This window comes from Telopea speciosissima, chromosome 8 (assembly GCF_018873765.1).
Source record: "Telopea speciosissima isolate NSW1024214 ecotype Mountain lineage chromosome 8, Tspe_v1, whole genome shotgun sequence".
Classification (NCBI taxonomy): Eukaryota; Viridiplantae; Streptophyta; class Magnoliopsida; order Proteales; family Proteaceae; genus Telopea; species Telopea speciosissima.
The window spans coordinates 2899947-3019385 of NC_057923.1; the positions used below are offsets into that span (position 1 = coordinate 2899947).

Consider the following 119439-nt stretch of genomic DNA (forward strand, 5'->3'; position numbering starts at 1 on the left):
CCTTCTCTCATCGTGCGGGGGAGATCTGTCTCTACCGTTCATTTTTCCTCCAGGGCCTTCGCCTTCTTATCCCTCGCTTCGTCGAGTTAGTGTTAGAGCATTGGCACCTCACCCCTGGGCGGTGTTGCCCAACTCTTGGAGGGTGATCTTGGGTTTCTATGTCTTCTTCGCACTTTGGGCGTGCGCCACTGTTCCCCTTTTCTCCCACTTTTATCGTTGAAGAAGGGGAACCATGGATGCTATCACTTTGCTCGTCGCGTGCTCAAGGGGCCCTATGCCTCTGTGGAGCTTCTCACGGGGATCACTAGTCACGTGAAGTATTGGAGGGATCGCTTCTTTTTTGCCACGGTCCCCCGATGCCCATTACGAACTGTTAGGGAAGTTATTGACCTCAAGAGGGTCAATCAGGGGCTTGAGCTGAGTGATTTTGAGGGTGACTCCCTCAAGCTGTGCCTGGGTCGCGATCCGTTCCACGTCCAGGAGTTGGACTCGGAGGCCTTCCTGTCTCTCTGGAAGCTGAGTCCTGGTAAGAGCATTGTCTTTTGTACTTGATTGGCATGTTGGTATTTGAATGTATGTGTCATCTGATTGGTTGGTCGATCTATGCAGTGGATACGCGTCCGGACTTCAGGAGGCACCTGTGGGTGTGGCGCTTCCGGGTGTAGCTGTGGTGGAGAGCGCTCCGGTGTTAGAGGTGGAGGCTGCCCTGCCTGAGGGGGGGTGCTGCTGCGCGTCCTCCTGAGGCGGACATGATGTCTCCAGCTGGGTCGGAGGTGACCCACCACTCTGTGATCCCTTGACCTTACGGTCGTCCCGATACTGTAGACGTCTCAACCTTTTTCCTTTTTTTTTTTTTTTTTGAACTTGAGTTGTAACTACTATGCCTTTTCTATGTGATCGCTTTTGCTTTTCTTTGATTGCCTTGTCTCTTGGTGATTGTTTGCGTGTTGATGCTCTCTGACCTTTGATAGTCCTCGGATTTTGGTAGTGACGTCGTGTCTTGGTGATCCTCTGACCTTGGGGGTTAACGCCTTAGGCGTAGAGCCTCAGCGGTGGCATGGCGCCTTAGGCATGAAGCCTCAGTGTTGGCATGTTGCCTTAGGCTTGACGCCTCGGTGTTGGCATGTCGCCTTAATTAGGCATGAAGCCTCAATGTTGGCATGTCGCCTTAGGCATAAAGCCTCAGTGTTGGCATGTCGCCTTAGGCATGAAGCCTCAGTGTTGGCATGTTGCCTTAGGCATAAAGCCTCAATGTTGGCATATCGCCTTAGGCATGAAGTCTCAGTGTTGGCATATTGCCTTAGGCACGAAGCCTCAATATTGGCATGTCGCCTTAGGCACGAAGCCTCAGTGTTGGCATATCGCCTTAGGCATGAAGCCTCAGTGTTGGCATATCGCCTTAGGCATAAAGCCTCAGTGTTGGCATATCGCCTTAGGCACGAAGCCTCAATGTTGGCATATCGCCTTAGGCACGAAGCCTCAGTGTTGGCATGTCGCCTTAGGCATAAAGCCTCAGTGTTGGCATGTTGCCTTAGGCATAAAGCCTCAATGTTGGCATATCGCCTTAGGCATGAAGCCTCAGTGTTGGCATATCGCCTTAGGCACGAAGCCTCAATATTGGCATGTCGCCTTAGGCACGAAGCCTCAGTGTTGGCATATCGCCTTAGGCACGAAGCCTCAGTGTTGGCATATCGCCTTAGGCATAAAGCCTCAGTGTTGGCATATCGCCTTAGGCACGAAGCCTCAATGTTGGCATATCGCCTTAGGCACGAAGCCTCAATGTTGGCATATCGCCTTAGGCGTGAAGCCTCAGTTGAGTAGTAGAAGAAGCCAAGTATTCCCGAATTTTTTTTCAATTCATCCTTGAAACTGTAATGCCATCTACTGCTACTGTTGGTGGTGCCAAACTCCGCTGTTGTTACTTCTGCTGATAGTACTTCTTCAAGTATAGTGAGTTCCAGGTACGGTCTACCTTCTTCCCCCCTGGAGTCTTCAAGCGGTAGGTCCCTGGGCGTATTTGCTTGGAGACTATGTAGAGTCCTTCCCAGTTGGGTGACAGCTTCCCTGCCTTCTGTGGCTGTGATGCACTTGCCCTCCGTAGTATTAAATCTCCCTGGTGGAATAGCCTTTCCTTGACCCTGGCATTATAGTACCTGGCAGTACGTTGCTGGTAGGCGACGTTCCTTAGTAGTGCTCTTTCGCGGACCTCATCTATAAAGTCTAGGTTCACCCGCAGTCCTTCGACATAGGTGCGTTCATTAAAGTGCAGAACCCTATGGGACATAGCGCAGACCTCTACCGACGCCAATGCTTCAGTGATATATGCTAGGCGGAATGGGCTCTCTCCTGTGGGCGTCCGTACTATAGTTCGGTATGCCCACAGGACGCTTGGTAGCTCTTCTACCCACTTGCCTTTGGCTCCTTCTAGCCTTTTCTTGACTCCTTCCGATAGCGTTACATTGGTGACCTCCACACGACCATTGGCACTGTGGGTATGCTACCGACACGGGCCGATAGTCGATGTTGTAGCTGTGACTGAATGCTTGGAATTTAGGGTTGTTGAATTGTTTTCCATTTTCTGAGACGAGGATCCGTGGCACGCCGAACCTGTAGATGACGTCGTTGCGGACGAACTTTTCCATCTCTGTCTTTGTTATCTTGGCCAAGGGTTTAGCTTCAACCCACTTGGTGAAGTAGTCGATCGCGACGACCAGGTACTTTCTATTTCCTGGTGCTGCGGTGAAGTTGCCTAAGATGTCTAGTCCCCACATGGCAAAAGGTATGGGGTTGAGGATTGATGTCAGCTTGGTGGCGGGTAGATGGGGTACTGGGGCGAACAACTGACATTGCTCGCACTTCTTGGCATATTGGATGGCCTCCTCTTGCATTCGTGGCCAGTATAGTCCCTGGCGGAGGATTTTGTAGGCTAGGGCTCGTCCCCCAATGTGGTTTCCACATATCCCCTCATGGACTTCGGCTAGGGCGTACTCTGCCCCCTTGGGTCCTAGGCACCGGAGTAGTGGTGCTGTTGTCCCCTGCTTGTACAGTACCCCGTCTAGGACGGTGTACTTTGCAGCTTTCATCCTGATCTTCCTTGCCTCGGCCTTGTCTTCTAGTAAGACGTCGTCCTGTAGGTAGTTGAGTATAGGGTCCATCTAGCTAGGCCCCTCCTCAATCTCATTAACTTGCTTCTCCCGGCATGTTAGCTCATGTAATATTTCCACGTACACTGCATTGGCCAGGTTTCTGAGTTCATCATTGGCTAGCCTGGACAGTGCATCAACAGTTGCATTCTCGATCCTTAGAACTCGAACCATCTCGAACTTCCTGACCTCGAACCTCGAACCTCGAACCTCGAACCTTGAACTTCTACCATGGTTTGTCGATTGTGGTCCTTGGCCATGGCCAAAGACCCCCTTTTTATTTTTCTTTCTTCTCTCTTTTCTTCTTTGCTTTTGGGCAGCGGCCTTTGACGGATGGCACCCAAAAATTTTTTTTTTTTTTCTCTGGCTCTGTCTCTGGTAAGGTGCATTCAACGACGAAGTCTGCCAAGGCTTGGCCTTTGATGGCAGTCCTGGGTTGAAACCTGATGTCATGCTCACTTAACTCCACCGCCCATGCTATCAATCTCCCGGAGACGTCCGGCTTGTGCAGTATCTTCTTTAGGGGTAGGTCTGTGAGGACTATGATGGTATGGGCTTGGAAGTATGGTCGTAGCTTCCTGGCTGCCATTACCAATGCATAGGCTACCTTCTCGATCCTAGTGTACCTGGTCTCTACATCGATCAGGACATGGCTGACGTAGTAGATGGGCCTCTGGACTTTGTCCTCTTCCTTCAAGAAGATCGCGCCGACCGCGACAGGGTGGCGGCAGGTAGAGCGCAACTCTTCGTTAGGTTCCGGTCGCCCAAGCGGTGGGCTCTCTAGGTACTCCTTCAATTCTCCGAACGCCTTTTGGCACTCTTCCGTCCATGTGAAATCCTTAGGGCTTCGGAGGTTCTTCAATGTTTTGAAGAATGGTAAGCACTTATCACCTGATCGTGACACGAACCTGGAAAGGGCGGCAACCCTTCCATTCAACCTCTGCACTTCCCTGACCGTTCGAGGAGGTGCCATCTCTTGGATGGCCTTGATCTTGGATGGGTTGGCTTCTATTCCACGGACGAGACCATGAACCCCAGGAATTTTCCGACGTTACACCGAAGGCGCACTTTGCAGGGTTTAGCTTCATCTGGTTCCTCCTCAGTACTGTGAATGCTTCCTCTAGGTCGGTCAGGTGTTGGTTGGTGTGGACGCTTTTCACGAGCATGTCATCCACATATACCTCCATGTAGCGCCCGATCCTGCTCCTCGAACATCTTGTTGACCATTCTCTCGGTAGGTGGCCCCGCATTCTTTAACCCGAACGGCATGACGTTGTAGAGTAGTTCTCTTTGTCCGTCCGAATGCGGTGTAAGACTCATCATCCTCATACATGAGGATCTGGTTGTATCCGGAGTAGGCGTCCATGAAACTCCATCTCATGGCCGGCGGTGGCGTCGATCGATGAGGTCGATCCGGGCGAGTGGGTACTCATCTTTTGGGCATGCCTTGTTCAGGTCGGTGTAGTCGACACACATCCTCCACTTCCCACTTGGCTTTGGTACCATGACCACGTTGGCGAGCCAGGTTGGGAACTTCTCCTTTCTGATGAACCCTGATCGGCTTAACTTCTCGACCTCCTCCTTGATTGCTGCTTGTCGGTCGAGGGCGAAGTTACGCCGCTTCTGTTGAACGGGCTTCCTGGTTGGGTCGACATGTAGTCGGTGTTCCGCTATGGAACGTGGTATTCCTGGCATGTCGGAGGTCGACCATGCGAAGACATCCATGTTCGCTTGGAGGAGGTGTCCAAGCCCTTCTTTCTGTTCCTTGCTTAGCAGCGAGCCGACCTGAACGACCTTGGAGGGGTCATCCTGGGCCGAGGGGCCATGGGATGAGGTCTTCCATGCCTTCCCCTTCTCTCTCGTCGTTCATCTCTCTGGTCACTGATCATGCTCTCTAGGCAGAGTGCCATTCCACGGGTGTTGCCATTATTCTTTTTCATGAAGGTGGCGTAGCACTCCCTTGCTTTCTTCTGATCTCCTCGGACTTTGCCTACCCCATTCTCGGTGGGGAACTTCATCTTCAGGTGAAGTGGTGATATGACTCCTCTAAGGGCTGTCAGTGATGGTCGCCCTAAGAGGCCGTTGAAGGACACCACGGACTTGACTACCATGAAATTTACCATGATGGTTACTTGTTGAGGGTGTACCCCGAAGGTGACGGGTAGCTCTATGGTACCTCTGATGGAGGCGGTGGCACCTGAGAATCCATGGAGATAAGTGGGCTCTGGTTTGAGCTGGTCGTCCCGAACCCAAAGCGTCGATAGGCATCCAAGGAGAGTACGTCAACGACGCCCGTGTCTATCAGCACTCGTGTACATGTGTCGATTGGCTACCTCCACTGTACTACCAAGGCATCTTCATGCGGGAAGTTTAGTCCTTCCAGGTCTTCATCCGAGAAGGAGATCACCGCCTCAGTCTTGGCTATCTTGCTGGGCTTCTCTGCCACTCCCACGAACCTGGCATGGGCTTTAGCTTTTCTGGTGGACTCTTGCCCTGGTCCTCCAAGTATGGTGAGGATAGGAGGTCCCTTGGTGCCACTAGGTTCTGTGGCATCTCTCCGCTCTTCTGGGCGGTCTCTCTCTCGATCTGTTCTTCTTTCTTCTCGTCTCGGCTCCACTCTGTCTCCGTCGCGACCTCTATCTCCTTGGCCTGAGCGGTTGTCACGTCTCCCCTTCACATACTTGTTCAAGCTTCCTGCTTTTACCAGTTGTTCTATCTCTCTCTTCAAGTGATAGCACTCCTCTGTGTCGTGCCCATTCTCTTTGTGGAAGAGACAATATTTGTTAGGGTTTCGCTTCTGCACTGCTAGCATGGGTCGTGGCCAATGGAGTAGGTCACGGTCCTGGATCTGCATGAGTATCTGGGACCTGGTGGTGTTCAGTGGTGTGAACTCAGGGGTGCTTGCCCTCTCGCTTCTCTCTGGGCGGCGGTCTGCCCTCCTAGATGGGCGGTCGCTCTTCTCTTGTCGGCGCTCTATCCTCGACCTCTTACTCTCGTTGCGGTCATCAAGTGCTGACCTCTTGTTGTCCTGTGGCTTGGCCTCGATTATTTTTGTTCTAGCTTGTAGTACCTCGGCCATATTTGCAAACTCGTTGCACCGCTCCAGGAGTTCTTTCATAGTCCTGGTCTTGTGACATGCCAGGTCCTTGATCAAGTCCAGGTCCCTAATACCTCCTGCTAGGGCTGCATGCTGTGTCTGGTCATCCAAGTCTCGAACCTCCAGGGACTCCTTGGTGAACCTGGTAACGTATTCCCTGAGAGATTCCCCAGGGTTCTGTACCACGTTTAGTAGATTGACGGTGGTCTTCTTCTGCTTGACGCTGCTTTGGAAACGGGTGACGAACTGTTCGCATAGCTCTGCGAACGAGCATATAGATCTCGGTCGTAGCCTGGAGAACCATGATGTGGCTGCTCCCTTGAGGGACGCAGGGAATGCCCGACAGGATACCACGTCCGACCCCCCATACAGCGTCATCATGCCATTAAAATAGTTGATGTGGTCATTAGGGTCAGTGGTACCACTGTAGAGTTCAAAGGTGGGTAGTCGAAACCTGGAAGGTAGTGTGGCTGACATGATCTCTGCCGAGAAGGGGTGTTGTCCAGGTATGGAATGTGTCTCGCCTTTGGTCTGCTTCTTCAACCCTTCCAGCTTCTCATCCAGGTCGCGGAGTCTTTGATCGAGCTCCTCGTCCCTTGTCTGCCCCCCACGCCTAGCCGGACGTTCGCTGCGGCCCCGTTCACGCTCTCTCCTGGATGTCCCCTCCCGCCTTGAGTGTTGGCGGGATGGTGAATGGTCATGCCGTGATGAACCCTGTCGTGAAGGTGAGGGGCTTTCTTCTCTGTGAGGTCCGGCCGTCGTGGTATGTGACTTTCTTCCGGTCGTCAGTCAAACACGGACCTCCGGACCGATCTCGCGGGCTAGACACCCTCGCCTTGGGTGTTGGCGTCCTCCCACATTCTGACCATGGCGAGAGGTCTCTTGTTCTCCTGGGATGCTGGGAAGGCTCCCCCCGCTGCGGAGTGGGGGTTGCCTGTCGCGCAAGTCTCTCTGATCTCGCGCCCCTGGGAGATGATCTCCTAGGGTTTGGCTCTTGTTGAGGTATGGACTCCACCCTTGCTGCTGGTGAAGTCCTCCGACGGTGAGATGTCGCACGCTGCGTCAAGGTATTCTCGAAAGAGTCATTGTTCATCGAGGATCTGTCGTTGCAGGTCGTTGATCTGACCCACAGTGGCTGGAGCATTGGGGTCAGGTGTCACCTCCACCACCACCTCGTTGGCCTCGTCATTATTGGGCTCGGCGATCACGAACTGGTCATTAAGGGGGATCTCCTCCTCCAGAGGGACATGGTCCTGGTCGTTGGCTCTGCGGTGAGAGCACTCTGGGGGTGGTGATCCATTCCTTGCTCCGTTGTTGGTGGTGGTAGTCTTCCTTCGTGCCATTGAATGAGTATGGAAGCGAGCTAGTAGTTGTAATGGCTAGCGTCGTTCCCACGACAGGCGCCAATCTTGCGTCAAGAAATTGTCGAGCGGTCTCGCGAGTGCCGTCACTGCAAGTGGACCAAGGGGTCAACAGAGAGAACCGGTGTGATCCCGGCCTAGGGCTCTCCGATGCCAAAGTTAGATCTCCTGGCGCAAACAGATGAATAGTGATTATTCAATATGAGATTAGATGTCCTTTGATGGGGTTGCGTACCTTGCCTTTTATAGTAGCATATGGCGGTGTGGAGAGTCCCCGTTTGATGGCGATTGTGCTGTTGAGTGGATAGAGGCCCTGGGTAACGGGGCTCTATCCTGATTGGCCATCTCCCCGTGGGAGGGAGTGTCCTGGTGGCATCAGGATCCTTGGTGGATAGATACCCGCGTGTGGTGATAACGTCCTTGGTGCTTGAATCCGTCTGGATGACGTGACCTCTAAGCGGCGGTCTAAAGTCCTGGTAGTGACATGAGTCTTAGCGATACGATCGGATCGTAGATGGGTGGCCCCCACCTCACGTGCCCACGATGTTGTGCCTGGGTGCAGGCCGCGCCTGGGTGAGGCTGCGCCTGGATGTGTGGCTGCGCCTAGGTGAGGCCGCGCCCAAGTGGTGGCCGCGCCTGAGTGAGGAGGCCGCGGCCTGGGTGAGGCCGCTCCCTGGTGAGGAGGCCGCGCCTGGGTGAGGAGGCCGCGCCTGGGTGAGGCCGCGCCTGGGTGAGGAGGCCGCGCCTGGGTGAGGCCGCGCCCTGGTGAGGAGGCCGCGCCTGGGTGAGGCCGCGCCTGGGTGAGGAGGCCGCGCCTGGGTGAGGCCGCGCCCTGGTGAGGAGGCCGCGCCTGGGTGAGGAGGCCGCGCCCTGATGCGGGGCCGCGCCCGAGTGGTGGCCGCGCCCCCGAGTGGTGCTGGGACCCCGGTTCTTTCCCCTTAGCTATAGAGCGGGTCGTCTGTGACACGTGGCGGTCGTTGATTGGCCCGGTGAATATTGGATGTATCACTACTTATAACAAATATGATTTGAAGTAAGGTTGATTGGAAAAAAAATGATACATATAACCAATCGCATTGAATTGTGATAAGACAAAAAATGAGTCGAATTAAATTGAATTGCTTTATTATCAAAATCACCCTGGAGGCCTGGAGTCCTGGACTCACTTTAGAATAAGTTTGATACCAAAAGCATTGTACCATGTGTCACAATCAACCATATGATTGATATTCAATCATCTAACCAGGAATTTAGGTTTAATTGTCGGCCATATCAATCCAAACGGATCGTTGGTATTGGTATCTTGTTAGAGGATAAAATGGACCAAAAATATGTGATATAGGTATTTTTGTGGTAATATTATCCGATCCAACTCAATAAGATTGATTCGTATTGATATCGATATCGATATCGATCGATACTTCTCAAACTTTGTAGTGCCTACAGTGTTTTTGCGGATCAGGATCGTCTCCGGAGCGCAGTGCCCAGGGGGCATCCAACGGTTGAGCTGTGCCGCACACGTCTCGGTGCATGCCTAGGAATGTGTGCAGCATAGCCCAACGACTGGATGCACCATGAGCGTGCTGGTTCCCTAGAGACGAGTTAAATTCTATTTTTACGCGCTCTTGTGTCATGCCTGCACTAGTACAGGAGCCAATGAGGGATCTAGCTCGTCTCCTTGAAGCATACCAGCCCAATGAGCATTTGATGGCTAGGGTGGCTGGCACACATCATCGAGATGTATTCTAGGCAGCCCAGCCGTCATTGGGCACTCATTGGGCGGATGCCTCCAAAGAGAGGGATTCAACTCCTCTCCTTGGAGGACATCACCCAATGAGTGCCCAATGAGGCATCCAACCGTTGGATATCTCATTGGGGACTCATTGGGCAATGCCCTCTAAGGAGAGGAGCCCAATCCCCAAAGAAACGAGCCTAAGACGCCAATGAGAGCATACGCAGGGGATCACGTATGTTTGGGTGTAAGAGCCACGCCATCAGGTACCATCCTTTTTCCTTTTTTTTAAGGGCTCATGTTCTCTGTGCTGCAGGCTCGCAGTGTAGGCTGCGCCCAAACACATAGGCCTACCTCTCAGGGGACAGGGTGGTCATTACACCCACCCCCATGTGTACAGCCTCCGCCCACGGCACAGAGAATATTCTCCCTTTTTTTAATTATTTTTTTCCGTAACTTGGGTTTAGTGAGAAGTGAAGTGAGAGAAAAGATGAAGGTAGAAGGCTAAAAGCTGAAAGAAGGCTACTACCATTCAACCTCCACAAAACCCCATACAAAAAGCAAAGCGAGTGGGAATGGAGGAAGAGTAAAGCTCAGAGAGTCTTTAAATGTGTTTGATCATCCTTTTTTAGGGTTCTGTCTTACTCTCTCAAGCTTTTCGTTGTCTATTGATCCTTTCCCCAGCAGTGAAGACTCCGCTTTGTAATTGTACAGAAGTCATTTGACAGAGAAGAAACTGATCGATTCTTCGGGACCGCCTTTGAAGAAGATCTTTCGACAATGGTGGATTTCGCTCGCGTACAGAAAGAGCTTGCGGAGTGTAACAGAGACATGGAGATTTCTGGAGTAAGCATTATGCTCCACGGTAACGGTAACGAACTTTCTCACCTCTCTGGAAACATTACTGGCCCTGTCGCGACTCCTTATGAAGGCGGAACTTTTCAAATTGATATCAGATTGCCGGGTTTGTTCTCAGATAATCTCTCTCTTCCCCCCCCCACCTCTCTCTCTCTCTTTTTTTTTTGTTTCTAATTGCGTTTCCTTTTATCCCCTCCCCCGGGGGATTGACAGGTAGAAAAGGCCAAGAGAAATTGATAATTCTTATGTAAATAAGGGTTGGAAATTAAATGGTTCTGTTCTTTGTCGTTTCGCAGAACTTGTTATGCATAATTACCTAATTTAGGGTTTTGAGTGCCTGTCTTACTAACTGTATTTTGTCTTCGTTCAGCTTAACTGTTTGGTTCCCTTTACTCTTTCATTTTCCCACTGAAATTTGTTTAGAATCTAAATAACGAAAACATGTTGTGGGTTCTTCTTTCACTAATTTGATTCTATATTTCAGAGTCATAGTTAACTTTGTTGCTTTTTTAGCTTATAATCTGTGGCCGTTTGAATGCGAAAAAAGCATCTTTTGGTCAGAATTTATAGCGTTTCCCCTTGGATTATGAGTAATCAGGCTGGCTTAGGGATTTGTTGAGACCAATGCAAACATTGTGAACGAATTTGCTACAATTCACCAGAAATCGTAAAATGTGAATAGAACTAGAGCGGGTTCCATGAAGAAACTCCATTTTTTCCCCTTATGAAAATAATGGTGAAAGTAATGGTGATACAGTGATAGGACTCTGAGCACTCTCTTTCTTTCTTCCAATCCTCCTTCCTTTGCATGTAATTGAGGTGGTTTTGTTCTTAAATTTGCTTTTTCTGTGTTTGATTGAGGTCTGTCTGTGGACAGGATCGAATTTTTGGCTCAAATTTCTTGTAACTGTAGCAACTCTTTGAATCACTTGCTGAAGGATTCTTTTTCAATAGATTTTTTGTTTGGAAGATTATCGAATGCTTATGGGTAATTGATTCTGTTGATGTTGGTCTTCTTTGGCAGAAGGGTACCCTTTTGAGCCTCCAAAGATGCAATTTGTGACGAAAGTTTGGTATGGACCATGGACCTTCTTCATTGCATTCATCTTTTCCTTTCCTTCCCTCACTTGGTGCTTCATTCTTTTGTATATTCACCTCTAAGATTGTGGGAATTTGATGTTCTTGCATCAATGTGGGTCACATATATGATTTTGTGAATATGTTGTGCATAGCATGCCATGTAACCTGTACTATGAATTGTATTGGCAACTGCTGTCTGTTATTTAGAGGTTGCACCAGCCTTTATTATCTTCAAGCTTCTTCTGGTTGCAAGTGAAAGGAAGGGATGGGAACTTGGGAAGTGAAATTGGTTTAAAAAAGAAAGAAAAAAAAATTCTGTACTTGTAATTGTGTAACCTACGTAAAACTCTTACCATATTTGATAATATACTACTTTTCAGATCACCCTAATCTTTATTGCAAAATAAAGTAAAGTTTAATAATTAAATTTGGAACTATTTGGAGTTAGGTACACAATCATATTAGGTGATGATTACTAAGTTTACATTTTCTTATGGGTGACTAGTAGCAGCGCTATCGTTATAATCGTTAAAAGCAATGTTAAACACACCACCTAAAATCTAAACCGTTTAAAATTTTAATTTTAATCTTAACCGTTGAATATATAATGTCACTCCATCTGCTCGATTAATCTCTTTTCTCCCACCCCCAAAGTAAGGCTTGTCACCAAGCTCACCTTCCAACTGTTTCAAGCATTCTATGAAATCCTTCTTCGCTGTTTCTTGCTCTTCTCCTTTGGTTTGCCATACATTTGATCCCACTTAATTACTGAATTTTTGAAGCCCACTTCCCACAAGTTATATATTCAGTAAATCTGTAATTGAGCTCAGATTCAGAAAATCAAAAAGGGCATCTGAAAATTCAGTCCTAGATGAAATGCCGAAGGAACCCAAGTGAAAAAATCCCATGAAAATTAGAAAAACCGTGAATGCAATCTGTAACAACAACTGCAAGCATAGCAAGAGAGAGAGATGGATGAACAAGCGTTGGGGTTATTGTCGCTGAAGGCGGAGGCGTTTCAGATCTGAAACTCTCGGTCCCATCTACTTGCTTGTTCTTCTTCAAATCCACAACTACTTGAGTTGCTGAAGGCGGAGGCGTTCTGGATCTGAAACTTTAGGTCACATCTTCTTCCTTATTCTTTTTTGGATCCATATCTACTTGCGTCACTCACCCAGTTCACTGACGGAACCACCGGAACGCAGTACTGTAGTTTCAGATCTGAAACTTTTGTAGCAATCTCAAGATCAAAGAGGGGCTTTCGGACTAAACCCCAAATCCAAAGTGAAATAGGAAGAAGGATCTCAAAGTGAAATAAGGAAAACCCAGATCTAAAACAGAACTCAATACAGAGTCAACAAAAGTTTGGGATTTGTCCATGACTTGAAACTATAGTTTCAGATCTAAAAAGAAAACGAAAATTTTGCCCAGCAGAGTTGAAGAACTGAAAAAAATGGAGAAAGAGATAGAATATAACTTGCAGGAAGGGTGGAGGTGGGAGGAGCAAAGGGGCGGTGTTGCAGGTGGAGTTGCAGAGGGGTGGGCGGTGGTGCCTAGTGAAAAAGAAGAATGAACGGTTAGCTGGGAGCAGGTTACATGGTTTTACACCATCAACGGTTAGGATTAAAGGTAAAATGTTCAACGACTGAGATTTAACCGTTGCGTTTATTGGTGTGTTTATCCGTTGTGCTGCGACTTATTTCCCTTTTTATTATTGACTCACTTCCACCTCTCCTCCCGTTATTCTCTTTTAACCAGTTGGAGTCTCTGTTCTTTTTATTGGAGAATTGTGAATTGAGTTCAACCTAAACAAACAGTTTTCACTTGTCATACTTTTAGAATGACCCCATAGGGCTCATGAAACCATCGAGGAAAAGTTGCATATGTTCTTGAAGACCCTACAACTTTGAGCATTCGGAGTCTTCTCACTTGACCTTTTGTCAAGGACTAAATTTGATGAGTTTTTTTTTTGTTGTAGACTCTAGAAGCTAGAAATGGGGGTACAAACTGTGGAAGGCTAAGGGCCTTTTTAGTCTATTTTTTAGGCTACACCCTGCCATGTTGGTGGCTTACTGATTGATCGGTAGTGGAAATCTGTACTTGACTGCATGTTGAACATGGGATGATTTAGGTTTGAAACCCTTAAGGTTACCCTTTTCTTCTCATATTTTTTTAAAATTTTTTTTCTTATTTTTTGTTGGTGCTAAGGAAAACCCTGAGGAGTCCTTTTGTTTCATCTTACTTTGATACAATATTTTCCTTGTGTTATATTATCATTGTTTGTGTGTTTGGCATATTGTCAAATTGATCCATTCAATGTAATGAGCCTCTAGGTGTGATTTTTTCCCTTGATACGTTGCTAATAAAAAAGAGTTTAGCTCAGTAAAGCTTGCATTCCTCACTTTAGGCACCCAAACATAAGCAGTCAAAATGGAGCAATATGCTTGGATATCTTGAAGGATCAATGGAGCCCTGCACTCACTCTGAAAACTGCACTTCTTTCCTTGCAAGCATTGCTATCTGCCCCTGAACCTGATGATCCTCAAGATGCGGTGGTAGCTCAACAGGTTTCATCTTCTGCGACTCGATTTCCCATTCTTTATTACAATTACAAGTTTTTCTGGTTTCAAGAATGCTCATGGCTGGACATTACAGTATCTTCGAGACTATCAGACCTTTGTTGGAACAGCTCGCTATTGGACTGAAACTTTTGCAAAGAGATCATCTATTGGAATTGAAGAAAAAGTAATTACCAGACACTTTTCTTGTCAATCTGGCCAATTTGCTTTATAATTTTCTATCAACTTGCCCAAACAAGAATACAGGATTCCAATAGTTTGAAAAGGTTGTTATTCTTGGTTACAGGTACAGAAATTGGTGGAGATGGGCTTCCCGGAAACCTTGGTAAGGTCAACTTTGGAAGTTGTAGGTGGAGATGAAAACATGGCTCTGGAAAAGCTGTGTTCTGGCTAGAATCGTCTTGCTGCGGCTTCCATCATCTTCTTCGCTCTCATCAGCTTCTCTATCTCATTTAGCGTCTGAAAATCAATACAAAACAAGAAAGCCTTTGATAAGCTGGTGTCATTGAAGATCTTGGTTACTGTTATTGAATCTCACATTTACAGGAATTGTGTTTCATCACCTCAATGATCATGTCTTCTGTAGTCACTGCATCCATATTGTCATAACGTAATTGGCAAGCTACCTCTGTGGAAGATAGACGAACTGATTAAACAGTATACGTTTAAGAATATAGGTAGGGGAATAAAATAAAAAGCCAATTTACTTTGAGGCGAAATTGTTGCATCTGCTGTGGCATATCCATTTCTCCACTCCTCGTAGAGTTTAGTGAGCATTGCCAACACCTGCCGTAACATGTATGTTTAAACAATGAAACCCTGAACTGAATGTGAAAAATTAAGGTGTTATTGGTAGCAGTGTCAGGAATCTGGACTGGGACGTCCAAGGCTGTTCCCTATTTCAGTTGATCCATTGGATTTCTAAGGTTAGAGCACATTTTGGTCAATTCTGGCTGATTCTCTGACTAAACTGGGCTCATTCTAATCTGATCTTAGATTGGAATCGGCCAGGACTGAATTACCAATCCTGTTCTTTTACACCCTGATTGGGTAGAACTTAGAGACCACCGTTACCATTGGAAAGTGGTTATACATACCCACAAATTGTTAGGCCTTAATATCAAGCAAATGTAAACAAGAAGAAGAGGGGGATGGAAGTGACCTCAGAAGAATCTGAAGTCGTAGATGCAATTTCAGCCGTGGCCTCTCTTGCAATTATATCAAGAGGAACATCAATCCATATTGATATTCCGTGCCTTAGAAGAGCCCTAGAATTGTTGAGCAACAAATGAGTTAATTACGAGAAAAAAAAGAATAATGAACCAAGGTAAATAGACAAGAATAAATATCCATACAGATTAACTGAACTGTGAACTGCACCATCTCCTACACAAACAACCAAGCGACCCATGGATGATAACTGCTTCAGAACTTCAGTCTGCAATGAAACTCACCCTTTGAAAAACGCAAAACTAAACTAAACTAAACCATCAAAAAATAATTAGCAATGCAAGCACCACTTAATTGTCAACAAAACCAGGACAAAAACCCAGCTGGTGGGTGCCAGATGACATTTCTACTCTTGGTCCCCATGATAACACATCCAAGATGCAGCCCACTAGCTTGTATCATGACCAAAAAAAAAAAATCAAAATAACTCAAACCGGTGTTTTTTTTTTCTCCCCTCTCTCTAATCCTTCTTTAGAGTTTTGACTACATCCCCAATTAAGATTTTATGATTCAACACTTGTTATGCTTATGTAGGTAATACATACCCAGGGTCAACACAGCTTAATTAATGCAGGATCTTATAGCACACTAAAAAAGAGATTCATAAAAGAATTGCATTGGGGTTAGGATCCCACGTTGGATGAAGTTGCAGTATACTTGTATAATAATTAAGTGATGAGCAGGGTTAGGATTCACTATGCAAAGAGGGAAAGTTACTGGGGTATAGAGTAACCAATTGACAAGAGACGAGTCAAAGGTGCCAGCTATAGCGTAGCTGATAAGGGCCTCTGCTTATTGAAGCGAGGTCTTATAACTGAATCCCACCTTCAACAGGGGTAGGCAGAGAAATATTATATCTTTTCTATTCCCGAAAAAAAAGAGGGAGAAGAAGAGACAAGTTCCTTCATGCTAGTGATGGTTTACAACTAAATAATGGTGGCCAGCTAAGTAGGAAGCATAGGTCTTGCAATCGGAACAGAATAAAGTTTTCCTCAATCCCATAGGAACCCACAACATTAAAAGACCTGTAAAACTATTTGTGCACGTAATACAATAAGTACCTAGTTTGGATCCCTTTTCTTTCCGGAGAGAGAGAAGGGTCAAATCACAAATGCATGGTTAGTGGTGCATACAAGTTCCAAGCACCAAAATAACAGACACTGATGTCCCATGAAATGCCAACTAGAAACAGTTTATATTTCACCCAAACATACACAGGTGAGAATGCTTTGAATGATGAGCATCCAGCCTAGAAGAGAATCAGAAATGAATAAATTTTAAGGAACTGACAATATAAGGGGAAAAGTCACATGAAATGCCAACTAGAAACAGTTTATATTTCACCCAAACATACAGAGGTGAGAATGCTTTGAATGATGAGCATCCAGCCTAGAAGAGAATCAGAAATGAATAAATTTTAAGGAACTGACAATATAAGGGGAAAAGTCAATGTAGATAGTTTGGCCATATGGATCAAAATATGCAGCAAAACGTGGAAGGTGCTAGTGTCATTAGGGCATGGAGAAGGTCAAAATTGACCTGGTTCGAAGGTTTTAATAGAAGAAATGACGTTTTATACAGTGTAATAACAAACTAGGATCAATTCAGCAACCCCAGGTTGTTGGGACAAGGAGTTGTTGACACATTCACCCAAAGATACGATGTGTCAAATACTAGAAGTGACACTAAATCCCAAAATTAAGAAGAAACATAAGTTCACAGCCCCTAAGTGAACAATTCACCTCAGACTCACAGAATCCCTCCGCATCTCTCGCTTTAAGAGAATTAGTGGCATTTTCACCACCTGCAACTTGCCCAACCAAACTATCACTGCATGCAAAGAAACAAAAGAGCAGGTAGAGCAATCTTATCCATGGCTACAGGATTACCTGATATGACGCAACCACTACAGACATCTGTACCTGTCAAAATAGGAATATCTTAATGCATCCGCTAGAAATTTCCCCACATTGTTTTTCATGGTACTGTTCATACCTGTTTTTCAAAGGATTAATTACAAGATAAATAAGTCTATCACCAGTTTTACTTAAAAACTCCAAGGATTTAATGTCATGATTAGTATTACTTACCAACAAGAAATATTGAGGATCCTTTCAGTTCAGGGGATATCTCAGTAACTTTTTTCTGCATTAAGAATGGAGGAAGAAAAGTAGAAGATGAACTACCATAAAATTTTATTCTTCGGATTGTGGTCAGAAACAGTGATACATAGTTTGAGATGCATTCTCATTCATCTTGTTTGACTATGGAAAATATTATCTCTCACCTTCAGTGTGAGAGATTGGTCAACCTCAATATCTGCTGTGGCTGCACCAATGCATCAAATTAGTTAGAAACAGATGAATAATAGGGTTCTCATCTTGCTAGCTTCCTAGGGTGTTAAACTGTTAATACCAGTGTCAAAGCTACAGGTCACTGCCACAGATCATTATACAAAAATTAATTAACTATTATACATCAAGGCATAGATGACATGCAACATTGCAGAACAGAATAACTGGGTTTACGGGACTGCCACTCATTCAGTCTGGAAGGATATTGCAAACAATCAAGGGAAATAGCCTAAACTAGATAAACATAAGCATCTATAAATACTAATTCCTAAACTAGATAAACATAAGGATCTATAAATACCTCCCCATAGTGTCTAAATCTCTAATTACATCGGCCCTTGGAGTTCATTAAGCCCAAGAACAGAAGGTTGAACAAGAAAGAAGCAGTTCAGAATTTATAGCTCTGGATATCAACTACTGGTTGGGCTTTAGTTGCTTTAGGATTTCATTTGGAAGCACATTTATTAATTAAAAGTCATGTGGCTACTCCACTATATGTTTTTGTTAGAAGTGTTAGAAGTCATGTAACAGGGGTAGTTTAGGAACTAGTTACTTTACTAGTTGTCTTATTATGTAATTCTTTTTCTTCTTTATTTCTCTAGTACCTCCCTAGGGAGGTGATTGTAATTCTCTCTTTATTATTATGTTTGAATCAATATAGGTGAATGGAGAACTTTCTCCATCACAATCGATTACAACCAAAACTTGCTCTCTTCTTCTCTAACCTCTTCTCTTCCTCTTCTTCCTTCAACCTCCTCTCCTCTTCCACTTACTTCATTAACCTAAATCTAACTTGGTATCAGAGCCGAAAGGTTTGAGAGTCAAATCCAGCTCCCTGCTTCCATTCTTTCCTTCTCTTTGAAATCCTAAGTCATAAAGGATTTCAAGGAGAAGCCTCTTATGTAAAGAATCTGTGATAATACTATGGAATAGGTTCAGGGTGATCTATTCTAGCCATTACAGCTGCTGTAAGCCTTGATGCAGCTCACTTGAAGATTTGAAGCCATTTCTGGCCTGCTCAAGGATTACCGCCAGCTTCCCATTGCAGCCTCTGTATCTCCTTCTTCCAGCATGTGTTTGAGCATTGGAATAGCTCTCTAGAATTGCCCAAGGATGTTCTTTAAGTACCTTGTGCTTCCTCTTGCTGCTTGAAGACCCAATCTGAGCACAGCTCCTTTTCGCGAGATCCAGTTTCTGCTCTGTTCTCCGCTGCTGCAGGCTGCAGACCTTGGTTTCTCCTTATTTGGGGATGAACTTGGTGATTGGAGTGGCTTATTAGAATCGTAAAAGGATCCTCTCTCAGCCTCTGGTGTCCTTCATTGATGGTTGTATCTCCTTGTTGAGCACAACTCAGTTTATGGTGTTCTTCCTCTACTCAGGTAAACCCGATAATGTTGTTCTTACATTTAGGGTACATTGGACTCCTTGTTTGGTTTGAGAGATGATTATGCACATCTGTATTTGCAATCTCGAAGCTTGTGTGAGCTATTTTACTCCGGAGAGAGTGTTAGGGTGAAGCTCTTCTTGGCTGGAGTCCTCTTTTTTGTGTTGGGAACTTTTTTTTTGGGTTGAGTTTATACTCCCCATTTGCTGTTGTTTATCTGGTTTATGGCCAAGTACCATTTCCCTTACATGATGCCTGGTACTGAGTCTTCTGAGCTTGGTTCGGCTGATTCACAGCCCCCTTCAATAGCTCCTCAGTTGGTTTATGAGAACACTCACCAACAGATTTCTTTTGTGAAGCTCGATGGTACCAATTACTTGGATTGGTCACACTCTGTGAGACTTTCTCTTAGGAGTAGGGGAAAACTTGGATATATCACAGGTACTATCAAGGCTCCTGAGGCTAGTTCACCCACCTTTGAGAAATGGGAAACCGAAAATTCCACAGTTATGACATGGTTAATCTTCTTCATAAAGCCTGAGATTGGGAGAAGGTTCATAAGGAAGGAGACTGCCAAAGCTATCTGGGATAGTGTCTCCGTAGCCTATGATAGAGTTGGTGACACTGCCAAAGTCTATCAGCTCCGTCAAAGAATTCACTCCTTGAAGCAAGGTGATGGGACTATTTCTGAGTACTATAGTATGTTCCTTGGTCTTATGGAGGAGTATGACCACTGCAGGGACCTTCATTTGACCAACTCAGAAGATGAGGCTAAGGTGCATCAGACACTTGAAAAAGAGCGTGTATTTTCTTTACTTCGTGGTCTGAATCCTGATTATGAGCCAGTTAGACTCCAACTGTTGGGCCGGTCTCCTCTCCCTTCTCTTAGTGAGGTTTGCAGTCACCTACAGAGTGAGGAGACACGGCGGCTTACTATGGCAGCACCTGCTTCTTCTCATGAGAGGTCTGACCTTAATTCCAGCTCTCTTCGGGACACCCGTGGAGGTGGTAGAGGCCAAGGGCCTAACAGGGAAGAAGCCAGTACTGTAGAGACAGTTAGTGCCAGTGGAGTTGGCAGAGACAGATTCAAGTGTGATCATTGTGGGCGAACTGGCCACACCAAGGATAGGTGTTGGTCTCTTTATGGTCGCCCCCCCGGTACCCGTGGTCGTGGTGGCCGTAGAGGGGGAGCTCGAGCTCATTCTGCAACAACTGAGGCTGATGCTCCACAGGATGACTCTACCTTTATGGATGCAGTGGTCCGCAGGGTTGTTTCACAGTTGAGCACGTCCTCTACATCTAGTGTGGTTGGTTCCTCATCCTCCTCAGCATTACAGGTCTCTACTTCGGCTTCCTCTGCCGCACAGTCTTGGGTCATTGACTCTGGTGCCACAGACCACATGACTGGTACGTCTTGTTATTATGATTCCTATACCATTTGTTTTGGTAAGGATAAGGTTAGGGTAGCTGATGGCTCCCTTTCCTCCATCTCTGGTAAGGGTAATATCCCTGTGACATCATCTATTTCTCTTAATTCTGTTCTTCATGTCCCTAACCTTACACTGAACCTTTTATCTGTGAGTCATTTGACGAAATCTCTCAATTGTTGTGTCACGTTTTTTCTTTCTCATTGTCTTTTTCAAGATTTGGTGACGAAGAGGATTATTGGTAGTGGACGTGAGGAGCAAGGCCTTTACTTTTTTTACCCTTTTTTGCCTACACCTCAATCCTATGTCTGTGGCCGTCATGATAGTAGTTCTGTGGATTCTGTTATGTTATGGCATCGGCATCTTGGCCATCCATCTTTTGTTGTAATGAGGAAACAATTACCTCACTTATTTTCTTCTATTGCCTCCTCTCATGTTTTTCAATGTGAACCATGTATGTTTGCTAAACATTGTCGGACTTCCTATCCTTATCATGGTAATAGAACCGTTGCTCCTTTTCATATTATACATACTGATGTTTGGGGACCTTCCCCTACTACTTCTCTATTTGGCTATCGTTACTTTGTGTCATTTGTTGATGATTATTCACGTGCCACATGGACTGTTCTTCTGAAACATAAGAGTGATGTTTGTGAAGCCTTTCAGAATTTCTATCAAATGATCCTTACCCAATTTGAGACGAAAATTAAAATTGTCAGATCTGACAAAGGGGGGGAGTACATGTTTGGTGGTCTTCAATCCTTTTTTACTACTCATGGCATTATCCATCAGCTAGCGTGTGTTGGCACGCCCCAACAAAATGGGGTTGCTGAGAGGAAAAATCACCATTTATTGGAAGTTACCCGTAGTCTCTTATTTGGCATGCATGTTCCCAAGACCTTCTGGTCTGCAACTCTTCTCACTGCCTCCTTTCTCATCAATCGTATGCCTACCAAGCTTCTTAACTTCAAATCTCCCTTGGACACCTTATCTCCCAAGGTCTCTGCTTTCTCTCTTCCTCAGAGAGTCTTTGGCTGTATACATTATGTGCATGTCAATAAATCTGCTCGCACCAAACTTGATCCCAAAGCTCTCAAGTGTCTCTTCCTCGGGTACTCTTCTACTACCAAGGGTTACAAATGTTATCACCCATCCTCCCGGCGCTGTCTCATTTCTAAGGATGTTTCCTTTCTTGAGTCTGTACCTTTCTTTGTCCCTTCTCAACATCCTCTTCAGGGGGAGCATTGTGGGAGTGAACAGGCTGCTGATGACTTCTTTCTTTCCCCTCTATCTACATCTCCCTTTATGCTTGACATTGGAAAACACAGGACTGTAGATGTGGTTGAGATTGATGATCAACCAGAGGGAAATACTCAGTTGGTTGTTGAAAGTGGTTCTGGTAAAGAAAAGGATTACTACATTACATACCAAAAGGGTAAAGGCTTGCATAATATAAGGAAGAAGACCTACCAAGAGTCCTCCTTAGATCCAGATCCACATCCTGAGATCCACTCCTCTCAATCAGGTGACACTCATTCTCCTCCATTTGATTTGGACCTTCCTATTGCTGTTAGGAAAGGGAAGAGAACTTGTACTAATCCCATATCCCAGTTTGTCTCCTATGATGCACTTCTCCTACAGGTCGTGCCTTTGTTACTGCCCTCTCTACTGCTTCTATTCCCAAGAATGTTAGTGATGCTATGTCTGACCCAAAGTGGAAACAAGCCATGTCTGAGGAAATGATGGCACTTGAGAAGAATTGTACTTGGCAACTTGTGGATCTTCCCAAGGGAAGTGTCCCAGTTGGATGCAGATGAGTCTACACAATCAAGTATAAATCTGATGGCAGTATTGAGAGATACAAAGCAAGGTTGGTGGCTAAGGGATACAGTCAAATCTATGGGATTGACTACCAGGAGACATTTGCTCCTGTGGCCAAGCAACTCAATAAGAGTTCTTTTATCCTTGGCTACCAATAAAGATTGGCCTTTATATCAGTTGGATGTGAAAAATGCCTTCCTTCATGGTGACTTGGAAGAGGAAGTGTACATGCAAACCCCTCCAGGCTTTAAGATGCCTTCAGCTGAAGGGAAAGTGTGTCTCCTTAAGAAGGCTCTATATGGTCTCAAACAATCACCAAAGGCATGGTTTGAGCGCTTCCGACAGGCCATTTTGAAGAATGGATATTCCCAGAGCCAAACTGACCACACCCTCTTTACCAAGCAGAGTAATGGTACTATCACAGCTCTTATTGTCTATGTTGATGGCATCGTGGTCACAGGAAATGATATTGTTGAGATAGATAATTTGAAGAGCTATTTGGCACAGCAATTTGAAATCAAAGATCTGGGTCCCTTGAAGTACTTCTTAGGAATTGAAGTATCAAGGACCAAGAAAGGAATCAACATATGTCAGAGGAGGTTTATTCTTGATTTGTTAACAGAGACAGGGATGCTAGGCTGCAAACCAGCAAGTTCTCCTATTGAGTAGAATCACAAACTAGGAGATGACTGTGGTCCTCCTCTTGTTGATGCGGGGAAGTATCAAAGGCTAGTGGGGAAGCTTATCTATCTCTCTATGACTCAGCCAGATATCTCTTATGCAGTAGGAGTTGTCAGCCAAATTATGCATGCTCCCAAGAGTGACCATTTAGATGCTGTGTATCGCATTTTGAGGTATTTGAAGTCCTCTCCAGGGAAAGGACTGCTATATGCAAGACACAATTACTTGAGAGTGGAAGGCTTCACAGATGCTGATTGGGCTGGTTCCATTACAGACAGGAGATCTACCTCCGGCCATTGTACCTTTGTGGGAGGTAACTTAGTTACATGGAGGAGTAAGAAACAACATGTTGTTGCAAGATCTAGTGCCGAGGCAGAATTTAGAGCCATGGCACATGGGGTGTGTGAACTCATCTGGCTCAAGAGACTTGTTCAAGAATTGGGGTTTGACACTGAAGGACCCATGAGGATGTACTGTGACAACAAAGCTGCCATCAGTATTGCTCACAACCCTGTTCAGCATGACCGGACTAAACACATTGAAGTTGATAGACATTTCATTCGGGAGAAGATTGACTCTGGCTGCATTTGTACTCCTTTTGTGAAGATTGGTGATCAGTTGGCAGATATCTTCACCAAGGCTCTTGGTTCTCCTCAGTTTAGTACTCTCCTAAGCAAGCTGGGAATGCATGATATATATTCTCCAGCTTGAGGGGGAGTGTTAGAAGTGTTAGAAGTCATGTAACAGGGGTAGTTTAGGAACTAGTTACTTTACTAGTTGTCTTATTATGTAATTCATTTTCTTCTTTATTTCTCTAGTACCTCCCTAGGGAGGTGATTGTAATTCTCTCTTTATTATTATGTTTGAATCAATATAGGTGAATGGAGAACTCTCTCCATCACAATCGATTACAACCAAAACTTGCTCTCTTCTTCTGTAACCTCTTCTCTTGTCTTCCTCTTCTTCCTTCAACCTCCTCTCCTCTTCCACTTACTTCATTAACCTAAATCTAACTGTTTTTTGAGTATTTTTCATCTTTATTTGTTTGGTTTTATTTAATTGAATTCAATTAGAATATTTGAGTTCAAGTCCAAAAGTTTAGTTAGTTGAATTACAAGTCCTTTATAAATAAGACATCTGTCCTTCTTTATAGAAGTCTGGATGTGTAGACTTAAGGAGAGTGGTATTGATCACTAGGCCACAGCTAGATGATTTTGGCTTATGTTTGCTGATTTTTTTTTTATTGCTTCCATTGTTGATTACCATGGCTGTTCTTGACGTTATACATAGAGTTAATGAACTTTGATCTTTGCATGATTGTCTCTTCTTAGACATCTGAAACAATTGGAATGAAATTTTGAATTATCCAATAGTATATTCTTTAATAATTCCCGAGTAGCACTCAAGAAATAAATAATCTTTAGTTTGAGTTTCTAATTTTCTCCCTTATTCTTGAACCATTGTTGGCAACAGTCACCCCTGGTAAAAAAATTCTTGTCTGACTGACTTCTATGATTTCTCTCATTGGCCTTAAATTTTATATCAACCATCTGATTGACCATACATCCCATTAGAAGTTAGAACCAACCATCCTAATAAAGTAGTAGGTGTGAGAGTTACACTAATGTTTGGGTTCCCCAGGACAGGTACTTTCATGAAGTTTGGATTTTGGAAAACATCTGGCAGTTCTTTGATTTCTCGCTCTTGGTCCTAAATCTTTCATAGTCATGTACATCAAGAATCTATCCTTCTTTCCTAGGCTCAGTAGCAGGTCTTACGGTTAACCAAACCTGACCTGTGCCAAAAGGTCATGAGAAGGTCCCATGCCGTTGCCTATTTTAATCACAACACTTAATGGAAATTAAAGAGAAAACTAGTAGAAGGATGATATAAAACATAAGTTCTTCCGCGCGGGGGGGGGGGGTTCATAGTTCTAAGATATTTCTCATCTCTTAGGCTCTGATTGGATAGAAGAGAAGAGAAGTGAAGCGAAGTAAATTAAAACAAAAATAAAATAATAAATTTTCTAAACCATTACCAAAAGCGTCGTCTTGTGGCTTTGTGACAGAACGCCTTATATTATATCATTCTTTTGACACTTCACGAGTTTATGTTGATTTATGTTTATTGCTTTTTTATTAATTATGAACATGCTTATATTTATCCTATGCTTTGTTCATTATATGTTGGTTTTCTCTTATTAGGTCATTAGTAGCATGTTAATATCATATTGCATTGATATTGCATTGAGACGGCTTTTTGTTGCATATAAGCATAATTATGTAAAATAGCATTGCTATATTACATATACTGAACACCAATGGCACCTAAGGGGCCTTGTCACCTATGGCACCTTGACAACTATGACCAAGAGTAATTGCATATTAAATATGGTAACTAAATTTTACTTCACTTTTCAACAAAAATATCACTAACATTTTTTTAACCTCTTACCTTCCCCACATTCATATCACTTTGTGTCACTCTATACTGCCACTGAACACACCACTTGAAAGTTTCATTCATTTCATTTTAATTTACTTCATCACTAAAAGATTTGTTTTGCTTCAATTCTAACCAAATGGGGCCTTAATCTTTTATGCTGTACTTGGATTTTGAGAGCTAAAATTCTTGATGTTCAGGTTCTTCATAATTAAGATAGAGCAAACATTAGTTGCCAGATTGGGTTTCGTTTTCCATAGGAAATTCCTGTGTTTCATTAGAATTCAAATTCCATGAAGTGGAGGTCTGAGTTCCCATTGATTATAGGAATTAGATCAGAGAGAAAAGATAACATACACCTAGTATGCACTATTAGCCCCACTTTATCTGAAGTAAACCTGGTCTTCCATAACAGTTTAGGTTCTTGAGGATCCAAACAGATGCTCTTGTAACAACTGACATCATTAGTCATGTATGTAACATGACAATCATAATGCTTGTAGAAGCTACTCAGATATGAGAATTTGCAACAGGTTTTCCCAGGCACAATATCCAGCTTAGCCCAAAGACAACCAGACTGACCCAAGATCGCCCAAAACCCACTCAAACAGCAAACTTTGACGAGGTAGGGGCGTAGGGCAAGCACCACACTGGTTTGTACCGGGGCAAGAGTTAACGCGCAGAAATTCAATAAAAAAAATAATTGATAACATAGTAAGATAAAAGTTGTAAATGCTGAAGAGCCTTAATAGTTGTTTGAACTTGAAGAAAGACAAGGGAGAACGAAGAAGAAGACAATAACGTTTTTAATGTGGTTCGGTTTCACTGGAAACCTACGTCCACAGATCTTATATTTCCACACTCTTAGCCTTCATCTATCCTCTCTTTATATAGATGTTTAGAGATAGGTATGATGAGGTTACAAGGATTAACACTGTGAGATGGATAAGTACAATGAGTTTTACAGTTTGAATGTACTTGGTCACGATCCTTGAGCTTGGAAGAGTTTGATTGCAATTCCATTACTGCAGCAGCCTTGTGCGTTGGTTTAGAGATAACCACTGTGGTGCCCTCATCATCTGAGCCGTTGATCTCCTCACAGTTGGTTGTTGAAGATAAAATATTATCCTTATCACTAACACGCCCCCGCAAGTTCAAGGGTGGCTGAACCTTGAGCTTGGGACTAAGATAGCTGAACCTCTGATGTGATAGGGCTTTGGTTAAAACATCTGCAATCTGATCCTTGGTGGAGATGAAGCGAACATCAAGATCTCCCTTAGCAACTTTATCTCTGACAAAGTGGAAGTCAATTTCCACATGTTTGGTGCGAGCGTGGAACACCGGGTTCGCTGTCAAGTAGGTTGCACCAAAATTATCGCACCATAGAACCGGTGCATGTGCCATGTAAATGCCTAGTTCACTCATTAAAGATTGTAACCAAGTAAGCTCTGCTGCTGCGTTTGCCACAGCCTTGTATTCCGATTCAGTGCTTGATCGAGCAACTGTGGCCTGCTTGCGTGAGCTCTAGGAGATTAAGTTCGTGCCGTGGTAGATTGCGTAGCCACCAGTCGACTTTCTGTCATCAGGGCAGCCAGCCCAGTCAGCATCAAAGTAGGCATAGAGTTGCAAAGTCTGCTGAGGCTGAAAATATAGTCCATGATCAATGGTTGACTTTAGGTATCGCAAGATCCGTTTAACGGCAGACCAATGATCAGTAGTGGGCCTGTGCATAAATTGGCACACCTTATTGACGGCAAAGGCTATGTCCGGCCGAGTCAATGTTGCATATTGCAAACCCCCTACAACACTGCGATAAAGAGTTGGATCATCCATGGGTGTCCCTGCTGTCTATTAATTAAAAACACAGTAGTAGTAAACGCATGATGCCAATAATGTTTAGGAACACTGGCATGAGACATAAGAGCCAACCCTGTCTCAACAATGTGTCGATGTCGTTTCTCAGCTGAACCATTCTGCTCATGAGTATGCGGGCAAGATATTCTGTGTTCAATGCCATTTCCTTCCAGGAAGTGAGATACAGAGCGGTACTCACCCCCCCCCCAATCACTGTGCAGCCGCTTTATTTTCCTGTCAAATAAGTTCTCAACAAGAAGCTTGAACTTGATAAATAAAGGCAATACATCAGATTTTTGTGTTATAGGAAACAGCCATATAAATTTACTGTAATCATCAATAAAGTGAACATAGTAACGATGTCCATCTGAAGAAGTTATGGGAGATGGACCCCAGACATCAGAGTAAATAAGATCCAATGGCCCGGAGGACCGGCAAGGTGATGAAAAAAAGGGCAGTTTATGACTCTTGCCCTATTGACAGGCATTACAAATATTAAACTCCTTATGAGTACTAATAGGTAAATTAAAATGGCTGGTAATCTGACGAACAATGCGTAGAGCAGGGTACCCTAGCCTATTATGCCACTGATGCAAAGATGTCTTTTCTCCAATGAAAGCCTATGAATTTCTAATATCCGAAGAAGCAGCCTTATTAAGTGTGAACTAGTACAACCCATCTTTAGTGATGTCCTGTAGGAGGCACTTCCTCGTGCATCGATCCTTTACAAAGAAACGCTTAGGATGAAATTAAAATAAAACATTATTATCCTTGGTAAACTGAGAAACAGATAACAAGTTTCTTGTAATGTCAGGCACATGCAATATACTAGGGAGAATCAAATCTTTGGATGAAGAATGTATTTGAGTTGAGCTAGTGTGAAGAATTTTCAAACCTGAGCCATTTCCAACTTGAACCTGATCCGTGTCAGTATACTCAGTTGATAAGCTTAAATTGTCCATGTCGGCAGTGATGTGATTCGTTGCACCAGAATCAGGAAACCAGGTATTATCAATAGAAACAGACCTATTATAATCAACATTATTGGCAGCCAGTGGGGGAGCACTCTGAGTAGGTTGGTATGCATGATTAAAGCGTTGGCGACAGTTAAGAGCTTTATGACCAACATGGTTACAAACCTGGCATATAACTTGATTTTGAGAGTGGGGCTGTTGAGCAGCCACCCCGGATTTGGCTGATGGGAATAGCCGGTTTTGTAACCACCACGACCATTCGGGCCACCCCGATAGGAGAATCTGCCACCACGAGGGGTGTAGGCACTACGATTGGAACGCCCACCCCTACCATCAGTTGTGGTAACATTGTTCACAGTAATATTTGTTTCAGATTTTTGCTCATCTAGAAGTCTGATTTCATGTGTAAGGAGCATACCACGCAGATCAGGGTATGAGATCACATCAGTCCGGGTTGTGATCGAAGTAACAAAGGCCTTATATTCTGAGCCTAAACCAGCAAGAGTATAAAGACAGAGATCTTCATTACCTACAGGCTTACTAGCAGCCGCAAGAAGATCTGTGATTGATTTGATTTTTAACAAATACTCTTGAATTGTAGAGGATCCACGTTTGGTGGTTTGCAGTTGATAGCGAAGCTGCAGACCCCGAGCACTAGACAGGCTATTGTAGGAGCTTTTCAACGTGCTCCAGACTTCATGGGATGTAGTACACCCGATGATTTGAGCATGAACTGGTTCAGAGAGTGATGAGATTAACCAGCTCATTATAAGCTGGTCTTCTCGCTGCCAAGTAATGAACGCCGGATTGGGCGTTGGTGAGTCTGTGGATGCATCGGTCACCTGTTGATCTGTAGGAGACGCATCTGTTGCAGCAGGCAGGTATTGTGGTGAGCAAGTGGTGGCACCAGTGACCAGATCGTATAGATCGTAGCCTCGAAGGAGTGGGACGAACTGTGATCTCCATAACAGATAGTTGGAATCTGTTAGCTTGATGGCAACAGCATGGTTGAGAGATGGGAATAGAGAGGACGATGAGGAGGCAGAGCCAAGAGTTGGAAGATTACTGGCGGAGCCCAAGGAACCCTGGTCAAATGATACCATGTTTGAACTTGAAGAAAGATAAGAGAGAACGAAGAAGAAGACAATAACGTTTTTAATGTGGTTCGGTTTCACTCGAAACCTTTCCACACACTCTTAGCCTTTATCTGTCCTCTCTTTATATAGATGTTTAGAGATAGGTATGATGAGGTTACAAGGATTGACACTGTGAGATGGATAAGTACAATGAGTTTTACAGTTTGAATGTACTTGGTCACGATCCTTGAGCTTGGAAGAGTTTGATTGCAATTCCATTACTGCAGCAGCCTTGGGCGTTGGTTTAGAGATAACCACTGTGGTGCCCTCATCATCTGAGCCGTTGATCTCCTCACGGTTGGTTGTTGAAGATAAAATATTATCCTTATCACTAACAATAATAAACTGAACCCGCTCTGATCAAACAAAACCCAGAACAAACTCAAAGCTCCATTACAGACAGTTTGGGTTTCCAAGTAAAACAATATCATTGTCATCAGATGCTGGAGCATCATCTTCAAAGGCTAATTCCTACATTCCTCATGGGAGTTCGAGCTTTTTGCCCTTAAAGGTCCATTGGAATCTGTCAAGCAGCAGACCCCCAGCACATGATTTGAGGAGACATAGCTGGATCACTTTCCTTCGATTTTGACTTCTAATTATGAGATGTGTTGATTCTTAATCATGTTGTTTTTATAACATTCAATTTTATTTAGTTGTCTGAGGGTCTTCACACCCCCCCCCCAAAAAAAAAGGTTGTTTGTTTGCTGAGTATTGGTTGGATTTCTGTCATTTGTACTTGGAATTTTATTGGAAATATACAATTCCCCATTGGATTTCTTTTTTTTTTTTCAAAATGACGAACTGAAATTTGTTCTACTTCTACTTTGATCAACTGAAGATAAATCTTTGGGGAAATTTCTGGTTTCTCCTCTACACTTGGTTGATATAGTGAGTTAAATCTTCCGGTGATATCTAAAATTGATTGTAGTTCACATCAGTAACTTCAAAGATACCGCATTGATTGGAATCAGGGATTCAAAATTACTTACCAAAGAAACTTCAGAGACTAAAATTGTTCTAAAAGCTAGTTTTCTGATTCAATTTGGCCAACAAATACTTGTATCAAATATACTAGAATGGGGCCTCTACCTTATAGAACGGTATGATTGGCTGCTCATTGATTTGTTTTCAAGTCTACTATTTCTAGTGCAGTTTATTTGTCCTAAGGAAAAATTATTTGCTCCGCTATTCTGAAAATGCAGTGACCATATGTGGGTACTTTATCATTTCTGCTGCTTCCTTACCCAAATGTTCATAATCAGTCTGATATTCAGAAGTGCTAAGTATTCAATACAAACTTGGTGATTAGTAGAGGGGGATAATGAAAGGAGTTGAGATCCCATAGCATGAGGAATACTCCATCCCTTATGGTCCAGGGGGATTTTCTCCCACAACCTTATCCTGCTGTCTTTGCCACCTCCACACACATGGGCAAGAAAGAGCATCTGCAGGGAAGTTTGTCTGATAAAAAGCACACTCTAATCCATTCATCAAACCAGAGAGCACAGAAAGGAGTAATAAAGAACCTGACTCTAGCCTCGAATGAAGGTAATGAAGACACTATGAATAAAACTTAAATACATTTAGAACCAAGTGGCTACCATGTCAATATTCTAATAGACAGTGGCAGGATGGTTTTACATAATACAAACCCTGAACAAGCAACAAACTAGAAGTGGTATGAGGCATGAACTGAGGTAAGTAATAACCAACAGTGAAGGTGCAAATCACATCTTGGAAATAGAATTGGTTTGTAGTTATCATTAAAACTTAATGAATCTAAACTCCAGAGACGCATGATACACACAAATACTTCTGCACAGAAGCCCAAAAGTTAGAAAACTAGCACATTGGCCCTTCCAAAGTCAAAACAACCTCCGTTGCAAAAGCTAATACTTTACTTAAAGTACACGAAGCAACCAGGGCTCAAATCTTAATAATTAAAAAACAGGGTGTAGTACAAGAATAGTGCATCTAAGCACTCAAAAGAATTATGGATGACAATATTGTAGAAGGTTTAAAGCAATGCAGGTTGTAACTCTCCCTTAGGGCCGATATTGGCAATTAGACCAGTGCCTAAGAGCAATGGTAGACTGCAACTCTCCTGGGTTGAGGTTGGCAGAGGATGAAGAGAAACATTGCTATGACCAGTGCCAAAACCAAACCGATCAGGGTAAAGTTGTCATCAGAATCTGAGCAACACAGATTTCCCATCTGACTTCCTTTCTGCCAATTCACACTCTTTCCAAATGTCACTCCCCCCCCCCCCCCCCCAAAAAAAAAAGACCTTAGCTTTTCTGTCTCCCAGTCGTTTCAAAGGTCACTCACTACCATGAAGCATCCAGAGAAAGATTGGGCGCTGGAAAGTGTCATCACTCATAGATATATCTTATAGAGTTGGGACTCTACGTTATACATACATAACGATGATCAAAATTTCTTCTATTATCCAAATTACAAGAGGAACGGGCCAACCAGACATGGCCACGTCAAAAGGGCATCGTCTCTCCATGTTCACTCGTTCTTCCGGATTTCAGACTTTCGGTTGCTCTATCGTTTCTATTAGCTGGAGTAAGCGGACAGGGACTAGTCGACAGAGCAGGCCCCAGCAGCAGAAGCTAGTAACTTCATCAAACACTTTTTTTTTTTTTTGGGTTAAAACTTCATCAAACACTTGGTGCGCATAGCAACCACGCATCGAATACTAAATAATCATACAAGCGGGTGGCGTTGCAAGTTGCAACATACAAGAGGGATGCTGCCAAGGTCTAATGGAAACAATGGGGTACACACAACTTGTTCTACAAACGAGACCCCGCAATTCGCGAGAACAAGCAAATTAAAAGTTAAGAACTCTAAATTAAATATTACTACTGAATTTTCTAAGCTAGGCTGAATTACGTTTTAAACGCGAGAGAAAGAAAAGGAGGTACAGCAATCCAGCGAAGAGCAGTAAAAGTTAAGGACAATAGTTTTAGATTAAAAAGAACTCAAAGAATTCTTGCTTTCGTGTTTTAATGGTTAAGTATTCCTGCTTTTTTGTTTGAAATGTGAAAGCATGTAAATCCGAAGTAAGAATGGAATGAAGTTTGAAGGGTTAACTGACCAGGAATTTGATTATCACTGAGAGAGCAACTCGTGCTCGGAAATCTTCGGAGTTGATAGTTACCACTAATGAGCGCTTTGGTCGATAGCGAGGTTTTCCGAAATCGGCGGAAATGGTCATCACTTTGGAAGGATAGAAAAGTCGCTGCAGATTTCGGAGCTCCTCCTCGATAGAAATGGAGGGTTTGGGGACAAAAGTAAAATTGGAGAGTGCTGCTGCAACTGCAACTGGAGTGGATCACAGTTATTTCCATCTCTTGGTCACTTCTCTTCCTTTTCCTGGGTGGGTTCGTTTTTCCCCAGCACAGCTCGCAGACACACTTAGTCAGTCACGGACACGCTCTCTCTCTCTCTCGTCTCTGTCCAAAATTGTCATGCATCGAATTGGTAGCGTTGGATTGGATGAAGTTTCTTCCACGTGTTGAGCTTTCAGATCCGGCCTACAGTGCATTGCAAGATGCCCGTTGCACGTGGTGCATAGGCTTTTGATCTACTGTAGCCACGGATTTTAATCCTCTCTAATTCCTAAAAGTGTATAGTGCGGTAGTGCTAGGTGGAGATGTCGACACCTGGCAGCTTAGACATCCAACGATTCATATCAATAAGCTCGGACCGTTGGATGTCCAAGCTTCTAGGGGTCAACATCTCCACTTAGCACTGTCGCATTGCACACTTAAGAATTGGAATGAATTATTTTCTAGTAGCCATCGGAGATTACAACCAACAGAATAGAAGCTGACGGAACAACACAATCGTTGTAGACTCCTTGGACTCGCATGATGCACGCATACAAATTCAGGGACCATGGTTTTCAGGTATCGATGTAGTATCAGACGATCCATATCGGTATTGACACATGGGTAAAACTGTCAAAAAAATCCAATTTTTGAGGAAATCATGGGCAAAGTTGTTTGACATGGACCGATCTGTGCCAATCCATATCAGGATAGTATCAATTCTGGCCATAACTGTTCACTAAATCCGTATTGACATGGGTAAAATTGTAAAAAAAAAAACCACAACTTTTAAGGAAATCTGTGGCAAACCTGTCCGATATTGGCCGATTTGTGCTAATCCATATCGGTATAGTCTCGATTCTGGCCATAATTGTTCACTAAATCCATGGTTTGGTCAATCATATCAGTATCGTATTGATCTGTGCTAATCTATGTCATTGGTAAGATGAGCCCCTTGGACTAGTTCGTTGAGTTCCTTGGACTAGTTCATACGATTCTGGATCTGGCTTTATACGTGTTTCTAAACAGTCTAAGACGGTGTTTGGTATGCATTTTTTGAATGCATTCTAAGTTGATTTCACATTCTCGAATGATAAAAACAATTAATTTTTATCATTTGAGACCAAACGCAGCCTAAGATTGTGTTTGATATGCCTTCTCAAAATATTAAAACGAATTCTAAAATCCGATTCTTCTCTATTGCATTTGAAACCCACGATCAATTGATTCTATTCCGATAATTTTCCTACGAAGCACACCTAAAAAGGCTTAAAAGCCGTATTAACAAATGCCGACCAAAGAATATATAGCCATTGGTAGTTAGTTATTCGTGACAACCAGTTACATAAAGTATAGCTTTGTCCAAGGTGGCTAAACAAGTTGTCTATGTGGGAAATTCTCCTACACATTGTATAAGAAACATTATTCCATTAAAATTTGACTTTTTGAAATCTTCTAAATTGAGATCCACCAAACTCTTGGACCATGCAATTTGTTTTATTGAATTGGCATGTACAGATACAGAGCAGTGAGAGGCCATGATTTTTATTTTTTTTTTAATTTTTCATAAAAATGACATTTGTACAAAACTAAATAATCAACTAATTAAATTTAAATCAAGTTAATTGTTAAATAATGCAACCTAAGAAACTGGTCAACCACAACTAATATTCAAGTTGTCTATATTAATAAAGGGAGCATCTTGGGTTTTGGCTGGAAGATCATGGGTCCAATATGAGAAACCCATAGTAACTTGCTAATTGTTTTAGGATATATAATAATGTCACACCAACTCAAGATATCGGATCTATAGTGGGTCCCACTTAATAAATTAATAAGATTGAAAATTCAGTTTGAATATATAATTTGGATTATAGTTTTTCTTAATTTAATGGGAGAGGGATCCCAACTCTGCCGGTGTAGGGGGGAATTTCTCATGCCACACCAATGGGAGTGCAGGGAGTAGAGGACCCATGATCAGGGAGGAGGGAAAGTGTCAAGGGATGTGAGATCTTGAGGGGAATGGGAAAGGATCCCTACACTAACGACCCATTGATCTTTATCTTTTATTTATACGAATGAATAAAAGGCGTAATCTCACGCAACCAAAAAAAAATAAAAAATGTATGACAGAATTTGTATGAGAAACACATCAAAATGTATGTCAATATGCTGCTCTCATTTGTATAACGTTTTTCATTTTAGGAATTATTAAAGAAGATAACCAAAAATGAATTTATTTTTTTTTTTAGTTAGAAAAAATGCAATGAGTTAAGATGACACTTTATAGACATTTTCATCTAAATTATCTTAATACACATTATTTGGGTTGTATTGAAAAGCATTACAACATGTGGCTTCCATATTGTGGCACAATCCCACAATGAATTTCTCATAGAAGGATTGTTATTATTATTATTATTTTCTCTCTTACTTTCAATATAAGGGTTCCATATAAATGATATTTTTTCTAGGACAGCCATTGGTGTGGTGTACAAATTCCTCTATACACTGGTGTGTTGGGGGGGAGGGACTCTCTACCTAAAATAAATATTGAAAAATACTTAACTTCTTTTATTTTATTCTATTGTTGTCATAAAATGGTGACCCACTATTGAAACTTTAGGGAACTACTATTTTCTTTTTAATGAAATAAATTATACAATTAAAACTATACATACTTCATCTCACCCCATCTCACATCAAAAAAAGATCCTTCTTTATTTAGTTTTAGATACTAGTTTCAGGGAACCTTATTACATGCTCTTACAAGAGTAAAGATCCATACAAAAAAATTTGAGGCATGTATGACCCACATGGTTATGGTCTCTAATACGGGAAGCGCCTCTAGGCATGATGGTGGCTGCCAGTTACACTAGAGCATTGGCCTAATTCCAAGGGAGAGTTTGCTTGTTTGACTCCCCCTATTGAATCTTCGACAGCATTTTATTTCCTTTACCCCTCCTCCAAAAACCTATCCCCTAGCCGCCCTTCCTTGAGTTGGGACGCCATCCTTGGCCGCCTGCCATCTTAGGTTTCTCTAGGCCCTCGACAGAATTGACAAAAAAAAGTAATAAAGAAATGGTCATGGTCTCTATTATCCCCTTCTGTCAAATTGTCTAATTCCTCCATTTGTCCTAGTCAACCAATTTCACATCAAGAGACAAAGATTCCTAACAAAGTAGTGAAGTAACTAGTTTTGAAAAGTATGTAGTTAGACCATTGAAAAGTTAAGGGGAATTCTTCATATTTCGATATAAGTTGGTTTAGATGGATTACAAAACTCAAAGGGTATGAGATCCTTATTATGACCCCCCCCAAAAAAAATCATAATTCATTAAAGTAATTGTTAAAATTAAAAAACATAATAAAAAATACACCATTATCATAACCATACACCAGATGAAACAACCCGCCCATTGTAAAAAACAGAATACAAAAACTCCCCCAATACCATCTCAAAACAAAATCTTCATGCATCTTAGTACAAAAACAAGCCCAATATTACAAGTATAAACCAAAAATATATATATATATATGAAAAAAGGTTTTCTGAATTGTTGGAGTTTCCTACGCCCCCGCACATAAAATTATATAATTATTTTTCATGCGTGAGGGTGCAGAAAATTTTGGCAGTTTAGAGAACCTTTGCACCATAAAGGAAAAAAAATAGTTTCTTGAACTGCCAAGGTTTTTTATGACTATGGCCCTTCACATGAAATTTTGTAATTATTTTTCATGTGAGAGTGAGTGTGTAGGAAATTTTGGCGGCTCAGAGAACCCTTGCACACACGGAAAAAAAATAAACATGATTAAAACACCCTATTAAATTATAGACATCAAACATCATTTAATAAATCTGAAGCGAAAAACTTACAGAACCATCCACATGGACATGGATTGGACTTTCTTTCCAAAGAAAGTACACTGATCTTCCTTCTCAAGAAGTAATTAATAAAATTTCTTTTTATCACACATAATCAAAAAAATCTCTTAAAAGGAGAAAAATAATTACCTCTATTGTTGTTGGGAGGGAGACGAATATGTAGTTATTTTCCCACTTAAAAGTTAATGTGATTATTCATTTTTAAAGTAGGGATTAGGGACATTCTATTCTTCTTCTTCTTCATTTTTTTTGTTTTTGTTTTTTGGAGAAGATAGATCGCAGTAAATTTTTCTTTTCTTCTTTTCTTTGGAAAATGCCTTGTAAATTTTCATAAATCAATAAAAAGCATTCCAGTCAGAAGACTCACAACACCAATATTGCAACTAACTGATAAACCCAATCCATTTTACACCCTTCCCTTAGGACAAATTTGGCCAAAACATGAGTCACATAATTGTAAACCCATTTAAATGATTAAGCACTACAAGAAAACCCCCCTCATGGTTGTCTCACGTTTGGATGCAAGTAAAGGGAAGGGAAGTGATATCAGTTTAAAAAAAAAAAAGGTAAAAAGATCTCTACTTGGTGGTGTTTTCTACGCCCTTTCATAGGACACCATGAAATGATGCCTCTGTCCCCTGGGTAGATACCCAGTTTTCCATTGGCCTAGATGCTTGTGTAGAGACCATGCGACTAGGTAGAGATCTCTTGCCCAGAAAGAAAATAAGAACTAGATACCTTACATTTCATTAGTATAGTAATGAAAAATAAAGAATAGACTCTTTATTTTTCTTCTCAAATCCAAAGAATCTAGTTGCACAATATACCAAAATTTAATAATCAAATTTGAAATATTTTAAAATTAATTACACAATCATGTTAGATAATGATTATAACAAAATTTTAATTTAATGTCACTTCTCTTCCATTAATTTCCCTAGCATTCAAAAGAAGTCTCAAGATAATAAAATCCAGATGCTGATCTAATGCGAAATTGAATAGCATCTCCAAGGGCATTAACTATTCCATGCAAAGAGAGCCAAAAAGAGGAAGTTCTTTTAAAGTAGAAGTTTTAGCCACAGGCCAATAATTCAAGATATACGGAGCTGAACGTGAACCCTTGAGGACTCAAAGCTGCCATTTATGTCAACTGGCCTACCACTCTCAGACTTCTGCACCAAATTATTAGAAAGGGAAGGTCACAAGAAGCGGCTAAACAACCCCTGAACCCTAGTTTCCAAATAGGACTGGTTAGAATCAAGATTGGCTTGGGTCGAGTACAAACCAGACTGAACCGAATAGACCGATCTGATCTGATTTTTCAAACCTTAGTATCATTACTAAACCGGCTAAACAAGAGGAGCAGGGTTTGAAAATTTGAACTGGATTGGCTGATTTGGGCTGATCTGAATTGGAATCGGCCAAGGTTGATCTCAATTTTGGACAATCCAGGCCGAACCATTCCTATATGGAAATTAGGGTTTTCACTGATTTTGACTGATTTCAATCCGAATCAGATTGGAAATGGTCAGGACTAATCCGATCCAAATCCATGGGAGTTTATTTTGAGAGAGAACCAAATTCAGCAGTCCATTTTGATAGGCTCTCAAGGTTTTAAAAATTGGAATACTCATTTGCTCCCCCAAAAGAAAACCTTAATTAGATTCCCTTTTTTTGGTCTAAATCCTTAACTGAACTCATTACTACCCCAAAAAGAAAACCATAACTAGACTTCCTTTTTTGGGTTTAAATCCTTAACTCATTACTTCCCCCAATAGAAAACCTTAACTAAACTCTCTTTAAACTCATTACTATTAAACTCATTACTATTAAATGTAAATGGAGAGAGAGAGTGTGTGTATTTATCAATTACATTCAAGATTGAAGCTGTGTTCTTCACTTTATTCTACGAGTTATGAACTCTAATGTAGATGCTCTAACAAGGAAGACCACGTCTATTATGTGTATGATAGGTTGGCCGGGTTCACAATATTTATTCGTTACACATGCATTTTATCACTAAATTTCTGTTGTATCAGAAAAGAGGGAGAGAGAAAGAGATATCATAAGGACGGCTTACGTTTGAGAGTCGCGGATTTATTGATTACAAAGCGAGATTAAATGATGGAGTGATGGACCCCACCCAATACTTATTTCAATCCAACCGTAGTTGGTGAGTGAAGAAGAAGTAGCCTCACCACTATTACTACTCTGAGGGAGAGCGCTTTATTGTAACGGACTAACGGTAGACGTAGTGGCAGTTTGGTTATTCGGTGGAAATGCTTGAGGATGAGTGGAAGACTCCTGAAACGGTAAGCTACCTAGCAGGCTAGCACCATTTCATTCTCTTTCTCCTTCGCGGGTTGTTGGGTTGGGTTCCCACCTCTCTCCTCTCATATCTGTCTTCTCTCTCTCTCTCTAAGTCTCAGTCTGAAGGCGATGAAGAAGTCCAGTCCAAAGTCCCCACTTTTGTTTTTGTCTAATAAGGGTGGGGCGTGGGGTGAAGAAAAATAAAACCAGAAGCCATCAGAAAGTCATAGTTCTCGTCGCGGATTTTTCTCCGGTATACAATACTGTTGGTACATTACACTGCAGACAACCGATAGGAGGAGTATAGAGAGAACTTTGGAGAGCAGAAAGCCTCTGTTATTTATTCTTTCTTTCTTCTTCTTCTTCTTCAGTCAATCAATCGCTTCTTTGATTCTTTATTAGTCCTTCCGAACGATGTGGCGGCAGTGTGAATGGAGAAGTAGCTGCTGGTATTGGTGGAGCTGAGGGATGGGTTGCATTCTTTGTAAGAGAGCAGCAGGAGATGGCCAGGAACGATCCCTAGAATTAGACCTTCACGTCACGAGTGAAGAAGTGCCACCTTCCGATACCATTGCCGCTGTTAATGGCGCTAGGGCTAGGAAGGAAAGAGTGCGTAGGGAGAGAGAGAGGATCCATCGTACCGGCGATATTCCTCCTCCACCGCAGCTGGAGCGGCGTAAGACGAAACCCAGGTTGAATCCGAATCCGGTGTTCAGAACTCAGCAAGGGTGGCCCGCTTGGCTATCCGCCGTCGCCGGCGATGCCATCGAGTGTTGGACCCCTCGACGTGCCGATTCGTTCGAAAAGCTCGATAAGGTAGGTATTCGGGAACTATCCTAAATTCGGAGTTGTGTGTCCATGTTAGCGTGTGGTCCACCCACCTAATGTATGTTCTTCTCGCGTTTTGCTTTCGTTCTTGATGGTTAGATTGGGCAAGGAACTTACAGCAATGTATATAAAGCTAGAGATCTCATTTCGGGGAAGATCGTCGCTTTGAAGAAAGTTCGGTTTGATAATTTAGAACCAGAGAGCGTGAAATTCATGGCCAGAGAGATTCTTGTTCTGAGAAAGCTTGATCATCCCAACGTCATTAAGTTGGAAGGTCTGGTTACTTCGAGGATATCTTGTAGTCTCTATTTGGTTTTCGAATATATGGAACATGACCTTGCGGGGCTAGCAGCTTTCTCGGGGGTCAAATTCACAGAGCCGCAGGTTATTTGTTTTCGTTTATCTCTCTTTCTCTCTCTCTCTCTCTCTCTCTCTCTCTCTCTCTGTGTTTCCCTAAAAACTTGTTGTCTATAATCTTATTCACTCAATTTATGGAAAACTGAACTATCTCCGAGTTACCGCACTCTTAAGTTTCTTGAATTTGTAATTTTCCTGGACTTTGAATCAAGGTTCGTTATTTTTGGACTCCCGACGAAGAGACAGGGCTTTGTTTATATTCTTCCTAATCAGGCATATGACGTTATGTTTTCGTTCTCCTTCTTGAGCTGTTTGATCACTGATGTTGCTGGAAAAAAGCAAGTCTGTTTAGTCTATTGCTGCTTGTTTTTACCCTTTTTTTTGGTTCCTTTGTATGTTTGTGTGGCTTTTAGTTTAGCTAAAGAAGTTCCACTGATAACTGTAAACAATTTATGTTTAGAGTATTGACCGCCCACTTGGGTGCTATATGCTTCGATACTAGTGTGCTATGTTCTGAGGCAAACATTTCTAATAAGTCTTTGGTTGCATTGAAATGTTATAATTGTTCATTGGTTCATACCCACCCCCTAATGTAATTGTTGGAAGTACTCGATCTCTTTTCTCTTAGAAGCATTGCCAACACCATATTGCATCCTTATCAGTGGAACCAAAGACTGCTGGTGCAGTCTTCTGGTCTGAGGTCCCTTGCTTTGCCATGGTGTCAAAGAATATGCTTAAGGCATCAGGTGACCAAATATGAACTGGTTTCATAGGCACTTTGACGGCGAAGAGGCGAAAGAATCAATGGAATAGCTAATGAGATTTGTAAATTGGTAGTTCCTGTTTGGAGAAATCAACGGAATAGCTAATTGGATAAAAACAGATCCTAGTGAAGTATATAGGAAAAACTGATATGCTGCCTTGATCTTTCTTTGTCTCGAACCCCATACCCCTATAATAATGGTAGTAGAGTAAGGGATTAATGTAAGGCTAGAACCAGAATTGGTCTAATCCTAGGCAAGATCAAATAAAAAAATCTCCAAAGAATAAGAAAGAGAGCAATGGGATCTCAAAGAGAACTGGTAACCATAAGTAAACAAGAACAGTAAATAATAGAATCCTTCAAATTAGAGACATGTTGGAGCTGCAATTGAAGTTGAATGATCTCTTGAAGAATTAAGTTGAACTCCCCAATAGAAGAAACCGATTTAAACAAGAGAAACTGAGATCAAGCAGCAATTAGGGTTTTGAGAAAACCCTAGATTCTCCTAGATCGATGTTTGGATTGCCCCCGCTGATTCGGTTGATGGAGATGTACCCTGATAGCAATGATCTTGATGTAATAATCTTCAAGAAATCAATGTGACAATCAGTTGCAAGAAATCCCAGAATATTGTAGCACTCTTGAACTCAATTTGACTGAAATTAGGGTTTGGAATCAATAGCCGATGGGAGGGAATGGGCATCTCACCGTAGGTCTCTCACCTATCCTATCTCTGGATTTTCACAAAGGCTCAAGCCAATATTTTGTTAATCAAATTCATGTACAATGCTGGCCTCCCGTACAAACTTATATAAAAGACTCAAAAATAGACACTAAAAAGAAAAGGCCTAACCCTATCCCTAACTAATAAGGTAATCTAGATTGACTAGGAAAGTGAAATATTATAGAAAACAGACTCAAAACAGGACTCTAACTAAACTAATGAAGTAAATCCCGTTTTCCCGTTTTCCTACTTTCTACCCATATTTTAGGCTCATTAAATTGGTCAATTACAAAGTAAACCCATGGGATCAAATGCCTAACACATATATAACCCACCTAAGGCTTATTCCCAATAAATTAAGCTCTCTAAGTGACTTATCTGCATCAGGGGTGGCCCCATAGCAGAATTGACCTTACTCAGGAGTCAGAATGAGGGCATTCTGTAGACTAAGCTCATCAAAATCTTGTGTGTTCCTTTTGTACACGTCCAGTGGAATTAACTGCCCTTGGCCTTCATCGTAAGCTTAATATATGCTCTAATCTTTTCAACCAAGCTTCTCAATGTGCTGCTAAATGTCTTGGAAATGGTGTGTTTTTGGTTAAATCTACTAACGATCATTTCTTGTCTAGACTTCTCCTCTCTCTCTCTGTCAGTCTGTTGTGTGTCTGTCTGTCTTTGGTTTTTTTTTTAATCTTCGGGTGGGTATAATGGTATAAGCCAAGACACTGAAATAAGAGATGTCTGTCTAAATGAGTAACAAAACAAGTTGATTAATTGATTTTCAGTAACAGATTATTCTGCTTAGAATGAAGCCTCTCTAATAATGAAGTGAGGAAATATAATACAAATTGATGTAGATTTTTATTTAATTTAAGAGGTCAGATGTACTCATTTTGATAAGTGAGGTCTGTTTAGCTAGTGAGATTAGTGAAAGTGGCTCAGGTTTTTGTGGAATTTAGTACTGAAATTCTGTATGGTAAAATTAGTAATTCCATCTGTATGATAATGGCTATGCGTGGAATGAGGGGAAAGTAGTTTAGTTTCAGTGACTTGGATTAGTGAAATACATATTCACTTGATTTGTTGTGAGAAATTAGTATTGAAGTTCCGCATAATAATTACCTGGTCATGGTCATGTCATCAGCACGAAAATTGCCGCCAGAAAATATTGAAAAGTTTGACCATATTCTGAATTGAGTTGGAACTTTAAACTTGACTTCTCCCTGTAAGAGATATATAGTCTTAACTGGTTTATTGCTAAAAGAAACCTTTCCTATTTCTAGCGTGTCCATCTTTGGTCTTCCATCCATTTTGAGTTATTGACTCTGGTGCACTATATTGCTAATTTCTAATTTATAGTTGGTAAGACATTTTTATTCTAAACATTCCTTTTGTGTCTTTGGGCAGGTCAAATGCTATATGAAGCAATTATTGTCTGGTATTGAGCACTGTCACAATCAAGGTGTCTTGCATCGTGATATCAAGGGTGCAAATCTACTTCTTGACAATGAAGGAAGTCTTAAAATAGCTGATTTTGGACTGGCTGCTTTTTATAATCTGGACCATCGGCAACCAATGACTAGTCGCGTTGTTACCCTTTGGTACCGACCCCCTGAACTTCTTCTAGGAGCAACTTATTATGGTGTTGGTGTTGACCTTTGGAGTGCCGGCTGCATTTTAGCTGAATTACTTGTTGGGAAGCCAATAATGCCAGGGCGGACAGAGGTATTACATAATTGCATATTCTTTACTGTATTATATCCAACTCTGAACTTTTAAAGAACGACCAGGGTTTATTCTGATCTACATTCTGAATTAAAATTTCTTCTTACCTACCTGTTGGCATAGTCTTATGATCATTACACTACAATGAGTCATGTTTCTCTTCTATATTTTATGCACAAACGTTGCTATGTGGGCATACAATCAGATGAGCTATTTCTTTTGCAAGCATGCAATGATTGACAGACTAAACTACGTATACTTCTGTAGCAAGTGGTTGGATGTCTTATTGTTTAGAAGTCTTGATCAACTAGAGGTGTTGCTTGCGGTAGCAGAGATATATGATCATTATAGCTCATAAATAAGCAGTTTTTCATTCCTTTACCACCCATGAAATGAATCTTATTTCCCGTTCAACTATCCCTTCATTTGGTACAAACCGTTCTATGCAAGTCTTACCATTTATGTTGAGGAACAGACTTTGGTTGAAAGTAGATTTGAAATTCGGTAGTGGGGAAGCATCTGAGGGATCATGAAACTGAGGAGGGAATGGTATTTCATATGGTTACCTTAGTTGTAAATTTCATATTGATAGCCTCGTTCTTGCTCCCAAAATGAAATATTCTGGTACATAGGTGATTTTGTTAAAATATTTTGGTAAGATTTTTTCTGATGAATATGAATAATTTAAAGATATAGATAAATTAGTAATGGAAAATTTGAGCTATATAATGATACCCATATCAGTGGATACATGCCATTGATCATGTTACAACAACAACAACAAATTCAGCCTTATCCCAACTTAACGAGAGGTCGGCTACATGGATCCAAACAAACAAAGTAAGAACAACTGAGATCAAGCCAAACAAGGGAAAGAAAAGATGAGAAAAGAGGGGTGGGGAGACAGCAGAGAAATGACAAATGAAAAAAAAAATAAAAAAAAAAATTGAAAGATTAAAGATAGTAAGAGGAAAGAGGCACAACCCAGCATGTAAGGAGAATCTTAGCTATATGGGGTCTGCTACATGGATCCTTGCCCTCCAATAGGCTCTATCCGAGGTCATACTTGGTACAAGACCTAGACTATGCATGTTCTTCCTCACCACTTCTCCTATGGTCATTTTAGGCCTGCCCCGAGCTCTTTTAGTTCCTTCAATCAGAATCATATCACTCCTCCTTACTGGCTATTGATCATATTAAAGAGGGGGGGGGGGAAGACATGTCTCTTCCCACTTGGGTTTCATGTTGGATATGCACAAAGCATAAATCTGAGCCTCACCGAATCTGTTACACACAAAATTTGGATCCATATAAACATACAAAGATTCAAGCAGGATAGTTCAGGCGGTTATTTTCATGGGGAAATGGGGGTATCTCTGTCATGCAGGCTTAGGTCCTTTAGATTGATTTTGTGTCTATGATAGATTGGAAATTTATTCTTTTATCAGTTTTATCTCAATGGATAAAGAGGTTGGTGGAGAAAGACGAATGCCTTGTCGTGTCTTATATAAAGCATTTCTCATGTCAAAGACGGTGAAATTCATATTTCAGCGACCTATTGCTGTGGAATTGAAAACTGCACATGCAAGGCCATTTACCTTATTGACATGTTATACAGCTAGTCCCGTCTGTTTTATGAAGTTTGCCATGGATGTTTTCATCCCCAAGAGGAAGTATTAGGCTTTGTTAATCATGAGTTTTATTTTGCACTAAGCTGGAATATGAAGCTTGATGGGTAGAATTTATGGGAGATAGAGTTCTTATTTCTTTGAACTAATTGGAGAGTGAGGATCCACATGGCCAACCCCATTTAGTTGGAAATAAGGCTATGTTGTTGTATAGTTTTTTTACTTCTTTGGGTTTAAACCATTGAAGTTGAATAGAAATAGTTGAAAAGAGTCCTGGTCTAATTGCTTAGGTGTCTAGGATCTTTAGGAGTATTTATCTCTTTAATTTCTTATATCTACTAATTTAGAATCAGACCAAACTGAAATCCATCTAAAATTCCACTTCATACTCAGTATTAATCCGTGATAAATAGCAAGAAGCTCCATGCTAAGAACAAAACTTTCCTCTCCTTTACCCACATAAGCAAATATGGGCAATCCATCATTGCTTCCTTTTATTCTAGCCATATCTTTATTATAGGAGTTATGTTTCACAAATCTCTAATTTTTCATGTCAGTTTGTTTCATATTTCAAAATGCTTTATAGTGCTTTATACACAATATGTTGGATTTCCTGACTTCCTGTTTCCTTGATATACTTCTTGGTGTTTGTTATTCTAGTTTCTTTGTGCTTACGCCATGATTCTTGTCATGGTTAGGTGGAACAGCTGCATAAAATTTTTAAGTTATGTGGCTCTCCATCAGAGGAATATTGGAAGAAATCCAAGTTGCCACATGCTACTATTTTTAAGCCACAACAACCATACAGGCGGTGTATAGCTGAAACTTTTAAAGATTTTCCACCTTCTACGTTATCTTTGATTGAAACCCTTCTTTCGCTTGATCCAGATGAACGAGGCACTGCCACTGCTGCTCTGAATAGTGATGTGAGTGGTCCAGTTTCCTTGATAAACAGATTCTATTATGTTCATGATTTTCTTGTTTCTACCTATTTGCTCTTAAGTAACAAAGGAAGAGTTTGAGGGATTCAGATTATTTCTTCCCTACTGTAACCACGACCGTGTAATATTTTTTTCTTATCTGAGCATTGTTTTATAGTTTGGTTGGAGTATTTTTCATATCATAATGCGAATTTTGTATACCCAGTGGTTCAGATCCTTCAAATCTGTTTCCATTGCTTGTGTTTTATTTTTATTCCGGAGAAAAGGTAATATTTATATTGATAGCATAGTGAAGCAACTTGTAAGCACATGATGCTGTACACAAAAATCAGTGGAAACAAAAAGCAAACTCCTCCTTTGCTTGTGCAAAACTCATCCCTTACCTCATGGACAATTTCATCCCAAGAATACCATATCCTACATATATTTACCCACCCAAAACTGAGGAACCACTGACAGATGCCCAGAACCGCTTTCATTCCTGTGTTGGTGGCAGGGCATGCCGTTGGTACAGTATCCAGGTTGAATGTGGCTTAGCTCTTCGTTATTGCCTCATATCTGAATTATTCTTTAGACAGTGTACGAGTTTTTCCCTTGTGGGGTTAATAAATAATAATAATGATTATTTTTTTTATATAATATTATACATATAAAAAACTAAGCATTTTCCTAAGGAATTTTACTTTGGTTTTGGGTACCTGTAGTATTATCCAATTAACTGCTAAGGCAAGCATTGCATTCTCAGTACCACTAACAGAGGGGCCATGTCAACCATCTGGTTGTTAAGCCTGATTAGTTACAGCTGTTTCCTCTACATTCTAAAATGGGTGCATGGTTGTTTATGAGACTTTCCAGTGGTGAAATGTAGAAGGCAATATCAATAATGAAACCATTTTTGAACAATGGCTGACCAAGTAATTGTTTCTTCATTGGGAGACACATGATAAAGTAGTTCATTGTTCTGGCTATCTGAGTGCAGTTCTTCACCACCGCACCTTTTGCTTGTGAACCGTCAAGCTTACCAAAGTATCCTCCAACCAAAGAAATAGATATGAAATTGAGGGATGAAGCAGCCAGAAGGTCTATTTTTTCCTTTTTCATATTATGGTATTAATTTGTGGTTTTGGCCGTATGATAACACAGTTTTATTTGTTTTTTTTTTCCTCTGTAGGCAAAGGGGACAGAATGGGAAACCAATTGCCGCTGATGGGGCAAAGAGAGTTCGAGTACGTGATCGGGGTGGCCGAGCAATCCCAGCAGTGGAAGCAAATGCTGAGCTTCAAGTGAACCTAGATGTATGTGAGGCAAATCTCTTCCTTAAATAACTTCCTTTTCTATAGGCAACATTCAAAGCATACCCTGGATATACAGTGGCAGAAAAGATGGAGGAGGGGGGGGGGGGGGAAATCCTAACTACCAGACTGACTGCAAGCACATAAACAAGCACCAGCTTCAGGTGCTGCCCTTCTTTCAAATGACAGGAGCATCTTAGCCTCCTCGGCTCTAACTGCCAAACTAGATGTCAAGACCTATGTCGTCTATGACATAAGTAACTCATTGAATTCTGGGACCATTGGCTATTGCCTACAAGCCTGAGTAACTGGTTTCCTCCACTTCTATTTCGTCCCCCTAGGAGAAGTTCATTCTTAATTGGTATATTGCCTTCTCACTTTTCTACACAGCTTTATTTGTTGACAAGGAAACCCTCCTTATTACCTTCTGCTCGGGTGTTTGAGCAATGTCATTGTCCTAACTTTTAAGTTAACCTATCCCATCACAGGTAAGAACCCCTTGATTGTGGTGCGGTAATATGTTGAGCTATTCCGCTATTCCTCCATGAATTTGTTCATGGATAGATACTTCAGTTGTCCTTTGTCCTCAGAATTCTGAGGCACCTCTTCCTTGAGTATTTCTTACATCTAACAATCTCATCTAAACATGAGAATCCACTACTTGGGCCAGATTGAGTTAATTCATCCACATGCCTGGCCCCTGTGAGCCTGCAAACCCGGATGGGGTCCTTGGGTGAAAGGAAGTGGGGTTCCGTTAATTTAATCGGTACTAGAGCGTAGGAAACAGCATAGGGGCCAAAGAGGGAATGCTGGTTAATCGAAATCCAATTGAAATGTCTCACCAAAAAAAAAAAAAAAAAAAAAAATCCTGACAGTAACCTAGATAATGAATACCCTATACATTGACATCTCACGGACTCAGGCTTGAAATCCTTCCTCCTTAATAATCCACCACCTGATGCCTTCCCAGAAAAAGAAATATTCAAGGAAAATTTGGAGTTTGGATTGGTCCCAACTCCCAATCCATACTGTTCTGGATCAGAAGTTCCAAATTGGCCAATCCAATAGCAAAAGCCTGATGGGGGGGGGGGGGACAAGTGATCCACTCCATGAACAGAGAGGTTGAATCCTATGATTTGTGTCAATAGTCGGACAAATTAACTACTATGAGCTTCTGCTTCATGGACATTTATTGTTCATGATTGTCATGAACCGAGGGTTAGTACCACCTTTTTTTCCCCAATCAATATCCTCTGATAAGAACATCAAGTTTTGGGTTATTTGTTATTTAAACATTTTGAGGTCAGTAAAGCATACTTTCCCTAGTATGTCTCTATGTTCTCTTCAAACTAGAAAGAGGAACATATTCTATATTTTTTCACATTATTGCGTCCTCATTAGCCCCCCCAAAAAAAAATAAAAATGCATCTCATTACGTGGACCATACAGGCTTGAATATTGTTTTTAATATGTGATCTTTTCTCTGCTGTGACTAGTTTACTAATGTCAACCTTTCCTCTGATATTGATCCTCTCATTTGATTTCCAGAGGCGGAGAGTAATACCACAAGCACATGCTAAGAGCAAGAGCGAGAAATTTCCGCCTCCTCATCAAGATGGAGCTATTGGGTACCAATTGGACACATCACATAATGGGCCAAGATCATTTGTTTCTCATACTTCGTTTGCCTCTTCAGCTTTTGACCCAAAGGCCGCAGGCATTTCATTTTCAGGACCCTTGAGAAAACCTGTACCTTCTGGCAGGAAAACCAACAGAGGGGGCCAAATGGCACCATCTCGGATGTTTATACAAACATTCAGGCCATCAATAGGGCTTTCTACGGATCCTAGGAATAAGGGTAAAGCACAAGTTTCGGAAGGGTAAATAACAAGTTTCAGAAGTTTTTGGTGGTGGAAAATGAGGGGTGAAGCGCAGATGAGGAAAGTGCTGCTCTGATCATCTTTTATACCCGAAGGGTTTCTACTCGGTTACTCTCCAAAGGGAGATCTATACAGGCAACCACTACTTCTGCCATGTGGATTGTGTTAGCCAAGTCCAAGTATCACATTAGGGTCACCCTGGATTAACCTCATGACAAATTTCATGGGGATACCTGGTACTTTCATCAATTACAACTGGTCATTTCAATTATTGGATTGATATGGGACCTTTTAGATGGCCATTTCTCAAAAGTGCTACCAGAGATTGATCCCTAAGATTCACAGATATATCTTTTCCAAAGTGGACTAGAATTGATTTGTATATTGTCACTTTGAATGTTGCCTTTTACCTGGAGTTTGCCACATTAATAGAAGCTGGTGAAACTTGCCACAAAAGAAGCCAAAGTATGCTCATGTCTCTACGTTGGATTAAGTGCTATTTTGGTTGTCATTCCTTGTTAATTCTTGCATTGGTGTCATCCATAGAAGTGCTAATTGTATACGGGCAACAAAAATACAAAACTTTAGTATTGAAAGACTGCATAGTTTGGGATTTACAATATCGTTTGCGAGGCCTCCTGTCCCTTTTGAGATATGTTCTGTTTTTAGTTCTTTTTACAACAGAACATTCAAATGCAATTGGTGGTTGACAATGCTTATAATTAACCCATGGCTTTAGCAGCCATGAAAGTCACTCTGCTACATGTATATGCTACAGAAAAATTGTTTATTCTGGTGAACAAAACGAGTAAATGAAGGTAAAATATTTGAAATAACACTCAATATTCTCTTTTTAAATAACAAAATTCCATATTTAATGGATAGTGTATTTTTATTCGCTGCACTTCTGCTAAGTTCCAATTGATACCAATGGCCGGCAAGAGGAGTAGAGAAACCAAATAATACACTGATATTTACACAACCTCACCCCATCATTAGACGATCAGAGGTCTTGTACTGGAATTGATCAAGGCATGTGAGAACTAACCAATCACCTAAAGCAGCATAAGGTGTACTAAATCAATCTTCATCTGCACCCATAAGTATTGTTTCACGGTCAAGAAAGTTTTATCAAAGGAAAGAATAAGAATAATAACAAAAAACAAATAAAAATCGCATGTTGTTGATTATTTCTAGCACATTGAGGTGCCTGCAAATCATTCTAACCCATCTAACCCTTGGATAGAAGACAGGGAGCTCTCTGGATAAGCCACATTTATCATAGCTGATGGCCCCTCAACTGTAGTACCACCCACCCTCGGGTTTTCACTATGTTTCTTCCAAGGCCCTGTTCTTCAAACCTAATTTTATAAACATTATTTTGAAAATGGAAGTGTCCAAATTGGGATCCTCTGACTATGATTCCATCAACATGGGCGATGCCATTTGAGACATAAGCACCATATTTGAAATAGGACGGAATTCCAGCTTCCAGGAAGTCTCATAATAAAAAATGCAATATCAGAAAGTGCAACAAAGGGCAACCAGAATCTAAGGTTGATCCACAAGTAGAGCATTTGAAAAGGAAATCACAAAAGTAGAACTTGAAGGCTACCTCAATACCTTTTCAAAACCTGATTTGCACATACATAGATAAATAGAGGGAAAAAACAGCGACCACAAGAACATCCTAGTTACAGGTTGATCAAGAGAGCCCAACGAATGGCTCTGACGAAGAGATCAGCAGAGGTGCGAACAGAAGTAAGAAGCTAAAGAAGATAATATTGGGAACGATAAAGCTCCAGAACAAGAAATTGGTCTAACCATGTGTGTATTATTGGTGTGACAAGTTTGCAACCGATTATTTCAAGGAACTTACCCTAAAACCATTACTGCAATGAGGTACCAACTCTAAAACTTCAACTGAGGATACAAGTAAAATTAGGTGATGGAAACAGACATGATTCATTACTATTTACCTGGGTAAAGGGGTTATCAAGGAATATGAATAACTTACCTGAAGTTACCTGAAGTGCATTCCCTTGAGGCTGCAGAAAATTTCCTCCCTTAAAGGACCACGGTAGATCGTGTTTTGGGTAAAACAAGGTAGCTTAATAAAGTGCATCAAGTACTATAGTTGCTTTCTTTTATTTGGGTTTGGATTGTATTTGTAAAGAGCTACTAGGCTTGCATTTTAGTCACAGGTTTTCAAATTATAGATGGGCAAGCTGTTAAGGCCATGATTCATTACTATTTACCTGGGTAAAGGGGTTAGAAGAAATGATAAGTAGGAGGTACTCCTAAAGAGCATTAAGATTTGTTTCCAAGCTGTGTAAGATGAGATATGGAAGGTCCCATATTAGAGACTTCATTTTAATTTAGTTTCTTTTCAATTTGAGACTTTGTAATCCTATGCTGCATTGGCCATTACTATTTACCTCAGGATGTTCTTTCTTCTCTAGTCTTCTGCTGTTTTGCTGCTGCAATTTAAATGTGTTATTTATTCATTGCTGTTTTCTAATAATATTTTCTTCATACTTTTTATCTTTGTCAAAACTTACAGTTCAAAACCCCAAAACAGTGCCTTTTATGTTCCTTCACTATTTCCTCGTGCTCCTGTAAACCCTAGTCACCGCATAGGCAAAACAACAACTCAGCCTTATCCCAACTAATGGGGTCGGCTACATGGATCCTTAACACCCCCCCCCCCCCCAAATCAGTTCTATTTGAGGTGTTACCGCATAGGCACATAGTCATCTGCTCCTCTTCTTTCCACAATGATTTGAGTCGATCCCTACTTCCCTAGAATGAACACATTCATTCATAAATAATAAATAATTAAATTTATACTGTTATGAACATCCACCCTGGTATCAAAAGGTTTTAAGATAAATACAATAAAATAAGAGCACTTGGTGAGTAACTTTAGTAACAATAGGACTGAAAGTGGGGGTAGTGAAAATAGATAATATGGAAATACAACAAAGTGGTAAGTGATAATTTTAGGTACCAAGGTTCAATTATAAATAAAGGAAGAATAGAGGATGAGATATTTGTCTAGAGTGTTGTGTGATCGACATATTCCTTAAAACTCAAAGGAAAATTTTATAGGAGAGTCACCGACCAGCAATGATGTATATGAATGGTAAAACTACAAAAGATAAATAAAACAAGGAATGAACAAATTAGGGCTAATTTAGCAGTAGCCCGGATATGATAAGTTGAGAATGACGTCAAAGTGGCACGGATTGTATAATGGAGGTCTTTGAATGCTCCAACAAGGGTACTGATATGATTTAGATTAAGGAGCAAAAAAAAAATCCAGGGGTAGGCCTAAAATGACTCTAGGAGAAGTGAGGAAAGACATGCATTTAGTTGGGATAAGGTTAGTTGAGTTGAATACATCCATATATCAATATTCTGGTCCCCCCCCCCCTCTCTTTTATTTCTGTGTTTGACTATGCACTTGTAACAGCTTACTAATTGATTTTATATGTTTTGGGTCTCCATGCAAAATCTCAAATTCAGTCACAAGGCTGAAATATTTTATGGGGTTTTCCTTTAATTCGATAAATTTTCAGTATATTCTGGCCATTTCTGAAATTTTCGGGAAACAAAATGGAAATTCCAATTTCGGCCTATTCTTTACGGGCTTTATCATGGTTGGATTCAGGTTTAATTTTTTATGGGCTCAAGAAAATAGACTTGATATCTAATCCAATTTGACTGGTATTCCCCAAGGGTCATGTTAAGCACCTTATATATATATAAATGAAGGACTCGAACCCCTCAAAGACAACCTTAACCACAGGCCAACTTTAGTTTTTTGGTCAATAACTATTAATAGTAAAATACTTGCATCATTATAAGACAAACTATACCCATATACATTCATGAATGTTCAAAATATCCTCATCAAATTTAGATATCCAAAATTTTCATTTTAGTATCCAAACCCAAATGGCCGTCCAAATGAAATTTAGAGTTAAGGAATAAGACAAGAATTGGGAACCTGACAACTTTGCATGCAGTTTATACTTTTTGTCAAATCCTTGTTTGACCAAACTTATCAAAGAGGTAACCTAGGTCCATAATAAACTTATCATTGCAATCATGGACGATTGAACTTTCATCCTCCCATTGGTCAATTCATTTTTTATCCTTTCAAATAAAAGTAATAAAAAAATATACTATACTGTAATACTCAATCCATCCCACAAAGATAGTCCTTTCAAGGTTTTTCACCGTCCCAAAATGTGTGTACAATTTAAAAACAAAGATATGAAGTTTTGTTTGAATCCCTTCCCCCATTTAATCATCTACACATTTATTGTATTCACTTGTCATAATCCCCCCCCCCTCTATTACACAAACCAAACTAATTAGAGTAATGTTGGAAATAGGGTCTGAATTAGTGGATGATTAATTCATTTAAAACAAACTCCTTAAAATGTCGGTTTTTTCAAACAAGAAAGTCTTTTTTGCGACAGAGGGAGTAGGAGTTACTGTGTTGTAAAATATTTACTAGGAGGCCTACCATATAGACTTGTGATCCAATAGTTTAAAAAAATAATAATAATAAAGAGAGCGTACGTCAGAGAAGATGTTTCTTCAAGGATAAAGTACAGCAGAGGTTTTATCAGTTACCTTTTATTTGCTCAGTTTGATTGACTACTTCAGAAGCAGTTGATGCTGGTTGGATATTTGTTAAGGAAATAGGAGTCAAAGGAGGTGATGCAACTTCTTCAGCCTTTGAGAGCCTCGTCAGTGCCATTGCTCTCTGGCTGCTCGAGGGTATGGAGAAACTCCTAGAAACAGTCAGAGGAGGCGTTGGCAGTGGAGATGCAGACTTCGAGGTCAAATTAGGTGATTTATTTGTGGTTGAATGTTCCTGACTTCTGGCAACCAAAGGGGCGGAGTGACCAACTAAACCTGAAGGTCTTGTGGAATTAGTGACAGAACTGATTGGTGGCCTAGGAAGCTCATGAAGTTCACTTATTTTGGGTGAAGATATAAGAGGGGGAGAAGCACTTGGTGATACTATTGGAGATGCGGATGGCTGAGGTATTGGGACACGCGAAACCATTCCAGAAACTAGTAGGGGGTGTTCAGTTCCGCTGATGGGACCACTAGCAGAGAAACCAGGCTTGGATAACCAAGGTCTACTAGTTATTGGACCAGAGAAAGCTTGTCTTTTGACTTTCTTACTATCAGAAGCAGTGCGTGGATCAAACTGTGGAGGCGAGAGCCCTCCTGCTAGAGGAGGGGGCAACCTGATGGAGGCACTATTAATGTTGCTCTCCTTTAGTACTGATTGTGCTTTTACAACGGGAATGCCTGACCATGTATCATCTCTAGAGTCTTTCTCGTGCTTCTTTGGTTCCAAGGGTGATGAATGCCACAAATTGTGAGTACGTCCACCCAAGCTTGTCTGCCTTGTCTGGGGAACAGTATTACTTGATCTGGCAGGTATCGAAGTCTTTGCGTCAACTGGTGTGGGTAATACATAAGTGTGAAACTTCCGTGTTGACAATGGTCTCATTTGTCTTATTCTTTCACCCACATCAGATTTCTTCTCAGCAAAGATCGGAGCAGATTGACTGCCAGCGCTAGGTTTCCTACCAAAGGCATAGAGATCACCTTGGCTTTTGTCTAGATTCTCCTGTAAACAAGACAAAAGAGAGGCAGAAATCTTGAGACCTAAAAGTATTGCCTAATCTGATCCATGAGGTCAGACTAAAACTTCCCATGGTGCCTAAAAGCTAGACCAAGCTGTTTGAAAGTATTTCTAAGTTGCTAGAGACTGAAATTGTGAAAAAGGTATCAGTGTCAAGACCTCACTTGTAATCGTTAAGGATTCTATGCTAAGTGCTAACAAATATATAAAATGCTCTGGTACCTCCAGATCTATTTTAAAAGAGACCTCGTAGATGGTTACCTGTGAAACTTCCATTGTGGACACTTGTGGAAATGATAAGTCTGCTTGATCCAGCTGCATGGCAAGTTGACATATCAAATAATGGGGGGTTTGAAGAGACTAAAGATGATTATGTTGAACAACTGAAATTCAAAATGAAATTTCTTCATGCAAGCACAGGTTTAATTTACAACATCAACAAAATGATGACTATGCTGAAACACTAGCGAACAAAGAACTCCAGTAATCTTGTTCCTTAACCAGCAACAAGAAAGTTCTGAATAAAGCAAAACCAAGCTCTGCATTTTGAAAACAGAACCTTGATGAATACGTAATCAAGGCCAGAACTTAAGTACTCATCCTAATATACAACACCTGAAACTACCCTTTCAAATAATAGGTTGGTTCTGCACTCTATCCCAACCATTTCTGAACATAAATCAAATCCATTCTGCTTTCTCCTTGGGAACTAAAATTTGAAAAAACTAGATCAATTAATGCAACTGCCAATGTAAACCATCATGTCACTTTCCATTAAGTCAAGCAATCTTTACAACATAATAGGAAAAGCCACAATAGCTGTTTGTATAATTATTTATCAACAATTAGGGAAAAAGAATGCTGCCTGGTCGTGTGGCTCCTGCACCCAGACACAGGAGTGTCAAATTACCACCCTGCCCCTGTGAAATTAAAAATCCCATCAATGCTGATGCCCTTGCGCACGCTCTCATTTGTCCCCACGCTGATGGAGGGGCCACGTGACCAGGCAGTGATCTCTTGCCCTAAAAATTATAAGCTAAGCAAAGAAAGAGCAAGAGAAAGCTCTTTGCTCAACAAGCTAGCCATGGTATGATTAAAAGTATCATATAGTATTTGTATAGAATAGATAGCCATAATAAGGATAACTGATTTCATCCAAGATAACCTTAAAAAAAGGCATAAGAACTATTAAAGCAACATATGAATGAAAATCCATTCAGATGCACTAACATGTAATTTATGGATCAATATCACAGCAGTAAGGAAGATAACTAGACTAGCATTCGCATCAAAATATGTCACATATCTACCCAAATGAGCACCTACACAGGACTTGGTTGAAGAAAAACAGATCTTAGACACTTAAATTCTAAATTTTTATGATGCAAGAGAATACAGATAACCCTACACACTCAAATACCAGTTACATACCACTTAAAGCAACTATTCCTTTTCTGAAGTAATATTAAAGATACAAAATAACTAAGAAAAGCTCATGAAATTCAACTAAAATAGAAGACTATATAAGTCAACTCTCAAAGTCTTAGACATGTGAAATAAGTACTTTCATCTAATGAATTTGTTTCTCTTATTACAGATGATAATTTAGACTTTAATGTAGTACGATGAATCAATGTGTGTACAGTCCCTCCACTGTATAAAATATTAAAATTATACAGAAAAAAACTCTAGTGATTGCAAAGACCTAAGTCACACCTTCCTTTTTCAAAGTATTAACCTAGTCTGCCTTGTTATCGTTAAGCAATAATTTTTGTAGCTTTAACACTACATATTTTTTCTACCCAACTAAGCCTTGTACCAGTTAATCGTGGTTGGCTATATGAATCCTGTTTTGCCATTCCATATTGTTAAAAAGTACTGTGTCGAGAAATCTTGGTCCTTATTAAATTGTGAGAGAGAGGGGACTTTGATGTTGAGTTGCCTTTAGTCTTTGTTATTTAGTTATTTACTTATCTTTGCTTGTAATTAAACTTTGACTCTTAGTAGGGAGTGGGTTTCATAATGCAATATATGTAGTGAGACTAGACCACGATAGAACTACTGAATTCTATTGTGGCCTAAAATTCCCTCCCTCCCCCCCCCCCCTTTTCTCCTATCGTCTTTCTATGTCTCGGATCTCTTCTGTTCTTCTTCTTCACAGGTTCTGGTCAAGTACAGCTTTAGTTACATGGTATCAGAGCCATGAAGAAGATGAATGAAACCCTGGTTATTGAAACATGAAAATTACTGTTCTTGTATATGAAGATTGGTTATTCTGCTACTACTGTTCCTGTGAGGATCTATTCTGTCCTGCGAATAAATAATTTACCTCTTTTTTTTAAAAAAAAATTCTGCTTAATGGTATTTCTTTTTCCAGTGTTCCTTCTTCCTTGTTTCCAGGTGCATTCCTCTAGGGGTGTCAATTCCAGGCCTGCACCGGTACGACCAATCTGTGTCCCGATCGATCAAAACCTGAAACTGACATGACCGAATAATAAACGTGTCGGGCTTGAGAACCGACCGATTATTATTCGGTCATTCACGGTGTAGATGACGAGCTTGACGGTCGCCTAACTGACCCGACCGAATACTCCTTACATATGTTGATATATATAATATGTTGTATTGATTGACCGAATATAATATAATATATTATCTATACATCATGGAAGCCATATAATATAGTATATAGTAAATTTAATGAATTAAAATCAACAAGTACTGCACTCTTGCCCCACCACCTCACCTCAATTCATGTTTTTTATTTTATATTACCCTCACCTACTCCCCACTACAGTGTACAATGACAGCCTGTCTCTTCAGTCATTATTTCTGTTACAATATCAAGACCTTGCAATCAGATTAGAGAGAGAGGAGAAGAAGAGAGGAAGAGAAGAAGCACACTACCCAAGAGAAGAGGACAGCCTGCGGCTTGGACAGAATACACAGCTGCAGGACTGCTCCCTTATATTTATAGTAATGAACCATGAAATAAAATAAATACAAAAGACAAGTATACCCCTGAACCCCCATGACTCTACAGTAAGGCTGAGAAGTAGAGCTGAAAATACTAGAAAGACAAAAATACCCTTAAATAACACTCCTCAAGCTAGAGCATATATATCACCCATGCTCAGCTTGTTACAACAATGACGAAAACTAGAAGCAAACAAGGACTTAGTGAACACATCAGCAAGCTGATCTGACGAAGGAATAAAGGGAGTCTCAATCAGTTTCTTCAATGTTGCACTTCGAACAAAGTGACAATCCACTTCAACATGCTTGGTTCTCTCGTACTCAGAAAGGTTACCGGTGTTATGACCCAGTTACCTGGAAACAGTTTATTAGTGCTGAAGTGACCTTCTTTGAGGGCACCTCCTATTTCTCTACTCAGCCTACCTTGTCTGGGGACACGTGGGCTGATCCTGAACCACCACCCATTCCTTCTATTGTACCTACCCCTACCCCACAACTGCAGGTTTATCAGTGCAAAAAGACATTGGGGGCAGCCTAGTACAATTGTTACTGCTCCATCTCCATCACTACATGTACCATCTTCAACCTCTGGTGCGGATCCTAGTCCTCTTGTTCCTGCTGATTTATCTGTTGTTAGTTGTTACTGATGACTTACCTATTGCAGTACGTAAAGGTACATGCTCCTGCACTAAAAAATCATTAGCTAAGTACCCTATTGACAAATTTGTCTCTCTGTCCCATCTTCTCGCTTCGTATCATCGTTTTGCTCTATCTTTGTCTACTTACACTATTCCCAAGACTCATATTGAGGCTCTTACTATTCCTAAGTGGAAACATGCCATGGATGTGGAAATGGATGCTCTCTTGACTCGTAATACTTGGAGTTTGGTGGATTCACCTCTTGGTAAGGACCTGATGAAGTGTAGGTGGGTTTACACTATTAAGCAAATGAACCACGAAATAAAATAAGTACAAAAAGACAAGTATACCCCTGAACCCCACGACTCTATAGTAAGGCTGGGAAGTAGATCCGAAAATACCAGAAAGAAAAAAATACCCTTAAACTCAACAATTTCAATTTCTCTCTCACTACTCTCTCTCTAGTCTCCCTCCCTGTTCCAGCTTCTTGAAGGCGAAACCCTAAAGAGACTAGGCTAAGACGGAATCGATTTTGTATCCTGTAGCAAACCATATCTAACGTCTCTGTAGGTCGTAGCCACCGCCAGTCCGTCACCAGCTTCGTATGCTTAGCATGAGAGCAAACAAGGGAAATATGGTTCCTTTCAAAACCCTAGTTTATCATCTCGTCTTCTTCCCTTCAGAGAACGAATTCAGGCCAAGCTCTTAAATCTTTGCATACACGCTTCTGGCGTCCCCTCTGCATACGAGTGCATGCAAGTGGTTCAAGACAAATCCAGGCCATTAAAAAGAGTTCATATCCAGCGTATGAATTAAGGCCAAGCCTTAGATACCCTTACCCTTGCTGATGCTGGCTTGCTTCCTTCCTCTCTTTCTCTGATTTTGCAACTCCCTCTATGTAACCCTATTTTTAGCAGACGATGATACAACATTTCCATCTCCATCCTTGAAGCTCTTACTCTCAGAAATTGGCACTGATTATGGCCTGGTATCACACTGATTAGCATAGACCGATTATGGCCCGGTAACCAACCGACTGGATGTCACGGTGTCCATGCCTGGACTCTCAAAGCCCAATTACATAAACGGCCGGGAACAGTGCAAGGTTTAAAATTGGAGGTGCCCGATTAAGCCCGATTGAGACCGGCAGTCACCGACCTGTTGACACCCTCAATTCCTACGATAGTGAGTTGATTTCTCTCTCATGCCTAGCCCCTGAACCTTCAGATTCTGATCAAAGGTTGGGCTTCCATATACAAGATAGACCCCAGAGTTTCAGACTTGAAAAGTTCACTTTGCTTGAGTTACAAATCAGCAACCAGCTATGCTGCACTTTTATCTGTTTGTCTTGTTAAGATTATTACTTTTCTTCCTTGAGAAGGGCTTATCATGTTACTGCTATTGTTGCTATGATATTTTGGATTGCTGTTGGTATTTATTGCCGCTTAATTTTGTCCAATGCTGACTGGATTTATTCAAACACGAAGATTTTTCTCTACTATTGCTGCTGATGATTGGTGTGCTTGAATTGGTATTGCTACCAGAATGAAGATTGCTCTGTGCTCACTGGCATCTACGACTGTTATATATGTTCAAGACTGGTTCTGCTGTTAATATGTATTCCTATTGTTCCAAGCTGGAACATTTTGATATATATTTGCTCCAGCTTGAGGGGGAGTGTTAACAATGTATCATGAAGAAAAGTCTCGGTCCTTGTTAAATCGTGAGAGGGGAGTTTGATGTTGAGTTACCTACTTACCTTTAGTCTTTGTTATTTAGTTATTTACTTCATCTTTGTTTGTAATTAGAGTTTGACTCTTAGTAGGTGTCCTACTAAGTGTACGTTTCGTAGTGCAATATATGTAGTGAGTCTAGACCATGATAGAACTACTGAATCCTATCGTGGCCTAGGATTCTCCCCCTTTTTCTCCTATCGTATTCTCTCTCTCTCTCTATCTTGGTTCTTTTCTCTTCTTCTTTCTTTCTCCTTCTCTTCTTCACAGGTTCTGGTCGTCAAGTACAGGTTTAGTTACACATATAACTAATTTGACACAATGGAACAATACTATAATTATGTAAACGCTGTGAAGTGCTTCAATAGTCAAAAGTGTGTGTTTGACTGGTTCACAATAATTAAAAAACTTAAACATAAATGCAGATTCCCACAATGCGTAATAAATTTTGCAATGATGGATATTTTGTCAGCTCAAAGCATTTTCCCAAATTGTGAATAGCTCTTGATAATTATACCATGTTGATACATACGAGAGAAAAATTCAAAACAATGCACATACAATAAAGAAATGAAAGTAATTGATCACATTTTTTGAACAGTTTTCAAGACATTAAGAGAATTCACACCTCCATTGAATTCCTCGATGTTGAAACAACTTCTTGCCCATGGTCAATTTGGCCATAGTCAAAACTCAATTCCCCATCATCATTGCCATCATAACCATCATCATCTTCACCATCCTCTCCATAATCATCTTCAAGACCACTGAATTGGTAATCAATATGTTGCCGTTCAGTAACCACTTTCACATGCGGCTCAACTGTCTCAAGAGACTCAAGTCCCTTCCTAAAGAATCTCAACTGGTTCCAAGCAAAAGGAGCAAAGGAAAGATCGAATATCAATAATCAACTACAAAGAATAAGAGATAATTGGTATCTGAAAATTATGAAAAAGGAGAACCTGAGCAGCATGGTGCCGCGCTGCCTGTGTCAGAAGACTTCGAGTCTGTCCTTGCTTCAATGATTTCAAACGAAAAACAAATAAAGTTGCCTCCTCATCATATTCTTCTTGAGCTGTTTGTAACTGTTGGGGAGAAAAGCTTTCACCTTTTGCACTTTTTGACCTTCCTTTTTCTCTTTGTGCCGCCATCATGTAGTCAAATACATTTCTGAAGAATGCCTACCCACAGTAAGAATAATATCGTTCCAGGGAAGAGGAGGAAAAGAAGAAGATGACGACAAAGTATACCAACCTTTTTTCATCACATTGTCTCTTCATCTCCTGCACCAATGAATAAATATAAGTCTCATCTCTTGATCGCTATTACATTTCTTTTCTTTTTATATTATTTCCTTTGTGTAGAAAATGCTAAAACTTCTAAAAGCAATTCAACCATTTTAATGAAATTCATATGTTTTTCATCTAAATATGAAAATCAATTGACCAAATTGTAGAAGGTGACAGAGATAACAAGACGACAAAAACAGTGAAGTATGAAACTTCACCATTTTAAAACGTTCTAGATTAAATTTCAATGATATTATCAAGGAATAAGAGATACCTGAAATTGAAAGTTTGTTAATTAACAAAATGAACAGTTGAACACCAGGGCCATTCAGACGCCTTGTCAAGGGGGAAAACGAGATATAATCTCCACAAACAGAAATATGATACCAAAAATCCTGTCTGATTTTCGACTGAAGGACCTAGAAATGAAGGTTTATGCAGATTAATGTAATACGTGTTTTGCTATTCTAATTAACAATGAAACCATTGAAAGACTCACAAACCAAACACAACTCTACTAAGCAAATCTCAACTAATCAGAACAACTACACAAATCCTGTTCCATTATTCCACCATACCTGAATGATAACTTTATCAGCATGGCATTTCCACACCACTGAAACTCCAAAATATTTTTTTCAGTTTTCCTCTTGTCATTTTAACAACTTTGACTAGCACCATGTCCCACTTCTCAATAATGCTGTAGTACATTTGTTGAGACTCGTTGCGCACAGCCAAATAATCACAATCAACCTGACTCCATTTGTCACTCATTGCTACTAGTCCCCTATATTCAGAAATATGCATTCATTTTTTATTCTAACCTTCAAGTCTTCCTGCTCATCATCTGAACATCCCCATCTAAATTAAGAGTTTATGCATAGATTGTCTCTTTACTGCCCCACATCAGCTCTGTAGTCCGTACAGTATCAGTGGTATTATAGCCATCTCACGAAATTGAAGTGTTATCAAGGTGAGAAGCAGATGTAAGGAGCCAATTTGGTATCAGAGCCGAAGGATCCATCATCCTCCCCTATCAATCTTTCTACTGCCCTTTCTCTGTCCTGGCTGCATGCTTTTTAATTAACCGCATGCCCTCCTCTGTGATAAATAACAACTCTCCATTTTCTGTTCTCCATCTTAATGTTTCTCTCTTTCCTCTTCCACCCAGGGTGTTCGGTTGTGTTTGTTTTGTTGAAATTCTCCATTCTCATGTTGATAAACTCTTACCTAGGGCCGTTAAGTGTATCTTTCTTGGTTATTCTCGCACTCAAAAGAGCTACAAATGTTATAAATTATGATCCGTTGTCTCATAAACAGTATATTAGTGCTGATGTCACATTTTTTGAAAATACACCATATTATTCTGCTTCTACTTCTCCTACTGTCAGTTCAGATGTTCATCCTCTTCCTCCTGTTATCCCTCTAACTGTGTCTCCCGACTCCACCTCTCCCACCAAACCCTTGCAGGTGTACCAGCGCCGGAATAAGCCCATGCCTCCTACTAGTGCCGACCCTGCTCCACCGGCTACCCAATCCGATCCAAGTCTGGAGGACTTTCTTGATCTTCCTATTGCTCATCGAGAAGGTAAGTGTACTTGTACTCATAAGTCCTTAACTGCTTATCCTATTGAAAAGTATGTTTCTATTTCCCATCTTCCTTATTTTCACAATTTTGCATTTTCCTTATCTACTAATTCTATTCCCTGTTCTCTTTCTAAGGCCTCATCTCACTCTGGCTGGAAGCTGGCCGTGGATACCGAAATGGATGCCTTATTGTCTCGGGGAACTTGGACTTTAGTGGATTTACCTCCAAGGAAAGATACTGTAAAATGCCACTGGATGTACACTATCAAATACAATCCCGATGGTACAGTTGAACGTCTCAAGGCCTGGCTTGTGGCTAAAAGGTACACTCAGACTTACGGTGTTGACTCTTTTGAGACATTCTCTCCTGTTGCTCGTTTGAATTTTGTGCGTGTTCTCATCTCTGTGGTTGTCAATTTGAGTTGGTCACTTTACCAAATGGATATCAAGAATGCTTTCCTCTATGGTGATCTCCAAGAGGAAGTTTACATGGAGCAACCTCCGGCGTATGTTGCTCAGGGGGAGAATTCTACCAGAGTGTGCAAGTTACACAAAGCTATATACGGGCTGAAGCAGTCACCCAGAGCTTGATATGACAAGTTTATTACTATTGTTAGTCGTTGTGGGTTCTCTCAATGTTATGCTAACCACTCTGTGTTTGTTTGACACAAGGATTCCAAGGTTGTTGTGCTAGAAGTCTATGTCGATGACATAATTATTAATGGGAATGATGAGTCAAGAATTGCAACAGGAAAGTCCTATCTACATCAACATTTTCAGATGAAGGATTTAGATCCTCTCCGGTATTTCCTTGGAATTGAAGTTTTGCGTAGTAAGAAGGAATCAGCCTATCCAGCGAAAATAAGTGTTAGATCTCTTATCCGAGACAAGTATGCTTGCCTCTAAGCCTGTTGATACTTCCATGGATCCTCATCACAAGCTAGAGGCTGATGATGGTGAAGATCTTGAAGATAAACACCAATATTGGAGATTGGTTGGTAAACTTATTTATTTGACTGTTACTCGACCAGACATATCCTTTGTAGTGGGTGTCATTAGTCAGTTTATGCAGTCTCCCAAGAAGCATCACTAGGAGGCAGCTTGTCGCATTCTACGGTATCTAAAAGGAGCTCCAAGAAGCCTCACTAGGAGGCAGCTTGTCGCATTCTATGGTACTATACTTTTGTTGGAGGAAATCTAGTCACTTGGAACAACAAGAAACAGTCTACTATGGCTAGATCTAGGGCTGAGACTGAGTATCGAGCTATGGCTCATACTGTAGCTGAACTACTGTGGCTGAAATCGTTATTACAAGAGTTGGGATTTCCCGTTTCAACTCCCATGAAGATGTTTCGTGATAACCAAGCTGCCATCTAGATTGCAAGTAATCAAGTGTTTCATGAGAGAATCAAACATATTGAAGTTGACTGTCATTTTGTGAGAGATGCTGTCATGAAGAAACTAATCTCTATGCCTTTTGTCTCTTCCGCAGATCAGCTTGGTGACCTGTTTACTAAGCCCTTATTTGGTTCGATGTTCCGGAAGAGTTGTTCCAAGCTGAGCATGGGTGATTTGTATGCTCCAGCTTGAGTGGGAGTGTTAAAATATCGTGGTCCACATATATAAACCACGATCGATAGAGGGACTCCCTCTATCGTGGACTATTTTCCTAGTCTAGTATCCAAGTTTCATATTGTCTTTAGGAGTCTAGTTATCTTCTAATTTTTAGGATATATTTCTTTCCTATTCTAATTAGGAAATCTATTGTAATCAGTCTACCTTATTATAAATAAGATTTGAGAGAGAGGGAGAAGCCATCGGCTGTGAGCTCTGCTTGCAGTTCTCTCTTCTCTTCTCCTTCGACTCTGTCTTTCTCTTCTCTGCTGGTTTCTAACTTCTGATAGTGTAACAACAACAATATCAGTCTCCCACACAACCAAAAATAATGGACATAAAAAACTGATTCAATGATTCAGGAAAATATCAAGGTCTAAGAGTAATGTACCTAATTGATTTTATCCATCTATCCCTTTTGAGGATAAGATTGCCAATTAGGCATATAAGCACACAGTCAATGATTAGGGTTGATCACGTGTAAGGGAGAAAACAAATTGGGGTCTGTATGAAGAAACCTAGGGACAATTATTAAGGTTTAAATTTAGTCAGGAAAACAGTAAACAGGGGGGAGGGGGAGATGATACCAAAGCTAGAACCAGTAGTGCAATATAACCTGGCAACAACCAAAGTTGAACCACCATGCCACCAAGTACAAACGGAATCAGAATACAGAATATAACAATCTCCAAGCAAGAAAAGTAAAACTTTGTTTAGAAGATCTTCTTGTAGTTTGCTTTTTCATTATATAAGTGTGTATCTAATCACGCTAAATACTCACCTAATAATTAAACTAGGACTCAATACCTAATTCTGAAATAAACTAAAACTCATCAATTGAACCTCAAAAAGGCAGACTTCTGTCAAGATCCCTGGCAGTCACTGCAACAGGAAAGAAACCAGCATGCACTCTTCATTGAGCATCTGTCCAGCTGAGGACTTCTGTCTTCAGATAATCTTCATACATTGATTTTCCAAAACACAAGTCAAATGCTAGAGATACATAGGTGGATTTTCTCATTTGGCACTGGTCAGATTAAAAGTTTAAAATACCTCAAATCCAAATGGCTCATACCTTTCGCATTTCAAGGCTTTAACTTTTGCACATTTAAAATTTTGATTATTAATTAACTAATTAATTTTCAATAAGTACCAAGATTATTGGTATAAGAAGAAAGAAAATAGCAGAACCACAATAGAATAATAAAGTGGTCCTCCAACTCTAGACTAATCGAAAGGAGCAACCGAAATCACATCACTTCTATCATAAAGGTAAGCTATCTCCAAAACAAATCTGAGGCCTAAACATCCCCTGTTTTGCTAGATCATCCATTATCTCATCAGTTGTCATTGGATTCCATTAGAAACAGCACCTCATGTGGGAGGCAATATATCAGATAGATCTAACAAGATGTGAAAATCCCCACAACTACATATCTGAAGCATTCATTCACCTTATTACATTTGTTGCATCTCCTCCTACAATAACCTGATCAAGTCCTTTGAAAGGATAATTTTCAATCCCACCACCTTGAAAACAATCAAATCTCTTCTACTGGATTCCCTCACCCTATTGGGCCTGTAAACACCTTTGAAAGCACCATTCAATAACTTAAACAATCCAATTCTGGAAGACTCACGATTTCCAAAAAACAAAACCATCAAAATTCAATTTTAGCATATCATTCTAAGGTGTCTGCCACAGTGGCTCACCCCAGCTCTTGCTACCAGTGAGAACAATAATGGACTCCCGTACTGTAATATATCCACCAGGATGCCGTTGAACATTGCCCATTATGTAACTTAAGAATTAAGATTGTTCCCATAACGACCTTCTACTCTGAGAAAGATCTCTAAAACATAAGAGCATTAAACTCTCCCAATGCACCAAAACGAGGCCCATGCAATTTATTCGTTTCCCCCGACTCGCAAAGGGCATGTGATGTGAATATCAAGGGAGCTCCACAAAACATTGCGGAAATTGAACAAAGCTTATCTATCCTGAAGAAATTAGAATATTTAAAATTAGTTTCTTAATTTAATTATTACACAATTGATGCCAAAACCAAGACTTAATATCTTGACTCAAATGTCTACACTATAACTTTTGGGCATAAATATACTGATTAAAGATCTGTTTATCTCTTAACTGTCAAGAGAGTCTTCTCGATGTCTTAATAAACACAAAGTAGCTAAGGATAAAAATAACATTTATCAAAAATACTTGGGTCAAAGTGTTTGATTAGATTGTTAAGGGATAAAAATGAAACATCTAGGTAATGGAGGCACTCTGCCATAAGATCAAAACCAATTACACTTTTCACATACTACAGATAAAAGATTTCATTCAAACAAACCTCCACCGTTCGAAGTTCATTGAGAAGAGACTCTGATGGGGTTGTAATGGTCTGGAAAATATGAGAGCGCTGAAATAAAAAATCGAAAAGAAAGGCATAAGCCTTCAGAATTACCAAATCAATGCCTTCTGTTTAAAATTGAAAATTTCGCAGGATTGTGGCATGTGTTTTGAAATAAAAATCAAGACTCACATAGTTATCAACAAGTTTCTGAAGTTCAAACTGCACTTTCCCCAGCATCAACAAAACCCTACCTGCATTAAATTAAAACAATCACAATTACAGTTTAACACTTTCTAGCCATAGATAGAACATTCCAATGAAATATTACGAGCAAACAGAAAGCATAGCTTCTAATACTAATATTTCTCTTTTGAAATAATTAATTTGTTTCCAATATCAGAAATGTTGGTGAGTAGACAACCAACAGACAACCAACGCACTAGCATTCTCAAGGGTAGAATGATTGATCCAGCCAGGTACCACTTTTGCAAGTCTCCAAAAATTTCTTCAGGAAAATAAAAATAAAAGAAAATTCAGGAAACACACCGGGAAATTTCTTTTTCTTGAAAATAAAAGTAGAAGTGCACAAACTCCATGAGGACATTTGTGAGAAAAATATTGCTTTTTTTTTGCTAAAGTGTAGTATGGACTGCTTTGCAAGGTAAAGTTATATCAATTACCACTGTCTTCATCATCATTCAATGCAGTTTTCTCAAGCAGACAGGCACCCATTTCCCGCAGTGACTCTGAGAACTCTGAAAGTAGGCACAATTAGGAGAAGAAATTTCTCAGAAACAAAGCTCCATAAAACAATGATGTAAAACCAAAATTTAGACAGGACTATAGATCCATTAACCACCACGGTCTAGTTCAAACACAGAATTTGAAACAGTGGGAACTTGAATAACAGTAATTAGAGTTTCTGCCATTAATCACGCTCATTCCAATAACCAGCTCTCTTTTTCTTTTTTGACAAGGATAGCTCAGCAATTATTTATCATATCATTTCATTGCGATCCACAGCAGTCAAGATTTATAATGCTATATAGTCAGGGACAACATGCCTGAGTTGAAACAGCTCAAGGAACACCAAAACTGTTCCAAAGAGTATGAATACAAATCTTAGTAACAGAAACCAACCATTGAATGTAGCAGCAGGCCAAAACAAAAAGAGAGGGGACTGGGGAGGGTGGCAAAAAATGATCCTGCACAAACTCATGAAAAATGCTAGCATGGTTCATGGCTAGGCACCAAGAGGTCAAATGGCCACAGGTGTCCAACACATCAACCTTCGGAAACCGAATTACAAAGGCACCCTTCCCTTGTCTTGAGATTTGGGACTTATTCAATGCTAAAGCAAGAGAATACCCTTCTATGAGAAACAATTGAAGACATATCCAAAAATTCCCTGATTTTTAGAGATGAGATATTTGAATTATTGTGATTAGCTTAACTGTGGGGGTTTTGAATTATTACTTTTGACAAAGTGTAAAAAGTTCTGACACAAGATCATTCAAGAGTTCCTATCAGATAGCCAGAGTTTGCTTCACAGGGAACAAATTCGACTCTTGCATTTATGCAGGAAATTAACTGTAATGCTTACTTAAAAATATACATTGGAAAAAGGTGTAATAGTCTCTGATGCAGGAGCATTCAAGAGGCCATGTTACATGGTCTGGATTTTGTACCACAGAGAATAGATTTGATCTTCTATTAGAGGAAGAAATTAAGAGTTTGTAATTCAGGTCAAACTATGGGTGGGTAAGTGGGTAATTAGAGCATTTATATTTTATAACATTTAATTGTGGGGCCCAATGACTCATGTCATCAAGAGAGTTTGTCGTTTAGATTATCCTTTACTAAGGCAGTAAGGCTACAGTAGAGACTAGAGAGTTATTAAGAGAGATTATCTAAGAGATGATTGTCGAGTCGTTAAAGAGTTGGTAAATAAGTTGGTTGAGGAAACCTATCAAAATTAGAAGTTATGGAACCATTGGCTGGACTAGAACTAGAAGTCCTACATCATATATAGGGCTGTAACCACATTAAGTGGTTTTGGATAATGGATCAAGCATTGGTTGCTTGTGTAAAGCTATGGGAAGCTTTATGATAAAAATCCCTGGGTCAGGGACAGAATGTCTGTCATTTTCATACTGCTACTTTCTTTCTGCTTTACTACTACAGCTTTCTTCCTCATCTCCTACAACTCAGCTTGTTTCATGTCGGTTTATGCTTCCTTTTGTTTCAATTACAGGTTGATAGCTGTTCTGTTAAACCTGCTCTTGAATTCCTCCATTTGTCTAGTTGTTTGGTCTGATTTTGTGTTCAAATCTTATTTTCAGTTTATAATTCCAATTTCTTTTATTACAGTTGTTATTTCTTTATTGGTTTACTATATATAAATTCTTCAATTTTTGAGTTCTGATACACATTCAATCTCTGCTATTTCACATCTCTGAATCCTGCCCAGATTTGATTCTAATCAAATCAAAAGAGACTAAATCAGAGAGAAATATCTCTTTTATTTACCTCATGGTTCGAAAGGTCTTCTAGGGCCAGAATTTATAGTGCATGATAAATACCACCAAAGACTAATACTGTAGAGGTAATTAAGTGAAATACACCAGATACAAAGTATGGAAAGGTGTCTATAACTTCTTCACTTTCTTTAGTTTTTTTCCCCTCAATTATGACCTTGTTCATACTCAATCCAGGGATTTCTTGATTGGACTCCCTTGGTCCCATTACCTGCAGGCACAATTTAGATCAGTCATTGGTTGATCCTTGCCTGCGTCAGGTTCTCTACTTATAAAGGAAGCAACAACTAGCTCCCTCATTTCTAATTCTTTACTGACGTTTTTAACTCATCCAAAGACAAATGTCCTATAACTCTAACAGTAGACACATATAAACTACCTACAGAGTAAATTAGTAGAGGGGGGGGGAATCCTTTGAAAAATGAGAAATCCATAAAAGAAGTGGCGTACCATAAGCACTATTTGCTGTGGCAGCGGCAGCAGAAAGCAAGCTATCATAACAGTTTCTCATATCTTGCATATCCTGCAAACACAAACTGAATCACACACACGCACACACACACACACAGAGGACAAACTCCTACAAGGGCTATATACATGGAATAATTATGGTTGAAAGCAGAAAAAGGCATATAATGAGCATTCAATTGCCAACAAAACGATATACTGGACATGAAATCATGACCCCAAAACTTGGACTGGAAAATAATGAACACCTTAAGTCTCAAAGCAGGTGGCAGGACCACCAAGTCAACTAGGCCAGTGTAGGCATACGGTCTAATTTCATTCTCAATGACCTGGAACATAATTGCAACAATCTAAGGCTAAAGCTTCATTAAGTTAGACACCAATAACTGATTGACGTGAGAGCATCAATATTATCACACTTCTCATTTGAACTAAAAAAATGAGGTGCAGAATTGTTACACTCCCACTAAAAAATGAGACCAAGTCCCGACACGTTGTCAAGTGACCCTAAAGGCCTAAAGCCCATCAGAGTCATCAACAGGACTACCAAAGAATGAAATTAAGTGGCTTCAACAGAAAAGGCAGAGAACTGTATCATTGTGTCTGAGGAGCATGCAAGTTTTCTTTTTGGTGCACATTAACAAAACTCCATTAAACATGCCATAGTTTCATACTTTTGCTTTCCATTTAATAGTTATTTGTGTTTTATTTTGTCAGGGTTTTTCCTGTCTGACATTATTTTGTTAGATCTTAATCAAAGAAAAAGTAGAGTCACCGGGCATCTTTAATGCTGTTTAAAGTTCTATTTTCAATTTAATATTTATTTGTCCTTTTTTTTAATGGGTTTTGTTTTTCAGGAAGAGAAGCTACATTTTCAGAACTTTATTTTCCATTTAGTAGTTATTTCTCTCAATTTCTTAGAAAGGTAGTAATGGGGGACCGGGAAGAAGAGAGGAGTTAGACAGAAATCAGATTAGCAGGGAGAAAGAAGAAGAAGAAGAAGAAGAAGGGGGGGGGGGGGGGAGAAGAGGAGTGCACATGCACACAACTCAAATTCAATTTATTCTTCACTATCTGACTATCTCAATGATGGGGGATCACATCATATATAAAGAAAAAATAAAAGACTCATAAAAAATTAAAATTGGACCCGGTTCAATTGAGTTTGGGTTGGTCCAAGGTAGTGCACCAATTGGGTCGCCCCGGTCCAAGATTCTCCTGCATCAATATGTGGTCTTGTTTTCTGCAGGATGCTTTTTTTTTTGTTTGGTTATGATTCTTGTTGGATCTCATTTTTTTCTTTAATAAGTTCTGGGCTGATTCAAGTTTTTCATGTGATATTTCATGATAGATGCACTAGGGTTCAATCATAAATGAGGTTTAATTCTCCCTTCTGGTTTCATTTGATGTATATGCTGCATGTCCTCTACAGCTTTGGGATTTATTAACATCCTTTTTTGGTTACTTCTCAACTCAACTTTGAAGAAGGAGACAGGTCAGGTTTTAGGCCAGAACCAGGTCCAAAACAATGGCCATGGTTCTGGTTCTGGTGCCTAGTTCGAGCCCGCCTTTGGGCCAGCATATGAACAGCTCACATGCTTCTGTTTTGGGCATATGGACAGTTGGCATGGCAGATTAGATGCTGCCAATATTCTTTAGGATTTTATTTCAATTGTTACTATTTTCTTGTATTGCTACTGAGTTAATAGCTACATTGATAGGAGATTCTATTTTCTTTGAAGTTTCTATTTTGAATTTAGTTACCTTTTTAAGTTATCTTGGCAGCCAAGCTTCTCCCGGCGATTTTGGGGGTTGCTATTCTTGTAATGGTGATATGACATATTATAAATAAAGACATTGGGCCTCCTATGCCCATGATTTGATTGAGAATTGGAAACAATGTCTTCTTCAATGGAGCAGCAGTCTTGTGGTGAATCAAGATGCAACCCTAGGTGGTGATTCCTAGGTTGGGACTGGTAGTGAAGCCAGGTCATATCCCCCTTTTCCTTCTTCTTTCTCTATCTTCCCTTCTCTCGTCTTTTTCCAGCGGTACTCCAACAGCCAGCCATCATTGTTGTGGATCTTATCAGGTAATATCACTGCTGTCTTAATGCTTGATTAACTTATTATTACTGTTCCTCAATTTTCCAGCCCTGTTTTGTGCCTGTGATAGCCTATTTGAGCTAATCTGGTTTTCAACCTTCGATTTCTTAGGATCAGACCATCAGATTGGTATGAGATTTAAGTATGTCATTCCTTTCCCTTGGCATTCCCTTCTATCCAAGTCTGAAGTTCATCGGACTGATGGACTAAAAATTATAGTAAATCCCCCTAGTTACTAATTTTTATTTTTCCTTACTTTCTAATTTCTGTTTCTGGGTTGTCTCCCAATCCCCCAATTGGATGAAACCTGAAATATATTAAGCATATAACCAAACCCACAGGACCTTCATTTGATTGAAATTTCATCCTCGTCTATTGATCTGATTAAGAGTTATTGTTAATTCAATATTCTGTCCAATGGTTTTGTCGAGTTTTGGTCACTGAGATTTTGGTTTTCTGTTAGGTTTGATAGTGTTGACCAATTTCAGCCTACCATATCCTCATCATCAACTCTACTAAGCTTTTTCCCAACTAAATGGGGTCGGTTACATGAATTCTATTCCGTAATTCAACTCTATTTAAGGTCATGTTAGTTGCCAAGCCTAGGCTATTCATATCAAGTACAAATAATAAGGAGAGTCTATAAACGGAGGGGCTAGGCACATTCTAGGGTAGCTGCTTGTTTTATGTTCAAAAATTTTTAAGTTTAATTGATCCTGTCACTTGCTTTTGGGTTACAGGCCTTCACTGCTGCTGCTTTGAGTCACAACTATGTAGGATGTCTACTAGTTGATTCATTTTTCCCTGCGGATTATAATCCATTAGTTTACTTGAATTTTTCTGGTTCTGAAATCTGAGCTTCTATACAAAGATATTGAAGAGATTCAATATTTCGGATCTGCTCGGAATTTTCATTGTTTGAGATAAGATCGGCATTTTCATTATTTGTGACAAGGATAGCAACTTATTTCTGCAATTCTTATAGACAATCTTACACTTTTTAGGCTTTTTGAGAGCCTGTTGAATGTTTTATACCCTTATACTGTGTGGACCAGAATAAGCAATATCTCATCAGACTCGCAGTTAAGTCTAGTTCATGCAGTGTAGTGTGTCGTTGTGACATGGTATCGAATGATCAAGTTACAGGATAACCCGTATCATTTGTTTTCTGCAACCCTTATCCTGCAGTCCAGCCTGAGAAACTGAATTCTTGGAGGCCTTAATACTTCTTCATTTTGAAAATTTATATAATTGTAGCATTCATTCTATAACAGACATAAGTTTCAGCTTGTTTACTAATTGTTTTCCACAGTAAAGAAAGGGATCCTTGAAGATAGGTTTTTACAGGCATCATTTTTTTAAAATTAATTGCAACAGAAGTTGTTCAGAATAGTCATTCTTTTTTTACCGCAGGCCATTATTCGCAGGATTGATGTTCATCCTGCATCATCATCAACATTCACATCATAACAGATCAAATTTGAACCACACATCAACACTTTCCTTTCCACATAACCATATCAGTTCTCTTCACAATCACCAAACATATGCAAATATATTATTCTATTAGGTTTTCATCAGAGGCGAAATTAACTCGTCCGCTTCAAAAAAAAAAAAAAAAAAAAAAAAAGGCAATAGATAGCTTTTCAGCTAGCAATTAAGCAGTGAACCGCTGACATGGAAAGATAAGGAACAGTTCAAATAGCATCTACTCATATCATTGAAAACTATACTTTGTTTAAAAACTTCTACGAGAAGGTTTTATTGAAAATATTAGGAAACATAGGTCACGACGATCTATATGGAAGGGCAGTTTTGTTGTTGCATTCCTGTTGAGAATGCAAAAGAAAAGAGATCTTCTTTTGAACAGGAAAATTTAGGTTTTGCCGCCAACTGGGCCGCAGTGAAGGATGGGCATGGGCCCGCCAACCCCCTCCGGAACTTTCCTAAGCAATGTATTCTAGATTTTCTGGGTTTTCATCATTTCAGTTTTTTTTAAATACTTCAATGGTTCTACCCAATGTTGATTATCTCAAGGTTCCCATGATTCGTGGTTTCAAGAAAGTGAACGTTGTTCATCACATGTTCTAGCTCAGATTTCATTATATGAGTTTACTATTGAAGGTACTGATGTCGTTTCTTATATATATATATATATATATATATATAGAGAGAGAGAGAGAGACCTTTGAGCTTGGTCAATTTGACGACACATAATTTCAAGTGACTGGATTGACTTGCATTGATCCAGCACCATTATGATCTGGATAATCTCAGAGATCTATAAAGAATAACTACCTGATATGGATTATGAGGGGAGGGGGGAAGCACCAAATTGCCATTCTTGAAACACGACTATGCTTTCTCCAGATGACTTAACATTTCTCCACCTCAGATCTTGGCATTTTACTTGACCAACATGGAAAAAAAAGTTCCGTTGTAGTTAAGACAAATACAAAAATCTTAGTTTCATATTAATATTTATCTACGTTTCCTTGATCAATTAAAGTTCGGATATCCTACAAGTCATCACAAAATGCTGAAGGCAATGATCACGTTTCCTTGATCAATTAAAGTTCAGATATCCTACAAGCCATTACCCAATGCTTAAGGCAATGATCACAACATGTTGAAGAAATGGACAGTGAGAGATGTGAGGCCTAAGAACTTGGCTTTCAGCACAATATTAAAGCACATACCAACCACTTGCATTCATGCAGGTGTTTCATACATGAGTTAAAAAGCCACATATCAGCTGAGATAGATTGGCGCTATGTCAGATATAGGATACACAAGGGGCATAGTTTCATGTTCTAACTACATGGAAGACTAGATTCTGGATGAATTAACCATCACATTACCAAATATCACCGGTATTCTTCCCTGTTGGCAAGTTGGAACTTGTTGACCTCATTACAGAATTGTTTCGAATTGGGGGTGGAGGAAAGTTTTTTATCATACTCAAACCATACAACTATTTAAGTTTGTAACAATATTGTGGAGGGCATCCGCGTGGGAGGATTATCAGACAATGAAGTGACCACACATAACTCGGACAGAGAAAAGGTTCGAGATGAGAAGCATTCCGCACACACTGGTTGAACTGAACTGGAAACCTAAAACTAAACAAATTTGAGATAAAGCGGATAAACAGAATGCAACTCAGCACCTTGAAACCCAACCCCCACCCCCCACTGATAGAACTCATGCCTTTACAGATCAAAACCTCTATCATAAAAAGTCGTCACAAGCTCATTGAAAAGGGGAACGTCGAGAGTGGCAACTAGAGTACTAGACCATCAAATGCGGAGCAACCAAAAGATATGATCTCCGAAATCCAGCGGTCGCCAGTTAGAGATCTTTCGATAGTTATCCAGAATCGCAGGTTCATAATTAATAACTATCGAAATCGAACAATACTCCGTTGAACCCTAAATTAGGCAGGCAGTTGATGCATCCATACTAGGCAAACGAAAACAAGGCAGCTCCAGATAGAATTAGATAACATACCTAAATTAGAAAATCTTACAGAGTATAAGGGAAGTACCTGTTCAGCCTGAGCAAGCTCATCCAACTGTGCTGAAGGTTGATGATCTCTTTTCTCTTTCGCATCGTTCTTGTGAAGTGCGAAACCTTTTAGTTTCTTCAGAGAAGACTTCATTGCTATCCCAGACACAAAATCCGAGATACCCCAAAAAAGGAAAATCTAATGATAATAAGCAGAGAGAGAACACAAAATCTAATAACTAACAAAACAGTCCGAAACCGAGCAAGGAAATCGATCCACACTCAATAACTCCATTTGTGAAAACAAAAAAGCACCGTTCCTCCTTCTCCTCCCTCCAGTAAGGTCAAAACGTAGACAGAGACTGTAGAAGGAAAGATCGAAATAAGGAAACAAAAAAATAATGAATATTTTGTGGAAAATGACTACTATAACAGAGATTGTTTGTTTATTTATCCCTCACTGCTTCTGGTGATATTCAGTTTTCTATAGTTTATTCCCCCTCACCCCAAACACCACCCCTCCCCCTTAAAAAAAAATTTCATTTCCATTTGTTTTTTTTTTTCGAAAAGAAAATATTCTTTGTCTAAAAAAAATAAGGAAAATTTACACATACCACCCCTGAGGTTCGACGAAAGGATATTTTCACCCCCAGATTTGGAAAATTCTGTGTACCCCTGAGGTTTGCAAACGGTAACAAATAAGCCCATTCCGTCAGTTCATGATTAACACTGTTAAAAATTAAACTTGAACGGACAGAATTGCCCTTTTAAGAAGAAACCAAAAAAAAAAAAAAAACCCCTGAACCCATCTTCTCCAAACTCTGATTTGTAGAAATCAAGAAGAAAAAATGCGATTTCTAATTCTACTTCTGCTCTACCTGCTCAACAACCCATTTGTTGCCGGGAAACAATCTCATATCCCGGAATACCGAGTTCTGCTCTCCCTGAAATCCGCCATTACAGACGACCCAGGAGCTTCACTCCAGAAATGGAATGTCTCCACACAAGCACGCACCAATTGATGAACATAACAGCAGCCTCCATGATGATGAAGTCAAACCATGTTCGGACTACAGGAATTTGGTGCCTGGGCATGATCAAAAGGACAAAACCTGCAGGCCAAGCTTTAGTTCTTCTGGATCACTTTATTTTGCTTCCTTACCCAGAATTCACAAACAGTATTTAAAAACAACAACAATAACAATAAGACCCACTGAGCCACAACATCTAATTTAATCATTCTTCCCTGTAATCCCATCAGTTCTCCCATTAAGCAAAGACTGAAATTATTAAGTAATTACAAGTTACAACCCATTATGGGCATCTACCTGTTCTGCTAAATTTTCAACGAAGAACACACAAAGGAGACTAGAGACACCCAAAACCCAACCCTGATTGAAGATATAATCAAAAATCAAATTAGAAGAAAGATAAACAAAACAAAACAAAAGGCAACTAAGAACAGAGGAGCAGGGAGTGAATCCAAGAGACTCTGTCAAAATTCCCGATGATCCGCCACATCCACGGTTGTGGTGCACGACAATAACTTGCGAAATATTTTGAAAAGTGCAGCACAGGACATCTCCTTCACCTTCCTCATCACCACACACTTCTTCTCACTTCCTCCCTTCCTTTTCTTCTTCTTCTTCTTCTTATTCTTTTGAGTCACTCTGTCTTTCACACCCCCAAAGCAATCTGAAGAGCTTGAAATCAATGGATCTCTCCAACAATATGTTCTCCGGTGAGATTCCAGAATCTTTTGCGGAGCTGAAGAATCTAACGCTGTTGAATTTGTTCAGGAACAAGTTGCATGGCGCGATTCCAGATTTCATTGGTGATTTGCCCGAGTTGGAAGTGTTGCAGCTTTGGGAGAATAATTTTACTGGAAGTATTCCTCAGGGACTTGGAAGGAATGGCAAGCTTCAGCTCCTCGATTTGTCGTCGAACAAGCTGACGGGGATTCTCCCTCCGGATCTCTGTCCTGGAAATCGGCTTGAGACGCTGATCTTATTGGGGAACTTTCTGTTCAGTAACATTCCTGAATCAAGTTTAGGGTTAGGGTTTGAGGGTGGAGCAAAGAGTGATGGTGAAGATGGTGATGATTCGGTTCAGGCAAAGAGGTTGAAGAAGAGTGATTGAGTGGCAAACGTTTTAACGAATCAATGGGGCGCTGGGATGGTTGCAACTCATCTTCCCCAATCGATTTTGGAGAAGATGAGTTGCAGGTTTTGTTTTGTTTTTTATTTTATTTTTGGTTTCTTCTTAGAAGGGCAATTCCGTCAGTTCAAGTTTAATTTTTAACAGTATTAGTTATGAACTGACGGAATGGGCTTATTTGTTACCGTTTGCAAAACTCAGGGTGGGTACGCAGAATTTTCCAAAACTGGGGGGTGAAAATATCCTTTCGTCAAACCTCAGGGGTGGTATGTGTAAATTTCTCAAAAAATAAATGAATAAATAAACACACACACACACACCATGCATAAGTTTAGAGTAAACAGCTTAATAAGATACACAATGTCTAACAAAATAGTGAATATCTCCCATGGCCAAATCTTCATATTCTGTTGGACCCAATGAACCACGTTTTGGTAATCAATCCAAACGGCTACAGAAATTACTCTCAATTCCTTTACTCTTTTTAGTTCGTTGGGCATTGCCCTTGCTTCGATTTTCTGCCCACTTCTTATAAAATCAAAGTTCATGAAAACAGATAAAATTTTGCTGCTACAAGAATCCAACAGCCAAGGAAATGAGATTCAAAAGAGTATTTATTTTAGAAAATACTAAAACCTAGGAGAGTATTTATGAACCCAAAGGGAAAGTTGAATTATTCCATTTCCTAAAAAATTTTTTTGTAGAAAACCCCACAAAGTCCTTGTCATTAGAAGCCCATCTTGATTCATTCATTTCCTTGATATAACTTCCATCGCATATCCTAATATTATCTTGTGATGGAAACAGTTCTCAGGGAGTAAAAACACAATAGGGTTACGATGAATTCTAACCAAATTCAAGTCATTGCAAATCCATGTATCGATATTCTTCATGATATTATGGGGATTGGGTTTGGAACCGATTACCATGCAATGATTTTTGCCACCCCATAAAAAATAGCAAGTAATTGAAAGCACAAAAAAAAAAAAAAAAAAAAAATTCGAATAAAATTTTTTCGTCAAGGGGATTGGAGAACATCACCCAACAAGTCAAGTATTGAAAGTGCTTGCATGTTTTTTATTGTCTAATTTTCTTTACTCCTAACTATTATTATACTTACTAGAACCGAGTTTTCCTAAGATCATTGTGAAGATGCAATTATGTGACCAATGTTTTAATGGAGTGGGATGAGTATAGAATGATTTGAGGGGTTTTGAACAATCAACTAGTAAGGGGAACAATAATAGTCATAAATTTGTGGGTAAATACTTATCTGTTGGTGTAAAGAAAAACTTTTCCCTTGTATGCGATGTTGCAAAGTCATACAACAAATTTGAGCTACCTATTTTCATGGTGTTTCCTATCTAAATCATCTATTCTTGCTCAAAATTGGAAAGACAAATAGAAAGAAAGAAAGAGAATGCTACTTGGGCACGCCAAAAAACAGGGGCATGCAAAATCATTGCCACGTCCTCGGGAATTTCTATCTATCATTTTACACGCCTTTGTGTATAGGCACAAGGGTACCGCACTCGCCCTTGTAGCATTCTTTCTCCTAATAGTATATTAGTACACATGTTAATAGATCTTTGAATGTACTAGCTAACTCTATTTTTAAATGAGCTGTGAGTTTTTTTTGGAGAAAATATACTCTCCATGTTCAGACACAAGGGGGCGAAATGACTACCCCACCCCCAATGACAGGAGGAAATCCCTCCCCCATGATACCTACATGCATGCTTTCATAGTCTCATTAGCCTCTACACACATGCAAAGAAGACAAATCATATGAAATACAAATACGGATACTTTTTTTTTTTCTTGTAAAACAAATACTACAGTTTTGACCAGTTGTTCTTGGCAGCATCTTTGAGTCTTCTTTTTTTGAAAAGCTTCTAAAGGTTGTTCATACATTTTTGTCCTTTTGGGATTTATTTGAAATTTAACATATGGTTAATCTGGATAATGTCCTCTCTATCAAACGGTTCGGAATAAACACATCACATGTCCAAGTAAGATTTGGAAAAATAATGGACCCTTACGACTAATATTTCACCTAAATGCTGCCATTGGCGAACACCATATATATATATTGGATTTTCGAATGTGCATTTTCATCCAATGATTCAAATCACGATATCGGTCCCGGCCGACTAGCACCAACTCAACCTACCATGTCTGTGGGAGTTAAAAAAGTGCCCTTAGCTAGGGTGCCCACCTAGAAATTTCTTCATATGAAATTCATTTTGCTTAGATTTTGGGATCAAGATCGGATTGACTTGATCCCTAAATATTTTGGCTCTTGCTATCAATTTGGCTGTTCAGGCTCAGGAGAACAAACTATCGTAGGTTATTTTTTGTACCTCAAACTGTGGTTCTGTTTGTATTTTATAGGTTTTGTTTTCTCTCACAAAAAAATGAAGAAGAAGATTGGATCGACTGTATTGGCCCATGTTTTTTAACTTGAGATCATCCGAGACCTATAGGGTCAATATCTCAAACTCACCTCTTCTCAAGTAAGTCAATCAAAATTAGGCACTTAAATAGTTATTTTGACAATTTAAATAAGCTTGTAAAAAAAAATGTATAGGAACTAGGAACCATGGTTTAAGGTATTGGAAATCGGATTGGGATTGGTCTCGGTCAATACCAATCCAGATTGCCTTGAATTGGTTTGGATCGGATGGAATTGCCTTGCTTTTTATTAAATATTGGTTTTTATTATTATTTTTTTCCCTTTGAGTTATACTAATGGATCTGTATCCGATTAGTCAATATTCAAGATTGACCTCGGTCGATGCCGATCAAATTCCAAGATTATGAACCATGGTAACCCATTGTAGGAACCTTATGTCCTTCCTTCAAATCTATAAAGGGAAAAGGTATTTAAAAAAAAAAAAAAAACAAGAGATCATTGTATAGGTGTGTAGTCTCTTGCACCAATGTGGGGGCCAAAGAGAATGCACACAATAACATCAACATGGGTGAGATATTTGATTTCATGGAAGGTGGCACGATAAATCTACCCACTCCTGTGTCAAGGTGCAGGAGTCACGTGACCAGTTAGCATTGTTTTTCCCTAAAAAAATTCCTAAGAAAAACTTCTTAATTTACACAAATCACCCAACACTTTTTCAACCTTGCTCAAAGTAACTTTTAATTAAGTTTTGCTAAAGCTAATGACTTATATTGAACAAGAGTAAGCTAATGACTTATATTGAACAAGAGTAAGCTAATGACTTAGATTGAACATGGGTTCGTGGGGGTTGAGTTCTTGTTGTATAGGAAAAACTCTGATTATCCCGTTATTATTTTTTGGGAAAAGGAATTTTTGAGCAACCGGCATAAGAGAGCACACCAATGATGTGAGATAAATGGTATCAAACGTAGGATACCAACAAGGTTATTTCATGTGAGAAGGAGAGAGATAGAACCAAAAGTACTAGGGCACCTTACCTCGGCTCAAAGAACCTTTTCCCTTTTTTCTTTTTTGGGAGAAAGAATGTTACCTAGTCATGTTGCTTCTGGGCTTAGACACAAGTGGGTGTGACATAACCGCCCCACCCCCATGGAAAGGTTGAACCTGATGCTTGTGTGGATGCTCCCATTGGTCCCCCCCCCCTGCGATTTGAGCTGAGACTTGAGAGTGATTTGAGGTGGGATATCAACTACTATGTTTATAAAACTTGTGTACCAGTTTAATTGCCATGTGGCAAATTCCTAAATGACTTAGATAGTATTCTCTAAGGCTGCATTTGTTTAGCCATAGAATATTTTACGTCAAGGTATTTTACATTAAAATAATCTTTATATTTTATAATTTGACATTTTTTTTCTTCTTTTGATATGTCTAATAAGTGCATTTGAACATGATTGAATAAGGGAAAGATTCAACCATATGATGAGAGTGGAATCTTCACGAATGCCAATATCATCACTATTTTGATCAAATAAAATCCTGAAATTTGAAATGGATGTTGATTTCAAGTTTTGGTATCATATATCAGTAAACCAATTTTTACCTTTCTAATTATTATATAATTTTGTATTGATTTCCAACTTTTCTAAAATATTTTAGGACGAAATTTAAGTAAGCCACCTTCTTATTATTTTCATTAATTTACCATTTTAGTCATTGTTGTTGTTATTGAAAGTTATTATATTTACAAATCATTATAATTAAACTCAAAGTAACCTCAAGGGGCAGCGCAGTTGGCAAGGGACGAGGCCCAAGGAAGCTGAAGGTCCTGAATTCAACTCTAGCTTCCTCCCTTGGGACCACCCGCCTGAGAGGAAACTCCTTGGTGAACATGGGGGGCCCAGTATCTCCCGATTCGAACACCTCCAGTTCCAAAAAAGGAAAAAAAAACCCTCTTCACAATGCATCATGGATGAGAAAATATTTTATTAATTTGCATTTGTCTCGGTATTGTAATTCTTTAACTTCTTTTTTTATTAATCAATTAATATTATTTACATTCATTTAAGAAACAAATTCAAATCACAACTCTTAAGCTGCAAGCATTTTGTTATTTTATAGTATTTCAATTTATACTTAATATTACAATTAAAATTTTTAATAGACCCTTGTTTGTTTTCTTCTTCTTTTGTTTCTCGTCATTTAAGATTTTTCGAGGTTTTAATTCATCTTCTCCGTTCTGTAATTATCTTTCGTTTTCTTTTTCACCAATAATAAGGTTGGGGCTTGAAGTCCAAGCTTGGAAATGGCAATGGTCTTAAGTTTGAAGACAAGAATTTCCATGGTCAAAAGTTGCATTTTCTTGGAATACAAGTAATGAAGTAAACAACAACAGCTTGGCTTTTAAGTTTGTAAAGATTCCCTTTCTTTCTTTCTTTTCTTTGTTTTATTGGTAGGGGGAGAGATTTGCTGTCCAGCTGCATGGTCCCTACACCAACATGATTCCAATGTTATTACCCACATAGGCATTCAAGGAGAGAGGTGGGATGATCATTTCACTGCTCCTTACGAGAAGGTGCAGTGGCATACAGTTGGGCCGTTCTTTTTCCTCTTTTATTTTTTCCACTGAAGCAAGGCTTCACTACGTGATGTTAACTAAGGTTATATCTATACTGATGGTTTCTATGGAAAAATATCGAATTATCTCCTTCAGTTCCCTGTCCAACCCAATTCCTTAGTTCCTCTAATAGGAGATGATGGAACCTACTCGGGCAGAGTGTTCGGACAGAGGTAGGGTGATCATTCTAGCCCCCATATTAGAAGAATTGGGGAAATGGATCGGCAAGAAACTAGAGGGGATAAAGATCACTTTTCACTGTTTTTTATGCATATGAAGAAGTATCACTTGCACATATGTGTATGCTGCATAATACGATTAAGTGATGACATCTAATCCATCGATTGCCATGTAGAATAATTGGAGCTTGTGGGAGTGAAGAGGATAGGTGTTACCAACTCTATGTCCTAGTGATCCGGGCTCTTCTATGGATGACATCCACTATCAAATTTATGGATCACACATGATTTAGTCAAATAGGCATAAAGCTTACGGAAGACGGAACCTGAGGTCCATCCCAAATGGGGACTTCCACAAAGGATACAAATCATTTTATGAGAGAATATATGATTTAATTGTCACATCACCATTTCAAATGGCATAAGTAGAGATGCAGTCCATAGATTCTATGGTGGGTGGACCCACTCTAAATTTCTTTGTTGTAGAAATGTGCACTTTAGTTTATGTTCAAACCCTTTTATTGGTGGTATGACTTTAGTATCAACTCTCCTCCATCAAGACAATTGCTGACGTAGTTACGTAGTTAGTTGGTTGGTGCTTTGTCAATAGAGTGCAAGCTTCCATGTGGTCACAAGTTCAAACCTCCTTTCTTCACCTTGTGCCTGAAGCCGTAGGGCATTACACAAAAGAAAATGGCCATTGGACCTGAATAGACTGTCCTTCCTCAATTGCAACCGGAAAAAAACTTTACAAAACCCTAATCCTTGAAGGGCGCCTTAATATGTGTCCCAGCATCATTGGATGTGCTAAACCAACCACCACAGTTATGCCATTCCAGTTGTCTGAACTCTCCACCGAAGATAGGACTTCAAAATAGAATGCTAATGATAACAATCGCCAAAAAGATTACATTAAAGTAGGAGAGATTGACACTGCCTGCTATAGTGCTATGTTTAAGCAGCTGCAGCAATGGGTACTGATCTGTAGCATGCCCTTTTTGCTGCCTGAACAATATCCTCAACCTGTACAAGCCATCAACAAAACAAAGGAAAGCCAATAAGAAAACACAATAGCTAGTTTGGATTCCATCTGGTATGATTTATAATTAGAAGAATTACAAAGGGGCTGGGTATGCCAAACAGGCTGTGTGCTTGACCAAACCATCATTTATGATGCACTTGGGAGGTTAAACAAAAGGGCTCCACAAGTTTATCACAGATCCTCACTTGAGTGAAGCCCAGTAAAACCCCATGTGGCAAAAGAGTGACGGTGTTGCAGCCAGCATTAACACAAAGTGGAAAATAAAAATGCCATGGACTGCGAAATTGAAATGCTGTCTGGATTAGGACCATCTAATCCTTGACATGGCTGAAGGAGGAGAAATTGATGTAATAAAGGCACATATTAAAAGCCTAGAAAGATTCTGCTTTCTAACAAAAATCTGTAAAAACACAAGTCTGAGGCTTAAGAGATGCGTACTTATCAATTCAAAAATCTAGGCTGCATATGCTCTTCCAAGGCACAGTTGTTGCCAATCCCATTGATTCTACACAAAACTCGCCTCAGGACTCGGGAGAGAGACATAATTCACCACAGAGAGGATCCATGGGGAGTAATCAAGAAAGGTTCAGGTTTTTCAAACAGCAACTCCATACAGGGTAGCAAATCATAACTCGATCCATTGTTACTTTCCTTGGAGGATTTGAACCCAATCAGATGATTATAATTATCTAAATCATAAACCTTCCTAAACACCTTGTCATTCTAACCATCTGAACGATGCAGAAGATTTTGTCTGCTCATGGATCAAGAACTCCCAGACTCAAACACATTCAATGGATCTCAGGCCTTTGATAAAGCAACAAAATTATACTTCTCCTTTTATGAACATTCATTCTCCATGGTACTCATCAAGGATTCCCATATTCACCACACATCCCTAATAGAAACAAAGATTCTGACTAGAATTAAATCCAAGATGAACAAAAGAAGAATCAACCTGTGGAACAGCCATTCTCTCAAGATTTGCAGCATAAGGCATGGGAACATCTGCTCCAGCAATCCTTTCCACTGGAGCATCGAGATAGCCAAAGCTCTCCGTAACAACAGATGTACTGTCAGACAAAGCACAACTCATCCGTAAATAAAGGACTTAATACAATAAATAAATCAGCAGGTCTACATACATCACTCAAAGAAAGAATACCAGATCTCAGCCCCAACACCATGCTGAGGGAACCCTTCTTCAACTGTCACTAGTCTATTGGTTTTCCTGACAGAAGCATTGATTGTCGGTTTATCCAGAGGTCGAATCGAGCGTAGATTTATAACCTGTGTCCACAGATCAATCATGGCTGTCTTCATGATCTTGATTTTGAAAAAAGAAAAAGGAATTCCAGTATACAGTCTAAGAATTTATGAAATTTTCTCTTTTTGGATGGGAGTTTACCTCAGCGCTAATTCCTTCCTTTGCAAGTATTTCAGCTGCCTGTTACAAGCAAAACCAGTTGTATTGTCAATAAATGCAAGAGAGGTAACCAAGCACAATAATTCATTGGTTGAAGTATATAAGAACTGTTGAGATGTGTTACCCGATATTATAAGGGTATTTTTGGTTTTTTATTTATGCTTTATTTATGTACTTTTGAACAAGGGTAGGATTGTAATTTGGGCTGTGACACTGTCCACGTAACCAGTGTCGTAAATAGTATCGTGAACAGTGTTTCCCTTTGTAATCTCTTTTATTATTATTATTATAAATAGAGAGCTTGACTGATCTCATTGATCATTCAAGCCATTCACAAAATTCCTGTTTTGTTAACAAGAACCTTCACTCAAACCAAACCATGTCAAAACAATTAGACAGCACTTTAGAACAAAATGTAAACATGGTTCAAGATATGGTATGCTCACTGCACAACCACCCATATGGATGATTCAGTCGCTATATTGCTCAGGTGGATTGTCATGCATGTAGCTTCTACAAGAATAAAGAATAACAAAAACAGCAGACCAGCTCTAACTGATGTAAATTGGCTGTCTAAAACCAACAGCAAGTATAGGGATTCTTCCCTACATCAGCAGTAGCGTAGTCATCGGGTAGGTGTAGGGATTCCCTACACCAGCATTAATCATGGGCTGAAGTTAGGGTTTAATTAAATTTTTATGTGGTGTTTTTAATTAGTCTTTTATTGAGCTGTAATTCTAATTAGGATTCCTAGTGCAAGTTTGAATCCTAGTTAGAAGTCATGGTTAGTAGTCCTAGTTCTGTTTTGAGTCATAGTTAAGAGTCTGTTTTTTCTTTTCAGCCATAAGGCTATAAATATGTAAGAGCACCAATTGAGCCCCCATGATTTGATGAATAAAGATTTTGCTTTTATGCAACAACACTGTCCTGAGATAGGCTGTGAGGGTGAGATAGCCCTCTCTTTCCCTCTCCACCAATCTCCATTCAAGCATCACTCAAGCTTCAATTCTGCCCAGGCCGAACTATTGAAGACTCACAGTCAATTGCTGGAATTCTGCTGCAAGGTTCAAGAGAACTCAGTCAACAAGTAAGTGCAACACCTTATGTAGTCCTAAATAGGTAGGAGAACAGGATCAAATAACAAAAGGGGCTGCTGGTTCGAATGGACAGCACTAGGATTTAGGTCAATTCCTAGAATTTGGGTTGGATATTGGGAAAGGGGTTTATAGGGTATTAATGGGCAGGTCTACAGGGTCAATATGGTATAAAAAGGTTAGGGTTTAGATGAGTTTTGAAATTCTGCAATTTTGGGCAGAATTGAATTTTAGGGTTTTGGGTTTGGGTTTTAATGGAGCAAGGAGAAGAAGGGGTTAGAGTGGGAGTTTGGGGCTGAAACTTGGATCGAGTGTCAACAATGATGTAAGGGATGTATGCTGAAAGTTTGATTTGAAACTGATAGACAGATTCGAAGTTATGGAGATTTCCTAGTAGAAGTAGGAGAGAGGGGTAAAACTGTAATTTCAAACAATCGGCTAGGTGGATGGTGCTGAAATTTGAATCGAGTCTCTCTTAGGGTTTGAGGAAGACTCGATCAGATTTTTAGCAGGTTCTAATGGTTAGATTTGGCTGGGCAGAATTCTCACGAAAATCACCTTGTATGTGACCTTCTAGAAAGAAGAAGAATAGTTGCAGAATTTCTTACTTGTTGGAAGTCTTCAATGGCAGCAGCTTTGAAGATGAACAATGGGGTCTCCCGATCTTCACGATGCAAGGAGATAAGTAGCAGCCCTCCCAATCTTCACGATGCAAGGAGTCGATTGGAGATCCACCAATCCCTTCCACCTTGAGATCCACAAGGATATACACTCACAAAGAGCAGCAACAGCAATGGCAGCAAGCATAAAGCTAATTTTTATTAATCAAATTCGTGTCCAATGCTGGCCTCCCTTACAAACTTAGAAGACTCAAAAATAGACTTATACACTAAAAAGGAATGGCCTAACCCTATCCCTAACCTATTAGCTAACTTAAACTGACTAGGAAACTGAAATAGACTCAAAATAGAGTATTAATCCAGTCCAACTAAACAACTAAAAGAAAAACTAATAAAATCACTTAAATTGAACCATTGGTTGAACCGGTTCAATTTAATACACCAAATAAAAAGCTAAGTATGGAAATAAAACTAAGTATGGGAGCTAATCCCATATGCAACCTATTTACCCATATTTTAGGCCCATAAAAGTGGCCTATTACATTAGAAACCCATGGGATCAAAAACCCAACATGTATGTAACCCAACCCTAGACTTATTCCTACTAAAAGAAGCCTAGTTTGGTGATAAATCTGCATCAACACCCCAACCCCAAACCTTTTCTAACCCTCTAAACCAAACCCTAGCTTTCCCCCATCTCTGAATATCATTCCCCATATCCTAAATTCTGCCCAGATCAAACCATCCATCAGAATCCACCCAAACTTGGACTGAACACCACTTACACCCTTGGAATTAACTCGATCCAAGCCCCTGCCCTAACCTCCAATCCTAAACCCTACATTCCCTTTACTTCCATTTTCCCAAAACCCAGAAACCCTAACCCAATCCACTGTTCATTCTAGTTTACACACTCAACTTCAACAAAACATCTCAGGACCTTCACTGGAAGACTTCCTCACACCAACCTAACCTAACCCTACCATTGAACCCTAGGTCCCATCAAACCCTAACTCTAATTTCACAATTTCACATAATTTGACCTAGCCGATTTTCCCAATCCATAGCAGATCCTGGTTATTGGTTCTAGTTGGTCTCCTACCAATCTAGAATTACATTACTAACAGGTGGATCCGAGTTCATGAGCGGGGAACCTTTGTTGTTTTCCATCTTCTTGTTCCCTTTGGCCTTGTTTCTTCTCCCTGCATCTCCTTGTTATTATCTTCTCTTTTTCCTTTACATTCTGTTTGTTTACATGTACAAACCGTGTAATAGAAAAAGTATCCAGCAAAATCAAACAGGACCTTAATTAAACCATGGGGTTTAGAAGAAAAAAACGTCTCTGAACAAGCTGAACCATTTCTTGCGCAGATAGAGCCAAGTACACTTCAAGCCCTCAAGACTACATTCTTAAAATGACTAATGAAGTTTCAGGCCAGTTACATTTGGCAGAACTTATGCCCAAGCATTAGTTTATGATTGCTAGATAAAATAACATGCACTGCCTTAAAACAAAAAGTTAACCTTCATCCATTAAAAAAAAAGGAGAATTTACGTCTACCACCCATGGGGTTTCAAACAATTACGTCTACCACCCCTAGAATTTCAAAAATTACTTCCATACCCCTGAGTACTAACTCTGTTAGTTTTGGAAGCAAAATGACAATTTTGCCCTTATCCTCTTCTTCTTCCCTTATTTCTACCCACCACCACCGCCGTAACCTCCACCACCGTAACCACCCCCTCCCCTTCGACCACCACCATCAGAAGGCATAGCAAAACACTACGTCTGCAAATCAGCACCATATATCACAGGAAATTAGAGAGCAGTTCCATAACAATAGATACCATGTCGGCAAGTCAAATGATAGGGCAAACCATCAACAGATCGGCATCGCACTATTGCAGGGAAGACAAACCAACACAAAACTGACCAGATTAAAGAATTCTTCATAAAACAAAATCCACAGCTCTGATTTTAACAAAACCTGGCTGAGTACCCCTTATAATGAGCAGTAACAAACTCTAAAATATGGAATGATCCAACAGATGCATAGGTTGATATCTTGGTTATAAAGAAATAGTAACTTGTAAATTGCAGAAATTAGTAACTAGCAGGATATACCAATCCAATGAGCTGATCAGAACCAAATCAGGTCGATGACTATGCCTAGTCAAGTGAGATGAACCTCAGAATATTTCAGTGATACAATGGTTGGATCTAGTGAAAAGAACAATATTCAGTTGCTGAAAATTACCCCTAAAACAGGGTGCCACAAGCTCTGCCAATGTAGAATAAAACAAACTTCAGATCACAGTGAGCAAAGAAAACAGATAAAATCAGATCTGTTTTAAAGGGGTAATTTTCAGTTGCAAGCCCGCCCTAGATAAGAGAGAAGAAATTAAAGTTTTTGCGAATGCCCAATCCCTTCTTTTCGTTTCAGAGGCTGGGGTTCGAGGAGCTGCTGCAATAACAAGAATAGATCTTTAAAGCTTTATTGGCTCATCGACTTATCCAGACAATCCTGCAAGAGTGCTAACACACACCTATATATATATATATATTCTTTTGAAATAAATTATATTAAATCGATGGGCTGTCTGGTAGAGGTTGAAGGAGCAGGATGGGAGTGGAGTTGCAGGAAAGGGGTTAGAGGAAGAAGAAGAAAGGGGGGGGTAAAAGTGGAGTTGTAGGAAAGGGGTTGGAGGGGGTGGAAGAAGAAGAAGAAGGGGATAAAAGGATCATGCTACATGGACCCAGGGTTAGTTTGGGCATTTAGATTATATTTGGGCGATGACATCATCACTTAACTGTTCTCATCTAATGGTAAGGGTACGTTTGTAAGAATCTTTCAAAATACAGGGGAGGTTTATGAAATAAATGAAATTTCAAGGATGGTAGACGTAATTGTTTGAAACCACAGGGGTGATAGACGTAAATTTCGAAGGGGGGTGGGGGATCTAAACAAGTACTTCCCAAGAAGCACATTAAAGAACAGCTGCATAACAGAAATAATCCATTGTGGCAAGTAAAGGAAAGATAAAAACAGAACCATTGAGGAATTAGACAGGAAAGCCATGCAACCTACTCTTTAGACACATCATTAAAAAGCCATTGGACATTTTAAAAAGCTTTATAGTGTCCTCCCATGGATTCTACAAAATAAATCCCAGCCCAATAAGATTTGACTTTGCAGTTGACAAGTAAGGATGCAGGTCACCAGACAACTTACATTTAAAATACAAGAGATGATGATCCAGGTCAGTCTGATGCGGATCCGGGTTCCGAAACCCTTAAATATGGGACAATATGGGCCCTCTCAAAAGTTCAAAAAATTAAATCATAGATACAGCGGCACAAATCTATAATTCCTTGCATGTTAAACACACGGTGGCATTTTGTAAATAAGCAGAATCTTAAAGGGCACTTGAGGCTATGAATAAAGGAGGGAAGCCCAAAGCATTTGTGAATTATTGGTTGAGGGCAATCTTGACATTAAAATGAAAGAAGGGTAAACTAAGAGAAGAAGACAAAGATAGGAGTACTTTAGAAAATAAATACAACAACAACATAGCCTTATCCCAACTAAATGGGGTCGGCCACATGGATCCTTGCTCTCCCATCAGCTCTATTCGAAGTCATACATGATACGAGGTTTAAGTTAAGCCTGTCTTTCCTTGCTACTTCCCCTATGGTTATTAAGCTATTGAAAAGGTAAGGGAAGGAAGTATTGTCTAAAAAGGTGTACCCACTGCACAAGGCTCCCGCTACTGTGGGGTCAGGGGAGGGACGGAGGTATTGTCTAAAAAGGTGTACCCACTGCACAAGGCTCCCGCTACTGTGGGGTCAGGGGAGGGACGGAGGTATTGTCTCCTACCTCTAAATGCTACTAGTACCAGAAGCGGAAATGCTTTCGTCGGAGAGAACTCCTCAACCAGTGGATTGTTGGCTCTGCAAGTTTGGGGCAAGGATCGAAACCCCAAGCCCTATCAAATGCAAGTGATAACAGCAGTGTTATATTCCAACTATTTTATTCTGCAACGCAGTCCAACGGTGTGATAAATCCAGAACCTGGTTTCGATGTGCCTCTTTCAACAGGCAAGCTTACAGCAAGGGCGACTCTTGGGTTGTAATCGCTCAAGGAAAAGACACAGATACCCCAAATATTAGAGAGAACGAGAGAGGAAAGAGAGAAATTGATTGGATTCCAGCTTCTGCCCCAAACCAGCAAGTATCGCAATTACAGAGATTAGGGAAGAGAAACTGTACCGTAAACAAGGAAGAAGAAAGAGGGATGAAAGGATGAAGGTCACGCTGCAACCAAATTTTTATTCCAAAATCCAACTCTCAATCGTTGGGAACAGCCAAGTATATAGAGGGAAAACAACTCCTAATCCTAATCCTATTTTGAAACTGAAATCAAAACTTGACTCTTAACTCTAAAACAGAAATAAAGATGAACTCAAACTCTACTTGCTATTAATGAATCTAAAAAGTTTAAGACAAATAAAAAAAAGTACATATATCTCCAATTATTACCCCTACGCCTATCTGCAGCACAGTCAAAACAGTACATCTGATATAGCCGGAAGAAAGAACAGTGACAAACCTTGAGAGCATAACCAACCATCTTCGAGAAAGCAGTAATGGTCACGTCCTTTCCTTCTCGTTCAATCTGCAGTGCATAAAGAGTACAAAGGAAAACTAAATAATAATAACATAAATGTGATAATAACAAGAAGAACAACAGTAATAACATTTACATTTGTTTTATGCGATAATAACAACAAGAACAACAGTACTAATATTAACAGTTGTTAAGATTGTATTTATTCTGTTTAGTATAACCGCAGGGGGTATTTTGGGTATTCAGTTGTTTTTTTTTTTTGGTTACCAAAGAAGAAGAGAAATAGGGGCCCCCAAACATGGAAGAGAATATATAAGGAACAAGACTGAAAGAAACAAAATACAAGATCACACCCACACTAGAAATAGTGGGGGAGATTCCAAGAGTCGACAATTAGCCTATCTCAGGGAGAGTCAGCATATCTAAAGGAGGCCACAAACAATTTGCTTCTGATGTCAAAAAGGATGGAGTACCAAATCTATTGAAGCAATCTAGAGTTGGGAGACCATCTTCTGAGATTATGCTCCAACCAATTATGATAAATAGCAGTGCCAAAAGCAAGTTTACCCACTCAGTCACAAACTGAGAAGCCTCAAAAGGTCATATCCACCCAAATCCACACACACTGAAACAGGCAAGATTCTTTTGCTATGGGGTCCGCATCGAGCAAGGAGCCAAGTCCAAATCCTTGAGGAGAAAGGGTAACTGAAGAAGAGGTGATCAACATCTTCATGGGCATTCCAACAAAGACAGCAAGGAGGAACAGGGATGTACCTCTGAATAAGGAAGGACTGCATTGGAAGGCAGTGGGAAAAGGCTCTCCAAGATGTGAAAACTGTGGCGTAGAATATAAGATTTGAACCAAACCAAATTGCGCCAAGGAACAACCGAGCCATAAGTAATGGCAAGGTATGATGGGGAATCGTGGAAGGGGGTGAGAGGAAGGTTGACGGTGTGGCGGTGAGGAGCAGGAGAGGAATCGTGGGTCTATTAGGGTAGTGGGTTTTACAAGGGGAGAATCGAAAGGGGGGGGGTTACGTACCTAGTCGGGGAATTTCTTCGATGATCTTCACAGAGCAGCTCCGCAAGAGGCAGGTTTCAAAAGTCAATATGTTGGAGAGCCGTTGCAGTGTTGGGGGTTTAGAATGAGGCAGAGCCGTTTCGGGGGTGGGGGATTCGTTCGACCTGTCCCTTACTTTCTGTAATAGAGACCCTAGTTAAAACCTTGCAGTTGGCGTACAGTATAGAAGAATAGCGTAGATGGTCGCCGCTACAAACAGAGAGCCGATGCGAACAAAGGGCCCTGTGTGACTGGGCTTTGAGTTGCTAGAGCTCGGAGGCAGCAAAGGTTCTGTGGGACCCTTAGAACTGATAGAAACCCAATCAAACGGAGATCGGCAGTGTACTGACGAAACCCTTAAACTCACGAATAAGGGAGACCACCGTTGCAAACGAGGGACCCTCCTCACGTCTTCTGTGCTTCGAGTTGTAGACGAAGAGGTGCTGACGAGGTGTCAGCAATGGTTGCTCGTGGGAGAGCGAGAGAGCTAGAGAGCCTTTGCAGAGAGAGAGATAGAGAACTTCAATATTTCCCAAGTAAAGGGACTTATTTATTTGGTCGTTCAGATGCAGACTTAGCTGGTGCTAAAGGTGATAAGAGATTTACCACAAGTAACTATACATTTTTTGGTGGTGATCTTGTCACATGGAGAAGCAAGAACTAGACAATTATGGCAACGTCTAGTGTTGAGGCTGAGCATAGAGCTATGACACATACTGCAGCTGAGTTGATGTGGTTGAGATCACTTCTTCAGTAGCTTGGGTTTAGGGTTACTAAAACTATAAAAATTAAAAAATTAAAAATTAAAAAATTTTGTAATAATCAAGCTGCTATCTAGGTTGCTAGCAACCCAGTTTTTCATGAGAGGACCAAACGGTCCAAACACATTGAGGTCAATTGTCACTTTGAGAGGGATGCAATGATGAGGAAATTGATTGCTACTCCATTTGGTGCTTTTAAACATCAATTGGGTGTTATGTTCCCTAAGCATCTGTTTTATCCTTGTTCCAAGCTGGGCATGGGCGATGTATATGCTCCTGCTTGACGGGGAGTGTTAAGATTGTATTTATTCGGTTTAGTATAATGCAGGGGGAATGTTGGGTATTCAATTGTTAAGTACTTATTTCTACATGTTTATAACAGGGATATACTTGTCCCTGATATTATTTCATTAATATATAATGTAGTCTGAAGCCCACGGTTGGAGCATTCTGCCCAACTGTAAGCAACAATTCTCCCCTCCAAGCTTGCGTCTCTTCTTTTCTCTATCTTCTTCGCTTATTCTTTCTCTCTCTACTACATTATTAGCACTGGGTTCCTGTGTTTGATATTGTTTCAACGGTCATAAGTCATAACAATAATAATAGTGGATGTAGAAGAAAACATACCTTTGCTTTCCCTATTGGCAGGCTGAAACTTGAATCAAGAACTTCTGCTGAAACAGGAAAAGACTCACCATATCTGCAGTACAAAATCCACAATTAGAAAATCAAAGACAGCATTCGTCAGGTCAAATTGCTAACCTCACATGATCATAAAAGTTTAAACTACTCACAGCAACTCATTTTCAAGGAAAACAACAGGATCAGGGTCCCTTATAGCAGCTTTAAGTAGGCCACGAGAATCTTCTGATGAGTACGGAGCCAACACTTTTAACCCAGGGCAAGAGGCATACCAAGCTGCATAACACTGCATATAAACCAATATTCTTTCAATCGGTAACATTAGACGGCTAGACATGCAGCTAAACAGCTACTTGGATTTCATCTTATTCATAATAAATCACAAGGAGAAGAAAATTCCACTATTTCCATATCTCAAGTTTTAGAATATCTCCTAATGATCCAATTTTTCCAGTTGAACAAATAAAAAAGATCTCAAACTCTTTTTCTTTATTATTGTCGTCGGTGTGGAAGAAAGTGGACAGTACCTCAGGTCCTCACATATAGGTTAAGAAAAGAATAAAAAAAGGGCATACACAGTGCACGAGGCTCCTGCCACTGTAGGGTCTGGGGAGGGTCATAATGTATGCAGCCTTACCCCTGGCTTTCGCAAAGAGGTTGTTTCCAGACTCGAACCTGTGATCACTTGATCACAATGGAGCAATCTTTACCGTTGCAACAAGGCCCACCCTCACATTTAGATTAAATACAACCTAAATCACAGATAAATCACAGCTAGAGCATACATAAGCACCTTAGCTCTAACAAATTTGAAAACCGAAAGACATAGTATCATTAATTTGATTCCCTTCTTTTATCCTCCCGGCAAGCAAGTAGGGAAGGAGGTAATAGCAGGTTACAGAACCAGGTCAAAATGTCATGATTTCATTATTCAGTATGGCATTACTCTGATATATGCATATTCACTCTTTGTAGGGAAGATTAACATTTGGCACTTCCAATGTTGCTTGAACTTCTAAGCTCTAACTTTGCATTACAACTTCCACCGACATAAAAGGAAATCAATGAATATGTCAATTTCTGTCTTTCTCCTCCTTCGAATATCAAGAGGAAAACTGATATTTCCAAAAGAGTTTCTCTTTTTCCTGTTGGAGGGGGGGGGGAGGAGGGGAAGTGGGGACAGGCTAAATAAAGAAATTGATGGGTTTGCATCAAAATTTTGTACTTTTATTTCATCATCTAGTGGAGGATCTACAAATTTAGCACCCATTAAAGGGCCAAAAGGAAAGTGGAGAATTTTGGTCATATCATCATTCCAGAAAGGTTCTTATTGCACTTTACAAAAACTAAAAGAAGTGGACAAACCCAGGAGTTTATGAAATCTTCTAAACCACAGGAAATAATCCATACCTGGGAATGTTGGGCACCAACTCCAGCAGCAGCACCATTTGGTCCTCTGAAAACAATTGGCACGGATATCTGGCCAGCAGACATATAGTTCGACTTTGCAGCAGAATTAATGATGTGGTCAATGGCCTACAAAAAGACCAAAACTAAGTTACATGTTTAAGTATTCAGTAGCATATTACATAACTAGACAACTGGGCATACTATAAAAAGCCACAGGTAATAAGGGAGAAATTAATAATAAGTCTCATACTATCAAGGGCACAATGTTACTCTAAGAACATTGGGATGCACATTTACATTTTTGAAACAATAGCAATGACTTTTATATTTCCCCAACAGAAAAAAATGCAATCATGCTTAGGAGTAGCACCATTGGGTGACAAGATGATAAATAGTTGAATGCCGAGTGCCAAGAAGAGCATGGACAGCAGCAAGATAGGTGATATAGTATGACTTCAAGGCTCTAACATGACAAAGGTATAAGGCTAATAAGCACTTCAGTTGAAGTCGTGAAGAAAATAGCATCATCCTATGTAATTGTGTTAACTCTTCGTTAAGTTGGTTTTTCCAATTGCAATGATCAGGTAGTGTGATGTCCAACACTTCCCAAAAATAATGATGGGGGATGGACTCCTTATTACAATTGCATTGTTTGGTAATTGCTAAACTAACAGATACAACACCATTATCCTTTTTATACACACTCAGACAGAGTGCTGTCAAAGAGCTCTCAATGAGAAAATTTTGAATGCAATTATTAGATACCACATTGACTGCAAGGGTATTACGAAATTATAACAAGAAAGAAATGGTTACCTGCATAGAGAAGTTAAATGTCATAAACTCTATAACTGGCCGAAGACCATAGTAAGCAGCACCAACTCCAATACCCGTAAAACCAGCCTACAGAAAGTGTGATATATGACAGTCAGAACCAAAAGAGAAGACGGCAAGAACAATAAATTTGAAGTGTCAACAGCCAATGTTTGAGAAAAACAGAAATGATTAAGAATTATTTTACAAGGTAATAAACCATATAAATAATTCAAGAGCAACCTCTGTAATTGGAGTATCAAGAACTCTCTCAGGACCATACTTCTCCAAGAGACCTTTGGAAATCTGAAAGTCATTGGTTAAAAAGCCAACTTTTAGAGAAGTATAACAAATAAAAATATGTAGACTTTTATAAGAAAATTAGTTCATATTTTGATTTACTTAGGCATGTCTAACCTTGTATGCACCTTGATATTCACCAACCTATAACAGTGAAAATGGAAGAGGGAAAAGAAAATTAAGTTTAAAATAAAAAAGATAATAATAATAATACTCCTGTCTGTGTTTTATTGCTTACCTCTTCACCCATTAGAAAGACTTTAGGATCAGCAGACATTTCCTCGTCAAGTGCAGAGTTTAGAGCTTCTCGAACTGTCATCTATTTATTGTCAAAAGAAAAAGAAAGAGGATCAAGGTACAGAAGAATTGAGGAAGAATGTGTAAATTGGAATATCTAAAAAGCTCACTTATACTGATAAGTATCAATAATTCAATTAGCGGTTAATAGACCATACTTGAAATAAATTATGCATGTCCACTGCCTGGTCTGCACATAGAGCTACGGTTAAAAAATTGGGGAAAATGGCAGAAACAGACCAAAATTTTAAATTTAAGAATCTCACTAACTTCGCTGCTTTGGTTTACCCATCCCAACGAATCATTTCAACTAGGGGTGCAAGTTTGGCCCTGTCGACCCGAACCTGCCCTGGCCCGCCCTGAGCCCGAACAGGGTCTGGGTTGAGATATTTGGCCCTGAGGGCGGGTCAGGGCTGGAAATTTCTGACCCTGAGTTAGGGTCGGGTCGGGTTAGGGTTGAGGCCTCGAGCTAAGCTTGGCCCGGCCTGGCCTGGCCCGACCCTGATTTCAATTATAATATAAAATATATATTGATATAATTTATACATTATAAACTTTAAATTTCACCCACATTTTTTTATATAATATATTATATATGAAGACAATAAGTGTTATAATATAATTTATTATATTGTTATTTTATGTAAAATTAATAATGTTCTTCCCAGCCCATTCTAGCCCATGCATTTCTTTCCCCCTCCCCATGATCAGGGCCAATCAGGGTCGGCCCGACCCGACCCTGAGGGCGGGTCAGGGTTGGATTTTTCTGGCCCTGAGTCAGGGTCTAGTCGGGCCTGGGCCCAGCTAAGGGGACTTAGGGTTGGGCTAGGGTTCTATAAAGCCCGGCCCTACCCAACCCTATTGCAGCCCTAATTTCAACCTTTTCATATCCATGAAATGACTTTTACTAAGCTAAAAAGTCTTCATTCAAAGATATCAAGAATGAGAAAAAAGTGACCGCACTAAGGAAAAAATTAAATGAGACCAGCCATGACGTCAAACATAGTTATCAAGGCATTGCCTAGGCAGGCACCTTGCCGCTTTGTTGGTGTCACCTTGATTTTGGACCCTCTCCAACGCCTCGGTCGCCTTGCCGCCTTGATTAACTATGACGTTTAAAAAAAAAAAAAAAAAAAAAGATTTGAAGATTATATACGGTGTCCAGCAAAGTATAAAAGTTGGCAATGCACCTGTACCTCTTGGGGAAATGAACAAAATAATGTTTTTAATTAGCTGAGTAGGAATGCAGGCCCAGATCTAAATTTTGACAGAATGAATAAACTAATTGAACAACAAAACTACCATGTGTTTCAAATACTGGCTTTTTATGTCTGCAAACTCTGCTGAGGATTTATACCATGGACATGGGCCAAAATCATCTTCACCAAATGACTCGTTCACTTGCCCATACAAAACAAGAGGTCTTCCTTACAGATGTCCCTAAAGACCTAGAAGCTGGAGCAAAATTGCAATTTTCAAAACTATGGCTTGTAGAACCATCAACAATTCCATTTAGAACCTCCATTTGTAAGCAGTATACACCCTTTACCCAATTAGTCTATTGGAAGTTGAAATATGTCAATAGTACATAGCATTGCCCACACAAATTTAGCAGACGGAAAAGGTATACGGTCACATTCTATACATAGATATTAAAAAAACAAGTTATGTTTCTCATTGCTACGAAGAGACAGTACGAAATAAAAAGGAGCCATGAATACCTCTTTCCCTGCCGTTGAGTAGCATCGTGATGTGGATAGTGCAGGTCGTATCCCATGCAAACAACGATCCAGAATCTGAGAAAGATAAATTGAAATACTGAATTAGTAAAAATGAAATCTCTGGTTTTAGTGGACCAACTAAGCATCAGGATTCAAAAGCAGATAAAATAAAATCATTAGTCACAGAAAAGTAAGGTTCTACCGAAGCATGAGAGGCACCGAAACCAATTCTTCGCCTTACAATCCCGAACATCCTTCTTGGTTTCGCTCAAGATAGCCCTGATCATGAAATGAACAGTAAGCTATTCCAATGAATTAAATGACATCGGATTTATGCAGGGAATGGAAAGAAACAATTTACATCGAAAAGCCACGATCTATCCCTTCATTGAGAAGCTCGCAAGAGTTCAACATGATCAATAGATATTTAGGAGGAAAAAAATAATAATAGTAAAAGCAACAAGCAACAGATAAGCGATTAGTGTAACATTTAGCAGACTACGTAGCTAAAATCTCTCCCTAATAGAGATCTGAAACACAATATGATGAGATGGTGGTGATGGTGGGGAAAAGAAAGCCGGACAATGAAATCTTGCAAGGGAGAGCAAGGGGGTGGAGGAAGGGAATTGGAGAAAGAAAGAAAGAAAATGAAAAAATTCAAATCAACCAGAGAAATAAATTTGGAAGCAATATAAAATTTACTAAAGCTAAATGAGCTTTAGATAGGGTGTCCCAGCTTCCACCTGTATGACGATGCTCTGCTTCGGTCTTGGGAATACAATACCAGATCGAAGTCGATGAGGAAAGGCTGTGTGGGAACCGCGAAGACAGAGAGCCAGTGAGTAAGTGCGAGAGAGAGGTGGGAAGTGAATACACTCGCGAGACGGACACCCTTCCCTTTCTTTCCCTGTGTAGCAGACAAACCTATAATTCCTATATTCTCCCTGCTCTTTTGTTTTTATGTCCACTAAAACCATACGATTTTTTTTTCTTTCGAAAGGGATCATTCCTGATTTTGGCCACGTAGAGAGATGCGTGTCGGATCAGGGATTGGTCGAATTAGATCTGACAGGAATCGATGTCGGTCCAGCCGCCGATCCAATTCCCAATCCTTGAAACCATGGTCAGATGGATAAGGCACACCCTTTATTGGGCATATGGCACATTTGGTTTGTCCACTCGAAATTATACGGCGTGCGCGTGCCATGTGTCCGGCATTTTCCGTTGGATTTTCAATCGTTAAACCATTCAACCCTTATGCGCTGTTTCAAAAGTCAGTACTGGATCGATCGAAGTGGTTGATTAGGCTTGGATTTACCGATGACTGATTCTAATTCCGAGAATTCTTGAGCGGTTGAGGTCCATCCTGGATCCGACTCCTCTACTTCCAAAGCCTTCCAAAGCCTGTACCTCCATCCTACTTCCATGATTCTAACTGTACCACGTAGTCTAGCAGCCATTCAACGGCTGAGATTAAAAAAATTCAATTTTTTTTGAAAATCTCATGACATCCTGTTTGAACCACCTTAGATCTGAAATCAAACCCATCCACCGGTCCAAACTCACTCAAACCAAACCATCAACACTCAAACCGAGAACCTCACTCTGCTCCCTTCTGTTCTTCTCCCACACAGGGAATCAGCCATTTTTCAAAACCAGTTTTTGGTGGTGTCTCGTTGCAGAGTCTCCTCTCCTTCTATTTCTCCTTCTCTGTTTGTTTCTGCAATTCATCGTCCTCTGCCGTTCATGGATTCTTTCATAACAAGTTGTAAAAACACTTATAGAGGTGACATTCAACACTCCCAATTTTAAATGGGGAGGCAGGATGGATAAAAATGATGTTTTGAGGTAGTTTGGATACTTTGTTCAATTGAAAGAGTTTTATTCCATTTCCATGGTTTGGAACATCACAATTAACCCATTCCATCTCTCATATGTCAATTATAAAATTTTTTTTCATCAAAAAAAGAAAAAAAGAACTCTGTCTGAGAACGTGGTTCCTACACCAAGACACAAGATGAGGTGAACTGATCGGCCTCGCATCCCATGAAAGGTATAAATCTTATTCTTGTTGATGCTTACTTACACGATCCCATGGTGACTTGAAAAAATGTTGAAAAGTCGAGACAAGGGCAAGGATTTTAAACTCAGAATCGGGGTTGAATTGGTCGCAACTGATTAAGACAAAATTAGTCTTAAAAACACTAGAATAGGCCGGATCCGACTCCTCTACTTCCAAAGCATGTACTTCCATCCTACTCCCATGATCCCTCACTGTGCCATGTGGCCTGGCAGCCATCCAACGGCTGAGATTAAAAAAATTCAATTTTTTTTTGAAAACCTCATGACATCCTGTTGAACCACCTTTCTACCAAAAAACAAACCCATCTACCGGTCCAAACTCACCCAAACCAAACCATCAACACTCAAACCAATGTACCTCGCAAATTATTAAAAATAATTCTCTAGTCTAACAAACTAATCAGAAAAAGAGAAAAAACTGAAACCCTAAGAACAATCACCATAAACAGTCTACAGAGCCCACTGTAACTCCCAAATTATTAAAAAAATAATCTGAGCCATGGTTCGAAGGATCAAGCTAACCAAATTTGAGAGACCATGCCACAAGATTCACAGTAAATGTTCAGTAACAACTCAAGTATCATCTTCCATTGGCTGGGACCGCCTGCGAACGAATGAGGGACTGACATCTCGTCATCTTCTTGCTGTAAAATACAACCCTGTCAATTGAATGGAGCTGCAATGGAATTGGTGAAATTGAAGACTGAAATCGATTCAGAACCTCCGAATCAGAAACTAAACCCCTACGACACAAAATCGATGAAACTAAACTATACTACTGGAAGAGAATTAACGAGAGACTGATTGAACACAAAAGCAAATACGAAATTAAAATTTCGATAATTAGGTTTTTTTCTTAATTGCCTCTTGTATTACTCCCTTAGTTTCTTAAAGGGGAAAGTTTTCATACACGGCTGTGTAAGCCGTGTATGTGAGAGGGTGAGAGTTTCAAGGCATTAATTATTGTGTGGGGGGGGGGGGTTAAGACTTTTCCAACTCTTTGTGAGAGGGGACACAACCGTGCATGCTTATACGGCCGTGTATGAAAACTTCCCCCTTTTTTAAATTAAGGGTATAAAAGAGGTTTCAAACATTTATTTATTTATTTTTTTTGGTAATGAGGTTTCAAACATTTATCGATTATACATGTGAAATGACAATATTTATCTTCAATGGAATACATTTTATGTTATATTACAAGGGCAACAATGTAAGATTACAAATTATTTGACACTAGGAAGGTATCAATAACAAAAATCCTTTCAAAATTTTGTTTTTTAAAATTTTTCTCTCTTTTTGCAAGACTTCTTGTAAATTTTCTTTGTCCTTATGTTTGATTCAGGTTGTTACCAAGTCAGGCTAAAACATCCTTTAAGATAATAATAAAAATAAAAATAAGCAAAAATTAATGCTTGCATAATTACTTCATTCGAATCAATAGCATCCCTAGGTTTTTCAGGATTTGGGTCCATTGTAGCGCGACAGGGCTTAAAATACATATACGATGATCTGCAGTGGTCGGGCACGCAGTCCAACACACGAGCGGTGTGTTGGACTGTGTGCCTAAACGTTGCAGGTCATTGGATGTACACTACACGCCCAATCACGCTACAGAGGAGCCCCACACATGTTTTTCAACCATCCATATATTGGTATGCACCTCTCAAAAATGTTTAAATCTTTGTTTTGCCATTTGGCCAATTCCACTTGAGTTGAAACTTGACATAGGAGCAGGGGACTTTAGAGCGTCCCGGTCCACAAAATTTCAGTTGTATCTATTATACCTCATGGTAGAAAATATGTGTTATGCACTATAGAAAATGGCAAGCTTATGTTGAGTTGTGCTTATTAAATTGGATATCATATCACTTTGTCTCATGATATCGGTCTATTTTATTTTGTAATAGGAAAAATACATTATATTTTTTGGGAAAAAGAATGTTATCTCGTCACATGGCTCCTACGTCCAAACACAGGAGTATGTGAAAGTACTGCCTACCCCCATGAAATAAAAAAATCACATTTTTGTTGACACCCATCTATGCACTCTCATTGGCCCCCATGTTGATGTAACTGTTACACATATATTTTTAAGGGGAAGAGTTCCCTGTGGGGGAGTATGGCCCCTGCACATGCACGTACAGGGACCAATGGGAGCATACCTAAAAGGATTGAAAGCATGAATAAGGTGAGCATTTTGGCCTTTCATGGGGATGGGATACTCAATTCGCCCCCTCTGTGTTTGGGAACAGAGGCCACGCTCCCCTCACAAAAACAAATTTCCCTATTTTTTTAACCCTAAAAATTAACACCACGATAAAAGGCAGGAATTGATCTTAAGAACTTGTTGCAATCAGCTAAGGCCTCTACGGGCTGTACTTTACTCCAATCCAAGCCATAGATTCTAAACTTGTGATTTCCCATTGGCCCCATCTATGTGCGAGTAAAGGGAAGGGACTCTATCAACCATCAAATTGTCCATTTAGTTGTGTCACGTGGAAGGGTAATGTTAAAATCATAACCGGATGTATTAACATCTACACTCTCAATATGAATTTTTTCAATTTGGATCCTCTACTGCCGAGCTGCCGGCAAGACCCTACTGCCAAGACACAGTAAAGCGGCAAATTGGCACTGGTTGGTGTTGAAGTTGAAAATCTGCCCTCATATAAACGAACAAATAAGATGCTATGAGTTGGGTGAGGGTGCATGACCAACTACCCAAACAAAGCAGTCAGTTTAATAACCTAACCTACCCAAGGGTGTCCATGCTGATCTGTTTCGACCATCCCACATTGCCACCAACCCATATGATAACCCTCGTTCGTGGTTGTCTAAAACTTCCTGTCCATTTTGTGATTCTAATGTGTCAAGAAGCATTTGTGAACTAAATATTTTTCAGATGTGTTTGTGTGATCTATGTATTTCTTCAGTATTCAAAGGAAAATTTTATAGATTAGTCATAGGACCCTTAGTGTAGTTAGGCAATGAAGAAACCACATATATATAAACTTAGTTTAGTTGAAATGAGGAAGCTGTGATGGATGAGTAGGAATTTAATAGTAGCTCCGATACATAATAAATTATGAGAAAGTCGTTTGAAGTGGCATGAACATGTGTAATGGAGGTCTTTAAATGCTCCAGTACGGAAGGGTGTTTTGATTCAAATTGAATGAGTAAAAGAGCCAAGTCTATGCCTAAAATGACTCTAGCTCGGAGATCGAAGTGGTGAGGAAAGGCATGCATAGCTCCCTACACAGTGATTAGTATCATGCATCAACTTTTCCAGTGATTAGTGATGCTATTTTTCTATGTCCCTACAGAGTGATTAGTATCATGCATCAACTTTTCTATGAACAGAGGCGCTGGAAGGGTGATAGCATGATCCGACGTTCCACAAATTCTTTACACCACCTTGCTTGCCCTTTGGTAAAACATTCTTAAATATCCTTCCTTTATTTTCTTTCTTCACAAATTTGTCCACTGATGCCTGCCCAGAGAGAGAGAGAGAGATTGTTATCAACACCTTTATCGTCAATAAGAGGAAATTTTTATGAGCACGGATCATGTCCTTGTACAAGTACCGTCCAAGGGCCAGTTACATGGAATACACTCCTCTTATGGATCCTACAGTGGATTCCATGTGACTGGCCTTAGAGCGAGGGTAATGGACGGTACTTGTACAAGGACACGATCCGGTTACAATTTCTATTTGACTAGGTATAACACACTTGTACTTAATTGATGTGGATTATATATTTATTAATGGAATAAAATAGATATGTACCTCACTTGAACATGAACTACTCTCCTTCCTTTGTGATAGTTTATCCTCCATCTTCACCCCAGAGCTCCTATCTGCATACGTCCATGATGCCAAATAATTGTTTAAATATAAAACAAGTTTCATAACACTTTACCTCTTTGAATACTTGTAAATTTTAGTTTTTTTGGAGACACATATGTTTTTGCACAATGCTTCTTAAGTTGCTACATGCCTCCTCTTGAAGCTCCTAAAGACATTATTTCTTCATATTTTGGAGATCCTAATTAACATTTCCTCTTAATTGTCTTTTTTTCTCTATAAACATAGAGAAGATTTTAGCCTTTGGAGAATCGAATCAACTCCCCCTTTGTGTCAACCGTATGCATGTGTTGTTATTATACTTATCTTTGTTTTTATTGAGTTTTGAATGTAATACTATTATGAGTGTTATCTTTTTAGTTTGAGCATAGCCTTGTAGTATTCGAACGGATCTAGTAGTCGAGTGCCCGATTACTAGGGGAACCAATGAGCTAGTTTATCTTAGAGGTCGATTCATAGTACTCCTGGTTGCACCATAAAGGGGCGTATACAATCTTAAAGATAGTGTCCAGTGACACGACTCAGCCCATTGATTTTCTAAAAAATTTATGTTAGTGGTTTCTAGAAAAATCAATGCAACAAATAGTTTGAAAGCTCTCCTATCGTGAAAGCAACAGTTAGGTTTGATCTCTCAATATTTTGACATATATTTCCTACAGTAAGCACTCGACACATGTTCCACTCACTTTCATTTAGAGTGCCTAGAGGGAAATTTCTAGAATTAAAGAGAACATGTGTTGAGTGCAGAGCATACGAGCAACATACACATATATGGAGGGTAGGGTAAGATAATGTACATAGATAGAGTCAAGTGATGACACATTTACCCTCCATCACCATTTAGAGAGTGAAGAAGGGTATTTATGAAAGTGAAAAGAGGTGGCATTACCTAATCGTACGTGTAGGTGATCCAGGCTCCTTACCATGAGTTCGGTTCCTCCGCACGTACCAACAGGTGAAAGTACATGTGAAAGCCAACCACCTGTCCTATTTTTGTCATTTACAAGGGGAGGATGGGTTTTTATGGAAACAAAATTAAAATGTGATTGGCTCTGAGAAGTACGTTCACCTGTTGTTACGTATAGATGATCCAATCTCCCTTACCTTTTGGGTTTAGGATCTCCAATGGGATATGCACTTAAGACTTACAAACTATTTGAATCACACGTTAATGGGGGGGGGGGAGTTTTCCATCGGTCATGCATCGCTCGCTGCCTGTGTGAGGAAGCACGGTGACAGGATGGGGCAGTGCGGCACATTAGAGGATCCAAATTGTTTTCATTGTCCCATGAAGAAGGGTTCACCCACCCATCTAGGGTTATTATTATTCCTCTCCCTATTAGATGAGGTGGAAATTACCCCATCCCTCCCTAATGATCCTTTTTTGAATACTGTAATTAATGATTCATGATAAACGAGATAGGAGGTGGGAGGTGGATGGAAGAGGAACTTACCCTCTCCATTGCCAGCATCGGCCGAATCTTTGTTGGCCACATTACTAGATGACGAGTTGAAATACTCTCTGAAACTGGGGGATCCAGGCCCGATCTGGCGGCCGTCCTCATAGATATTACCACCTTCTCTTCTTAAACTTGGGGATCCAGGCCCGATCTCGCCTCCTTCACCATATCCATCTATTTCCTTTTCATCATCACTACCACTACTATTATCTTCCTTTCTGTCCCCCTCGTGCCACTTATCTTCTCCCTCCCTATCTTTCTCTTTGCCGGGTGAAACTACATCCGTATCAGGTTTATCGGATTCCACATTCTTGTTGTTGTTGTTGTTGTTGTTCTGATCGTTTTCGGGTGTGGACTGTCTCATGCCCGACCCTACGATCTCATTCTGAGATGGTGACGACACGGTCATTCGCATCTCGGAGTCGGGAGCATCCATCGGATGGTGGTGGTCATTGTTGCTCTGTTCCTTTTCGTATGTAGACGATCCCTTGTCCGACCTTTCGTTCTCAGGTGGCTGTGATGACACGTTCTTTTGGATCTGGTCGGGATCGTCCGGCAGATAGTGGTGGTGGTGACCATCTTCTCCTTCATTATTGAGAAGCTGTTTGGAAGAGAGGGCGTCGTCCTTTGATACGGTACGGCCACTCCTACGCTGTCTAATCTCATCAATCCTACGGCGGAATGGACGAAGTCCTGGTGGAGCGGTATCGTCGTCAGATTCGAGTTTCGAACCTCCACAACCCATTGATCAAGGCAAAGAGAAAAGGTTGGGAAGCGGTCACTAGAGAGGTCGAGGAGGAAGAGGAGGCGAGGAGGAGGTGATGAAGAGATGCAGGATTATTTTCAGGGTTTAAAACGAGGTTGCGTGGATAAGTTGTGAAGAAGGTCCTCATGAGTTACGATTGAGACAGACAACTAAGAAAAGTCGTTTCCATGGTGTCTTTCTCTGTCATTTGTTTTACCGTTATTACGGTTATTTTTGGCGTTTATGAGGTGGTGACCGTGTGAGGCTCACTTTCATCGGCGGTTGAAAGGCTTGTCTTTCCTCCTCAACTAATTTTCAGCATAGTTGGAACCTAGGTTTTGACTTTTGACTAGGGCGAGTACCAGTCGAAGAGACGGAAAAAACTACAAAAAAACAAAAAAAAGTTGGAACCTAGGTTTGGGCATCAGGAGAAAAATAGGAACAAAGCTGGCAGCCAAGTAAATGGGATCTTAAAAGGTATTTTAAAAAATATTAAAACCTAGGAAGGTATTTATGAACCCAAAAAAAAGTGAATTATTTCATTTTCTTGGCTGCTAGCTTTAGGCGTAGCGTCAAAAATTTTTCCCCTAGGAGAGCTACCACGTAAAAAGCCAAGCAAAGAATCCACATCTCTAAAAAAATCTGACCACATCGGATGAACCAGCTTGGGCTTGTCTTTCTCCCACCCCTATGGAAATGATCCCCAACCCTCTCCATCCACCCTCTCCTTTGGGCATAGTTTCTAGCTCCAAGAAAGCCAATAACGTGCCCAATCCTCTCCAATTTAAAAAATAAGAAGAGAAAAAAAAAAAAAAAAACAATAACTCATCCTGACCATGTTTGACTCTCCCAACTCACCAGGGTGATTCGAGTTGAAGAGTCTGCTTTTCCAACTATATTTTGGAACTCCTGTATATTCCTCTTAACCCCCGCCTCCTTCGAACCCCCTCCAAAGCCTAAGGTTATAGGTTTTGGTACATGTGTTTGTATCGATTTCAGTCGATATCAATACGATATTTGAACCCCCTGACCGAGACATGTCAAGCTGGTATCATAGATAAATTAAAAAAGGAAGCTCTTTTTAGCTAATACAATCAATCCATATCAATCTTAGACAATACTGATACATATGAGGACTTAGGCTTGTTGCAAGTAAAAGAAAGGAAATACAAGTGATATCAATTTTAAAAGAAAATATAAATTTTTGTAATCATAACTGTAAAATTACTTTAAGCTCTTACTAAATATGGCAATCAAACTCTCAGGTTGAATCTATATTTTCCTTCTAAAATTCAAGAAATTTAATTGATAAAATATAGTATAATTTAATGGAAAAAAATACTTTGATTAGCAGACCCAAGAAGGGGCACCCAACCATGAAAATAGAATAGAACACTTCCCCTATTGGACGAAGTGTCTCAAATGCCTCTAAGACCTTTAGAATGTTGATGATTTTTATCACTCCCACATCCCCAACGTACCATAGTCTAACGGATTAGTAAAACGTTCCCCAATTTTAATAAACGGATTTTGAATGTTTTGAAGTTAATTACACAATTATGTGAAGTAATGATTAAAAAAAAAAAAAAACAAGAAAAGAAAAGGCAAAAGGTTATGTGCGTGCATTTCTTGCATGGTGCACGACCATGCACACAGCCATTGGATGTGATTGATCTAACGGTGACAATGAGTCATGTTGGATTTTGTTCGTATTGTGTTAATAATTAACCTCTTCCAATTCCGGCAAAAAAGAAAATGTGACATTTCCTTCATTCCACATCATCGCAATTATATAGAATTCATCTCCAAATCTTTTGAGCTGATCTCTTTAAGTTACAATTTCTAGGCCGGGTTGAGAGTTTCCTTCACATGCATAGGCAAGGTTGCCCAAGCTCTACCCTCTTCCCCAATGAAAGAAAGATTCGATCCCAAGGCCAGTTCTCTAAGGAAAACATTCCAAAAAACCAGTGTGGATTTTCTCTTAGTCGACATGTGCAGCATTATTCCTTTACTCACTTTTTCATTCGAATCTCTCTTCAACGTTGAGAACCAAATAAGAGAAAGATTCCATTTAATTGTTTCACTTGAGTTCCTTAACCACACTAGCATAGCGCCAAAAGCTGATATGTCCACAATTACTTATCTTTATCATTTCTAAGGCAGTGTTCCTTCACCCATACCTGTCATTGCCATAGGATAGGTGGCAAAAAGTTAGAGTCATTTCGAGATGTCTTCAAGGAGACATGGAAACGGCCTCCCTGCAAAGCAAGGAAGGGTAAAATCGCGTATTATGACCCTCTTCAGACCTAGTAGTGACGAGAGTCTTGTGCACTGGGTACACTTTTTTTCTTCAAAGATTGAGACATGGCCTTCTTTTCATGTATTGACTTCATCTCAAGTACCTGGTCAAAGTTTTCCAATTGTTCGAATAACCTCGAGTCTCTTTTTTCATGTGGCACAACTTGTGTGAGATTGAGAAACCTTTTACCTTTTCATCTTTCTAGGTAAAAATAATTGATCACACCTTATGGTTCTATGTTAGAATACAAGCACGACCAACATGTGTTTATGTGCAAAAATAAATGGTTAAGTCTCCCTTCACCCAAGGTGAGGATTATTATCTCTTCAATTCCTGAAGTGCGGCAGTACTAGGTGGAGATGTCGACACCTGGCAGCTGTTGCATCCAACTGTCCATATCAATGAGATCGGACCGTTGGATGCAACAACTGCCAGGTGTCGACATCTCCACCTAGCACTGCCGCACTGCCACGCTTTAAGGAATTGGAGAGGATAATTGCGATTATTAGCGAAGGATGCATTCCTTCACCATTGTCTATCATTGCACTTGGATGGGTGGGTGTTGATAAACCAAAATTATATCGACCAATCGTGAGCCGCCACGTGTCCTAGCCCAAGAGGGAAGACCATCCCAAGCCCGACCACTTTATGTCTCACTTGATTGGCCCAGAAGGCAAAGAACCAACAAGGACGTCCAAGGTCCAAGACCAAGTACTGCATGCAAGCCACCAGCATCATCGACGAGATATATATCACCTCACCAGTTGAAGGTACCATCTACAAGAGGTACAATTCCAGACGGACTCATGCACCAAGGATCTTATCTAATATACAAGGGCACATGCATGTCTATCTACCGATAGCATCTTCCCTACTGGGACTCTACCTCCCATGGGGGAGCAACCAACCAAGTGATGAATCCTACCAACTAGGAAAGCCTATCTATTACGAGGATTACTCGTTACCAACTGGGACTCTCCACACCACCATACTTCACTATAAATTCCAAAGTACTATACCCCCATTAATCCATCTTGAATTCTAACTATTCATCTGTTTACTCAGAGAGATCCAACTTAGGCATCGGAGAGTCCTAGGCCGGAACCACACTGGTTCTCCCTTGTCACTAAGGTCCTTTTGCAGGTTGCAGTACTCAGAGGGACCACCAGGCGATTTCTTGACGCAATAGGTGTCCAAGAAGGTTGGAAGACATTTTCGACCTCTAACGTGAGGTAGAGTAATAATGATGACCATAGATTCGTGGATGTTTCCTTCACCAGCACCTTTCTCAAAAGAAAATTGTCACGCCCAGGTGGCGACATGCAACCCCACTTTTTTATTTCTTTCCATCCCCACTTCTTTTATTATGAACAACTAAACAAATAACAAAAGGTTATTAAGCGAGTAGTCTTTCCCATTTAGAAGAAAAAAAGGCAGGTCGTACTTCATTGGCTCATCACCTCTATTCATGGATCCTAAGGTTTTGTTTGGTTGTACGGAAAATAAAGAGATTGAATTTTTATTTTTTTTTATTATTATTTTTATAAAATTGTAATCACATAAACTATCTACACACCAATCCCAAAAGGTTAACTGACTTTTTTTTTTTTTTTGATGAAGGAAAAAACATACACCCTTAGATATCCTTTACAACATGTCCTACGCTTAAGCAAACATTACGAGCCATATTTTTGGCGAGAGCTTTACACATGTCATCATCTATCCTTTTATATATTACATTTTGAGTTTGCCTTGATAAGTACAACAACTTTTTAAACCACACTAATGGCCTAGCACCTCGGGTTGGGAAAGGGAGCATATCCAAAACTTTGTCATTGTCTACCCAAATCTCCTTGACTGTCAACCCCAAATCCAACGCTCGATCATATCCTTTTCGGATCGCAAAAAGAACAGGTACTAAGTCTTCTTTACTCGAAATAGTTCCTGTGTCAAAACACTTGAGTCTGCCATGCATCAAAAACATATAGGACCATCCTGCAGTCGTTAGTCCTGATTTAACAAATCCTGCACAGATCAACACATTGTAGTTAAGTAAAGGCAAAGGGTGTGGTAACCCAAGCAAAGAAACTTGAGAACTTTTATCATTTTCATCTAAAGGAATTGAGGAGGGTGGGAAAATATTAAGCTCATGAAGCCATTTGTTCAGCCTTCCCACAACCCAAGAAGGATTATGTTTCGGTGGATCCAACATAGCTTTATTCCTGGCTTCCCAAATAAAATACCAAGTGATGCAAAGCACACAGAAAATCCATTGGAGCATAGCTTTATCTGATTTAAATAAGAGGAAAAAAAACCGGCACACAATCATAGGATTTTCCAACTCCAGGCTTTCAGTTCTTAAACCCAGTGGACCTCCTGCCCAAACGTGTTTGGTCCAATCACAAGCAATAAACAGGTGTTGTAGGGACTCAACATAAGTGCCACACAGAGCACACATCAGATCAAGCTGGATCCACTTTGACAAAACAACCTTAGTATGTAATCCTGCATTGAGTAAGCGCCAAGTGAAAATCTTGAATTTTGGGTGAATAGGAAGTTTCCAAAAGAATTTCCACCAAGAGGCATCAGAAACTGAGTCATTGTCATGAAGAGTCGAATTAACAGCCCGGGTTGCTAAACGGGTTGTAAGAATGCTGTTTTTGGCTTTAATGCAAGACCAACTGTCTTCATTAACAGAAACCTGATGAGAATGCAGAAAACTAAGCAGATGCTGTTGTATTTCAGGTTTAAAGTGGGAAAGATCATCTATATCATGATTAATGAAAGAACTTACCATAGCTGATTTCTCAATGGAGGAAAGATTCTAGGATTGCATAGAGGAGAGATTACCTGGCAGTTGGTGGATCTATCTATCATACCAAAGGAAAGTAGTGGTGCCGTTACCAATTTTTTTGACAACTAGCTTATCCAGAATAGGAATGATAGACGCGATACTATTCCAAACCCAGGATCCCTTTCTAGTCCTAATAGAAAGGTCAAAAAAAGAACGTTTATAAAAATACTTACCATGAAGGATTTTAGCCCAAAGAGAGTTTGGCTCCGTCAAGAGTCTCCATCCTAGTTTGACCAACAAGGCCATATTATGGACTTCAGCCTTTCGAAATCCCAGACCCCCCCTTCTCTTTTGTCTTACACATTTTATCCCAGGAGATGAGTGCACTTTTCTTTTTAGGTCCATTAACATCCCCCAACCAAAATCGGAGGCACAAAGAGTCAATTTGATGGCAGGTTTTCTGGGGGAAACGGAAGCAATTCATCAGGAATGCCGGGGTCGAAGCCAGAACAGATTTAATTAACACACTCCTTCCTGCATAAGAAAGCAAATTAGTTTTCCAAGAGGCAAGCCGTTTTTGCATTCTAGTAATCACCCCTGTCAATTCCTTATGCTTGGACCTGCCATGAAAAAGATTAGTACCCAAATAAATCGATTTTGATGACATTTCCTTGATTCCTATAAGAGAGCTAAGAGTGGTTTTGAGAGAGTTCAAAACATTTCTGCTGAAATTAATGTTGCTCTTGGCCAGATTAATTTCTTGGCCAGAGAGGTCCTAAAAAAGATCAAACACAACCTTAATCGTGAGAATGTCTTTAGGTTTGGCTCTACAGAAAATAAAAATGTCATCAATAAAGAGCAAGTGGGTAATTTCCTTAACTGACTTTTAGGACCGTGCAATGGTGGATATAAATAACACAATAAGAAAGGAATTGAAATCAAATCAATAGTACAATGAAAATTTTGATATTCATCACCTCATGATATGTAATATTGAAATATATCACATTTGGTTATTAAAGGATGGGAAAAAGATCTATACTTGGTGGTGTTTCCTACGCCCTCTCACAGGCACTGTGAGATGATGCATTTGCCCTCTATGTAGATACCAAAGCGTGCTCACCCATTGGCCCATATTGCATATATAGAGACTATGTGACCAAGTAGAGATCTCTTGCCTATTAAATTATATTTTATTTTGTAACTAAATTTCATTGACTTGAAAATTAATAAATATTAGGAAAAATGACCTTATTGAGAGTTTTATTTTTTTCTCTTCAAAAGTGATTTCCCTACCCTTCACTTACAACCATGGTTTGTAATCTCGTATTGTATTGGATCGGTATCCATCATGATAAATCCCGAGATATGATAGAATTGGCAAGGTTTTCTTGGATTGTTCCCTGGATCAGTCAATCCGATCCGATCTAACACTTGTCCCTTTTTTTTGGGGGGGGGGGGGTTCACTTATGCTTTGGGGGATTTTGACCAATCTGTACCAATTTTTAATATTTTTTATTGATTCAAGCCGATCTAATTAAACCTGGATTTTGATCACTTTTGATAGATCCATATTGGTATCGGCCTTGCCCAATCCCAAGTCCAATACCTGGATTACAAACCTTGCTTGCAACCAAACAAATCCTATGGGTTTGGATTATGGAGACTGGACCATCGGATCGACTGTATTGGCCGATATACTCGATCTATTGTTGAGACAGAAAAAGGAAAAAAAGAAAAAGAAAAATCTATAAATTTGAGGGCAAAATAGTCTAACCCGATACGACTGATCTGTATCAGTATCCGTATCAGCGGCGTCGGATACCAGGCCGATACCGTGCACTAAAACCCTGCGGCTGCGGCTGCGGCACATAGACACTCTTGCTGCTTCGTTCTCTCTGTTGTGGTTTGTTCGCTTCTGTATCTGGCTCCTCGCTCTTCTTTTTCTTTTCCCATGCTCCCTTTCTCTCTCTCTGTCTCCCTCTCACCGTGTTTCTGCAACTGGTTGTTGACCAGGTGAATTCCTCACCGCGCCCGCAAGGGGATCATCTGCCAGGAGGCCGACAACCACCTTCTGACCAGGTGAACTCCTCATAGGCAAATCTTGAAAGAATTTGGCATTTTTGATAGTTAATGGATAAATTCTCTCGCGCAATATTGTCTAGCTTATTAAGCGATGCATGTTAATCACTGTGTGTAATAACTAATAACATGTTATGTGTCTGATTTTCTCCTTTTGCTTTGGGGATGTTAAAACAGAATGCTTGCTATCCACCAGAACCTCTTGGGTTTTGTTCGTTGTTATAGTATATTTATAGTGAGAGAACTGCTAGTGGTTCTGCATTTTGTTGGTCCACCTATATAACTGTATGTTTGTGATGTCGAAGAAGACAATTGCTGATGTACTGCATTATCTTGCTATATGTATTTCTCTTCACTGATACAATGCCAGTGCCTCTACATTTCGTTTATAATGTGTCATAGATTACTAACTGGTCCGTGTTTATTGTGGGTGTTCGTGAATCGTGATACTCATGCTAACCCAAGCAAAATTTTAGGACATACAGAAGCTAGGTGGGGAATCAGAGATATGGTGGTGGGTCAAATCTGGGGGACTAGAATCAGATCATTGATTTTCAAGAATGGTGCCCTCATGTAAGAGATATTGTTGAAAGAGCGCAGTTGGTTCAAAATTTGTCTGAAGACTGGTTAGATATATTCTGAGTGGTTTTTGGATCAGGTTAGGCAGGATAAATAAGGTCCTCCTGAGTTCAGTTGCAGGTGGGGTGTAGGTTGGGCTGCGTAAAATAAATGGTGATGAATTGAAGAGTTTAAGTATAGAGCTGAGCTCAATTCATGGACTGGGAACTTAGAATCGTTATTGTTTGTTCAATTGTGAGATTGATGTGTGGACAGTAAAATTGGAAGTGTTTTGTTTGTTCAATTGCAGCCAGCTAAAAAAACCTTTGTGGAAAAGGTTTGTTGTTGGGAAGTATGGGTTTTGAATTAATCAAAGAGTAAAAAAGGGAATACCCACAACCCAGTGCACGAGGCTCCCGCCACTGCGGGGTCTGGGGAGGGTCATAATGTACGCAGCCTTAACCCTGCTTTGCAGAGAGGCTGTTTCCAGAGACTTGAATGGAGAAACCTAACTATTGCACCACGGTCCACCCTCGCTACTGCACAACCCTTTGGAAACCTATCATGAAAAAATATACACTTTCCTTTAAGCTGTTAGGATGCTGGTGGTTGTGGAACTTGTAATTCATTTGGGGGGACATTTTGTGCATGGACCAACATCTTAAAGATGTATTTCTTCAACTAGACAATGTTGCAAGCAAAAAGGAGATTCTGACAGCAGATTATTTGGTGAGATCCAAGAGATGGCTAGATGTTGGGCTCCCACTTCTGGAGACATCTTAGTGACTAGTTCTGCATCATTGAGCATTTTGGAGAGGGCTGTCAGGAGGGAATGGGAGGATGATATATAAATATTCTGCTTCGAAACTCATTACTATTCATTTTCAATCTCAGCTTGAACCTCTCCTAAATTCAGATCAGCCCAACATCCATCATTAGGCAGAGGGTTCATAATGGAGATTCAGTTTTTCATTTAAGCCTCAAGTTTTTATTACATTATAACTATATACCTTCTGATCACTATGGGGCTCTATGTTCCAAATGTTTGTCTCCTTCCCCTTGGAGATGTGAGCTTGAGCCTCAAGTCCTTATCACATTATAACTGTTAGAGGATTATGACTCGTTTAGGGATGATGTTGCATAAAATAGGATGTCCCATGCCATATAATGTTGGACAAAATTTTTCTAGAATAGCTTTACATTTATTTCAACCTAAAGTCAATTATGATATTGTATGCAACTTAAGTAGATAGTTTGTGTTTTATGTTGTTGTACCAAAATTGAAAATCTTGTGCAAAATAACAAAATTTCTTAACCCTAAATCCTAACCACAGTAAAATACTCTGTCCCAAATCACTCATAACCCTTTTGGAAACATTGATCATTTCAGCTATATTGACTCCCAGTGATCTTTAGAAGGTGAAACATCCTCTCCACACTTGTGAGGTTGCACATTCATATATTGTGTTATTACTGCAAAGATTGAAACCTAACTCTGATTAGAAGTAAGGCAATGGACTCTACTAAGGTTATGGTCAGATTTTAAAGGCTGGTGGAAGAACTAGTATAACAGTAGGTATAGCACAAATTGGTTGTAACTATGGTTCTGGAGGGATTCTGGTATCAGGAACTAGGGAATGTAGTAGAACTGTTTAAAAGAAGTTACAGCTAAAAGAAGGAAACAAGAACTGAAAGAAGAGACTGTTATGAGTTTCCAGAACTGTTATGGATCAGAACTCAGAGCACAAACAGCAAAACAGATCCTGGAAAATAAAGGAATTGCAAAGAAATAGTATAAAGACAACCAAAATCGAGTATTGAACAGCAGAAGAATAGCTTCTATCTTCTATGAGATGTAATAACAGTTGCTGCAACTCCAATTTGATGCCAGAAACAAGAAGAATAAGTTGAAGAAGAAAAATTTGTTGAGAATCCTCCCAAAGAAATCCTGGGAATCCACCTTAGGTTAGAGTATATCCATCTTCAAGTACCATGTATCCACATGGCTCAAAGAAGAGAAAACACCATAGCTTATTAGTAAATTTCGCATGCTTCCAATTAACACTCCAAAACAACTAAAAATAGGAACTTTAAACCTGTACTCAAACAACTAGTTCCCATAGAACTTTAAAACAGAAAAAGAAAAAATAGGTTTAAAGTTTAAACTATCCTACCAGCAATAGGAAACTAAAATGGAAACTGAACTGCTGTAGAAACTTACAATAGACTCAAGCTAGCCTAGAACTACGAGGAATGGAAAATCGAAGTTAAAAGAAAATAGAAGAAAAGAGCGTCCCAGTGCACGAGGTTCCTGCTACTGCAGGGTCTAGGAGTGGCAAATGTACGCAGCCTTACCCACTGAGTTTTGAACCTGCAACCAACAGGTTGCAATAGTTCAACTTAAATCATTGCGCCAAGGCTTACCCACTTAAAAGAAAATATAAACTAGACTCTAAAATTCGTGCTTCTGACTACTACACATGATATAAGCCCATTACATCAATAGGTCATTATTGATTAAACCATATGTTTGGTTGTACATAACCCATTCCAACATTCATTTTGACTAAAATAGTCTTGTTTCTGCACTTTGCCTGCGTCAGTTATTTGCCACAAAAGTTGCCAACTTAGTTTGTAATTTTGTACACCTTTTTTTCAGAAGTTCTGTTTTACTTTTACAATGTTTGAAAGTGTTCCTGATGATTTTGTGATGGATTCACATATCATGTTTGTTGATATGTGGATGGCAAAGATCTACGTCATAGAGATGATTCACTAAGAGGGAGGGGGACTCAGGCTAGACAAAGACATTGATGTAAAAGTAATAATCTTCTGTAAGCCTGAATCAAGGAGAAAAGATAGAAAAAGGGTAAAGAGACAATGGAATAAGCATAATTCTACCTCATGCAAAGCAGCCCATTACTGCAAAAAAAAGAAAAAAAATTAAGGCAGGATTTAAGGATTAAATTATTGCAATAACTATTACATAAGAGAAAAGTTTAACAAAAAAAAGGAGTTAATGAAAAGTCACAGTAGTAAATGTAATAGAGAGAACAAGGAGAGAAAAATAAAAAGGCAGGAAACCCCTTTGAACCCTGCAAACGTATTTATACAACAAGAATCTCTTTTTCCCTCATTTTCTTTTCTTCTTTTTTCCTGGACTGCAAACAAATCCCCAAGTGGAGGGCTATTCTCTACATCCTTCATTCTATGGCTTGTAACAACAACATTTTAAGAAACCAGAAGGGTAATCCTAAATCTGACTGATCTAGCAAGGCATTTCTTTTATCAAACTCTATACTGTATGGTGACTTTCGATTAATTTAAGTAAATGAAGCAAAAAACTAAATGAATGAGTGTTACAGGAATCCTAAAGATGAGATGACTTATTGGTGTACTGAAATTTAATCATCCAGATTCCATGTCATGATTGGCCTAATAAAGAAGGGCTTTAAATGGTTAAGCTCAACTTAATGAAAATATAACAACCCATAAAAATAGTTAGTTAATACATCAACATAATCCATAGTAACCCAACATGATATAGCAAAAGAATTAATCATAACAAATTAACTAGTATGAGATTCTGCTAAGATCTCATCCAAAGTCCATTACAAAGGATCATGGTACACTTGTCCAAATTTCTCTTTTTATACTTACTCTTAATACAGAAGATCAGATGACCCAATCCCTGGAATTATGTTGTGTGGGGCTCATGTGGGAGCTTAGTTACGTAAGTGACAAGTCTTCTGGGTTTACTTATGCTTAAGTTATTAGGTTCACTTGAAGGGGCTGTTAATTAAATGGTTATTTATTAGAGTCCAGTCTTTGGTTACACAGAACGGATTAAGGAGGTGTTGGTCCAGACTTGGGTGCGGCTTATTATAATGCATTTTGTTTGTTTAGGTCCAAGTCGTAGTTGCACTTATATTAAGTTTAGTTTCATCAAGACCCTATCAATTAACTCTACAAAAAACAAAATTTCGTTTCTGTTTGGTTGAAATTTCAGATTTCAGCCAGTAAACCAAAATTAATACCCCTGAAAACATTTCAGTGGAAAGAATTGGGCTCTTTCAGTCATTTCAGCCCTTTTGGTCCAAATTCCTAAAAAATTCACCAAAATTTATGTTTTGAAATTTCCAAAATGTTTACATTTTAGGGGAGTAGACCGAAATTTTCTACCAAAAAGAATTTTAAAACTTATGTCTATAGTTTCCATTTTGTGGATTTCAACCTTTTTGTTGATTTTTCCCACCTATCAGATCCCAAAGTTCTTCAACCATTTCTACAATTGCATCTATTATTGAAACCACATTTTTTTAGGATGGGACAGATTTTCAATTAAAGGCCTCATTTTTCTTATCAAATCCACTCCCTTTGTCCAAAAAACTCATCCACCCAATGGTTTAAAATAACCATTGGCAAAACCTTTGATGTTTCTTTCTTCAAACCTCAGTTATGTTATATTTCTGTTTTCAACAGCGTTAGATGGCTAAAACTATGTTTATGCTCGACTTGTAAGGGAACAGCATCAGTATACTTGCACCTGACCCAACTCATGCCTTTGTTTTAGAATTTCTTCAAGAAAATTTAGTTTTTCATTTATCGAAAGAGACTTGTGTCTGATATTTCTGATTAAGTGTAATTATGTGTGATCTGGTTCAGCTTTAATCCAATTTCCATGATCTAGGTGAATTTTAGTTGCTTTTTTCAATTTTGCTTCTTTTAGGGTTTCTGTGCGACCTCTTCTTTGCCTTGCTCTTTTCTTTTCTTTTTTTTAAATATTTATTTGGGGGGAGGTATCTATATATTTGGCCCACCTAATCCTCTTCTTGAAAGAGCATTGTCACGCCCCTATTCCAGACAAGGAATATAATATCATATAAAGGGTGACTAGGACGACGCGTGTCATCCTACTAAACTGCCCGGATCACAGACACAGTGTCCCAACGCACAGTCATAACCAATATTAACACAATATAATATTAGAATGCGGAAAAAGAGAGGGAATATTACATTCCAAGGATCAGTAGTATTGCGGAAGCGT

At 39.9% G+C, this 119439-nt stretch overlaps 6 protein-coding genes across 7 annotated transcripts; 2 read left to right on the plus strand and 4 right to left on the minus strand.

Moving 5' to 3' along the window:
• The first annotated feature begins 10026 nt into the window (after positions 1-10026).
• On the plus strand, positions 10027-14412 carry LOC122671531 (ubiquitin-conjugating enzyme E2 27-like). Its single transcript, XM_043868803.1, has 5 exons — positions 10027-10297; positions 11216-11264; positions 13679-13838; positions 13927-14016; positions 14137-14412. Exons 1-5 carry the CDS (start codon positions 10114-10116, stop codon positions 14242-14244), a joined length of 591 nt encoding a protein of 196 aa, XP_043724738.1. The 5' UTR covers positions 10027-10113; the 3' UTR covers positions 14245-14412.
• On the minus strand, positions 14032-32600 carry LOC122671530 (probable inactive shikimate kinase like 1, chloroplastic). Its single transcript, XM_043868802.1, has 10 exons — positions 32263-32600; positions 17368-17408; positions 17171-17225; positions 17003-17075; positions 16823-16910; positions 15206-15288; positions 15013-15118; positions 14558-14636; positions 14414-14478; positions 14032-14309 (listed from the first exon to the last, which is right to left on the minus strand). Exons 1-10 carry the CDS (start codon positions 32513-32515, stop codon positions 14241-14243), a joined length of 912 nt encoding a protein of 303 aa, XP_043724737.1. The 5' UTR covers positions 32516-32600; the 3' UTR covers positions 14032-14240.
• Positions 32601-38979: 6379 nt separating this feature from the next.
• LOC122671121 (probable serine/threonine-protein kinase At1g54610) lies at positions 38980-48835 on the plus strand. Its single transcript, XM_043868217.1, has 7 exons — positions 38980-39509; positions 39621-39905; positions 42773-43090; positions 45417-45644; positions 46639-46739; positions 46831-46954; positions 48500-48835. The coding sequence occupies exons 1-7, from the start codon at positions 39162-39164 to the stop codon at positions 48833-48835; spliced, it is 1740 nt and encodes a 579-aa protein (XP_043724152.1). The 5' UTR covers positions 38980-39161.
• An 854-nt stretch (positions 48836-49689) lies between these two features.
• LOC122671434 (uncharacterized protein At2g33490-like) lies at positions 49690-75522 on the minus strand. Of its 2 annotated transcripts, XM_043868637.1 has the most exons (12): positions 75362-75522; positions 69694-69766; positions 67387-67461; positions 66896-66957; positions 66704-66772; positions 61111-61139; positions 60819-61026; positions 60485-60718; positions 54770-54823; positions 53479-54493; positions 49905-49922; positions 49690-49870 (listed from the first exon to the last, which is right to left on the minus strand). In XM_043868637.1, exons 1-11 carry the CDS (start codon positions 75473-75475, stop codon positions 49912-49914), a joined length of 1944 nt encoding a protein of 647 aa, XP_043724572.1. In that variant the 5' UTR covers positions 75476-75522; the 3' UTR covers positions 49690-49870; positions 49905-49911. The 2 variants fall into 2 exon arrangements, with proteins under 2 accessions (XP_043724572.1, XP_043724571.1); XM_043868636.1 differs by having other exon boundaries at positions 49690-49922.
• A 7920-nt stretch (positions 75523-83442) lies between these two features.
• LOC122672770 (pyruvate dehydrogenase E1 component subunit beta-1, mitochondrial-like) lies at positions 83443-98864 on the minus strand. Its single transcript, XM_043870259.1, has 14 exons — positions 98710-98864; positions 98508-98582; positions 96728-96808; positions 96607-96633; positions 96433-96495; positions 96193-96279; positions 95377-95502; positions 94119-94252; positions 93952-94024; positions 91486-91551; positions 85144-85182; positions 84901-85025; positions 84694-84808; positions 83443-83716 (listed from the first exon to the last, which is right to left on the minus strand). Exons 1-14 carry the CDS (start codon positions 98758-98760, stop codon positions 83648-83650), a joined length of 1131 nt encoding a protein of 376 aa, XP_043726194.1. The 5' UTR covers positions 98761-98864; the 3' UTR covers positions 83443-83647.
• Positions 98865-103923: 5059 nt separating this feature from the next.
• Positions 103924-106659, minus strand: LOC122671122 (cGMP-specific 3',5'-cGMP phosphodiesterase 3-like). Its single transcript, XM_043868218.1, has 3 exons — positions 105909-106659; positions 104377-104447; positions 103924-104079 (listed from the first exon to the last, which is right to left on the minus strand). The coding sequence occupies exons 1-3, from the start codon at positions 106657-106659 to the stop codon at positions 103924-103926; spliced, it is 978 nt and encodes a 325-aa protein (XP_043724153.1).
• Between the last annotated feature and the right edge of the window lie 12780 nt (positions 106660-119439).

What these genes read in the sequence shown, in the direction of transcription:
- LOC122671531 (XM_043868803.1), top strand. Translation starts at nt 10,114, where the DNA reads ATGGTGGATTTCGCTCGCGTACAGAAAGAGCTTGCGGAGTGTAACAGA. An exon ending in CAATTTGTGACGAAAGTTTG is followed by an intron (nt 11,265 to 13,678) that starts GTATGGACCATG and finishes TCCTCACTTTAG; the next exon opens with GCACCCAAACATAAGCAGTC. An exon ending in CTATTGGAATTGAAGAAAAA is followed by an intron (nt 14,017 to 14,136) that starts GTAATTACCAGA and finishes TCTTGGTTACAG; the next exon opens with GTACAGAAATTGGTGGAGAT.
- LOC122671530 (XM_043868802.1), bottom strand. Translation starts at nt 32,515, where the DNA reads ATGGAAATAACTGTGATCCACTCCAGTTGCAGTTGCAGCAGCACTCTC. An exon ending in CGACTTCAGATTCTTCTGAG is followed by an intron (nt 14,637 to 15,012) that starts GTCACTTCCATC and finishes ATGTTACGGCAG; the next exon opens with GTGTTGGCAATGCTCACTAA. An exon ending in CAGAAGACATGATCATTGAG is followed by an intron (nt 14,310 to 14,413) that starts GTGATGAAACAC and finishes ATTGATTTTCAG; the next exon opens with ACGCTAAATGAGATAGAGAA.
- LOC122671121 (XM_043868217.1), top strand. Translation starts at nt 39,162, where the DNA reads ATGGGTTGCATTCTTTGTAAGAGAGCAGCAGGAGATGGCCAGGAACGA. An exon ending in AGGGATGAAGCAGCCAGAAG is followed by an intron (nt 46,740 to 46,830) that starts GTCTATTTTTTC and finishes TTTCCTCTGTAG; the next exon opens with GCAAAGGGGACAGAATGGGA. An exon ending in AGCTTCAAGTGAACCTAGAT is followed by an intron (nt 46,955 to 48,499) that starts GTATGTGAGGCA and finishes TTTGATTTCCAG; the next exon opens with AGGCGGAGAGTAATACCACA.
- LOC122671434 (XM_043868637.1), bottom strand. Translation starts at nt 75,475, where the DNA reads ATGAAGTCTTCTCTGAAGAAACTAAAAGGTTTCGCACTTCACAAGAAC. An exon ending in ATGAACTTCGAACGGTGGAG is followed by an intron (nt 61,140 to 66,703) that starts GTTTGTTTGAAT and finishes TCATTGGTGCAG; the next exon opens with GAGATGAAGAGACAATGTGA. An exon ending in CGCGGCACCATGCTGCTCAG is followed by an intron (nt 60,719 to 60,818) that starts GTTCTCCTTTTT and finishes GCTTGGAACCAG; the next exon opens with TTGAGATTCTTTAGGAAGGG.
- LOC122672770 (XM_043870259.1), bottom strand. Translation starts at nt 98,760, where the DNA reads ATGTTCGGGATTGTAAGGCGAAGAATTGGTTTCGGTGCCTCTCATGCT. An exon ending in ACTCAACGGCAGGGAAAGAG is followed by an intron (nt 96,809 to 98,507) that starts GTATTCATGGCT and finishes GACAATAAATAG; the next exon opens with ATGACAGTTCGAGAAGCTCT. An exon ending in TGGTTGGTTATGCTCTCAAG is followed by an intron (nt 85,183 to 91,485) that starts GTTTGTCACTGT and finishes TGCTTGTAACAG; the next exon opens with GCAGCTGAAATACTTGCAAA.
- LOC122671122 (XM_043868218.1), bottom strand. Translation starts at nt 106,659, where the DNA reads ATGGGTTGTGGAGGTTCGAAACTCGAATCTGACGACGATACCGCTCCA. An exon ending in CGATGCTGGCAATGGAGAGG is followed by an intron (nt 104,448 to 105,908) that starts GTAAGTTCCTCT and finishes GGACGTATGCAG; the next exon opens with ATAGGAGCTCTGGGGTGAAG. An exon ending in GTAGTTCATGTTCAAGTGAG is followed by an intron (nt 104,080 to 104,376) that starts GTACATATCTAT and finishes CTCTCTGGGCAG; the next exon opens with GCATCAGTGGACAAATTTGT.